At 41.4% G+C, this 121,896-nt stretch overlaps 2 protein-coding genes across 6 annotated transcripts; both read right to left on the bottom strand.

The window, feature by feature from the left end:
* Positions 1–1,989: 1,989 nt before the first annotated feature.
* bbs5 (Bardet-Biedl syndrome 5) lies at positions 1,990–22,439 on the bottom strand. Of its 2 annotated transcripts, XM_055637987.1 has the most exons (12): positions 22,286–22,439; positions 20,336–20,418; positions 17,442–17,507; positions 11,897–11,946; positions 9,861–9,988; positions 8,198–8,333; positions 6,936–7,031; positions 4,791–4,853; positions 4,418–4,552; positions 3,449–3,532; positions 2,317–2,340; positions 1,990–2,201 (listed from the first exon to the last, which is right to left on the bottom strand). In XM_055637987.1, the coding sequence occupies exons 1-12, from the start codon at positions 22,345–22,347 to the stop codon at positions 2,100–2,102; spliced, it is 1,029 nt and encodes a 342-aa protein (XP_055493962.1). In that variant the 5' UTR covers positions 22,348–22,439; the 3' UTR covers positions 1,990–2,099. The 2 variants fall into 2 exon arrangements, with proteins under 2 accessions (XP_055493962.1, XP_055493963.1); XM_055637988.1 differs by lacking the exon at positions 20,336–20,418 and having other exon boundaries at positions 22,286–22,422.
* Positions 22,440–22,790: 351 nt separating this feature from the next.
* col28a2a (collagen, type XXVIII, alpha 2a) lies at positions 22,791–92,442 on the bottom strand. 4 transcript variants are annotated; one of them, XM_055637983.1, is made up of 36 exons: positions 91,938–92,442; positions 91,467–91,625; positions 89,200–89,768; positions 88,262–88,282; positions 84,043–84,102; positions 81,352–81,405; positions 81,215–81,259; positions 79,882–79,908; positions 71,104–71,148; positions 69,843–69,887; positions 69,012–69,065; positions 67,615–67,683; positions 65,899–65,967; positions 60,885–60,953; positions 59,614–59,682; positions 57,396–57,464; positions 51,960–52,028; positions 51,224–51,292; positions 50,015–50,086; positions 48,537–48,605; positions 47,421–47,492; positions 45,489–45,557; positions 45,061–45,129; positions 43,058–43,126; positions 41,773–41,841; positions 40,607–40,675; positions 38,173–38,241; positions 37,980–38,048; positions 35,358–35,438; positions 33,056–33,091; positions 31,464–31,500; positions 30,460–31,017; positions 28,305–28,570; positions 27,865–28,063; positions 26,086–26,256; positions 22,791–24,637 (listed from the first exon to the last, which is right to left on the bottom strand). In XM_055637983.1, exons 2-36 carry the CDS (start codon positions 91,618–91,620, stop codon positions 24,627–24,629), a joined length of 3,612 nt encoding a protein of 1,203 aa, XP_055493958.1. In that variant the 5' UTR covers positions 91,621–91,625; positions 91,938–92,442; the 3' UTR covers positions 22,791–24,626. The 4 variants fall into 4 exon arrangements, with proteins under 4 accessions (XP_055493958.1, XP_055493956.1, XP_055493959.1 ...); XM_055637981.1 differs by having other exon boundaries at positions 22,792–24,637; positions 26,080–26,256; positions 91,938–92,441; XM_055637984.1 differs by having other exon boundaries at positions 22,792–24,634; positions 91,938–92,441.
* Positions 92,443–121,896: the final 29,454 nt, after the last annotated feature.

The following is a 121,896-nucleotide window of genomic DNA, read 5'->3' as shown; positions in this document are numbered from 1 at the left end:
ACAGGCTAGATGCAGGAAAAATTGTTCCCGATGTTGGGGGAGCCAAGAACCAGGGGTCACAGTTTAAGAATAAGGGGTTGGCCATTTTGGACTGAGATGAGGAAAAACTGCTTCACCCAGAGAGTTGTGAATCTGTGGAATTCTCTTCCACAGAAAGCAGTGGAGGCCAATTCACTACATGTTTTCAAGAGATGTTTTCAACTTATCTCTTAGGGCTAAAGGAAACAAGGGATATGTGGATAAAGCAGGAAAGAGGTACTGATTTTAGATGATTACATTGAATGGCAGTGCTGGATCGAAGGGCCGAATAGCCTACTCCTGCACCTATTTTTCTATGTTCTATGCTCCAGTTTCAATCATTCCCTGAGAGCCTCCACCACATGTACATCTTTTCTAAATTACATGTCATTACTAAATTTCACAACACAGAATTTCTGACAGCTCAAAATGGCTGCCCACTGCAAATTCACAAATGTTTCTTGAGTAGTTACATGCACAAGGTGTCCCCCCCCCCCCCCCCCCCCCCCCCCCCCCCCCCCCCCTATTTCCTCCCTGACTCATAACCAACATTGGCAAGCTTTCTGCCAGGATTTCCACCTATTTATTTTGCCTTGTTTATAGTCAGTGATTGCCTTATCAAAGATGACATAATTGACTAAAATTCACTTGCAAAGTTGCCTCTTTTCTTAGCAAATGTCTCCTGCTGCAGCTCATTCCTCATGTATTCCTACTGAAACTCCACTCTTCAAGATTTGGTTCCATCCTGGATCATGGGTATGTTCATATTAATCAGCCTTCCTCAAGGTCAATGCATTCTGAGATCCATGCATAGTGCCATGCTTCAACACATGCAAGCTCTTGGCTGTTCACTGCAACACCAACTTTATCTCACAGCTACGGTGGTACGTAGTTCCAATTCATCCTTCACTGCATTTGGTACTCCAAAAGACAAAAAATTTCCTTCCTTTAGTTTGGAGATACAGCATGGAAACAGGCTCTTCGATCCAACGAGTCCACGCCAACCATTGATCAACTGTTCACACTAGTTCCATATTATCTATTTTATCCCACTTTCACATCCATTCCCTTCCCTGGCTGACTTCGGAGGCTGTGGCGGGCTGTGGCTGCGACGCGGCTTTGGAGCTTCGGAGGCTTCGGCCGCGGATCCTGTGGATGGTAACATCGGGAGCTCGCAGGTCCCAGGTTGGTGACCGATTCTCTTGAGCTCCCGCAACAGCTTGGTCCGCTGGACTGGAGCGTGGCAGCTTAGTCCGCCCCGGGTCGCGGAGTTTGAATCGGCCCATTCACGGAGCGTGGAATCGGCCGCGGGACTTACCATCATCCGGCGGGGGCCTCTATATCGAGAGCCTGGATCGCCTCGACGCAGCAGGAAAACAAGCAAGGAAGGGATAAGACTTTTTGCCTTCCATCACAATGAGGAGGTGCCTGGAGACTCACTGTGATGGATGTTTGTGTTAAACGTGTTAATTGTGTGTTTAGTTGCTTTTTTTGTCATGACCGCAACGCAATTTTGTTCAAACTTTAATTGTTTGAATGACAATAAAGGATATTGTATTGTATTAATGCAATATCCTCGCCTTTAATAAATCATGTTTCTAACTCTAAGTTCGAGACCAATCATAAACTTAAACTGTTTATTTTTTAAGTACTCTTTTTCTCTCAACTACTGCCTGGACTATATAAAATGTTCCTTCTATTATCATTCCCTCCCCACACAGGACTTTTGTATTGGTCAGGATTTTATTCATTTAATTATTTGCTTTAAAACGCAGAATAACTAGAAATGTATTAAATTGTTCCAGTAAGTCACCATCATTTGCCACTTTTCAGTATTATAGCGTTCCTAAGAGATAAAATATTTTATTGAGTTTATACTTTAAAAGAGTAACAAGACCTTAAAGGAGGTGGAGAGAGAAATTAATAACCAAATATTAATCCTGAGGCAGTATAAAACAAAAAGACTCTATGGTGTTTTTAATGGTTAGATTTTATTTTTGAAGTGCAATGATGATTAAAATTTGCGTTATGTAGTCTCAATACATGGTGTTCTTAAAACAAATCAATACAAAACCTGAAGTTTAACTCATCACTTCCCAAAGACCTTGAAGAGTGAAGCCATCTTTCAATTTCTCGATTGCTAGTCCAAGTTCCTCGGAGTAAACCGGTTCACGGTCATGTTGCTTATTTAAAGAAAATATGCAAAAGCATTAATTCCAGTTCCACAATATGCAAAATAGTTATACTCAAGAGGTAATTGCAGTATGCTATTAGTCAATGAAAGAAAGTTTTCAATACCTTATTGGTATCTGCAAAATATGCCTGGAACAAAAAGCATAAAGAGATCAGAACATTTTGCAGTCCACAAAGAGAAAGAATTTGCATTCTGCATTTTTAAAGATGTTATCTAATAGAAGAGATCAGCTAGAACCAGAGGACATGATGTACTTGGATTTTCAGAAGACCTCAAGGTGGTGTAAAAGAAAACCCAAATATTAATCCTGAGGCAGTATAAAACAAAAAGACTCTATGGTATTTTTTAAATGGTTAGACTTTATTGTTGAATTGCAACGATGATTAGAATTTGCATTATGTAGTCTCAATACATGGTGTTCTCAAAACAAATCAATACAACAGTGAACCAGGGTAATGTATTAACCAAATTGGTTGACCAATCAAGTCGCTCCCATATTCAAATCTTCTTGCTCAGAAGCTAAAGCACCATCTCTGTTGATAATTGCATGCTTTAGGTGTAGCTATGCTTTCAAATTCTGGTATAAGGACATAAATATTTCTTTGTACAGCAACACTTCCTATCCATTTATATAATATGCTGCCTTTATGCTTTTTCTCTTGCAAAGTGGAATATTTCATATGTATCCATGTTATTTTGTTGGTTCACATACTTGATCAATGGTGTTTTATCATTAATGTTTTATTATTATTAATGTTTAGTGTTTTCTGAGTCATTCGTAACTGTCACTGTATGTCATGTTGTTACGTGGGCGGGGCACCAAGGCAAATTCCTTGTGTATACTTGGCCAATAAACTTACTTACTTTCCTCATAATGCATCACCCTCATTTTTGCTTACTCACTCAATCGGTCTAATTTGTCTTCAAGCCTCTTTGCATCATTCTCACTATTCATAATCTGACCCAGCTCAGTCTCACTGACAAATATTATATTTAGACTACAAGGAGACAGTAATTCCTCATAGACCCTGGTGTACCTGTATCAGTTTTGTTACGAAATGACACTTTCACATAAACACTTTAAAAGAAAAGCTTATTTTAAACTTATAGAAGCCAGAGTAATTTACAACCAGTATTTTCTTTTCAATGCAAGACCAAGTGTATTTTCCAAAACTGATATTTCAGTATATATTGTTGATTCTTTATAAAGATTTACACACATTAATTGTTACTCACTACAAAAGCATCAGTTGGTTCCTCCGGTTCAATTTCAACATCATCTTGAACTTGCTCAACGGTCAGGTCCTCAAGTGGCTGAGGCTGTGCCATAAACATTGTCAAGAGTGTTTTATTGTCATATTACCAACAGAACAATGAAATTCTACTTGCAGCAGCAGCACAACTAGGTTTGTACACACAGTACTGAACAGATAATGTAATAAACAAATTAAAAAAAGTTCAATAAATAAAAAACCCATTATTGTGTAAAAAACAAAAAAACACAACACACCCTAAGTCCTTAGTGCAGCCCAGGTAGTTCATGGATTAGTTGGAGTTCTTAATGCCATGTTCTGATATACAAATGCTCACAACCTACCTCTACAAAATTGCAAACTTGTATCGAAAAGCTATCTTGATCCACAGCACCATTTTATTTTTTGCCACATTTGGTATTTCAAAAAAGCTTTTTAACCTTAATTTCAGACTATAGACTTCAGATGCAGTGTAGAAACAGGCCCTTTGGCCCACTGAAGCTGCACCAAACAGCGATCACCACATAAACCTGTATGTCTTTGAAATGTGGCATTAAACCGCAGCATCTGTAGAAAACCCACACGGTCACAGTGAGAACGTACAAACTCCATACAGACAGCAGCCGCAGTGAGGAACGAGCCTGGATCTCTGGCATTGGACCTCAAAGATTACAATAGTTATGATGATGGGTCTCTGAACTGAAATATTAACTGTGTTTCTCCCTCCACAGATGCTACCTAACATGCCATATTGCTAGCAATTCCTCCTTTTATTAAATAAGGAAAAATGCTTGCCACAAAATTTATTGTCTTCAAACTGCCAAAATAAATTGGCCTGACTGCTCCAACCCATCTGATACTATAGAGCAGTTACATTTTCTTCCCTTTTAAAATCACACAATCTAGATATAAAAATTATAGCACAAGACATTTTAACATAACAAATACATACCTTTTCCTCCATTTCATACTGGACACCAAAGATTGGACAAGCAGAATAAACTTTATGCAAAGAGTTTATCTCTTTAACAGCCTCTTGAAGTTTCTCCACAGGATCAATTTTAAAACCAAGTACATATCCTCCACTCTAAAAATAACAAGGACATTTCATTGATTATTCTGCCAGTATACATGTTTATATTGAGCAGATAGAATCAATCAGTTCCATGCTAGTTCCAAACTACAGCAATCACGTTGTTCCCAATTCCCCTCAATTTACTTTCCGCACTATTTCTCTCGCTCAATTCCCATCAACTTTCCTTTACTTCTTTCAAATATTTGAAAGCTAAAACATATTAGTCGACATAAATACTTTGGGATCTTACCTGTTGTGAGCTCTCTATTACAAGTGCCAACCCAAATTTGGAGTCCCTGATCTTTATAGACCGCTGGAATGAAATATTAAATAAACTTTATGCCAAGAATGTATCAAAGGATAACTAAAAATACATATCCAAAACTCCACAGAATTAAACTAGTGTCCTATGATTTCATTAGTTTCTAAGAAAAATGACTCAATTATGATCTAGAACATGTAATTTTCTGTATCCCAATAAATTTGTAGATCAGTTATATTTATTCCTTACTTTTAATCTTTAATTCCCCAAAGGTTAAACATGTAGGAAACATTGATAACCATAAACGACATCAAATGGAATCAAAAGTATTCACACTTCCTCCTATTTGTGTATGATGCAGCCATTTGTATTTATTGTACAAACCAAATATTTATAATTTCAATTTTTGAAAAATCGCAGTCTTTTAAATCACTCCTAGCAGCACACTTTTGTCATGGTGAAGAAATATTATATAATAAAATTGCTCAAATGATAATTTTTGTGTGAGGAACTTATGTTAAGTTACAAGAGTTGGAGTGGAGGTTTTCAAAAATACATAGCCCACAAAGGAATAAAGAACATACACACACACACACATAGGAGAACAGATGGCTTGTTACAACATGGAGATGTTAATGTAAATAGGCATAGCTTTGTTTGCTTTGAAGCGGCTATAACTCTGTCAGAAGTTGTATAGGGTTTAGTTGGTGTTTAGAGTATAGGTTATTGATGGGTTTCTTTTCAAGACATGAGCATCATGTGTCCTTTCTTTATGGCACATCTTTGAGCTCGGGTGTGTTATAAAGGGGATTTATGGTTTTCTATATTGGGTCGTGGGCACCAAGGCTAGATACTAGTCTGTGATCTGGTTTGTGCTGTTTAAATGTATTTATGTTGAGATAAGAGATAAGGTTGTGTGGTTGTGACCTTTGTATAAGGGTGGTTTCTTATGTTTATAGAAAACTGAGAAAGTAACTCTGTTTTGATAATCGTCCATTTGTTGTGTGGAATGCTATTAGTGAGGAGGCCTTACATTCCTTTCGTCCAGAGTTAGAAGGGGGAGGTTGTAATTAAACTAGACCCGAGCTTGGGAAGAAGCGATTATAATTAATCAAGTGTGACAATGTGTGGCCTTTGTGTGGTTGGGGATTGTAGAAATAACTTATGGTCTTACCACTTTGTAAGAATGGGGCAAAACTCATATTTAATCCATGTAACTGTATTTTTACTATGAAGTAAGGAAATTATTTGTGAAGTGTATTGTGTTTTATTAGGATTGTGATTATTAGGCTTTGTTTAAATCTGAAGTTTTAGAAATAACTTTCTTTTCCAAAAGTGAAAATATATGTTTTGTGTGTATGTATTGTGTGATTGCTGTATGACGTGTATTTTATATTCTGAGAGGTGTTCTCTGAAAATTCGTTTTATATCTCTGTGGTTTTACTACTTTGAAATAAAATGATTTTGAGCAAAGAGGTTAAAAAAAACCACAGAGGGGAAAAAAGGTTGTAAAGGGGCCGGGAAAGGGAAATCATGTGACAACACGTGTTGTGAATCACTGGAAAGGATTTAGTTGATTGGTTAATGCAAATAAGCTAAATGTATGGTAAACCATAATGATTGGTTAATAGTTTGCCACTCCTTTTATATCATAATTGTCTAATACCTATATAATGTGTTATGTTTGTGTCAAAGCAGTAGTCCTTTCGACCTGCCCCAGAGTTTCTAGCTCTGTGATGGAAGGTTTAAAGAATTATCCAGCGCTGTCAGAATAAATAATTAATTTTAGCAGCAATGGTTTGAATCACGTTTTCTTGAATTGGACTGACAAAAGAACTTAGTTTAACAATGGTAAGTTAGCACTGAATGCATAAAGTCAATAAATGCTACAAATTTGGAATTTCTTGCTGTGAAATAATTTGATTCTGAGGAAAACACTACGTGCATCGAAAAATAAAATCCACTGCATAAAACCAATCATCCAGAAACCATCAATAATTAAATTGAAAACACCAATCAGATAATACTCTCACTGTCAAGACGACGTTCATCCTCTTTAGCTCACATTTTAATACCTAATTTATTAGGCACTGTGAGAATAAATATGTTATTAGAAAGTAAAGTCAAACTTACAATTTGTAGATAGGGAATGCTAACATTGAAACTATCATTCATGTTTGCGTGCCACACTATCCGTACATTTGTAATAAAAAAGGTTCCCAGATTGCCCTGGAGAGGAATCAAACATATAGGAGTCATACTATCATAAATAATGAATGAAATACCAAAAACAAAATCTGCAGCGTATCTTAATTCTACCCAAATAAGTCACTTTACACTGAACACATAGAGGCAAACTAAAAGATAAGGTAACTTAGTATGATCCTGAACATGGAATTTTCTGTATTCCAACAAATAGGATACAAACGCCGCAGTTGGTGGCGGCGCCTAACGGCAGCGGCTCGACTACAGTCGTTCATCTTTTTTTTATTTTTGTCTTGTTAAATGTATGTTTTGAGCTTAGTTTTTATTATTTTTTAGCTGTGTATATGTGGGGGGTGGAGGGGGGGATGTGGGGGAAACCGTTTAATCTCTTCCCTGTACGGGGACCCGACATTTTCCCTGTCGGGTCTCCGGTGTCGGTGGGCCTAACATCGAGGAGCCGGCGGCAGCCTCCGTCCGGGACTACTAACCTGAGGGCTCCAGTCGCGGAGCCTGCGGACCTGACATCACGGAGCTGGCCGACTTCGGAGCGGGAAGAGCTGTAGTGGCGCTCGGCTGCAACCCGACTTTGGAGCTTCGAAAGCTCCAGCTACAGGCCTGGTGGACAGGAGCATCGGGACTCGCAGGTCCCTGGTGGGAGACGACTTTTCGGAGCTCCTGTAACGGCAGCTTCTCCCGCTGGAATAGCGGGGTTGAAAGGAAACGGAGCGCGGCCTAACATCGCCCGATGCGGGCTAGTGGCCACGGGGACTTCCATCGTCACCAGGAACTCTAACATCGCCAAGACGCTGCAGTTGGACTGCTGGACCGCTGGTTGGCCTGCTTGATCCGCGGGGTTTAAAGGACACAGAGCTGGGGCCTAACATCACCCGGCGTGTAGCTAAATGTCCACGGGACTTACCATCTTACCAAGCGGGGGGCTTTAACATCGGAGCCCCAGTTCGCCTCGATGCTGCAGTTCGACCGCGGGAGAAGAACAAAGGGAAGAGATAAGACTTTGCCTTCCATCACAGTGAGGAGGTGTTGGAGACTCACTGTTATGGATGTTTATGTAAACTGTGTTAAGTGTGGTCTTGGGTTTTTTTGTAATGTAAAAAACTGTAGTAAATGTAATTTCGTTCAAACCTAGGTTTGAATGACAATAAATAGCATTCCATTCCATTCCAACATACCTGGTCACTTGATAGATTCCAAACACCATTAATTTTATCATAAACCTGTTCCTGCGGTAGAAGTCTGAGCTGCTTGTTTTGGATGAGAGCTCCTCTTAATTTAAGATCTCTATAAATTTTTGATGTCTCATATGCCCTATAAGGAAATAAAATTGGGTGAGATAGTAAAAAAAAAAATTAAGCCACTGTGATTTAAGAGAAAAAAAAAAGATGAGGCTGCATTATTTAATGCATTCTCACTTACCTATGCCAGACAGAAAATTATCAGTTAGTAGTTTAACAAAGGCATAACATCCCAGCAATAACTAGACTTGTAAAGCTCCTTTGTAAACCTGAAAATTGATAGTCTGAGAAAAAAATCTGTTGTCCAGAGCTAAATATGCAATAATTAGCAACTAAGCAAATGGCAAATATTTAGCAACCGTCCATCTTTTAATTCATTTTCAGTTCCATTGAATTGGAAGTTCTAATTATAGCGCCTGCAATGTTGTCTAACCAACAGCCGCCTAAGACTGTCCTCTTCACTATAAAGGCAACCACCATTCTGGTGCAATCTGCAATTTTATTAATCATTCCTCCTACAGTCATATCCAAATTATAATTAAATAAAAGAAACAGGGATCCCAGCGCCAATCCCTGTGGCATGCTGCTGATCAAAGACTTCCAGTTACAAAAATAACATTCAACACCTTCTGCCTCCCATTACTGATCTAATTTTGGATCCAATTTGCCAACTTTCCTTGAAACGCATGGACGTTAACCTCTCGTGGAGTCTTGTCAAAGTCTTTAGTGAAATTAACATCTAACTCACTGTTCTCATCAATATATTTTGTTATTTCTTCATGAATAAAAACGCAATTAAATTTGCCAGACACAACTTCTCACCAACAAAGCAGTGCCAAGCATGTCTGTTCAATCCATGGCTGTCCAAATGAAGATTAATCCTGCCCTCAGAACTTATTCCCTACCATTTATGTTACTCTAAAGGGTCTGTATTTACTTGCCTATCCCATACTTGCCTATTGCCTAAGTTGTCCACGAGTAAAGATGCATTTGCTGTACACAAATCATCTAATGCCCCACTATGCTCAGCAAAGATTTAAATATCTCCAGCAGGATACCTGCAGTCTTTACTTTTTGTCTGCCACAGCAAACTGGATACATTGTATGAGGTTCAGGAGATTTATCTTTTTAAACCCGCTATCTAATACTTTTTCCTCTTTAATAATGTGTTCTGAAATGTATTACTTTCAAACGTTTTGAGGGAGCATTAACTGGAACTAAATGTTTAAACTTCTTAAATGCTATAAAGCTGGAAGAAGCATTAAAAAGAAGGAAATACAGCAATATAATAATATGAATCGAAATACAAATAACTGAAAATTTGAAATAAAAACAGGAAGTGCTAGAAATATTCAGCAGGTCAGGCTGAAAATCAGCAGAGAGAAAAAGAGTTACTATTTCACACGAATAACTTTTAACCATAAGTTAATCAGAACAAAAATAACAGATTGCAAGCATGAATATTCCCAATATAAGCAAAGCCATAACAAACACGATGGATGGTGAAGACGAAAGCACAAGTTAGCTTCAGAAATGATCTGTTGACATGGGTTGCTCGATTTGATCAAAAGTCTATACATACAATCCATTGTAATTCTACCTGTGCACAGCAATGACAGTGGTGAAGAGCCGAGGGCTTCCTGGAACCACACTGGTAAAGATGAACTCAAATCGTGTGTTATTACATTTGGTCAGGATGTAAAGTGCTTCAGTTTGACCACGGAGTTTCTGTGAAGTCACATTTTAAAATCAATATATTTAAAAGTATACTTGCAGCCTCACCTTGTGGTTCACTGGGCAACTGCACTCCACAATATGGAAATGTGCCAGCCAAAAGCAACCATATAGCATGCCAACAGAGCAAGAAAAAAACCCAAAACATTTCACAGGGACAGTAGTAAATTAAAAAAACTATTGCCAATAATGTCAAGAAAAATTAGATTGTAATACCAAAGACTTGGTCAACAGGGAGGTTTTAAAGTGCATCTTAAAGAAGAGATGGAGAAGCAGAGAGATTGGGACTAAATCCAAGAATTGAAAAGATATGGCCGGCAACAATTAGAAAATGGTCAGGAAATGGAGAACACACACATGAAGGTTTTAAAAAGTGGCATTACTAAAATGAAAGCCTGTGAAAGACAGAAAGAAAATGGATGATTGAGACTCGAGCAGGAAAGTTTAGGAGAGTAAAATAAGGGAATCTGACAAGATGTACAGTATATTTTAGTCAACAAGGTTACGAGTAAGGGTTTCTGCAGCAGCATATTAGATGAGGTACAGCAACAGTGTGGAGTCTTAGGTGTAAGTGTGGCGAGAGTGACATTTTGTATTTGGGATCAAGCAGAAATCAAAGTGGTGAACAGTCTGGAGCCACAAACAATCTGCTGGAAGATCTCAGCAGGAGAAGCAGCAACTTTGGGGTGCAGGGGTTGGAATTGTGGGCGATTTGCACCTGCACCCTACATCAGGACTGAGAGTGGAGGGAAGATTGCCAGTATAAAAAGGAAAGAAACCCCCTACCCACAGGTTCCTTATCATCCAATTTTGTCCCACTTCCCCTCCTCGTTCCACCCACTTATGACCAATACATTTCACCCACTGGATTCCAACCCTTCTTCCCCAGCTGGTTCTGGTTCCACCTTTCCTTCACCTCTCCCTTAATGGTGCCCATTATCACCTTCCTTACTCACTAGATTCCAGCACTGGTAGCCTTGTGTCCCGACTTATACCCTCCTCGCAATCTCTAAACCTCAGCCTCCCCTTCCCCAACATGGTTCCATCAGCCTTCCTCCGTCTACCATCCACTTGCCTGCCTCTCAACTCTAACCCCTCCCCACTGTACCCAGTTCCATCTGTCTGTCCCCCTTCACCCCTCCTCGGTCCAGCATTCATCTACTGGACTGCCTCACCACTCCCCCATCTCCTCTTTATACCAAATGCATAGGAAGGAACTGCAGATGCTGGTTTATATTGAAGAGAGGCACAAAATGTTGGAGTAATGCAGCGGGTCAGGCAGCGTCTCTGGAGAAAAGGAATAGGTGATGTTTTGGGTCGGAACCCTTTTTCAGACCTGCTGTGATACTCCAGCATTTTGTGTCTATCCTCTATACCAGTTATCTTCCCTCTCCTCTTTAAATCCCGATGCAGCATTTCTATCCCAAATTGAGGCAATTCCTTTATTCGCTCCACAAATGCTGCTTGACTACCAAGTTCTTGCCAGGATTGTTTATTGTTCCAGCTTCTGGCGCCTGGAGTCTCTTTGTACACATTCTGGTCAATTTCAGACAGTTGCCAATGGAGAGGGATGAAGTCAGAGAACTTATTTGTCACAAAAGACAATCAGTCTGGCATGTTATAGAGATAGTGCTAGGATCAGAAGTGCCGGTTGTGAGGTAAAGCTCACAACCTGCACTTCTGCCCCTCCATAAGCATCAGAATGTCAAATGCCTGATTGGAGTTTGCAAAATGGAAATCCCCGGTGGCATCAAAATGTACTTCAAAAGGAGATAATTACATTGTGTCCAACAGCGCTGATGTGTGTGGGGTACATTTATTTGGAAGGACTTATTTTTCAGCATTTATAGAATTTATACTCTACATGTTGTAAAGAAGTATGTTTTGTTTTTAATCTCTTACCGAATTGGCAGTTCTAGTTGTAATATTTATAATACAGTTGTAGCCAACAGCTGAAAGAGAAATAAAAACATGAAGAAAATCATTTGGACATTTTACTGAAGAATTCATGAAGAATAAGGAAGTAGAAGACATTTTCTAAATCATCCTCAACATGCAGCAGACTGCAGTAAAACTGAACAGGAACACTTTCATCAACAATTTATGATTCACTCCAATACAACTTTCAGTTTCACTCCTCCTGGGGCAACTCCAGATTTAGGGGGGGGGGGGGGGGGGGGGGGGGTGGCATCAGGGGTAAACATAGTGCATCTACAAAACCTGGATCCAATATACTTCTTTAACCATGTATATTTTTTCAAGCACTACAAAACAACCTATCACTTATGACCTTATGATATGATCGGACTTGCAAAAGTGTTTCATCTTCTATAGACCAACCCAAGGGCTATGGGTTTGATGGTCATCTATATGTTCAATGGGAAACTTTAATAGAAACTAGACCAACGCAATATTCTACCACTCACCTATCCATGAGGCAATGTTCAGTGAAAATTGGCAAACTCTCCCCCAAACTGCGCAGGATGGCTGATGGGTCCCTGTTGTGACGCCAGTTGCCGTTGTAACACGAGTCGAAATGGCGATCTCAAAATGGCAGTGGTCCAACTACGCGAGCACGGCTGATGACCTGAAAACGGCGGGCCTGGCAACCCCCAACTGCGCATGCATGGATATTGGGCCCGGCAACCCTCCCGCAACTGCGCATGTGCAGAGCGCACTTAACGGTAAAAAGAAAATATAAGTTTATTGAGGGAATAATATGATTTACTTTGTGAAATCGAACAAAACTCATTACTGCACATCCCAGGCTAATGGTGAGTAAGGTGGGCCTAAAATTGTTGCGCTATTGTGTACCGTTTTGGCTGTATACAGGCATGCATAAAACATTACACTTTTTTGCTATATTTTTTAACGTTTATAATTGTCAAATTGAACAAAACTTGTTACAGCACACCACAGGGTAATGGAAAGTAAGGTGGGCCAAAGGTTGTTGCGCTATCATGTACCGTTTTGGCTGTATTTTGGGAAAATACATACAAATAAATATATACATACAAGATGATTTTTAGTAATATACTAGACCAAGTGGGACCCGTTGGTCCCCGTTCCCCCAACGCAATAATCCACCACTCACCCGTTTGCCCAATGCAGCCCGTTTCCACCACTCACCCGTTCCCCCAACTAAACCGGTTCCCACAACACAATATTCCACCACTCACGCATAGCCCCCAACTGCCCCCACACCCCAAGATATAAACCAAGTGGGGGTCCCTGTCACATGGGAGGGCTGGTCACCCAATGCTATATTCGACCACTCACCCATAACCCCCAACTGTGTTGACGTGGCAATAACTCGTAAAAAACAAGATCAATGTGAATGCATCTCACTCTCCCCTCTTCAGTCCCCTATTCACCTCCTCAATTATCCTCCCTCTCCCCACCTCCACCAACCATCCACTGCTCCCTACACTGACCCCCTCCCTCCCCTCCTCTCTCTTCCCTCCCCTCCTCCTCCATTACCCCACCATCCCTCTTCCTACCCTCCTCTAGTCCCCCGCATCCCCAGCACTCCCTCCCCTTCACCCTCGCTCTTCTTTCCTCTCTCCTCCTCCCCTCCCGCACTCCCTCCCTCACTTCACTCTCCCTCTCCTTTCCCCAACCTTCAGTCACTCCCTCCCTCCCTGCTCCCCCACTCCTCACCTCCCCCCACAATAGACAATAGACAATAAAAATGTCCTTGTCCTGGGTGCCGCTCCGCTCCTTATGGGCGGGCTCTCCCCACAGGCGGGTCGCCAGTTCGTTCTCTTCCCGCCCCCAGACCCCGCACCAACTCCTTGCCCCGTGTACTGCTCCTCTCCCTCCCTGGCCTTGCCCTCCCTGCGAGTCCGGTGCCACTCCTCAGGGCAGGGGCTGTCAGGGGGGGGATAGTCCGAGCAGCGCGGAGTCGGGGGAAGAGGAGGGAGAGGCCGAGGCTGCCTTGGCCCAGGTGCAGCTCATCTCCCTCCCAGAGGGCCTGGGGCAATAGTAAAATGGATGGAAACTTACCCGTGGAGTCGTTGTGAGGCGAGGAAAAAAAGGAAAACGGTCTGAAATTGTGCAAAGACCTGAGGGCCCATGGGTTGCCGTTTGTGATGCCAGTCAAATAAAGACGGCAAGTGGGGGCGGGGCAAGTGTGGGCGCTGTCTTATTTTTAAAGTTTAAAATGTTACTAACTTGTAAAATATGGCATCAATGTGAACAAAACTTATTTTTCACACTTCACAGGACAATGGTGAGTAAGGTGGTGCAAAAATTGTAGCGCTATCATGTACCGTTTTTGTGCAAACATAGGTACAAACCTGCATAGAAACAAACACACAATTAAATATGAGAGTTTTAATAATATACTAGACTAAGTGGGACCCGTTGGGTCCCAGCAGCACACGGGAGGGCTGGTTCCCCAACGCAATATCCCACCTCTCCACCAATTCCAATATTGCTGGCCAGTGGGGGGGGCTTTCTGGAGCGCTAGTATGGGTGTTGTGGGTTGAAAGAACTGGTTTCCAGAGGGCTAGTATGGACATTGAGGGCTGAACGGATTCTTGGGCTGGCGGTTCAGTCACTCAAGCCTGTTGTGCTAGCAGCTCACTCACGGCTGGTGGGCTGGCAGTTGACTCACGGCTATTCCTTGAAATTCCATTTCAAGAAGGGTGCAAGGCCACCAAATTCAAGTGCAGTTTCATACCATTTCAAGCAGGGTGCAAGGCCACTAAAGACAGCGAGTCGTGACCTCTCCATCTAGCAGAGACTGAGCCACGCCCACACTTCTGGATTTTATAGTCCCTCCCCCCCTCATACCAGAAGGGGTGTGGCCTTCATGGCATGACTGACAGGAGAGAGAATCTCAAGATTTTTTAAACAGTAATAACTCGTTTAGTTTTCATCGATGGGAAAAATCCTCGGCACCCGATGAGCGGAGGGGGATTCTGAGAAGGATGGCCAAAAATCACTGCCGTACGTGGTAGGGTTTATTCTAAAATCAATATAAAGCGCAAACAGGAAGTGGTCAAGAATAGACTTTTAATCATATAGAAGGCAAGGCAATTTTAATTATGCAAGGCAACTTTAATTAGGCAAGGCAACCAGTGAGTCCTGCCGCCACTCACCCATAGCCCCTAACTGCGCAGGCGCGGCTCATACACTCTCTCCCGCTTCCCTCTTCTCTCCCCTCTCATCCTCCCCTCACCTCTCCCTCCTTTTCCTTACAACTATGCAACAAATCTCTCATTGCACTGGGTGGAACACTGTTGATGGGCAGTTTATGTAAATGAGATCCCATTGTGATGTAATTGTCGGGTGGAGCACTGTTCACGGGCAGTTTATGTAAAAGATCCCATCGTCAGGTTTTAGCTGTAACTGCCACTGCAGTGTTCAAGTCATTCTTTCTCAAGCTGGACTTTGTAAAGTTGAAAATGTGAGTAACTTGTAAAATATAACATCAATCTGAACGAAACTTGATTAAAACACACAAGACAATTGTGAATAAGGTGATGCAAAACAAAACACACACACACACACACACACACACCTGGTCCCCCAACGTAACCCATTCCTCAACGCAATATTCCACCACTCACTCGTTCCCCAACACGGAAGGCCTGGTCCCCCAACGCAACCTGTTACCCCAACGCAATATTCCACCACTCACCCGTTCCCCAACACGGGAGGCCTGGTCCCCCAAGGCAACCTGTTGCCCCAACACAATATTCCACCACTCACCCATAGCCCCCAAGGGAAGCCTGATCCCCCTACGCAACCCGTTCCCCAACGCAATATTCCACACTCACCCATTCCCCCAACGCAACCCGTTCCAACACAATATTCCACCATTCACCCATAGCCCCCAACTGCGCAGGGGTTGCTCATTTCCCTTTATTCACCCTTTCTCATTTTAAACTTTATAAAAAATGCAATCACTTGCTTGGGCTGGCAGGACTCAGTGTCCTGGGATAGCAATATTGTAGCGAGCAGGGCTACAATCCCATTGTGACATCATAGCTATAAGTGCCAGTGCAGAAGGAAGAATTTTTTCTCAAATTGGGGTTTTGTAAATTAAAAAATGTGAATAACTTTTAAAATATAACATCAATCGGAACAAAACGTGATACATCACACCACAGGACAATTGTGAGTAAGATGGTGCACAAATTGTGGCGCTATTGTGTAACATTTTGGCATAGTTCCAGGATCACAAGGGCAAGCAGACAGACACACACACACATATGCATAGGAACAAGTAAGATGAGTTTTAGTAATATATAGATAGATATAGATTTTATGAGAATATTTTACTCAGAATGGGGTCACTCAAGTTTGGGCATCAATGCACAAAACCCAACTGGGAGGCCCTTAACATATTCAATGTACGATCTTGCATCCTTGGAGGGAGAGGCCTCTTGCACTGAAACGCCCATCCTTTCTATGACTATAAATTACCCTCAGTTCTCTGCTCCATCACCGTACACATTGACTCAGTCCCTCGCAGTCTCTCCTACCATGTGTTGCCACTCCTTACTTTTGGGTGAAAACAATGTAGTACATTAATTTATTCCGGTGCTCTGAATAATTTCTGAGAAATTATTGTATTTGTAAAATAACAAGAATTATCTCAGTCTGAAATCTTTTTTAAAAAATCAAAGAAAATATAGATGAGGATAATGACCTGAGAATTCTGGTGTTTGGTGCTCTGCATTAATGCCCAAACTTGGGTATCCCCATTCTGAGTAAAATATTCTCATAACATTTCTATTAAATTCCATCCCATTGATTCCATCTATATTTCACATTGCATCAGAAAAGGAGCAAACATAATCAAGGACATTCATAGCCCGGTCATTCTTTCATCTCCTTTCGCCTGTTGGGCAGGAGATAGAAATGCTTGAAACCGCATACCAGTATATACAAGAGTATCAGACTTTTGAACAGACCTCTCAGATAGTTGCGATGAATTCCCTATTTTCAAATCTACTTTATTGCAATCCTTGCACTTTGTGTAATCTGCACTTTCTCTGTAGCTTTCTCTTTCACACTGCTGTATTTGTGTATGGTATGGTTTGTCTGAATAACCCGCAAAATAAAGTTTTTCACTGTATCTCGGTATGTGTGACACTAATAATAAACCAACAATCATGATGAACTTTGTTTGAACATTTTTTTGTGACTAGTCCTTTGTAAAGTTACATTTAATCCTTGTTCCTCATTTTCATGGATCCTGTCACACTAACTCCTTACGTCACCTGGATGATATCAATTTCTAACCTTGGATGCACTAGAAAATCAATGTAATCTAATTAAAAATCTCACTACAGCTGTAGCTATTTCTAATAAGCAAATGCTCAATCAGTATTTATTCACCAAGAAAAATTGACTTATAACAAAGCAACAATCTTGAGTTAATTTGAAAGCAAACATCACTAATTGCCAAACTTGTTAAGAAATCTTCACTTACATAAATTAACCCGCGGAATAGCCAGTGAATGCCAGATAATTCGCAAATTGGTCACAAGCAGTCTACCTGGAAAAGAAAATTAGCGACCATAAGAAACAGCTCGATTAAACAAGCTTCAAAACTGTAAGCGGGCAGTGATGGAAGTTTTGTTTTGCATCATACATTGGAGGCAAGGACAATTCTATGGAACATTGAGTCACTTTGTGAAACATGATTAAATAATAGAATGATTTGCTAAGGCTGCAGAACAATTCTTTGCTCATATCCTATAGGCATACAGCACAGAAGCAGGCCTTTCAGCCCCTCATCCATGCCGGTCAAATTGCCCATTTAAAATGGTCCCGATTGCCTGCGATTCACCCATATTCCTCTCAAACTTTCCTGTACATGTACTGTCCAAATATCCATTAAACATTATTATTGTACCGCCTCTACCATTTCCTCTGGCAGATCGTTCCCCCGTATGAAAAACTTTCCCTTCTGATCTCCTTTTAATCTTTACCCTGTCAGATTACACCCCTTATGCCCTCTGGTTTTCAACTACCATACCATGGGAAGACTGTGACTATCTATCCTATCTATGCCTCCAGAACCCTGTCAGTCATTGTATACGTCTTGGCCTGGTTTAATTTTTCAAAAAGAATCACTTCGCACTTATATGAATCAAATTTCATCTGCCGTTCCTCTGCTCATGTTCCCAGTTGATCGATATCCTATTGTAACCGTAGATAACCTTCTTCACTGTCCCCTACAACACCAGTTTGGTATCACCTGTAAACTTACTAATCATGCCACTGACATTCTTATCCAGATCATTAATATAGATGACAAACAGCAGAGTACTGCACATCGATCCCTGTTGCACATTACTGGCCAGAGGCCTCCAATCTGAAAATCAACCCTCTATTACTACCCTCTGCCTCCTACTGCCAATCCAAGTTTGTACTCAATTGGCTAGCTCACCATGGATCGCATGCAATTATTCTCATAAGAATGAAATAATCCACACAATTACAGAAAACAGAACTCACCTTGCTTGGTTTATAGCAAGACAAGCATTTCTAGGTCATTCAAAGTCCTAAACAATAAATAAATTACATAAAATATAGAGGTAAAGGCAAACAGAGCAGCCAATTTCCACATAAACCACAATAAGATGTATGACCGGTTAAGTTGTTTCAGAGATTACTGAGGGACGATCGCTCACCAAAATAAAAGGATTGCAGGAGTTAATATCACATAGCCAGCAGTAAAATGCCCTTCTTAGTGAAAAGAGCTGCAAAATATTTGCACCCACTCTTTGTATGGCATCTTATCTTAATGCATTCTTTGGGAATATCACGTTATTGGGGTTGGTAAAAAAAGATTTAAATGATACATGATATACATAAAGTGCTGGTTAGTGATTAAACTTTGAAGCTTCGAGACGACTGGGTTTTAACTTAACTGTGATGGCCTCAGCATCATTGAAACCAGTTCCAATATGCACTTAGAAATATAGAAAATAGGTGCAGTAGGCCATTCGGCCCTTTCAGCCAGCACCACCATTCAATATGATCATTTCTGATCATCCGAAATCAGTACCCCGTTCCTGCTTTCTCCCCATATCCCTTGATTCTGTTAGCCCTGAGATCTATATCTAACTCTCTCTTGAAAACATCTTTATGTGTTAATATGCAAACGGACTTAATATGTATAGAACACAAAGACAGCATAACTGGAATGCACAGACGACGTTTTGGGTCAGGACCCTTCTTCCAAGTGAAGTGAGACTGGAGTCTCAAGAAGGCCAAAAATTCCATGTCTTCCAGAGTTCTATGCAGGATCCCAGCATCTGTAGTTTTTTGTACCTTGTCAGTGATGACGCCAGCAGTTACAAATGCTCATCAAAAGGTCAAGTATCGGATACTCAATCTCTGTGAAAACAATTCTGAATGGCAAAAGACCTCATTAGGTTGTTTCAAGGCTAGGGAAATCCCCCTTTACCTATTTTTTTTAATAACTAATAAGCACTGCCATTTTAGTAGGCAGAGTTATTCAAATGGCAGTGGTGAAGGCATTTTAGAAATGTGCTGAACCCTTACTTCCTGTTTACTTTAAGGTATCCAGGCCATGTCTAATTCAATGGGTAACCAATAATCCCAACAACATGCCTAGGGTCCATGAATTTTCCATTTCCCAAACAAATCATCTTCATGCTCAATCTTTGGATAAGGCATTGAAACATTACTTTGTAGTTTTATTTGGCCATCAGGGATCAACTCTGTCACTCTGAACCTATAAAAGACCGAGGTTAAAATAACTTTCCAAAAATGTTAATTCTCACAATTATGGATATAAAAGTTTACAAATTCATATAATATAGCTTATTTACTGCAAGATCATACCTTCATAACTCCTAAAAGATTGGGTAAGGATAAAGGGGAAATCCTTTAAAACCGAGATGAGAAGAACTTTTTTCACACAGAGAGTGGTGAATCTCTGGAACTCTCTGCCACAGAGGGTAGTTGAGGCTAGTTCATTGGCTATATTTAAGAGGGAGTTAGATGTGGCCCTTGTGGCTAAGGGGATCAGAGGGTATGGAGAGAAGGCAGGTACGGGATACTGAGTTGGATGATCAGCCATGATCATATTGAATGGCGGTACAGGCTCGAAGGGCCGAATGGCCTACTCCTGCACCTAATTTCTATGTTTCTATGTTCTATGTTTCTATTTAAAGCAATTAAATAATTCTATTAACAACTGACATGAGCATAGATCCAATAAGCAAAAGTACAGCTCTCCCTGTGTTACACCATGTATAATTAAAGTCTATGTGCTTCAAGGTAACCAAAATACATAGCACAAACAACTTTAATTTCTAAAATATCATTGAATGTGTATTTAATCTCTACCTTTATCTCCATTATTCCCTTTAGTATCTTCAATGGAGTCCAAACAGTCAATTAGAACCTCTCCAGGTCTCACCTTCATTTGTCTAAAAATAGAACAACTATTAATGTGGAGGACCATCAATTCACCAGCTAGAGCAGAATAGAAAGTTCCTTTCCCAGGTTTGACCTGATGCCATTTAATGTCATGAGGTCTAGAATCAAAGTTGAGCCAAAGGGCCACTTCCACAGTGCTCCCATAGTTGGTGGGACAGGGCATACTTACAGATTGTGAAGGAGGATTCTGACATGTTGACGGTGGAGTATGACTGTATGTGGACTATACTAGGTTATGCTTGACTCATCTGTGAGACAGGGCTCATATTATAACCTCTAATGACCAGTATTTAGTGAGGAGTACTTTTCAAGATACATTTTGGCATGTCTGAATTTAGCACAAGTCAAAGCTGGGTGGCCCTTCCATTCTTATTCCATTTCTGTTTCAATATAGAACTGAGTGTTGATTAGCCATTTCAGAGGACATTTAAGGTTAATGAGGAAGGAAAAAATTGGGGTAGGAGATAAAGTTGACCAAAACCATAGAAATTATAAACATAGAAATTAGGTGCTTCAATAGATATTTTAAAATAGTTAACTGAGTGTTTTGTAGAAAGTGAGTCAGGGAAATTAATCATTGAAAACAACGCAATGACAGATGAAACAGGGATTTTGCAGAAGTTTTCACTATAGAAGATACAGGCAACAATCCAGAAATGTTTTGGGTGGTACTTGTGGCTGTTTTTTCTGTCAAACTTTGTGAGTAGTGCTGGTGCTGTGCTGATCTAGCAAAGTCTGCAGTACTTCATCACAATGCCGACTAGTTCCTTTGAGGTTGTGGAAAAGCTTTGGGTAATCAAGTAATGTCACTTACAGAAGAATGCCCACTTTTTGTCAGCTGCTGTCATCATAATGTTTACATGGCTGTTCTGGTTATGCTTTTGGTAAATGTTGGCTCTCAAAGCATTTAGTAGTAATGTGGCAACACAAATGCTTTTGAGAGTTGACGGAACTTGTTAATGATGGTTACTAACAGGGGATTGTATGGCACGAATCCCATTCCAGTCTGATCAGCCAATACCTAAAATTGGTCCAGAACTTGCTACACAGTCATTAACTCCTTCACTTTGAGCTGCCAAGGGTGGAATTTAGTACTCTGTTTTCTCATCCAGGTCCACTTATTTTGCCTTCTGAAGAAGAAAACGTCATCGGTGAAGCAGTGAAAGATGACGGATAAAGTTAGAGACCAAAACTGTAGACAATACTCCACGGAGGCACTTTATAATTGCAGGAAGGTATCGTTACTCCAGCATATCCTCGGATATTAAACCCAACCGTATTTTTTTCCTTTTCTCACTCTTACCTACTCTAATCTAAAGGTCGCTTTTTTTCACTCTGAACTACCCAAGGTCGCTTTTTAAAGCGCATCTAATATTTTCTATTTTATGACGTTATCATCCTCAGACTTCACATTCTGTAGGATCTGTAGGAAATTAAACGTTTCTCTCTGGAGACACAAGAGCCTGCAGATACTGGAATCTTCAGCAAAACACAAAGTGGCTGAAGTAGCTCAGTGGATTAGAGAGCATATGTGGAGGGAATTCTGTCAGCACCCTGTGACGCGCTCAATGTTTTCTTTCTCTCTGATTTACTGAGGGATTGCCAGCATTTGGATTTGTTATTTTCATTATAAACATGCTATTTATTTTAATGAGATGCAGATGGTCCGTTTCCCCTTGAATTTCACTTGTTTTCATTACCGGGACGAACAGCGGCCTCGTGTCTGCGAGGTCACGTTTCATTTTATGAATATTTTGGATGCGTTTCAAGTACAACGCGCTCCGAGGGCTCTGCGCTACGCAGTCCTAGACAGCCAGCGGTGCAGAGGGCGCAGTCAGCTACAACTAGGGTACTCACTGAAACGAAATGTCGAAGCGGACATCCCTGTCCTCCCACAGCGCGTCTAACACGGGCACCATAGCGCTAGTGCCGCCGCCGCTCAGCCAACGGCTGGGCCCGGAGCAGAGCAGCACCCGACCGGCGTCGCCCCGGCAACCGCCACACTCCCGGAAGCTGGAGCTGCAGCCGCTCACGTGACCAAAGAGCTTGACACCGAGTGCTGGAGTAACTCAGTGGGACAGGCAGCATCTCTGGAGAGAAGGAATAGGTGACGTTTCGGGTCGAGACCCTTCTTCAGACTGGTTAGGGATAAGGGAAACGAGAGATATAGACGGTGATGTGGAGAGATAAAGAACAATGAATGAAAGATATGCAAAAAAACGTTGATAAAGGAAACAGGCCAAAGCTGTTTGTAGGGCGAAAATGAGAACATAGTGTGACTTGGGTGGGGAGGGATAGAGAGAGAGGGCTACCTGAAGTGAGACTTGGGTGGGGAGGGATAGAGAGAGAGGGCTACCTGAAGTGAGACTTGGGTGGGGAGGGATAGAGGGAGAGGGCTACCTGAAGTGAGAGAGATCAAAACTCATACCAGCTGCCCAAGCGAAATATGAGATGCTGTTCCTCCAATTTGCATTTAGCCTCACTCTTTGACAATGGAGGAGAACGAGGACAGAAAGGTCTGTGTAGGAATGGGAAGGAATGGAATAGCAACCAGGAGATCAGGTTGTTCACGTGGGCTGAGAGAAAGTGTTCCGCAAAACGGTCGCCCAGTCTGCGTTTGGTCTGGCCGATGTCTAAGAGTCCACATCTTGAACAAGTGTGACAGACCAACAAAATCAGAAATAAAGGCTGCAATCAAGCAACAGAAAACTGGCAAAGCTGCTGGCACTGACAATATTCCACATGAAGCCCTGAAAGTAGATATAGACTCCACAACAGACATGCTCTATGGCTTTTTTGGGAGAATTTGGGAAGAGGAAAAGAGACCCACAGAATGGGCAGAGGGATATCTCATGAAACTGCCTAAAAAAGGTGACCTAAGAAAATGTGACAACTACTAAGGGTTCACCCAGTAAAATTCTCAACCGTCTTCAAGAAGCTGTAGACACGAGGCTACGAGACCAGCAAGCAGGATTCAGGAAGGATCGCTCATGCACAGACCACATAGCAACATTACGCATCATCATTGAGCAGTCTATTGAATAGAACACGTCCCTGTACATTAACTCCATCGACTTTGAGAAAGCGTTTGACAGCTTAGATAGGACAACACTATGGTGCCTAATCCACTATGGAATTACCACCAAGATCATAAACTTAATCAAGAACTCGTATGATGGAACCTCATGCAAAATTATGCATGCAAGCCGGCACTCTCAGAGCTTTAGTGTCAGGACGGGCATCAAGCAGGGATGTCTATTGTCACCATTCGTCCTGGCAATTGACTGGATCATGATGGAAACATGATGGCAAAGTCACTACATCAAATCTAGATTAATCAATAGAGACTTCTAACAAATGATATGTAATGAAATCTTTATAAAATACAGGATACCTCTGAGATTTTAATAAATGTAAATTCATTTGTCACATATTTAGTACTGTAAAACATAAATATTTGTTACATATTTTATCACATCACCTGAGAAAACTTTGAAGCTGCTAATGAAAACTGCAATGTGGATGTTATGTGTTTGTAAAAAAAGTCTTCAGTGGCTTAACACATCAATGAAGCAAAACTCCATTTGTTTGTTAAAACGTTTCTAGACCAAGCAGTACTAACTTTATAGGAGACACATGGAATTGTAGACAATTATTGATTGGGACATGCCTAGGTGATTAACCCACCTTGTCCTACTAGCTCCACTTGTGAGTCCAGTGATTACAGTACCCACTGGGCAATAACACAAGAATTACTATTTTAAACTTCATCATCCATATCATTTCATAAGCTTCAGCATAAACAAAGAAGTTGCATATTAAAATATAATTCTTGCGCAAAACTCCATTCTCCCAGGTGCACCGATCGACCAACTGAAATGTTCTTTCTTTCCTACTTTATGTTCACATTGAAATAGAAAATACAAACTGAAATGCAAACACCATTATCTGTTCTAAATTGTCTTGATTTTTTGATGCAATAAAATTTATGTTTTTGTCTTTATCCCCTGAGAACTGTGTTTATATCAAAAAGTTAACAAAAACATAATCATCTGTATTAACATTTTTATACAAATTGAATTTCTGTGGTTCTCAAATATCAAAATCCATTTTTCACTATACGGAATGCATAAAAGTAGTTTTCAGTCTTCTTCCTGTTCTCAGTGATTTGCTGAAATACAATTTCCTTGGAGCTACATCAGGATTCTGCTTTAAAGAGAAAATGTTATTAATAAAGTGCAAAATTATCTGATTGACTGAACACCTGCGTGGAATTGCAATCAAAATGAAACAACAGACCGACACAACCATCAGAGAATAAAGGCAAGAAATGCACCTGTGGTCATTAGCCGTTAACATGTGATTAGGCTGCTGATTACATTCAGATTGGGTTTCCTTGACTTCCAATAAACTGCATCTATCCCAAGAGGTATGAGATTTTTGGATAATGAAAGTTTGTCTCGGAGGGTTTTTGTGGTAATATATGCAGGAAATATAATCAAGCTTGACCCAGTGATACAAATACTCAAAGCAGAAATTGATAGATTTTTGGATAATAATAAGGATTAAGGGGATTAATACTGGAAAATGGTTGAATAAATTGGTTATATTTAAAGTGAATAGATTTACTTGTTATTTTGTTGGTACACACCCATTTGTTTTAAATTACAATTAAAAAGTACTTGTGCTGTAACTCATATAATAGTAATTGAAAACAGAATATAAATTAAAATGTATGAAATTATAACGTAGCGACAAAGAAGTGCAGATGCTGGTTTACAAGAAAAGTATGCTAATTGCTGGGATAACTCAGTGGGTCAGGCAGCTTCTCTGGAGAACATGGATACGCGACATTTCAGGTCAGGTCCCAAATTATAATCCCACTTGTCCGAGCTGGATTCAAATCATGGAGAAAAAGTCTCAACCCGCTATGCCACAGATTCTCCTGCTCAATTCATTTAGTCTTTTGCAGAGACAAAATTCAAGAGTTTATTTTTCATCAAGAGGCAGAAATCAAATTTTCAATAATATCTTAGCATGCATTTAATTTCCATATCAGGTATTGGCTGCCTCTTAATTATGTTTCCAGTCTATAGTGCTGGATACAATTCATATTTGTTACAGGAAATTCTTGGCACAATACGTCTTGGATATAAATGCTGGAAACTCTTTTCCCCAAGAACATAATTTTCCCTTATCCAGGATGTGCTTTTTTCAGCTAATCTTGTAATTGTAACATTCGCTTTGTAATAGAGCACCATTTATCTCTTCCCATGAATACCTTATTTGTCCCATTTCAATTTTATTTTCCTATATCTCAAACATAGAACTATCTACATGCACAGTGTTCTATACAAAAACTAACAAATCACTAAGCACAGATATGGAATCAATAGTGTATTAATCTACATTTCATTTTTTAAATACAGCTTCTTACTCACTTACACAAGTAAAAATGAACATAATATATGGCAAATCATACGATTTCTTGCCAACATACTATATAGCTTAACATTCGTAATTGAATCATATGTTTACTTCCTATTTGGTTGTTGAAATTCATTTTTGCTGTAGCTTTGTCATTGTATTTTAATGTTTGAAGCAATAATTTTAAACTGAATATATATCATTTTAAAGAATAAAGGCCGTACCATTACCAGAAACTACACAGGTTTTTCTGCATTCGTCTTCAGTGTCAAAACGATTAGCATTTCCACCGCAGCCTCCGTACCAAAACTGTGCGCAAGCATTGGCTTGCTTGTCATAATACCACTTAATTATATAATCACGACAAGTCCCTTGGTCTAAATGGAGTTGACAGAGAGGATCTAGGAAAAATATAATTAACATAGATGCGTCATAAGCTGTGAAGCGGCAGTTCAACTATAAGAATTCATCAACTGAAATAAATGACGTACATTTGAAAACAATTATTTAGCTGTGAAAGTATCCAGAAATCTATCAATATCCTTCCATTTGTGAATGTTTTTAAGAGATGGAGTATAAAGTTTTTTTGGATCACAGCTGTGATGGATTTATGTAAAATGTAATTGTGTTGTGTCTGGGGTCTATTTGTGTGTAATGTATGGCTGCAGAAACGGCATTTCATTTGGACCTCCAGGGGTCCAAATGACAAATAAATAGACTATTGACTATTGATCAGCTTTCACGGTTGAGAATTTCAAACTCGCTCAACTTTCTGAGTGAAGAAATTTCTTGTTTGTCATAAAAGGCTGACTTTTGGTTTGGCCCTGGACTCAACCATTGGAATCATCGTTTAGGCATCTAGCCTATCAAACTTCATCCTGGACTACTCAACCTCCCCTCATATGGTAAACCCACCATCCCTGGAAAGAGATGAGAGAACCATTGCTGGCTCCATGGTGGGTACATCTTCTTCTCAGTGCTACACAATACTCAAGGTGGGATCTCAACAAGTTCCTGCACAATTGCAGTGTATATCCTACTCCTAAATCCAAATCCTCTGGTATTATGCTCATCCACTCACTCAACTTTACACTCTCTCCCTTGAAGCCTTTTTACATCTTTCTCCATACTCCCATTCGATTTGGAAATACACATTTAGTTCCTTCAGCTAAACTGTTTACAAAGATTGTGAATAGCTACACCACATAAACCAATCTCTGTAGTATCCTGTTCGGTACAGCTATCAACCCAAAGTGGATAAGTTGCTCCCATTCTTTGTTTTCTAAAGATATACAATTTTAACATTATGTCAGTATAGTGCCCACAATTCTACGTGGTCCAACGTTGACCAAACCACTGTGTGGACTTGTGTGTAGGAAAAAACTGCAGATGCTGGTTTAAATCAAAGGTGGACACAAAATGCTAGAGTAACTCAGCGGGACAGGCAGCACCTCTGGAGAGAAGAATGAATGAATCAGTCTGAAGAAGGGTCTCGACCCGAAACGTCACCCATTCCTTCTCTCCAGAGATGCTGCCTGTCCCGCTGAGTTACTCCAGCATTTTGTGTCTACCTTGTATGGACTTCATGGAAAGCAATCCAAAAACATCTCATCCATTGGCTCTCCATTATCAATTATACTTATAACATCTTCACAAAACTCCATCAGATTAGTTAAACATTATATTCCTTTCATGAATCCCTATTGACTCTGGTGTTCTGTTATTTCACCCTTTATGAAAGATTCCAGCACAGTTTCCAAAAAAAAGGCAGAAAGTGCTGGAGTAACTCATCGTGCCTGACCCGCTGAGTTACTCCAGCATTTTGTGTCTACCAGTTTAGTGTTGCATCGTTGAAATTTTATATTATTAAGTTATTTTCAGTAATATTATTCTTGGAAGCCATGCTGAAATTCAAACCTGTTTTAGAATGAAAAGGTTCAATGTGTCATTGTCTTTTTTCTTTCTCCAGTTATCAATCAATTATGCTGCCTGGAAAATTATTACCTTACCTGCAACTGGAATTTTTTTTGGTGGGGAGGTTGACACTGCAAATTCTTTTGCAACCTTAGCAGATTGTGCTCGTATACTTGGAAAGCTTTTGTTGACTGATAGAACGTTACTGCCCTTTGAACTAAATGAAGGAGTTACAAGTTTCAGATTCTTTTCTGCATTATAATCATCATCAGGTACTTCTGGGGGTTGATTCACCTGCATAATGTAAGACATCAGCATTTGATTATGTATTTTGCATTTGAATAAATAATTAATTATAATCAAAATTAACAATGCTAATAATTCTATTTATTAAAGGTTTTACTTATTTTTATCAGCTGATTTAAATATTTATTTATCACTCAGAACTAATCATGTAAAAGTCAGAAGTCCATTGATGAATAATGTTTGCTAATTGCAAATAAAAATATAATTAACAATTGTCAAGATCATTTACCTGCTCATTGATCTTGGGAGGTTTTGCAACAGAGACAGATCCAAATTGAATAGGGTTCACTGGTGCATTTACTTTATTCTTTCTGGATACAATTGTTTGTCTAGGTTTTGTTGTGCTTGCTCCAATTTGGTTCCTAGTTTGTGTCGAACTTGACACTATTGAATATAACACGTTTCTGTTTGTTATTGCACCATTTCTAATTTGGTTGTAAATTAATGCACCATTTTCATCTTCACAGAACTGTCTGACCAATTTCAACTCCAGAGCTAAAAAAACACAAGGAAGAAAAGAATCATAGTAATCTAAATTGTATTCAAATCGTATTTTTATGAAAAACCCCCCGGTCCTTTTGAAGTTCCTTGGGCAGAGCATAACCCATCGGCACTATCACAATGGCAGCCATGTTACTCGTTAATGGGTGTGGAGAAAGTACAAATCCCATGTTTCATTCTTCCCCTTTTAATTTACACCAAGTGAAATAAATTAGAATTTATTTGTTATCTCACCTTCCCCAACTAATGTAGACACAACAGACAGTAGATACTGGAATCTTGAGCAAGACACAAAATGCTGGAGGAACTCAGCAGATCAGGCAGCATCTGGTGGGGGGGGGGGGGGGGGGATGGATCTCTAGTCTGAAGACCCAGAACATCAACTGTCTATTCCCTCCCAGATGCTGCCCGACCCACTGAGTTCCTTCAGCACTTTGTGTTTTGGTCACGATCTAAGTCTTGTTAACTCATTTGGCAACTTGCTAACACTACTATGTTTAGTAACATTCGAAATTGTGGCATAATTAAAACAGGAAAGAATTTCATTCATCCCATCGTGTCTCTTTTGGCTACCTATCAGATTAATTCATTATGTTATTTCCCATGGGATTTTTCCATTGCTTGACAATGTCTCTCCTGTAAATATATATCCAAGTTCCTCTTGAACACATGCATCCACCACATCTGCATTTCAGATTCTAACTACACTACGTGTAAACAAAATATTCATCGTGTCACTTAAAATTCCCTCTCCTTTCATTTTCCATCTCGAGTCCTTGGTCCATCTGATAATGGAAAATCCATTCTGTCCATGGCACTCATCATTTGATATACTTGCATGAAAATCTCTTCAGTTTTGCCTTCTGCAGGAAACAATCAAGCTTTTTTAATCTATCCTTGTAAATGTTGGCCCATGACCCAGAAACCATGCTGATATATCTTATCTAATGTCCTCATATGGAAACCAGAAATTAACATAATATTCCAATTGAAGCAGGACCTGTGTATTACAAAGGTTCAGCTTTTATCTTCAGTGTCTCTATTGATAAAACCCAGAATTGAGAATGTCGTATGAATTACTTTCTCAACCTGCCCTGCCACTTTCAATAAAACACAAAGTGCTGGAGGACCTCAGGGGGGTCAGGAGAGGAGAGGAGAGAATGGCAGGTAATGTTTAGGGTCGGGACTCTCCTTCATAACTGATTAGGGTCCTAACCTAAAATATTGGCAGTCCATTCTCTCTGCTGATGCTCCTTGACTCGCTGAATTCCTCCAGCACTGTTTTGCTCAAGACTCCAGCATCTGCAGTTCCTTGCGACCACTTTCATTGATTTGTGCTTTCTCCTTCATCCATTAAAACACCAACGTTTATTCTACATTCCCTCTCCCCATTAATCTAACAAAGTATATAACTTCACTTTTCTCCTAACCAAAATGGATATGCCACTTGTATACCCTTCCCATCCGACTGTATATATTGTACAGAAATTTATGTTCACAATAGTGCAAAGTTTTGATTATCTCCAAATTGTATATTCTTCAACCACTTATAGACAATAAACAATAGGTGCAGGAGTAGGCCATTCGGCCCTTCGATTATAGCCCTTCCACATAGATTAAAGAAAACAATGTGTGTGATTCACAAGGAATCTTCCAGGGTTTGCAAATGCATACTTGACCTGGCATATTGTTCTAATGTCACAGATACTAAAACTGCTCTACAGTTTGGCCATCGGTATGCAGCAATGAATGTTACTTTTTTAGCTATGCAGTAATTGTTGTATTTACTTGGTTTTATATTAAATGTGCAATTTTTGATTTCTTGTGCCTTCATAGTTGCGGAAAAAAACCGTAAGTGGTGATGCAACAGACAGGACACTAACCTGGAAGAGTATTGAAATCATCAATGAGGTACATGTGTTCAGTGTCAGGATCCGAGGCAATTAGGTTTAGTTCACGCAAGAATTCAGCCTGGGTTGGGTCAGTGGTATTTACTATGCCAATTGCAAACATCTCAATGTTTGCAGCATGAGCCTCGCGAACAGCAACATCCAATTTGACAGTGTCTCTTCTGTCTGCCTGCCCATCTGTTAAGACTATAGCAACTTTCTTCACGCCAGGTCGAGCCCCATAGAATGCTTCCTGAGTTGCTTTGCGGATAGCTGTTCCTGTGTAAGTGCCTTCTCCAATGTACAGCATTTTCCTAATTGCCTGCTTGACATCTTGCTGTGTCAAATATCGACTTAGACCAAACTCTAGTCGTACCTCCAAGCTGTAGAGAACAAGACCAATTCGAGTGGCATTCCTGCCAACTGTTACTTTGTCGACCAACGCAGTGACAAAATCTTTTATAATTTCAAAGTTATCTGGCCCCACACTTTCTGAACTATCAATCACAAAGACAAGTTCCATTGGTCTTTCTTTACATGTAATTCCACAGCCTGTTTTAAAAAAAGAATAATAGTGTAAATAAAATCCATTCATATTTAGTCAAACAAAAGTAGCACAACAAATTTCAATAGAAAATTAAAAAATGGTAAACTAGAATGAATAACTAGGGCAATACGTCTGGATGTAGCAAAATAATATTCTTAACAGAATATTTACTTTAACAAAAACCATCATTGGTAAAAGTAAAGCAGCAATTTGGACACGAGAGCTGACAATATATTGAGAAGAAGTTCTAAAAAATATTCTTACCCACAGAAAAATTAAAGGATAATTTTACATCCAAATATTCATATCTAGGGAAGTTAAACCTAGCATAAAATATTACATTTCTGTTTATTCTCCATGTAAGGATCATCTTTGTTCAATTGTTTCACCAACAATAATTATATTGGAAAGATACAATGATTGGTAGACTAGAAATTGACAGGTAACATACCACAGATCTCCTTTATCATTCTGATGATGTCCTCTCTCTGGTAATATTTTGAAAATGAAAAAAAAAAAGATTTGCATACTATTTTCCGCTGTCAGAAGTGAAGTTATATATATCAAGAATATAACTAGAAATTCAAGGGATTACTTTTAGACACTGTCTCTGTATTGACATTTGATACTCTTTCTGTCGAAGAGCAGATGGATAATTACAATAGATAAAGAGATTGACAGGGCTATGTTTGAATCATTTAAAAGAAAATTATGTTGAGAAAATGAAATTGAAAAATTACATAGCTGGAAAGCAGATTATTTTCTTTTTATAGAAATTGTAGATGGAGTATGCCATTCAGCTCCTCCTGCTCACACTGTCACTTATTTTTTACCCCAGTACCATTTTACTTTATCTCTTTATCCAAAAAAAATCTATTCATCTCTTTCTTGAATATATGCAGTGGTTGAGTCACTACATCTATCCTGGGAAGAGAATTCCATCGAATCTGTAATTCGTAGACAATGAAGCTTCTTCATATATCTATCATGAATGGTCTCCCCTTGGTTTGAGATGTGACCTCTGGTTCTAAACTTCCCAAGCATTAGAGATCAGTCCAGCATCCAACTGTTAAGCCTTGCAAGAATTTTGCACGTCAATTTGCTCACTCAAGATATACATTAAACGTCCCAATCCGAAACACCTACTATTTATGTTCTCCAGAGATGCTGCCTGACCCGCTGAGTTACTCTAACATTTTTGTCTTTTTCTGTATAGTCCCAGGCTGTTCAGCCTCTCCTCGTGTGACAAAAATGAATTCCTGGAATTGATCTGGAGAACCTTTGATGCATTCCCTCTATTGCAAGTATGCCCGTCCCTGGGTATGAAGATTAGACCTGTACATAGTATCCCAGATGTTGACTCACAAGGGTATAATTGAAGCCACACTTTTCTCCTCTTGTACTCAAATCCTCTTGCTATAAAATTCCAACACACTGTTGTCTTCCTCAATGTTTGCTGAATCATCACCATAACTTTCACCACCGATATACCCAGGCCATTCCGAATTGCAACACCTTTCAATCAGTCGCCTATTAAAAATACTTCAGGCTTCTATTTTTTTTCTGCCACATGGAACATATGGAACCTGGCACACACTCCAGCAATATAATTTGATGTTCATCCAAAGTGTATTTTCACTGTATGTGGCCAGTGCAATCTTTCATTTAGGAGCATTTCTCACATCAACCAAAGGAAGTGCCAACACCTTTCCTCAACAAATAAAAAGATGAAAAGGAAAGCCCATATTTATGGTGCATGTTTTTATTAATAGATGATTTTAATTAAAAAAAAAAAAAATTGGAAAGAAAATTGACATTTAAATATTAAGCCTCAACATTAATTTAAAAAGAACTGCCGAGGTCATAAGCAGTTAATATGTTGCTTCCCACGACCACACCCCCAACCAAACTGAAAACAATCAGTAAATCATTTATGCTCATGAGTTCTTGGTACTGGACACTAGGTTTTAAGTTTGCTGATATCAAATGTTTTTTGATAGATACATAATGAAAGAACAATACACAAAAATATCAGAGACTTACTGTTAAGCCAGGATCACCCTTTGCTCCAGGTCTTCCCTGATCAATTTTAAGTCAATATAAAAATGGACAGAATTAACACATCATGTTTCAACAAAATGGTAGTGCCATGAAGCATTTCACCACATTTGCTCCTTAATTATAATTGTAACATGTTACTGGAAATTATCATAATCATTTATCATGAAAATCATAAGTAACAGTGAGTGAAGGTTAATGCATGCATTGCACTCGGAATAAAAACATAATCAAAGGTTGGATTGCCTTATTACTAAGTGAGAGCACAGCCAACCACAACATGGTCGAGTTTTACAAGGTATAGGTGCCCAGAGAGAATGAGGCCCAGATAAGTTGGTAAGAATTGGGTGTCTATCTGCGATTGAAATCAAAATAATGTCTATGGAAGAGAGATCAGAGGTTTCTTGCTGCTTTTCAGACAAGAAGCCCAACTAGTCACAATGAAACCTTTAAACCAGGGGTCGGCAACCTTGTTCTGCATAGGGGCCAGGACGCATGTCTGCGAGCGGATGGTGGCCCACATCTACCACGTGTTCACATAGATCCCACCCTGGATGGCAGGCAGCAAATCAAGTGTTCACATAGATCCCGCCCCTTCGAGGACGCCACCCAGAGCACTAGCCCCTATTTACGGGCGTTCCCGAACATGGCGTACCTACAGACCATTGCCTTTGCTCTGTCCTGAAGGCGGTGGCTCAAATACTCGTCCCCGACCTATTGATAACCCTGATCTCGACAGTGAAGCCCAGACACAGAAGGTGTGTAGTTGTGCCGGCGCCTTTGCGCAGGATGTGGTACAGCCAGAGCTCGCGCGCTCGGTCCCGCTCGGGCGCTTGGCGGCTCAGCAATTGTTGCCGCCAGCGCAGGCCTCCTTGCGTTACTGTGCCTGGGAGCCTCGGGCCCAGGAGGTACCGGAGATGAAGGAAGTCTGCGGGCCGGATGACTACGGAAAAAAAATACGCCTGCGGGCCGGATGATTTCGGGTTACGGGCCGCATTTGGCCTGGGGGCCGTAGGTTGCAGACCCCTGCCTTAAACAATGAAATTATTTTATGTCGCCTAGCAGAGAGTGAGCTTTAACATTTGTGAACATTGCATAGGAAACTTTGGTGGCTAAGAAAGATTTTTAAAAATGTCATGTCCATGCTTAGAAGAAACACAAAGCTGACTACCCTCGAGTTACATTACAGGAATTGAATACCATGGAGGAAGATTAACATAAGATCAGAAGTAGATAAAGGAACACAGTTTGCAAGGACCCAAACACAATGTTAGAAAATTGACACAAGATCAGAGGCAAGGAGTGGAATAAAGAAATCTCTTTAAATGTTATGCAATATGACTTATTTCCTTCCTATCATTTGTTGTCTTATATACCACCAGGGGGTGCTACACAATGGCTGCCTCGCCAACGGTCTGTCTTCGTCTTTTCCTTCTTTGTGTTTTTAGTTTGTTGTAAAATGCATGTTTTAGTTTATCTTTAGTTTTGTATTATGCGGGGGGTGGTGGGGGAAACTTTTCTTATCTCTTTCCTTGACTGAGATGTGACATTTTCTGTGTCGTATCTCCGTCTGCACTGCGGCCTAACATCGTGGAGTTGGCAGCCTCTTGTCTGAGACTTGTAGAGCTCCAAAACCGTGGAGCCTGTGAACTTAACATCTCGGAGCGGGCAATCCCTTTGCCAGGGAACGGTCTTTGGTGCTCCAACCTGCGGGAGCTGCGGACTTTAACATCGTGGAGCACGCAGTCTCTGGTGAGAGACCGATTTTGGGAACTCCAAGCCGCAGGATTTCAACCTCCCTGATGCGGGAGCTTAGACCACTCCAACGAGGGAGCTCAATCACCAGCTGCGGATGGTTCGACTCCCCCACCGCAGGAGAAAAGGAGAAAAGAAGACTTTACTGCCTTCCATCACAGTGAGGAACGTGGAGGAGCCGCTGTGGTGGATGTTTATGTAACTTTTTATGTAGTTGTGTGTCTTGTTTGTTTTGACTGTATGGCAAACCAAATTCCTCGTATGTTGCAAAGCACACTTGGTTAATAAATTACAATTATGATTATTGTTTTGACTTTACATTGGGTACTTCGGTTCAATATACATGTTGTGGTCTGCACTGCAATATATTATTACATGTGATTTAAGAATCTTTTCAACAATCTTGAGGTGGTGACTTACAAGGGCGAACAGAGATGAGATAATCAAATATATATTTTATTATTTAAAATCAAATGGTGTGCTATTTTCAGTGAAATATTAATGAAATAATAAAAATACCATTTTCACTTACAGTTGCCCCAGCAGAACCAGCATCACCCAAATCTCCGTTACGTCCCTTCTGACCTCGTTCACCTGTCACGCCACGGTCACCCTGTAGCATAAAGCAAAATGTGATGCTGATTTTGAAACGGTCTGCTTATATTCTCCATTTTTACACAAAGTATATATGATAAACTTAACTGCATTTACAATTGTATTTGACTATACTTTCCAGCTACATCTAACATTAAAATGTTGCTAGAAGTTTCTTTCTCGTGTCAGGTGTCTGATGTAAAACAAACAGCTGCTTTAATACAAGCCAATTCCACTGGCATGCTTGTACAATTATTTAGCAGATAGTTGGCAACTGCTCTGCTCCTAACAATGTGAACCTACAGAATGGTGAATGCATTTTGTATCATGCATTCCATTTTTACAATGCTTTGCATCAGGAAGGCTGGAAATATCATTTAAGATGCCTGCCTGCTGCTCCCCCTCTCCCCCCCCCCCCCCCCCCCCCACTCTTTGCCGTACCCTTTTCTCTCTTCTGGGACAAGATATAGATTCCCTGAATACCCTGATGTCTAAACTTAAGAATCAATTCTCAGATTCATAGTCATACAGCATTGGAACAGGCCCATCGGTCCAACTTGCCCCTGCCAACCAACATGCCCCTAGTCCCACCTGCCTGCGATTAGCCCATATCCCTCTAAACCTTTCCTATTCATGTACTGTCTAAATGTTTCTGAAATTTTGTGGTAGTACCTGCCTCAACTACCTCCTCTGGCAGCTCGTTCCATATACCTACCACCCTTAGTGTAAAAAAGTTGCTCCTCAGGTTCCTATCAAATCTTTCCCCCCTCACCTTAAGATTCCTGAAGATTTCTTATTCATATCATCAGGTCATATTTACCACAAAAAAATATTAATGTTTCTCATTTTAAAAGCCAGCAGGATATTAATCTTCAGTTCTGAGCAACTTGCATATCCAGACAACTTAGAATAGAATAGAATAGAATGCCTTTTATTGTCATTCAAACAGCTTGGTTTGAACGAAATTGCATTTCTACTGTCTTAACATTACAAAAAAACCCAAGACCTGCACTTAACACAATTTACACAAACATCCATCACAGTGAATCTCCAACATCTCCTCAGTATGATGGAAGGCAAAAGTCTTATCTCTTCCCTTTGTTCTTCTCCCGCGGTCCAGCATTCCAACTGCAACATCAAGGCGAACTGGGGCTCCCGATGTTAAAGCCCCCGGCGGGTGATGGCAAGTCCCGCGGCCGTTTCAGCTGCGCCGGGCGATGTTGGGCCTCTCTCCGAGTCATTTAAACCTCGCGATTCCGGCAGGAGAAGTTGCTGTTGTGGGAGCTCCGAAAAGCGGTCTCCAACCAGGGACCTGCGAGCTCCCGATGTTCCTTTCCACCGGGCCTGTGGCCGGAGCCTCCGAAGCTCCGAAGTCGGGTCGCAGCCGCGCGCCACCACAGCTCTTCCCGTTCCGAAGTCGGCCAGCTCCGCGATGGCAGGTCCTCGGGTTCCGCGAATGGAGCCCTCAGGTTGGTTCCGGCCGGAGGCCGCCACCGACTCCACGATGTTAGGCCCAACGACATTGGAGACCCGACAGGGAAAAAGTCAGGTCCCCGTACAGGGAAGAGAATTAAACGGTTTCCCCCACCCTCCACATTTACACAGCTAAAAAATAAATAAACACTAGAATCAAAAACATACATTTAACGAGACAAAAATAAAAAAGACAGATGGACTGCAGTTGAGCCGCTGCTGTTAGGAGCCGCCACACTCCAGAGATCTGAATGAAACAACTTAAGATCTCAAAGGACCAGAGCACTATCTGGACAATCTATACAGTACTATAGAAACTAGGTGAGGAATTCACTAGGGTTCACCACTTCTGCTTTCCAGTGCCCTTTCTCAGCTTTGCAGTGTGCTTCTGCAGTTCCTGGCATTAGGTTGCATCAATTTTATTCATAATAGTGCGAGGTCACCCTTCCATCCTGCCAACAAACATATTGAACTTGCAGTTGAAGGATTCCGACTTAACTGACCAAGTACCAAGCTAACCATCAAGTACTGGGCAATTGACAGGACACAAAGTGCTGGAATAACTCAACGTGCCAGGCAGCATCAGTGGGGAACATGGATCGGAGACATTTTGGGTCTGACTTGCAGAGTTACTCAGCACTGCGTGTCTTTTTGTGTATACCAGCATCTGCAGTTCCTTGTTTCTGCACAGAGTAGTTGATGGTTGGCATAGAAGGGTAGGCTGAAAGTTCAGTCTCTGAGCTATATGACTCTTTAAGCTATTGGCAGCTTCACTTTCTGTGACAAGTCTCCAGCCTTCCAGTTCTTTCTGTGCTCTGATTCATGCATGGGCTGAGAGAGGGGGGGCTGCAGTCTTAAGGATCTCGACCTGTAATGTTACTTATTCATGTAACGTTCTCCAGAGATGCTCAAGCTCATTATGTCTTTTCTTGTGCTGTAGTAATGTTAGCCATGCATTAATTTGCCCTTTGGCATAGTTCAATTGCCACTGCAGTGATGGAAGGGCAAAGTTTCAGTTGCCAGTAGGTCGGATACAGTTTTGGTCTATTGGACAAAACAAACACAAAGCCATGAATTGGCCACTTACTTTGGGTCCCAAAAGCCCTTCTCCCGGTGGTCCACGAGGTCCCACCAATCCTTGAAAACCTTGATCTCCCTATTGGACAAGTAGTTTCACTTTAGTATTCAACATTAATAAATCTCTAACTTTATCTTTTAAATTATTAGTTAATTGGAAAGTTATAACACATTTAGATTGGTTTACATTTAATTGTACTTACCTTGGGTCCTTGAATGCCTTCTCCTGGTGGACCTTGTGGCCCAGGAGGTCCTAGTCTCCCTGCTATTCCCTAAAATGGAACAGAAGAGTCAACTGAATCTAATTCACATAAAAGGAGGGCAGTGTTTAAATTATATTTTTCCGGAAAATGGACACATTCAGGATTTGTAATTATCCCAGCTTAATTTAAAGCCGCTATGCAGTTAATTATGCACATTGCAGTATCAATTCTGCACTAACTATGCTGTTCAAAACACCAAGTGCCAGATAAACTCTAGGGATCAGGCAGCATCTATGGAGGAAATGGACAGGCGAGGTTTCAGATGAGGACCCTTCTTCAGACTGACCCAAAAGGTTCCCTGTCCATTCCCTCCACAGATGTTGCCTGACCCACTGAGTACCTCAGGCACTTTGTGTTTTGCTCAAGATTCACCCATTTGCAATTCCTTGCACCTCTAACACTGTTCATTGTTTGAAGTTGAGCAAAGAGAATAATGGGATATCACTATCACAAGTTAAGATCAGTTTGCTTTGCTCTAAAGTAGTCGTCATTTCATCAAAGGTAGATGCAATTTGACTGAAGCAGATATTAGTAGGCATTACAGAAATGAAAATGACCTGGGAAATATGGTGCAACAAACTTCAACATCTGTGGATGTTGACTAGGAAGCCAAGAAGGATGTCAGGTACATGTTTGAGTAACTAAAGGTAGACTACCCATGAGTTAAATGACAGTACAGCCCTAAGGATCTAAACACAGTGTTAGAGGAATTTCAATGACATCACATGAACGGTTAATGTCAGAAAATGGAAAGGCCATTAATTACCAATTGCATGACCAATCCCCAACACACCTTAACCCATTATGCCCTAATTTCTCACTTTCTAGCATTCTTCATTGATCAGAATTAACATTCAAATTCTTCACTGCACCGTCATACACTTAGCATTGACTTTAGAGTTACAGCACGTTGATAGGCCCTTTGCCCCATCAAGTCTGCACTGAATGGTGTACACTAGCACTACCCTACACAGCACTGACATCTTATAATTTTTCCCAAAGCCAATTAATCTCGAAACCTGTACATCTTTGGAGTACTGGAGGAAACCGGAGCACCCAGAGAGAAAACCCACATGGTCACAGGAGAACGTCATAAAGAACCTCGTACAGACAGCACCGATAGTCAGGATTAAACCCAGGTCTCTGGCGCTGGAAGGCAACAACTCTACCGCTGCGCCACTGTACTGCCCAATACGATCTTGACAATCAAAATTCAAAACTGTCTCGCGAAAAGAGACAGCAAATAAGAAATCCCAAGCCAGTTGGCCTAACATTTGCTACTTTCTAATTTAATAAAACCCCCAATGCCTCAGAATCTAGAGGAATTTTGGAAATTAAAATCAATGCATAAAATATCTAAGGTAGACACAAAATGCTGACTTTGTCCAGTAACCACTTTCCAGCGGCTGCTACCCATCTTTAATAACTGACTCTAGCATTTCCCCAGCCGATGTTAGACTAACTGGAGTAAAAGGAATGGATGACGTTTCGGAACTACTCCTGATCGAGAAAGATTATTACCATCCACTTTCTGGAGCTACTTCCTTAAGTACTGGGATATCAGGGTGGGGATTTATCGGCAAACAAGAGACCCAGACCACTTAGTCCTTTGACCCGCGTTCCCCTGCTATTTCCGGCAAATTATTTATGTCTTCGTTAGTGAAGACGGAACCAAAGTAGTTATTCAATTGGTCCGCCATATCCTTGCTCCCCATGATCAACTGGACTGCAAGAACATTTGTTTTAAGGGGAAATCGGGGATGGAGGGTAGAGAGAGGAATGTAGTCGGAAGCAGGGAGAACTTGTAGAGCTATTTGAAGTTAGAGAAGTCAATGTTTATACTGCTGGGGTGTAAGCTACCCAAGCGAAATATGAGGTGCTGTTCCTCCAATTTGCGCTGGGCCTCATTCTGACAATGGAGGAGGCCCAAGACAGAAAGGTCAGTGTGGGAATGGGAGGGGGAGTTAAAGTGCTGAGCAACCGGGAGATCAGGTAGGTTAAGGCGGACTGCAGTGTTCAGCAAAACGATCGCCGAGACTGTGCTTGATCTCGCCGATGTACTGAAGTTGACGCCTGGAACAGCGGATACAGTAGATGAGGTTGGAGGAGGTGCAAGTGGACCTCTGCCTCACCTGAAAAGACTGTCGAGGTCCTTGGATGGAATCAGGAGGGAGGTAAAGGGACAGGCGGTTGCAGGCGAAAGTACCTGGGGAGGGGATGGTTTGGGTGGGAAGGGACGAGTTGACCAGGGAGTTGCGGAGGGAACGGTCTCTGCAGTCATTTGACCTGCCACACCCATCTCAAAGCCAAAGTTAAAAGCCCAGAGAATTTAATAATTAAACTGAGATTGGAATCCAAATGCAACTTGTGGTACCTTCTGACCTTGAAGTCCTTCTCCTGGAGGTCCAGCCACACCACTTGGTCCTCTGAATCCTGGATCTCCCTAAAACACAATAATTATCAGTGAGAATTTCTATCACCCATGACCTGCAACTTCCCTGGTTGAGTTTAGGTTAAAATTCAGAAGGCAGTAGGATGTGATAGGGGTAGTACATTTCTAATGTTCCTGTCTGACTTTGAAGGCCTCTTCATCGAGAGGGATGAGCATGTTTTAAAAGTGACCAGCTAGTAGAAATGGTGAAATTGGGTATTTTAAACTATACCACACCTTCCCTATAGTCTTTCACCTACATCTGCCTGCCTTGGGGAGAGTAAAATAAAGATGCCTAGTAAACTTTGAGATATTAGTCCCAGAAAAATATCCAACATGGGATATACAAAGGAATATACATTAATATATTAATTCCACTCTCAGTGACATTACAGCACAACGCGTCTCGGGAGGGAAGGTGTGCAACATATGGAACAAAAACCGAGTCCACGCCAACCATCAATCACCCATTCACACTAGTTCCATGTTATCCCACCTTCCCGCTCCACACACACTAGGGGCAATTTACAGAGGTCAATTAACCTACAAGCCCGCCCACTTTTGGGATGTGTGATGCAACTCTAGCACCCAGACAAAACCCACACAATCACAGGGAGAACATGCATGCACAGACAACACCTGAGGTTTGGATTGAACCCGGGTCTCTGGCACTGTGAGGCGGCAGCTCTACCAGCTGTTCCATTGAGCTGACAATTTTGTTTCAATTTACTTTTATTTATTTTAATTAAATACATTTTGAAAAATCACATAGCCTTAAGCCAAAATAGACGATTAGAAAATTTAACTGGGCGAATAACAGTTTAAAAAAAAAAAATCACATTGAGGACTATCCTTATGTTTATTTATCCTTAATTGCCCTTGAAAAATGGTGGGGATCTTCTTGGACTGCAACCTACCCAGAAAATATACATCCACTGTTGTTAGGTAGGAAATGAAACACAATGGTGATGATGGAGCAACAAAATATTTTCCTGCGAGTGAAATGGAGGAGATTATGCAGGTTCTTATGATATACAATTTAAAAAAATTGTACAATTTGTTAGTGTTTTGATAAAATGAAGCTACTTCCAGTGAATATAAATATATACCTTTGGTCCTGGGAATCCAATTCCCACAGGTCCCTGATCACCCAGAGGTCCTGGAATGCCTGGTAAACCCTTTTAATTAGAAAATAATATTTACATTTACATCATCAATATTCAAAAATGTTCACTGAGAAATGACAACTGCACCACATAAAAATAGTTTAATGAATTTGATAAATGAAAATCTGGAGTAGATTTTACAAAAATTGACTCTTGTTAAGCATTATTTACTATTGAATGAAATTGGTATTACTGTTTTTGAGGCAGTGTTTAAAGGTGATTTACTTGCACCTCAAGTTTAAGAATCTTGGAATAATTCCATACATTTTTAGTTTAATTCTAAAAAAAGCATTTAGATTATTGCAGTAAATCTCAGTCATCCTTCATGTGCCAGAACTGACAGGTACTAACTAATGGAACATCCCATTAATCCAGAGTTGTTTCAGAGCACCCTTCCTTTGACCCTCCTGGTAAATTATCAGTTATGTAGAGCATGTCAGATTGCAATTTGCCAGGTAATCAAAGCTTTTACTCATTGTGCATATATTCTGTTGCAAGACTGCCATAATATTGAAAAAAAGAAAATTGGTAAAGACATATACAGGTCCGACATCTCCTTTAATCTGGACGAAATTACGAGAGCGCACTTGAAATCCCCCCTGGAAGTTCCCCAAATATGTGACGCTTAAGTCAGTTGAGGCGGCCGATTTTGACCTAATTGGGACTTCCGCAGTCGATCGGCGGGTCGAATTTTCCCCCTGCGGCCTGGGCTTTGGAACTCCGGCTCGGCCCGTTTGGAGTCGGTTCCCATTGCCGAACTCTGAGGCTGATTTTGCGGGCTGGTATCTCGGCCCCTTGTGGCCGAGGCGGACCTTCCCGGTATCATTGGATTTCTCTCGGAGGCCCCCGTCGGACAGCAGGAAAGAGGCTCCACCGGACCACAGGTTGTCGCCAATCTAACCCCTCACTGGGACTTCTGAAGGCAACTCGTTAACTCTGCGCCCAGGCTGCCCATGCAAGATAAGCAAGTTTTGCTGTAAAATTAATTTAGATTTAACATTTGTTTTATTTAAGTTTCTTGCAGTCCATAGTTCTTTGGAGACACGGGAGTGGTATAATTAGTGGGTCAGAGATGTATTGTTGTATCATTATTACGTGACCTCTGGTTATCTGGCAAAACAGATAATACGGCAAGGCCTTGGAACCAAGGATGCTAGAAAATCAATGATGGACCTGTAAAAATCAAATGTAGTTTTACAATCTTTAGTGTCAATTCACAAATACTTACAGGGGGACCTGGAAAACCATCTCCTTTTGATCCAATTGGACCAGATGGTCCTGGATGACCACGATCACCCTAACAATGAACATCACACATAGAGAAAAGTTATTTACTATTGTAGATTATAAATGATTTCTTACACTAGATTGCAAATTAAAACCTAATTTATTATCACAAGCGAATGGCTTTTTATAAAGAAAGTCTGAAGAAGGGTCCCAACCCGAAATATCACCTATCTATGTTCTTGAGTTGCTGCCTGACCTGCTGAGTCACCCCGATATTTTGTGGCTTTCTTTGGCAAGCCAGCATCTGCAGTTCCTTGATATTTATGAGCTTTTCATAATCCTGGTTTAAAATGAAAATTGGAGATTGCTCTTTCTCTCTGTGGCTGCATGGTTTCCTTTGGGTGCTCTGGTTTGCTCTCTCATCCCATAGACATACAAATTAGCAAGTTTATTGGACACTGCAAATCGCCCTTCATGTATAGGTGAGTGCTAGAACCATGGGATGTTGCAGGAGTTATGGAGTCATACCCTTTTGGATGAATGTAATCATTCGGCCCAACTTGCTCACACCAACCAACACGTCCCCTCGACATTAGTCCCACCTGCCTGTGTTTGACCCATATCCCTCTAAACCTGTCCTATCCACATACCAAGTTGATGGGAATGTGGGAAGAATAAAGTTGGAATAATGTAAACTGGTGCATGATGGTCGATGAGAAATCAGTGAGCCACAGGATTTGTTTCCATGCTTCACGATTGTAAAATTAAAAGTAGAATAAAAAGACCCCATAAATTATTCACTTTAAAGGCCTTTCTTGTCTGGTATGGAATCACCTAGTTTCTGTAAGAAATAGGGATGGTAAAAAACAGAAATAAAATCGACAGTTTTGCTGTGTAAGATTGTGACTACCTCCACAGAAATTGTGCCAAACATCATGACTCTCACAATCTTACGGCAGCATGGTGGCGCAGTGATAGAGTTGTTGCCTTACAGCGTCAAAGACCCAGGTTCAATCCTGATTATGGGAGGTGTCTGTACGGAGTTTGTATGTTCTCCCTGTGACTTACGTGGGTTTTCTCCGGGATCTCCGGTTTCCTCCCACACTCAAATGACGTACAGGTTTGTAGATGAATTGGCTTGGTATAATTGTAAATTGTCCCTAGTGTGTATAGGATAGTGTATGTGTGTGGGGATCGCTGGTCAGCGCAGACTTGGTGAGCCGAAGGGCCCGTTTCTGTGCTGCATCTCTAAACTAAACTATAACATTTAACCTATAATATTTCCTCTCACAACCTATAATATTCTGCACTGACCAGCTTCTTTTCAAAGGTAAAATGTCCATGAATTGTATGCCCATTAAATAAGAAATTCAATGGTGCTACACCTATTTACAAAACCATTATGAGCCAAATAAGCTCTTTCTGCTATACTGCTACAGGAGGCCAGAAAAAAGTGTCATCTTCTTTTTACAAAATAAATATGTAGCTGCACGGGGATTCCCTTCGTAATTCTCTGTGACTTGCAGGAAAAAAATGATCTAGATTCAAGAAAAACAGTAATTGGTAACAAAACACAGAGAATGCATAAGAAATCTGCATTTAAAGTTGGGAACTGCATCAAGTTGTTTCCAGGCTACATGCAATACTGAACAACATTGCCAGTCTCTGAAAGGTTCATCCCCTTTGAGTACGTTAATGCACTACAAGAAAGGGAATCTGCCACCCCCCCAGTCTGGCCTGTCCGACTCTAGTCTCTTAATGGTGGTTGAAAACTTCAATGTCCTCTGAAATGTTCCGTCACGTTACTCATTTCAATAGAGATTAACAGTTAAAGCTGTCCGAAACAGTGACGTCAGCCTCTCTTGACCATATATATGACATGCACTGATGAAACTCTTGAAATCTCATTGAACTCCACCACTTTTGGCACTTTTACTTTGAAAAACAGAATATAATTAAGTTCTTATTTGTAACAATACTCTTAAAAATGTAGTTCTCTCTTACCTTAGGGCCAGGGATTCCAATTCCAGTTTCTCCTACCAGACCAACAAGACCAGGGGGACCTGGATCACCCTATGCAAAACATTCATCAATAAAAATTAGTATTAATCCAAAGATTACGTTTCATTCTTCTACCCGGCTGCAAGATGAAGAAACAAGGCAGAGACTCAACCAGGAATTTTCAAACAGATCCGTTGAAACAGGCAGGAAGCATGAAAGACAGTTCACCCTTTAATGTATGTTTTGAAGAGAATAAATCAATCTAAATCTTTCATCTAATTCTATGTGGCCAATAAATGTTTTTGATTGACATGGATAAATAGCTGGAAGAGTTTTTTTTCCTCATCTGCACAAATTCAGTTTAATTGGCTGCAATTCACTTCCACCAAAAGAGTACGTTTTAATAGTCCACTAAAACACACAGCCTGTACCTTTAATCCCATAATACCACGTCCTGGAAGGCCTGGCATCCCTAGGCGCCCTGCAGCACCTGGTTCACCCTATGAATACAAATCAAAACAAAACAAAACAGATTATCAATGATTTGATGTTAAGATGATGATGATGAGCAATATTCTTAACTTGCAGCCCATTCAAATTTTGATTCATTTCCTTCCATAAAAGTGGGTTAAGTTCAAATATGATTTGATATGCAGTCAGATCAGATTGTTGCTTTGGCTGCAAGTTTACTTGTTGACAACCCCCACTGTACAACAGCCTCACCAGCTGCAGTCATTCAGAGAGAGTCACAGCGATGTAGCATTAAAGCAGGCCTTTTGGCCCATCAAATCCACACCAACCATCAACCACTCATTTACACCAGCCTGTACTTTCTCCTCAATGTTCACCTGCTCATGTAAGAAGTGTTGATTTGACAACATCTTTCAGTGTCATCATATTGATGATGTTTGCTCTCTTTTGTTGATTTTTCAGCATTAGCACGATTTGTACATTTAAATTTAAACATTAGTTAAAAGCATGATCACAACATGTTTCCAATGTGCCATCTATTCATATTTTCACAATTGTGGAATTGATGACAACCTTTATAAACAGAAGATAGTGGTGGAATCAAATGGTGCATTCCTGAAACACACTGCGAGGGATGGTGGATGAAGCTGATATGATACAAGAGGCTTTCAGGTAGGCACATGGATATGCAGGGATCTGGATCAAGTGCAGGCAGATGAGAATAGTTTATCTTAGCATCATGTTCGGTACAAACTCGTGGGTCGCAGGGCCTGTTCCTGTGCTATGCTGATCTATGTTCTATCTGTTCTGCCTCCTCTGGCTACTTGTGATGTCACTTGAACAAAAAACTATCTCGCATGATGACAGAGAATATTCAAGATCATTTTAACTAAAGAGGTGTACCTTTTTGGTATTATTTAAATAGCTCAACACACTTTTGCTGGGTGTCCAAGGTATCTATCTTTCTTCAACTTCAACATATTATTTATCATCCACGCCACTTCTGTTGTTGAAATGCCGTTGGCTCCTACTCCTTTCTGAACCAAGACCCCAACAACAAACCAACGTTTATTCTCCAAGAGCATACCACCACTTTTACTTCCAAATAGTTTGCCCAAATAGCACCACTGTGCATAATTCTTTCCACTACTGACCCCCTGCAACCTATCCCCAACACCATCCCTTCAAGGTCCTCTACAACTACAATCTGAAAAAGTTATCTCCCTAAATCTCTATTACCTAAAAATGGCAGCAGATTCTAGAGGAGTGGTCTGTGCTGCTGCAGATTACAGGCTTCTTCTTGCGCACAGTATAATAGTAGACATCCATCAATGGACCAAACCTAGAACTTCCATAGGTCAAACTCATCCTAGGTGACATTGTTATGTTAGACTGTCCAATACATTGGCCTCAGTTACCAACACAAATGCAAACCCACCAATACAATAGATGTAAAATCCTCATTTTGTCTTCAAGTCTTTCAATTGTCTAGTTTAACATTCCCCTCATCTATGCTTCATTCCTCTGCTTTCTGTGCATCAACCTTTGTCCCGCTATTAAATGCAAAGCGTCGACTATACTTTTTGTATCCTCCTCCTTAAACACTTCAACCATATTACTTCTCTGGATTTTAAATTTATTTTCATTCAAGCTGTCCTAGACATTTTTTAAGTCAGTATCTGGTTTCTCATTTGCTCCCAGCATCTAAAGTGCATGGGGACATTTGTTACAGTAAGAGGAATATACAATATGGAAAATTACCTTAAACTTCCCAAAATAAAAATATGTACATATGTACGTATGAGCAAACAATATAAAATGTATATAAGGCAGAACTAGATAAAATAAAAAACTTCCAATATGTACTGCAACTAGTGTAGATGGTAACTTACCTTTGGTCCCGATGGCCCTGTTATTCCAGGCGGACCAACCAAACCTCGCAGTCCAGTCTGGCCTACATCTCCCTGTAGGAAATTAAGGGACAAATATGGTAAGGAAAGAGTAGTAGCTTTGTGGTTTTGCATTTCTAGACTGTGGATAAATGTTTATGGGCCTGTCCCACTTAGGCGATTTTTCAGGCGACTCCCGGTGACTGTCAAGTTCCCGGCAGTCGCCTGAAAAACCGGCAACTGGAACAGCGACCGTCAGAGTGGAACACACGCAAGTACATTGCTTCTTTCACCGCCCCGTTATGCAGGCAGGGGACAGGGCAAGCGGGGGGAGCACTGTCTGAATGACATTCACACGGTGCAAAGCCAAGGTGATACAGACACACACCACGATGAACAGGAAGGTTTTTTGCTGTAATTAAGAAGCTAAAAAGCACAGTCCTATAAAGTCCTTTAAAAGAGGGGAGAGAGGGAGAAGGGGAAGAGAGGGGGGGAGAAAGTGGGAAGAAGGAGTGGAGACAACTTTTAAGATGCCAGAGATACACGGCTGTGAAGCTCGGCAGACATTAACATTACCGGTCTGAAAACTACTACTTATGTTTTTTTTTTCCCCAATGAGCCAATGAAATTCACTGGTCAGCACCAGCTACAACCTACGAGAACCTTCAACCTCCTGGCAACCTACTAGCACCTCCTGGTGACCCACCTACTGCACGAGAATTCTCGCTACTCTCCATGGCAGCTTTATACTCGTCACCGCTAATTTTTCATGTTGTAAAATTCACGGCGACCCTAATGAGGCCACGACTAGTTCCCAGAATGGGGGAACTCCTCCCAACCATGAAAGCGACTCCCCGGCAACCAACCGCGAACATGTGGCGACTGCATAGTCTCCTGCAGTCGTCTAAAAAGTCCCTAAGTGGGACAGGCCCATTACCTTTGCCATCTAATGGTAATTCAGTAGAACAATGTCCAATGCACAATGTTCCTTCAAAATGGAGTGGAAGCAAACAGGTGGATGATCTGCTTGACAGATGACAAGGTGGTGAAAAGGCACACATTTCCCCAGATCTCAGAATAAAGGACCAGTTCCACATGTTTCAGAGGAAGAGAGTTTACCTTCTCTCCTTGAATTCCTATGCCTGGGGCTCCTTCAGCCCCTCGAGATCCTGGCAATCCTGCTTCTCCCTATGATGATCATTAAAGAAAAACTGTGATTTGTAATAATTCTAGGAGCATTTAATTTAGCAACAGTGTTATAAGTTGTTCAAGCACCATTTGGAAGGAACCTAAACATTGGAAGCAATAATTGGGGTCACTTTATCATGCCAAATACATAAATGTAAGGTTATAACACTGGAGTTATTGATGTGTTGGAATATTTTTATACTGAATAAGTAAATTAATATTTTCATGTGTAATATTGAAAGCTATCAATTTTCACCAAGTGTGCTGACTCATTTGTATCAGAGGTCGTAATGAAATCAAGTTATTATTTTACCCCAACTCTTTTCCCACCAGTGTATATTTGAAATTCAACAAGAATAATCCAAAATCATATTCCATAAATAAATAATATCCTTAATTTTAACCTAGAGTAGGAGTCAGGTAATCAGGGAGAAAGAACATGGCAGGGCCAATAGGACCATGGTGGGACATTAGCTGCTAATCCTCTTTTCAACAATCTACAAAGGGACTCCATCTACCTGGGTCACAAAAGCGGCAACAATTTTTCTACATAATTTCTAATAGACATCTTAAAACCTATTTATAGTATGTATGCACTTGGAAGTACAGTTGCATTTTCTCATTGTGTGGGTAACTGCCTCCATGTTGTAATGTGACAGGGGATTGACTCTCTGCTTTCTGTGACCCCTGGGTCATTCTTGTGGAGGCACATGGGGCTCCGTTTCAGAGCATCCCCAGGAAGCTCTTAATAATTATCCAGCAATTTCGATTGGGGTTGCAAAGAGGGTCAACGGCAATAACATCTTCCCAGAACCTTGAGAATGACTGGTTAACAGCAGTCTTGGGTTTGTTTGTAGAGTCTGAAGAAATCATCCTGATATTTTCAATACCAATTTTGAATGTCCTTGACTTATAGCTGACAGTTCCCATTCAAGTATAATCCCCACTTAAGGACAACAAATTTATAAAGTTGGGTATATTCCCCCATACCATGCATTCTCAAACAGAGCCAATTGTGGAAGTTCTGGGCATTTGGATCCCATTACATGTGTCAAGGTTGATAACCTACAGTTCTCCAGATGCAAACAATTATTCTGATTCAGGCCAAAATGAACATATTACCATTGATTTGAGCTTGGATGGAGTGGTAAATTTTTAAATCAATGCTCCTTTGATAGCTTGTATACTGGTGTTATTTTCACTCACTATCCATATATGAAATTTAATCAGTAAATTAGTGATATAATCAGAATGGATGGTCAACATTAACTTTTAAAATGGAACAATTAGGAATTTCATTGGCATTATGCTCCTGTAATAGGGGCTAAAGATGGTTTGTGATATGGACTGAAACTACGTTGGTCATTATGAAGTCATTTTAACAAAGTACTGTATAAACTGTGGATTACCTTTTGTCCTGGTGCGCCATCTTCTCCCGGAAGACCAGGGAGACCTGCCAATCCTGTGGAGCCAGGTTCACCCTACAAACACAATAATCAGCTTGTTTCACGGAAGTCTACATGAAAATGTATTGGAGCCGATAATTCTGTTGGACCGTTACATTGGGGCCAGCATCATACAGGCACGAGAAAACCCAATGAAATAAAAATGTTTATTTTCAGGGGATAAGGTAATACCAGTAAATTGGCAACATTTATTAATGCATTAATAGCAGCAAATATACAATGAAACTTGCCTGGAAAATCATCCTCAGTTAGTGTTAAACTGTAGAGTTAATCAATAATAATATCTCTCTAATGTATTTCACAGAGGTCAACAACATTAATTTCAGAGGCAGAGCACATTGCACAGACAGTCTACAGATGATTTTTTTGCAGTTGTTGTGCACCAGTTACTAGTAAAGGAGATCTAACAGAGTATAATTCACTGGTGAACAGTGAGTGACACTACCATGAACAAATAGAAAATGGGGCTTATGCACTGACAGACCAGATTAAGCCAACAAGATGTTATCTGTTTATCTGTCGAAATGTCGTCGCTCATTCAATTTAATGCCAGCCCTTGTAAAAAAAAAAATTTCATAAAGCATTCTTCAATATTAATTTTAAAATAATAATTTATGTTAGTTGCAATTAAATCTTCACAAAATTCTGAGATTAATTTCCTATAAATGTCCAACAGATGGCACTCTGTGTAAAGGCATCTTTTCCACGGTTTACAGACACAAAAAGCTGGACTAAAACAGCGAGTCAAGCAGCATCTCTGGAGAAAAGAAATGGATGACGTTTTGGGTCGACACCCTTCTTACACCTGTCTAGTTCTTTCAACTTCTTTCAATGGTTCAAATGTCTAGTCTTCGTGCATCCAAGACCTTTAACAAGTATTTGTCACATTAATTTTAGCATTAACAAAGAAGGTAAAAAGGATTGACATAAAACGCGAATCACATCTACATTTTTTTTTTAAAGCAAGGTCAAGAATTTTAATCTTGAGGAATGGCTGTGAAAAATTTTGAAATACATGGACGATTTTAAGTTGATGAACAAGTCATTCCAACTACAATTCCCACAGGCATTATATATCTGCTAATAGTAAAAACATTCAACAACCACCATGACTGCACTCTTGTTTTTAGGATTTGTTCTTCAATCACCTACTTTTGGTCCTGGCTTTCCAATTCCTCTTTCTCCTGGAGCCCCAACTTCTCCTGGCAAACCTTGATCACCCTACAGAATGGTTTGAGAATTATATTCAAATTTAATAAAAATAAATGCCTTATGCAAAAAACGTGAAGTCAAAACAATGCTGCAAGTATGCAAACCAAATTTAATTGCAAAAGTGCTGGAGAAACTTAATTGGTCAGGCTACACTTGTGGAGGGAATGGACAGATGAAATTTTGGGTCAGGACCTTTCTTCAGACTGATGGTGCTCCACTTGTAAAATTTATTTTCAGGATCAAAGTCCCAGACCACACCTCGTACCACTGGTGATGGGAATACACAGGTGGGGCGTGAGATGGCATAGTTGGGTGGTAGCCATGGTTAATATGTATCTGGACAGATTTAAAAGCCTACAGTAACTAAATAGAATGGGTTATCAATTTCAGTTGCGTGTTGGAAAAAGAGTTTGAGAAAACAAGATGGGCGATTTTGGCTTGCGGCAACAGACCAGATGCACCAACTCCATGAAATCTACATGAATGTCATGCTACTCCTAGAGTTGGAAGTCTATGGTTTAGTCCCAAAGATGTGGGCCTGAAGATGATTCCGTAGGACAATCAGGATGAAGAAGCATAGTGGTGCCATCTGATCTTTACGTTTGGCAGAAAATCAAGAATGCAATCAGTAAGGCTAGGTGACAAAACATCTTTTAGCAGCTTTCAATCCTCTTACCTTTGATCCTGGCAAACCTTCACCTGGAGATCCTCTTGGGCCAAGTGGTCCTCGTGGGCCTTGCACTCCCTAGTTGACGACATAAATAAGATGGCTTAATTCAATGCACTTTCAGAAGTGAAGAGTCATAGAGCTGTACAGCACAGAAGCAGGCTATCAGCCCACCTAGTTCATGCTGACTAGATCATTGTAGGTATTTATAGAGGTAGATAAACAATTGAAAGATTGGGAAATGCAGAGCTATGGGGAGCTGGTGCAGAAGAGAAAGAGGCCCAGGGCTCTATAATTACCTACAACGACATAGCCTCCACAAGTCTCTGTGGTAGAGGATTCCAGAGGTTCACCAACCTCCGAGAAGTTCCAATGCACCTCAGTTTGAAATGATCACCCCCTTATACTGTAACAATGCTCTCTTATTTGAGACAAGTGTTTTATTGTCATATGTCCCAGATAAAACAATGAGAAAAAATATATATACAGATTATATATATATATATATATATATATACTTATTGATATATATACTTATTGATATATATACACACTTATTGATATACACACATATATATATATACACACAGATATATATATACACACATATAGATATATATATATATATATATATATATATATATATACACAGATATATATATATCTATATATATATATATATATATATATATATATATATATACTCTATCTATCTCTATCTATCTCTATCTATCTATATCTATCTATCTCTATCTATCTCTATCTATCTCTATCTATCTCTATCTATCTCTATCTATCTATCTATCTCTATCTATCTATCTATCTCTATCTATCTATCTATCTATCTCTATCTATCTATCTATCTCTCTATCTATCTATCGATATAGATATATATAGATATATATAGATATATAGAGATATATAGATAGAGATATATATAGAGATATATATATAGATAGAGATATATAGATAGAGATATATATAGAGATAGAGATATATATAGAGATAGAGATAGAGATAGAGATAGAGATAGAGATAGAGATAGAGATATATGTCCACACATATATATACACATATGTACACATACATAACATGTGACTAGGCATAGTGACTGGGACCTGTGGGCCTCTGATGATGCTGGCTGCCTTTTTGAGGCAGCGATTCCAGTAAATCCCCTCGATGGTGGGGAGGTCAGAACCCGTGATGGACTGGACAGTTTTCACAATTATTTGCAGTCTTCTTCGCACCTGGTCATTCAAGTTGCCGAACCCAGGCCATGGTGCAACCGATCAATATGCTCTCTACTATACAACTGTAGAGGTTCAAGAGAATCCTCTCCGACACACCGAATCTCCTTAATCTTCTCAGGAAGTAGAGTCGTTGATGTGCTTTCTTTATAATCGCATCAGTGCGCTGGTTCCAGGAAAGTTCTTCGGAAATATGCACGCCCAGCAATTTGACTCTCCCCACCATCGTCCCGTCGATATAGACAGGTTTGTGGATCCTCATCCTTCCTCTTCCAAAGTCCACATTCAGTTCCTTGGTCTGACTGATATTGAGAGTCAGGTTGTTTTGCTGGCACCAGTTGGTCAGTCGATTGATCTCACTTCTATACTCTGACTCAACACCATCTGTAATACATCCAACGGTGGTGTCGTCAGCGAACTTGATGTTGAAGTTCGCACTCCCCCAACAGCATAGTATTAACAAAGGTGGGTGCTTGATGATCAGAGTGGACAGTGAGCAGAAGAACCTATTTCCATTAAGACTTATTAATTGCAGATGCAGACAGCACATAAAGGTGTTCAGACTCTCAGTCTGAAGAAGGGTCTCGACCCGAAACGTCTCCTATTCCTTTTCTCTAGAGATGCTGTCTGACCCGCTTACTCCAGCTTTTTGTGTCTATCTTCGGTTTAAACCAGCATCTGCAGTTCCTTCCTACACATAATGGTGTTTACTATAGATATTCATGTCGCCACCTTTTCATTGGAATAGACCGTGAAGTTTCCTTGGATACACTATACAAATGCAATTCTGTGAAAGCTAAATGGATAAACCTCTGTCCCAACTCGCACCATGTGTCATTTATTAATTCTCAGCAACAGCATCATGCCCCAGAACAACATTATAAAGAGGCCCTTTCAAGGTACATAAGTATTTAAGGTAGAAAAGAGGAACAAAATACTGGTTTACAAAAAAAGACAAAGTACTGGGGTAACTCAGTGGGTCAGGCAGCATCTCTGGAGAACATGGATACGTGACGTTTCGGGAGGAAACTGGATCACCTGAAGGCAAGAGTATTTACTTAAGATAATAGGCCAGTTTGAGAATACGGGAAGAGAAGGTTTTTAAAAAAAAAATCAATTTCAAAATGCCTTTAGTTTGGTTTAGAGATACAGCATGGAAACAAGACCTTTCGGCCCACAAGTCCATGCCATCCATTGATAAGCCATTTTCACTAGTTATATGTTATCCACTTTCTCTTCCACACCCTGCACACTAGAGGCAATTTTACACATGTCAATTAACCTTCAAACTTACATGCGTTTGGGATGTGGGAGGAAACTGGATCACCTGAAGGAAACCCAAGCAATCACAAGATGCACATGCAAATTCCCCACAGACAGAACCTGAGCTCGGGATCGAACCTGGGATTTTCTGGGATTATGTACTGCATCTTTGTTTGACAGCAAACATTTATTGACAAAAGTCTAGTCATGCTCATTTCCTGGTAATTAGTTAATGATGAGGTACAAGCTGCAGACATAAACTTCTCACTCAGTGAAAAATGCAGGGCTGTTGAGTATTCTTCCTGCCAGCACTGACAATGAGGATGATTGCAAGGTAACTGTTGGCAGGTTTAGTTCATTACAAGATGTGCTGTGTATTAACTTTGTACAATGTAATGTCAAATTTCAAGAAAGAAAAGTTGTCATTTTAGGTAACTAGTTTGCATTGTGAAATGATTAGCATCCACATGATTGAAGCCGAGCTAAACCGTGGGATATATAAAAATATTTTGCAGGAACCTACTGACTGAATATGCCACTTAGCAAGTGAATAGAGAGGGAACAGAGGATCCACATATGCCTATCAAGGGTCACGTTCTTCTGCTCATCAGCCTGTGTCCAAACTGTGTTTGCACAGATGAGAGGTCATACCTAAAGTATTCAGCAGACTTACAATATTGCTTGGAATGTACATGTATATGGAACCAAATGTCAAGTACCGTATTTCCCGGCAATGAAGACGCTATTTTTTACCAAAAATAAGGCATGAAAATTTACCTGCGTGTTGAAGGCCGAAGGTTAGGTTCTTCGTTCTTGGTTACTTGGTCCTCCAAAATATTCCAAATGGAATTTAAACTGGAGGTGGTGAAGGGAGGGGTTAAGCCAGAAAGGGTTATTGGGAAGAAAGAGCTACTTTAAATTTAGTTGCATTTGGTTGGGTAACTATAGTTGGGTGGAGATTATTCCATGCTTTAATTGTGCGGGGGAAGAACAAATTACTGTATACATCTGTCTTTGTAGCTGGGATCACAAATTGGATCAAATGCCCTCGTCTGCTCCTAATTGGTTTGGGTTTGATGTAGGTCTTGTGATCTATGTCTAGCTGACCATTTAACATTTTGTAAAAACAGGTCAAACGGTGAGCTTCACGTCTGTCTTGGAGAGGGTTCCATCCCAGAGAATTCCGAAGTTTGGTGACACTCGCTTCTCTCTCATAGGTGTTAGGAACAAATCCAGCTGCCTGTCTTTGGACATGTTCGATGGATGAAATGTTTTTATCTGTGTATGGGTCCCAAGCTGCAACTGCGTAGTCCAAATGAGGTCTAACGAGGGTGAAGTATAGCTTCTCCTTGACAGAAGTTGAACAATGATGAAAGTTGTGCCTCAGGAAGTTTAGGACACCTGTTGCTTTCACCGTTGCATGAAGAGTCTGACCATTCCAACGCAGATCATTCTGCAATTCGATGCCAAGATACTTGGTTTGTTTGGATTCTTCAATGGTGACACCAAGGTTGTTAGCGAAGAAAGATAGACTTGGCTATCCTTCAGTACAGCAACATCAAGCACGATGTTGCTGAACTGAGAGATAGCCAAGTCTACCCCTCATTGCTGGCAGCTGATGGGAAGCGGCTGTAAAAGGACAGTGCCGCTGGGGGGGGGGGGGGGGGGGGGGGGGGGGGGGGAAGAAGAAGAGTTCCTTTCACAGCGAGTCGGGAGTCTGGCCCTGGTCAGCACAGGCAGGATCGTTGAGGAGGAGGGGGTCAGGGATCATGCCAGCAACTCACTCACCACTGCCGCGGTGCTCCAGGCGCGGAGCCACCCATTGTGGCCGGTGAGGGAAGTACTTGGGGTGGCTGCGAGCGGCCGTCGGGACCGGACAGCGGAACCGGCCGCCACCTCAGCGCCTTCTGCTGGCCCGCTCACCTCTGGCAGTGCTCTCCGTCTGAACACCTCTCTCCTGCCGCTCGCCGGCCTCGCTCATGTCAGCCGTTTCCCGCAAATCCTTAAATTCCAACTGCCGCCGGGAGCAGGACATGGCCTCACTTGCTGCGCTGGGTGACACTGCATGGCATTCACTGCCCGGTCCGTGTCTTTCAATGTAAATTTGCATGGGGACATGCTTTGGAGGTGCCTGGCAGTTGTCGATCAAGTGAGGATAAGAATGCTGCTGCCTTGTCAACAGACGCGCACAATTGCAGTTGGTATTAGTTTTGAAATTCACGCTATCCCTATTTTTGACATGGCTCGGAGACCGGACGGCGAGGGGACCAGCTCAAGAGCAAAGATCATAGAGCGGAGCGGGTCAGCGGGCGATGGATAACAAGACAGTGGGCGGTGGAGCTTACTCCTGTGTCAGCACGAGTAACCTCAATTGGTCCCTCAAACTAGTATTGTCATTCAATAAGATCACAACTGATTCAACTTGTCCCAGTGTGCTTCCGTTTTTCTCACCATCTCTCCACCTGCCGCCACCCTCCATCCCTCACCCATACAGTCATTCAGAACGGAGGAGATCTGGATTCCTTGGGGAAATTGAATTGTTACTTTCTTTATTTTTATTTTTTAATTTCTTTGAGGGTGAGAAATTCTATGTCCAGCCAGCCTTTTTTCAAAATTTAGCAACTCAAAATGGGGGTGCATCTTTAACGCAGATGCGTCTTCATTGCCGGGAAATACGGTAATTATTTTTGGTTGTCTTATGTCTCAGTATCTGTCTCATTCACTCACTAAACACCGGAAGATAATGAGTAATTTAAATAAATGGTGCATGCATGTATGTGAGTGAGAACAGGAGACTGTGTGTTATCTACAGTCTGCTTATTATATAAAAGGCACGGTGTTACCCTAAAATTATGAAATAAAAAGATGTGCACACTTATATTAAATAAATCACATATGTTACACTCTATATTAAGAATGAGAGCAGAATATTTACCTTTTCGCCTTGCAGTCCAACCCCAGTTAGACCAATAGGGCCAGGTAATCCTGGAAAACCTATTTCACCCTGATGCAATATATTAAAATAGACAAAAGCTACATTAACAAAACTATTATAGCAAAAATATATACTTTTTGGCATACAAAACAAAATTTCAAATGTTGGTTTGGTTTACCATTACTTTTAATCAAAAATAAATATTTGGTTCTGCAAAGAAAATTCGAACCAACTTTTCAGTATTATTAGACTAGATAGCGCCAGCGAATTGCACCATTTTATGTGAAGCTCTACATAAAACAGTTAAAACAGCTTTTATTGAACAATTCTCCTTATCTATCTGCTCCACCGCGGAACGTCAATAGTTCCAAAGTTTCCTACCAATCATTGCTATACCAAAGGACCTCTCAGAACTACCAATCTTTATTAGACCCAATGCTAACAGCACCACTGTGAGTACGAATAAAATAAGGAGGCGTGGCAGTGAGGGAGAGTGGGGAAGAGAGGCTCCAGGTGCAGCTGAAATTATGGAGATTCCACCACCGAGAGTTTTTCCATTTATTTTATGGACCATATGGCATCTTCATGAAATGGGAAAGGTGACATTATCTGCGTTTCAGTCAACGATTCTTGGTGCGCTGATGTGATGGGCTTAACTCAAATCAGCTTCCCTGACCAGGAATACCAGATTTAAAATGCCATTTATGGAGCCTTCTTCATTTCGGGTTGAGACCTTCAGAAGCGACCCGAAACGTCACCTATTTCTTTCGCTCCATAGATGCTGCCTCCAGCATTTTTGTCTACCTTCGATTTTCCAGCATCTGCAGTTCCTTCTTAAAATGCCATTTTATCTATCGAGGGAATATAACCTTACCATCTTGTCGGTGATCTATGTACCATCCAAAACCAACGCCAAGGTGGCATTAAACAGATTATATTCAGTCATTCATTCTCTTGGGACAGAAACCCTGATGCCCTGTTCATCATCACCCATGAGTTCAATCAAGCTAGGTTAAGGAGCGTCCTCCCTAAATACATCTGCATTTCTCCTGCCCCACACGTTGTGGCATCATATGTTGGTGCTGCTCCTGCTGGCTTGGAGACAAAGAATGAAGCCTGACCGAAATGACAAAAGTAATATAGCAGTGGTCTGAGGAGGTAAAATGTCTACTTCAGGACTGCCTTGTGTTGGTGAACTGGAACATGTTCATGACCACTTAATCCTGCCTGAATGAGTGTATCTCAGTCATGACCAATTTCATCAAGAAATGCCTTGTTCCGACTGTGTTCTGGCAGTCAATTAGGAACGTATTTTAACCTTGGATGAACAGGGCGATTTATTCTCTGGTACAGTCCAGATCCGAAGCTTTCAAGAAAGATGTTCCCACACTGTATAAGAAGGCGCAGCATAATCTCCAGAAGCTATCAGGGATGTCAAGAGAGATTTCCAAAACAAGCTGAAGGTTCAATTCAATCAAGCAGATGCCAGTGCCTGTGCAAGGCCTGAATCCCAACTAGGGCTAGAAGCTGAAATCAGGATCGATCTCGGACAATGATGCATCTCTAGTGGACGAGCTTAATGCCTTCTATACCCCTGTTGTGAACAGGCAAACAAAGTTCCAACTAGTTGGATCCCTCATCCCCCACTTGCTCTGTTCCATACAACTGAGAAGTCAGATATGCTTTCACAAGGGTAAACTTTTAGAAAGCAGTCAGCCCGTATTGAGTCTCTAGACAGCTTCTGGAAGCAGTGAGAAACAAGCTTTTCTTAAATCTGAACGTCCAGGCTTTAAAACTCGAGAAGCTAGAAGAGAAATTGTGGCTTCAGTCTCCTTTATGTTTTATTTATATTCTTTAATGTTCCCCTGGTCCTGTGCCCAGTATGAAGTTTACTTTGTCCTTCAGAAATTCTGGCTGCCACTTAATGATTGTGGATTCTCACCAGAACCAAGAGAATCCACTGCTCCCTTCAAATGCACATTTGTGTGTATTCCCATATTGTGCACGTCAATTCTCAAAGTAGGATATTAAAGCTTTAATTTGTAAAACAATTAAAAAAGGAAATTGTTTCAGCTTCCACTATATATATATATCACTATTGCACACTTAAAACAAACTTTAGGGTTATTTGTTCTTAAATGTTAGCATTAAATCACATAATCTGTTGCTGCTATTACAATTAGCATTGTATTATAAATTGAAGGTAATCATGCCTCACCTTTGCGCCCTTTGCACCAACGCCTGGAGCTCCACGAGGTCCCTTTGGTCCTTCATAACCACGATCACCCTGCCACACAAAGGTTAGAGCAATCACACTGCATTCCATTACTGCTCCTAATCTTTAAGCAAAAAGAAAATAGTCGAAGAAATACGTGATCACCAATTGTGAAGTAAATTATAAGGAACTCAGAACGCAACAGTATGTTGAACTCAAAAGAAATTGGATCTGGTGGAATTATGTCTTGAGGTTACTTTAGAAACTCACAAGCCGTGCAGCTGTGCAGTGCCTGGGGCTTGCAAGCTTTCGCAAGTGAAAACTGTACACTGTCTCAGTTCTGTTCTAAACTGAAGACAGAAGGCTGACATGTTGTCATAAATTCTTTCAAAGGAAATCTGCTGCAGCTCCTCTATAGACAATAGGTGCAGGAACAGGCCATTTGGCCTTTCGAGCCAGCACCACCATTCAATGTGATCATGGCTGATCATCCACAATCAGTGCCTCGTTCCTGCCTTCTCCCCACATCCCCCTGACTCCGCTATCTTTAAGAGCCCTATCAAGCTCTCTCTTAAAAGTATCCAAAGAACTGGCCTCCACCGCCCTCTAGGGCAGAGAATTCCACAGACTCACAATTCTCTGTGTGAAAAAGTGTTTCCTCATCTCCGTTCTAAATGCCTTGCCCCTTATTCTTAAATTGTGGCCCCTGGTTCTGGACTCCCCCAACATCAGGAACATGTTTCCTGCCTCTAGTGTGTCCAAACCCTTAATAATCTTATATGTTTCAATAATATCTCCTCTCATCCTTCTAAATTCCAGAGTATACAAGCCAATCGCTCCATTGTCTCAGTATATGACAGTCCCGCCATCCCGGGAATTAACTTTGTGAACCTATGCTACACTCCCTCAATAACAAGAATGTCCTTCCTCAAATTAGGGGACCAAAACTGCATACAATACTCCAGGTGTGGTCTCACTAGGGCCCTATACAACTGTAGAAGGACCTCTTTGCTCCTATACTCAACTCTTGTTATAAAGGCCAACATGCCATTCGCTTTCTTCACCGCAACCACAAGTACGTAATATTTTTAGCAATACTCTGTTTAACAACATGTAAAGAAACATTGGCATGACAAAAATGTAACATATTTGATATACCCTGCTGGTGGGGAATTCCTTTCGTACATGTTCTAACGTTACCTTTGGGTGATTTTAGGTTAATCTTTTGCAGGAAAGAGATAATGTATATATTTAGAGCAACAGATTACATATACCTTTAATCCTGGCCAACCTTCTCCAGGTAAACCACGATCTCCCTGAAGACCTTGAGGTCCTGGAGGACCCTGTACAAAGTGAATAAAACGTGAAATAATTAACAATGTTGAGAGCAGAAGAGCAGGGAATAGATAGGATACATGATTCATACTCCTGTAAACTATGGGAACAGGGAAGCCGCTGTTAATTCTCGGTCTTAACCCTCCTGAACTATTCCATAGATGCCTGATGTAAAAGCTTAAGGAACAACAATACATCTTCTGCATGAGTATGTTTGTAGCTCTCCAGGCTTAATACAGAATTCAAGCTTTATCCCCCCCCTCTGTGGATGTTGCTCAATATTTCAATTTCTTCTTTTGTTCCTTTTCTCACCTCTCTCTAATGGCCAGAATTTTAAATAATGGTTACCTTGATAACATGAGCCTCGTCCTTGTAACAAAATATCTCCCTCTTCTTTCCAGCCCTCCCTTTCTGCAACTTGTCACACTTCTTTTTCCTCACTTTGTCCTAATGAATTGTCTTTGATCTGAAATGTTGGCCCTGTTTCTTTCTCCATGGCCACTGCTTGATCTGCTGAGTATTTCCAGCATATTCTGTATTTGTTTAGGATTTCAGGTATCTGCAATTTTTTTTTGCTCCAATTAAGTTTGGCTGTGATAGATTTGGAAAGCTTAAAAAATCATTTTTATAGTTAACAAAAATCAAGTCAAGAGTGTTTTATTGTCATATGTCCCAAAACAGAACAATGAAAATCTTACTTGCAGCATCATGACAGATATGTAAACATAGTCCTCAATAGATACCATAACAAACAACAAAAAGTTCAATAAATTAAAATATATATAGTACAAAAAAATAAAGCTCAAAGTCCCTAGTGCAATCAAGGCAGTTCATATTTTTAGTAAGAGTTTGTTATTAACATATAATATAATATTCATCGAGTTCAAAGGATACTCAATGGGCAAAGATTTGAAAGATTTCATTCCAAATGTTCAATCTTAGTCATTGGGAGAGCATGCCCCAAAATGATTAGTGGGTCTCATTACACAAATACCAAACTGCAAATTTAGTCCAATGAAAATCACATTGAAATTGATGCCTCATAATTTCCAACCCCCCCCCCCCCCCCCCCCCCCAGGAGAAAACCCACATGGTCACTGGGAAACATGTAAACTCCACACAGACAGCACCCAACATCAGGATCGAACCCTGGGTTTATGGAGCTGTGAAGCAGCAGCTCCACCACTGCGCCCAGGGCAACTAGTATTCCAAAAAGGAGCAGATGTCTCATTCAGTAGAAATTGGTGGCTGCTATAACTCTTGTTGGACACAGTCAATACATCAAAACATCTTGTGTTCTGCTACAGTGAGATGGTCAGCTGCATAACAACATACATTAGAATGCACTAGGTAGATTGGGACCATTGTGTGATCCCTTCAGAGACTTGGTTCAAACAATGTGACATCAACAAATTGCAGGCCATGCACAGCCCACAGGGTCTAGGTTAACATGTTAAGTAATGGTCCTGAGAACCTGCTTGCTGAAACAAGGGGAGAACCTGCATCATAATTATTTGATCACCTATTCAAGCCACTACTTGTTCTTTTGAGCAGAGATTAACACAAAGTAAGTCGCTCTATAAGTTCACTTCTAACATCAGGAATTCTAAGGGATAAACAAGTCACAGCAGTTCCTGTGGTCTTTACATTTCTCAGCTATCAAATCGTTCCAGAAGGATTACTTAACACAGAAGTTAATTTTAAAACTAGGCTGCATATCATTAAACTAAAGGTACACAAAATTGCTGGAGAAACTCAGCGGGTGCAGCAGCATCTATGGAGCGAAGGAAATAGGCAACGTTTCGGGCCAAAACCCTTCTTCAGACTGATGGGGGGTGGGGGGGGGGAGAAGGAAGGAAAAGGGGAGGAGGAGGAGCCCGAGGGCGGGCGGATAGGAGGGTGGGAGGAGACAGCTCAAGGGTTAAGGAAGGGGAGAGACAGTAAGGGCTAGCAAAATTGGGAGAATTCAATGTTAATGCCATCCGGACGCAAGGTCCCCAGGCGGAATATGAGGTGCTGTTCCTCCAATTTCCGCTGTTGCTCACTCTGGCAATGGAGGAGACCCAGGACAGAGAGGTCGGATTGGGAATGGGAGGGGGAGTTGAAGTGCTGAGCCACCGGGAGGTCAGGTTGGTTATTGCGGACTGAGCGGAGGTGTTCGGCGAAACGATCGCCCAACCTACGCTTAGTCTCCCCGATGTAAATCAGCTGACACCTAGAGCAGAGGATGCAGTAGATGAGGTTGGAGGAGATGCATGTGAACCTTTGTCGCACCTGGAACGATTGCTTGGGTCCTTGAATGGAGTCGAGGGGGGAGGTAAAGGGACAGGTGTTGCATTTCTTGCGGTTGCAACGGAAAGTGCCCGGGGAGGGGGCGATACGGGAGGGAAGGGAAGAATTGACAAGGGAGTTGGGGAGGGAGCGGTCTTTGCGGAAGGCAGACATGGGGGGGGGAAGATGGGAAGATGTGGCGAATGGTGGGGTCACGTTGGAGGTGGCGGAAATGGCGGAGGATTATGTGTTGTATTTGCTGGCTGATGGGGTGAAAGGTGAGGACCAGGGGGACTCTGCCTTTGTTGCGAGTGCGGGATGGGGAGAGAGAGCAGTGTTGCGGGGTATGGATGAGGCCCTGGCGCGAGCCTCATCTATGGTGGCGGAGGGGAATCCCCGTTCCCTGAAGAACGAGGACATTTCCGATGCCCTGGTGTGGAACGTCTCATCCTGGGAACAGATGCGGCGTAGGCGGAGGAATTGGGAGTAGGGGATGGAGTCTTTACAGGGGGGCAGGGTGGGAAGACGTGTAGTCCAGATAGCCATGTGAGTCAGTGGGTTTGTAGTGTATGTCGGTCAGGAGTCTGTCCCCTGCGATGGAGATGGTGAGGTCAAGGAATGGTAGGGAAGTGTCTGAAATGGTCCAGGTGTATTGGAGTGCCGGATGGAAGTTGGTGGTGAAGTGGATGAAGTCAGTCAGTTGTGTGTGGGTGCAGGAGGTGGCCCCAAAGCAGTCATCAATGTAACGGAGATAGAGGTCAGGGATGGGGCCCTGGTACGTATTGAACAGGGATTGTTCAACGTACCCGACAAAGAGGCAGGCATAGCTGGGGCCCATGCGTGTGCCCATAGCTATGCCTTGTGTTTGGAGGAAATGGGAGGAGTCAAATGTAAAGTTGTTGAGGGCGAGTACCAACTCCGCTAGGCGGAGGAGAGTGTCAGTGTCTGGGTATAGGTTGCTCCTCTGGTCGAGGAAGAACCGGAGGGTTTTGAGGCCATCCTGGTGGGGGATGGAGGTGTATAGTGACTTGACATCCATGGTGAAGATGAGGGGGTGAGGGCCTAGAGAGTGGAATGCGTGGAGGTGGCAGAGAGTGTCTGAGTATCATTAAACTAAATGCTTGTATTGCATAGACAAGGTAGAAGCTGGGAACAGAGCAAGATTGAAATGTAAATGGTAAGGATAGCAGTTTTAATTCACATTCAATTCACTGAATGGTAGAACAATAAGTGGGCTATATAGAATATTAGGGGTATACTAGACTAAGTGGGACCCGTTGGGTCCCTATCACACAGGCTTGGTCCCCCAATGCAATATTCCACCACTCACCCATAGCCCCCAACTGCACAGACGCAGCTTATTTCCCCTCATTCCTAGCACTCTTTCCCTCCTCTTCACCCACCTCTTCTTTCCCGTCACCTCCTCCCCTCCACCAATTCCTCCCTCACCTCTCTCCTTTTCCCTACCCTCAGTCACTCCCTCCATCCCACCCTCCACAATTCCTCTCCCCTCCCTACCTCCTCCGTCTCCCACCTCCCCCACCTCCCTCTATCCCCCCCTCTATCTCTCCTCACCTCCCCCACTGCTCTCTCCCTCGATTCCCCACTCTCTACCTCCCCCACCTCCCCCTCTATTCCCCCCCTCCCCCCCCTCTTCCCCTCCTCTCTTCCTACCCTCCCCCAATCCCTCCCTCACCACTCTCCTTTCCCCTACCCTCAGTCACTACCTCCCTCCCCCCATAACTCCTCTCCACTCCCTCAATGCCCTCCCCTCCCCCACTCTCCCTCCCCACGAGCTCGTGGTTGCCGCTCCTCTCCCTTCTTGCGTGCCCCGGTGGAGTATCAGCTGTCAGCGCAGATCCTCGGCTCGGCCCGGAAGCACCAGCAGCTACGGCCGCACCGGCGTGTGGGCGCGTGGGCGGGCGGGTGGAGGGGGGGGGGGAATAGAGCTTGGAGAAAAGATGGAGAAGAGCCATGGGGGGGAGGGAGGGGTATCACGGGGGAGGGGGCAGGAGCCAACGAGAGGGACCAGAGGGGAAGGGACGATGTGCTGGTGGTGCGTTTGGGACTCACAGCGGGCACTGAACGCTCTCCTCTGCGTTCTCTGCTTTCCGTTTGGCGACATCTCTGACCCTGCGCCGGGCTGAGCCACTTCCGGTCCCTCCAAAAATTGTGTCCGGTTGGAGACCTCCACCGGCCATCCTCAGCTCCAGTAAAGACACGATGGCGCAGAAACGGGCGGATCGTCCCGGGGAGTGACAGGAGAAGAGACCAATCCGCACGGCGCTGATTGGCAAGAGAGGAGATCGATCTGCGCACGCGCGGTTTGTTAAGATTTTTAAGCCTCCCTAACTTTTACAATACACTACCAATCGGAACGAAACTTGTTGCACTCGCAGCACAGGAGAACGGCGAGTTGGCTGGCGTAAAATCGTAGTGCTATCACGTACAGTTTCCTCGCAAATAAAAAAAACGCATAAACTGGAAGAGCACAAGATCAGAGTTTTAGTTATGTATAGATAAAATATTTTGTCGCAGATGATTCATGAAAAATCTACACTGACTTTTTTGACTATCCAGTCTCCTCCAAGTATGTGTCACTTTGGAATATTTTTAGTTATATGTGTAACTCTCTGTGTTGACAATATTTGGCAAGTCTTTCATATGCAGTATCTGACTTACTGACAATCCAGGTTCACCAATCCCTGGTGGGCCAACAGGCCCAGATCTTCCGGGAAAGCCAATCTCACCCTAAACAAAGAAAGGCAAATTGAACGGCAAGTACAGGTTTCTTTGGATTACATATTATGTTCATTTTTTCTATTTAAATGTTAACATTTTATAGGATAAACTCATCTTCTCTGATGTGAATGAAATAAAGCCTGAATTCCTGCACATTTAGTTGGAATAAAAAACATAGTAGGGACTGCAACATTTTCGTGACTGTATAAAGAAGTTCATGCCTGTTAAAATGTTTAGACTGCATTTAGTTGAGGTTAATATAATAGAGTACCTTACAAGAATGGTACTAAGCCCTATTGATAACTAGTTTCTTTGCAGGTATGAAGTACCTCATCTAAAGTCCACCATCTGCATTACTACTATAGATATTGTGAATCAACATCCCAATAATGGAAAACTGGATAAGATGACATTAATCAATAAATGATGACCAACTTCAAATTACTTACTTCGCAGCTATGATAATGTAGGAAAGGTCTCAGCTTATTTTGCAACGTTCAAATATCTTTTGATATTTTATAGTCACAGTCATACAATATGGAAACAGGCCCCTCGGCTCAACTCGTCCATGCCAACTAAGGTGCCCTAATGTAGCCTTATTTGCCCACATTTGCCCATCCATACTCCTCTGAACCTTTCCTATTCTTGCACCTGTCCAAGTGTCCTTTAAAAATGTTTTTTTGCTACCACTCTGTGTTTTGAATAATTTTATTAAAGCAATAGAAAAAATAATTATCATCTTCTGCAGCAATAATATTACAACTACAATTGGTCAGCAGATTAATCTAATTAGAAGAAAGTCCTTTGGAACTTTTATTGAATTCAAATTCTTACAGTGTACACCTGGACACAAACTTTTCCATCTACCTTAAACATTAAGTTTACTCACCATATTTACTGCTTTCCCCATTCTAGCCTTTCCCCATATTTCCCACTATATATTAGCTTCACTCTACAAGCTCACTCCATGGACATCTGACGCAAGGGCATTGATCTGATAGCCAGTCTGAAGAAGCATCCCCACCAGAAATATCACCTATCCATTCCCTCCATAGATGCTGCCTGACCCACTAAATTCCTCCAACAGTTTGTGTTTTGCTCAAGATTTCAACCTGCAGTTTCTTGTGTCTTCTTTGATCTTTTTCTCTTATCTGGGTATTTCCAGCAATTTTTGTATTATTTCAGATTTCCAGCATCTGCAGTATTTTGCTTATGTCGCTACAACAGAGATTTGCGTCAACATTTGCAGGGAGAAAACGTAACTTAACAGACAAACAGCCATCCACAATATCAAAGTAAATGTAGATGCAGGTAGTATGAGATAAAATGCTAGAACGATCAGCAGGTTGATTCTGTTTCTTGGTTCACAGATGTTACCTGACCTATTGAAGATTTCCAACATTTTCTGTTTTAATGCACACACTGAGTTTACTATTTGGTGGTGCAATTTTATACATTTTCCACCATGCATGAACTATGAATTTTTTTAAAGATAGACATGTAAAACATGCAGTATTATAAACATCTCTCCGTACTTCTAAAACTGAGTAATATTGACTTTGTTCTTTTTTTTGATTTGCTATTTAATCCAGTCCATACATAACTTACATTTGGTTTGAGACCTGTAATTCCCTGCTTACAAATAAACTCCTTTACCTTTGGGCCAGGAAGACCAATTCCAGTTTCACCACCCAAGCCAGGCAGTCCAAGAAGTCCCCGTTCACCCTGATAAAACAGAACAATTGATAATTTTCTGAAGAAGGGTTTCGGCCCGAAACGTTGCCTATTTCCTTCGCTCCATAGATGCTGCTGCACCCGCTGAGTTTCTCCAGCTTTTCTGTGTAACCTCCAATTGATAATTTTCATCAAGTTGCTTCATTACTGAGAAATGAATGCTAAAAGGCCAAATTGCCTTTTGACATATTATGGCAAGCATTTGTTATTGCTCAATTTACACATAACAATATGATTTTTGACATTAAATTACAAATAAACTGTATGAATTATACCCAGTCATTTGTAGAAGGAAACTCTTTAGACCAAATCAAATCGACCAAGGAGATTCAGAACTAATCAATGGTTGCACGTAATAAAAGGATATGGGATTGTCTTCTCAAAACAATCCATTTACTTTGTTGTTGTTAGTGATTGCCAGTATCGGCAGGAATTGTACAAGGAAAAAATTAGCAGAGAAAGCAAGGTACTGTGGGGCTGGTTTTAACCCAGGAGCAGTAGATTTCCAATGGGAGGAGTACACAACGTCCATGAACTTTTTTTCGCCTTCCATCACAGTGAGGAATGTGGAGGAGTTTCAGCCTTTTAACACAAATCTTAATTGCACATAATCACTGGAACTTGTTTTACCTATATTTAGCCTTATTTCTTCCACACTCAAACCAATTTAAATTGTGTCTCAAACTTACTTATGCAATGTAATTACAAATAGGATGATAAAATCCATCCGGGACAATCTGGACTACAACAATATTTTTAATTGATATTCTTCCAATGCCAACAATGTTCTTGTGTATGGAGTACGACAGTGGTAGGGTTCCTATTTGTCTATGATAATTTGTATAAAAATTGATAATGCTCTACACATCTCAAAAAACGGGTTAAAAAATTATAATAGAGGTCATTCAACGAAAATAATAGATGATCACAGAAGGTATATTTTTGAACTGTTAATTGTCCTGCTAAAGTTATTAAACTTGAAATAGCACAAATTATTACTCCACAGGCAATGAACTCTCGACTTAGTCCATCTATGTCACTACCCCATGCGAAGCACTTAAGCAGCCCGCAAATGTTTGGGACATTTTGATCATTCTTTTTTTCCAATCAGCAATGATTAGGAAATATAAAGCCACTTTTCTAACTTACCATAGAACTGAAAAGCTATGCACTTAAATCTGAAAATAACAAGATCAAAAATATAATTATTTACACTACTTACGAATTCGGTGCTAGGATTTTCTGACAATACTCAAATTTATTTTCAGTATCTTCTTTCTGCACTTTAATAGAAAGAATTCTAACACAATTGTAATTACCTTTTGTCCTTGAACACCTTCAGGCCCTTGTCCTCCAGAAGGTCCAGGATAACCCTTAAGTGAAGCATAAAATAAAATTAGCACTTGTGAATGCTAGTGTGACTTCTCGTTTATCTAAAAGGCAATCTAGGTTCCACAACTCGTTACAACATTCACCTATTACGCAAACTAATTAGGATAATTCATGTTAAAAAGTATGAATAATACCAAAATAAAGTCATACCAAGCAGATATTTTATTCTAAAATAATTTCAAAGATTTTCTTATGAATTATAAAAACATTGTTTAATACATTTACTGTGGCAAATAGTAAAATTATATTTAATTATTAGTGTCACATTGAGGTTCTAGAAATAGATTGCTACATACTTCCAACAGGCAAATAGGTATTCTTGAAAGGATTCTTATTTCTTACTCTTGAAAGTATTATAATTTCTTATTAAAGAAATAATAGGGAGGAATTGGCAATAACTGATAGTGGTGACTTGGTTGCAATGTTTTCCAATTGATTGAAATTTTCTTTAAGATTTTTCAGTAATCTATTTTATATCACTCTCTTCATTTAGAGTAATTCTCTAAATGATGTTCTACTCTTCTGCTTATGAAGGAAAGTGTGGACGGGTGACATAGTCAAAATGGCAATTCAAGCTCAGTGTAAATTTCAGGTATCTAAATGGTTGCACTGTTGGATTGTCCCATATTAATGAGCTAAGATTTGGAACATAGTCAGCTATATGTGCAAGTATGTCACTGAGATTTTAATTTTGAGTATCCAACCATCTCTAGCAATGAAGATACGCTCTATAAGCTTTAATTAATATTTGTTTTAACCTGAGCTCCTCTCAGTCCCTTGGGACCAGGTGGACCTTCTGCACCCTGTTGAGAAAAAAGACAACCTATTAAGCCCATTTGAATTGAGAAAAAAGATAATCTATTAAGTCCATTTGAATTGAGTGATGGAAAGATGCAGCATGGAAACAGGCCATTCAGACCTCACCTGTTCATGCTAGTTCTATGTAATCCCACTTTCACATTCATTCTCTACACAGACGGGACAATTTATAGAGGCCAATTAACTACAAAACTGCACATCTTTGGGACATGGAAGGAAGCCGGAGCACCTGAAGGAAACCCATGTGGTTACGGGGAGAACATTCAAACTACACGTAGATAGCATCCAAGGATAACATCAGGATCAAACCCAGGTCTCCAGCAGCAGCTCTATCAGCTGTGCCACCTCGAAGGTAAAATGTATAAAAATATTAATATATTGGCCAAACATACATGATATTAAACAATTCCGTAAAAAGGTAAGTAAAAGGAATGCGAATAAGCCATACAGTCCATTCAAGACCATCTAAATCATTGCTGATCTATCTCAATGCCAATTTTCTTCAATGTACCTCCCATATCCCTTGATTGTCTCATTTAGCAACTTATCGATCGCGGTTTAGAATTAACTCAATGAATGACATTCCAGAGATTCGCCAAACTCCAAACTTTCCAAAAATAACTCCAAAGATTCATCACTTCTGCTCAAAGATATTTTTCCTCATCTAAATGGCCTGACTTATTTTGACACTGTGACCTTGGTTCCTCAGCAAGGGAAAAATCATCTTCACTGTATCCAGCTTGAGAAGGTTTGTAAGAATGTTCTATGTTGCAAAGAATAAATCTTTATTCCTGCAAGTAAATCCTCTTGTGATAAAGGCCAGCATACCATATGTCTTCCTTGTCACTTTGTACGTTGGCTTTCACTGACCTGTGCACAAAGATAGCAATGTCCTTGAACATCAATGTTACCCAACCTCGAAACATTTAAAACATGTCTGCTTTTTTGTGCATCAAAGTGAAAAACCACCTTTCTTTCCATGAAATCCGATCTACCTTATTCTGGTCCAATCACTCAGCTTCACTATATCCTCGTCCCTATACATCCCTCTCCCAATTCATAATCCCACCAAGTTCTGTACCATTAGCAAATTTGGGGATACAACATTTAATCCCTCCAGCCAAATTGTTGATATAGATTTTGAATAGCCGAGTTATGTCTTGCTATAAACAGTTTGAATAGAACTAAAAGGGTACATACTCTGTCACCTTTGGTTCCTGGAAGGCCACATTCCCCTCTTTCACCCTTTGAATTAAAAGCAAAGTTACAATATCAAATATTGGTTACTTTAAGCAATTGTGAATTATTCAATTATCCAGAACTCCTTAGCAATTGCAGAATCATGGATGTTAATAAATACATTTTTCTCTCAATAAATATGGTCTTACAAGTTATTTCTGGAAACAGAAATCCATTCTCATTCTAATTCACCCATTCAAAAAGTTACTAACACTCCCGCCAATCCTCCTATTCCAGCTCCTCACCTCAACAGCACAATTAGTCACAGAATCATACAGTATGGAAACAGGTCCTTTGGCCCAACTTACCCATACAGACCAACACACCCCATCTACATTAGTCCCACCTGCCCACATTTGGCCCATCTATCTATCTTATATATATAAAACTCAAATCAGTCCGCCTGCCGCCGTACGGCGTCCGCCGCGTTTCTTCCTTTGACGCTCCGCAACTCCGAAACCGGAGGCAAAATCGCCGACGTCTTTTCCATTTCGGTAGAGATTTCGCTTTTCTTTCTAAGTATCCGCTCCTCGTTACATTTCGTCGTGTTTAAGTACGCTTTTTTAATCAAATCCTACACCCCCCCCCCCCCCCCCCCCCCCACCACCTCAATATTTAAAAAAAAAACTGGATTCTAACCCACACAAGCAGCTCCCTGTGAACGTTCCATCGTGTGATGTCACAATGCCCGATGCTCACAGATGGCCAATCGGAATGGATTCATTTACATATGCCTTTGCAGGAGCCCAGCCCATGGTGAACATTCCATCGTGTGATGTCACAATGCCCAATGCTCAAATACATTGTTGCCATAGAGAACGCTCAGCGATTATTCAAATTCTTCACTAACTGTCATTTCTGATTTGCTTGTGAAGTGAAAAGTCCTGAATTGCATTTGTCTGATGCAGGAAGATTGTTCCAGATGTTGGGGAAGTCCAGGACACGCGGGACACAGTTTAAGGATAAAGGGGAAATCCTTTAGTACTGAGATGAGGGAAACATTTTTCACACAGATAGTGGTGAGTCTCTGGAACTCTCTGCCACAGAAGGTAGTGGAGGCCAGTTCATTGGCTATATTTAAGAGGGAGTTAGATGTGGCCCTTGTGGCTAAAGGGATCAGGGGGTATGGAGAGGGGGGGAGCTGTGAGGGGGATGCTAGGAGACTGCAAGGTGACTTGGATAGGCTGGGTGAGTGGGCAAATGTTTGGCAGATGCAGTATAATGTGGATAAATGTGATGTTATCCATTTTGGTGGCAAAAACGGGAAAGCAGACTATTATCTAAATGGTGGCCGATTGGGAAAGGGGGAGATGCAGCGAGACCTGGGTGTCATGCTACACCAGTCATTGAAGGTAGGCATGCAGGTGCAGCAGGCAGTGAAAAAAAGCGAATGGTATGTTAGCTTTCATTGCAAAAGGATTTGAGTATAGGAGCAGGGAGGTTCTACTGCAGTTGTACAGGGTCTTGGTGAGACCACACCTGGAGTATTGCGTACAGTTTTGGTCTCCAAATCTGAGGAAGGACATTATTGCCATAGAGGGAGTGCAGAGACGGTTCACCAGACTGATTCCTGGGATGTCAAGACTGTCTTATGAAGAAAGACTGGATAGACTTGGTTTATACTCTCTAGAATTTAGGAGACTGAGAGGGGATCTTATAGAAACTTACAAAATTCTTAAGGGGTTGGACAGGCTAGATGTAGGAAGATTGTTCCCGATGTTGGGGAAGTCCAGGACAAGGGGTCACAGCTTAAGGATAAGGGGGAAATCTTTTGTGACCGAGATGAGAAGAACTTTTTTCACACAGAGAATGGTGAATCTCTGGAACTCTCTGCCACAGAGGGTAGTTGAGGCCAGTTCATTGGCTATATTTAAGAGGGAGTTAGATGTGGCCCTTGTGGCTAAGGGGATCAGGGGGTATGGAGAGAAGGCAGGTACGGGATACTGAGTTGGATGATCAGCCATGATCATATTGAATGGCGGTGCAGGCTCGAAGGGCCGAATGGCCTACTACTGCACTTAATTTCTATGTTTCTATGTGTCCCTCTCCTCACCCCTCTCCCTCTGCCACCCATCTCTCTCCCCCACCCCCCTTCCCTCTCTACCACCACCCCCACCCTCTCAACCACCACCCCCTTCCCCTCTGTCCCTCTTCTACTACTCCCGCTACCCCTCCCTCCCTCCCTCCCCACTCTTCCACTTCTCTCCCACGGCTGCCTGCCGTTTTTCAGGCGGCATTGTAGCGGTTCCCGGGCGGCGATTCTCCTAGTCAGGAGTCTGCAGGGCTGCCGGTCGGGTTTTTAAATTTCCCGCCGGTCCGCTGCTGTTACCAAACAGCTGTTCAGCGGGAAATTTAAAAACCCGACCGGCAGCCCTGCAGACTCCTGACTAGGAGAATCGCCGCCCGGGAACCGCTAGAATGCCGCCTGAAAAACGGCAGGCAGCCTCTACATACAGGTAAGACAAAATCTTACCAATTTACAGGTTCTATAGGAATCAACTTCCTCCAACACTGGAACAGGTTGAAGACAGCAAAAATAAGTATGTCTGTCTCCCCAAGCCAGAGGAGGTCATGGAGTTAAAAACCTCCAGGAAAAAAGGGGCACTGGCTGAATGCCAAGGGAGCTGACACTCCTACCCCAGTGCTATTGCACTAGCATCTCCCTTATCGAGGGATTGATGCAACAACGGAGTTTGAGCTATGCCTCCTCCAATGTATAGCACACCCTTTTGCTCCCTCTTTTGAGGCTAGCTAAGGAGGCCAGGGCTGGGCTGGCTTAAACGCTGGGCAGGCGGACGAGAACAGCAGTATGCCAGGGGAGCAGGATCAGGAAGAGCTACTGGGTGTCGTGGGCCACTACATGGCTCCTCCACGCGACCATCTTCCCTACAAAGCCCTGCAGGAGCAGGCCTTTCTAGAGGCAAATCCGCAGGCAGCTGGGTCAGCAGACTCGCAGACAAGAGCTAAAAGCAGCGAATTCTGAAGCTCCTAACAGAAGGGTCAAGATGTCACCGCCTTTGCTTGTTTTCCACGGATCATACTCACCTGGCAGGCGAGACGCCATGATCACCAAGGTGGTTCTCCCAGGATGAGACTATCCCGTTGCACTACGAGGGTGCTGACGCCTAAGATGTTCCCAAATTTGGGATACTCGACTAACATTGGTGCATATAAGACCTGCCCGCAACCCCAAGTATACGGGGCTATGCAAACCGCTGCTGCGGGAAGAGAGGCAGCTAAACCTGTGCGCCTCATGAGGGCAGGCCATGGAACGAGCAGGACATCGCATCCAACACCCAGCTGGCAGCACCCCTCGGCATCCACCAGCAATATCAAACTAAGACTGGTGAAAGCCTGGTGACCGCTTCACATTACCCCCAAAGTTCTTTTTAGACAGGGGCCCAGAGCGGAGCCGTGGGAAAATGCGCCGCCCCATCGACAGCACCAGCATACCAGCAAACTAGGCCTTCATGAACAAACAATAAACATGGAGGTAGGTAGTCTGGTTCCTCCCAGTTTACACTAAATAAGGGTGTTCTACTAACTGCAGGGGGGAGCATTTACACTTGTTGATAAAGCATGGGTGCAGTCACAAATAACTAATATATACTCAACAGTATTAGTGCATATAAACTTGAATTCAAATTGGGCATATTACCGCCAGTTCAGCATGCGCCCAAAGGGCATTTTTCTCCCTCTAAAAAGAGAAGTGAGAAGGTCAAGCTGAACTAGAAAGGCTCATTACTAAATGGATCATGGGAGTAAACATGAACCATTGGAATTGTATCGAATATATTCACTAAAACTACAAAAGATGGTGAATGTAACATCATCATTGATCTAATATCACTAAATAAATCTGTTGAGTATATACACTTTAAGATGGAGACGGGTTTTGTCACTGCCAGACATCTGATCTCCAAAGGATACCTTATGGCGAGCATTGATATGGAAGATGAAAACTATCTTATACCCATACACTAGGATCATTGTAGATACCTAAAACAAAACATTTTACCTGGATAATGGATATCCCGGTTAGGGCAACTATGGGAGTATAGAGCATTCCCAATGGTCAATCCCACGCCCAGATAAACCAGTATTGAAACCATGGATTATCTGGGCTTCAATATCATTCCATCCATATGACTGTTACTCTGCCAAGGTGCTTGGGTCACTATAATCTAATCATGAATGTACCCACTGAAACTATATCACAATTACAGTGGTGGGCAGACATATGTTGGCATAGTTTTCAGCCCTATTATTGTCACCAATCCCAACTTGGTTATTAAAAACCGATGCCAGTACTTTAGGCTGGGGAGCAACTAAACTCCATATCCAGCACAGGTAACAGATGGACCAAATCAGAATCATCGTTACTACACACACCGGGCATCAATAATTTGGGATTGGTGATCGCCTATTGGGCTAAAAAGCATATGCATTTCAAATGCAGCACGTACATATGCGGTTACGGATTGATAATACTATGGTGGTGGCTTATATCAACCATATGGGGAGCACAAAATCACTATCGTGCAACAAATTGGAAACAGATCTGGCAATGGTGTGTCAAAAGACATTTTAACTATCAGCTGCCTATTTCCTAGGAAGCTAGAACAGTGGGAAACACCACGTCACGAGTAAATTTTATGATAACTTTGAATAGATGTCAAACCCAAAATATCTGCTAAAGGTATTAAGCAGTTTGAAAGCCAGATATCAATTTGGTTGCACAAGACGGAATCACCAGTAACCTATGTATGTGACTTAGGAACCAGAGAGGCAGCAGCGATAGATGCCTACACGCTGGAAGGGGGAATTTCTGCTTTGCCTTCCTCCCTTCTGCCTCATCAGTCGGGCACTTCGTAATACAGATGGATTCTGTCTCCGAGATATTGAACGTGCCCGACCGGCCTACACAGCCATGGTTCCCAGTTCATCACGACACGGTGGGCGATTCACCTATGGATTTCCCTAGTGGACCATGGTTGCTGACTCAACCCAGTATCAGGCACAAGCCACCCATGCCAGGGAAACATCAAACTCCTGGGTGCAGGTTTTGAATAGACCTTACCAGGGACTGGGATTATCCAAAGGAACCATTACCACCATGTCGGCATCCCTGCGAACAGTCACCAAGAGCTAACATGGGTAAAATACTGCCACGACGCAGGGACAACATACCAAACTATTCAACCACTGACGTATTGGAGTTCCTGGAACATCTACACCATGACTAAAAGGTGAGTTACAGTGCCGCAAATACAGCATGGAGCGCCTTGTCTGCTTATCTAAAACAGCATGACAGCAGAGCTTGGGATCCCATCCACTGAAGATAACTTATGAAGGGTACTATAATAATAAGCCCCAAAAACCCAGGTATACCCATGTATGGGATATTGGTGTGATATTGACATATCTCAGAGAATGGCACCAGCCAGATCCCTTAGCTTGCTCAATCTATGTTAAACGCTCATGCTTATGGCTCTCGTATATGCTCACAGAGTCCAATCACTCCATAAAACTAGACTGGATAACATGGTGATTACCCCAGACGCATCACGTTCATATTCTAGGTCTGGGAAAATCTAACTCGCAGGTATATGGGACTAGGCGAGATTATGAGTTCGGCACGGACTAGTAGGGTCGAGATCGCCTGTGTTTTTCCGTGCTGTAATCGTTATATGGCTATATGGACCAGGAACGCCCAATTCAATGGTGGGATTCCGGGCCTACCCACCAGACTCCAGGTTTAGTGTGGTGACCCATCTACTACAATATATAGACACAACCCACAATCTTAGAGGGAGAGGGAGCCTATGGGTCAACCACAGAAACCCCAAGATGGGGTACGAGCCAAACCACTCCAAGGTGGCTCAACAGGTACTGAAAGCTGCCGGAATAGATAATAATACATTTTAATCCCATTCCACTAGGGCAGCATTGATATCAGCGGCTGAACGAATGGACATCCCGGTTGACCACATTCTCAATACGGCAGAATGGTCAAGGGAACGACGTTCAGAACATTTTATTGTAAACCGTTGATAAACCTGATTTAATTGCAGAAAGAATATTACAAACTGCAATATTAATTTAAGCTCAGGGGAGCTCTTTATGTTGTTATTGTTAACAAATACCTTTCTGTTTCTTGTGATAGCAGATCCACGGGTTGATTACGATAACACTTCCTCCCTCAAAAACTTCAGCAGTGCGTGATATAAAAACTGTTACACGGTTTGAAATCACAGACCTTTGAAGTCTTCACGGAATCACTCACGTGACTCCGAAGTAAAATAGTAAGATTAAACGAGTACTTACCAGTATGAAGTTTGATCTGTATTTTATGAGGAGTTACGGTGAGGTATTACGTGCCCTCCGCTCCCACCCTCAATATATAGATCAAACTAATAAACTGGAGTCTCATGATCTTTGCTATCTTACTTCAAATATTGTGTCTATCCTGTGATTTCACACCGCTGCTTCGAAGTATGCCGCACCTGCGCACTGAGCTGGGATCTTCACGTAATACCTCACCGTAACTCCTCATAAAATACAGATCAAACTTCATACTGGTAAGTACTCGTTTAATCTTACTATTCTCTGCCACAGAAGGTAGTTGAGGCAAGTTCATTGGCTATATTTAAGAGGGAGTTAGATGTGGCCCTTGTGGCTAAGGGATCAGGGGGTATGGAGAGAAGGCAGGTACAGGATACTGAGTTGGATGATCATCCTTGATCATATTGAATGGTGGTGCAGGCTTGAAGGGCCGAATGGCCTACTACTGCACTTAATTTCTATGTTTCCCTCTCTTCACCCCTCTCCCTCTCCTCACCCCTCTCCCTCACCCCCCTTCCCTCTCTACCCCACCCTCTTCCCTCTCTCCACCCGCCCCCTTCCCCTACCCCTCTCCTCCTCCCTCGCACTCCCCACTCTTTCCCGTCTCTCCCTCCCTCCCCATCCCACCCTCCCCCACATCTCTCTCCCCCATCCCCCCTCTCTCACCCCCTACCCCCGCTCTCCTTTCCCTCCCAAATCTGTCATGTTTCCTCCTCCCTCCTCTCCCCTCCCTCCCCTCTTCTCACCCACCCCCCCCCCTCCCCCCCACCTGTGAGTTTGGGGGGTGGTAATTTTGAGTGTGATGCCGCAGCCCCTACTCCCCCCCCCCCCCCCCCCCCCCGCAAACGCTGTTGGGGAAACAGACCCAACGGGTCTGCACTTGGTCTAGTACATATATAAAACTCAAATCAGTCCGCCTGCCGTCCGGCTGCATTTCTTCCTTTGATTCATTGCCACGCCCAATCCAGACGCTCAATCTCCGAGATATTTTCCATTTCGGTAGAGATTTCGCTTTTCTTTCTAAGTATCCGCTCCTCATTTCATTTCGTCGTGTTGAAGTACATGTTTTTAATCAAATCCTTCTCCCCCCCCCCACCCACCCCCAAGTATTTCAAAAATAAACAGGCTTCTCCATTTACATGTCAGCTTCCAACACACTTCGAAACAAAGTTGCAAGAGAGGAACACTGAACTTTTCACTGCTGCAGCAGGCAGGGGAGGTGCAATTGGATTTTTTTTTAAAGAGGCAGGGCAGTGCTGGAATCTTACTTTTGAGAACGGCTTCAGTTCCATTGGAGGAGACGGGTGCATGGTGGAATATTGAATATTGGGTTGGGGGATCACACCATTGGGGGCGCAGACCCAACGGGTCTGCACTTGGTCTAGTATCCCTCTAAATCTATCCTATCCTTGTGCCTGTCCAAATGTTTTTTAATTGCTTCTTAAATGTTTCCAAATGTCAACTTCACCACTCTACTTTGAAGTCTATTCAAAGTGTTTTTTTTATTCATTTGGCTGTTCATCCACTTGACAAATTTAAAGTTACATTCCACTAACTTACTTAATTGTCCCTTTGGTTATATAGTCCAAAATTCCACATTTATTTTGATCATTTTATTTCTTGGAGGGATGGATATAATCACCATCAGCATATTAACAAACTTTTCTTTAAATCTTCACATTAATGTTTCTGCACATTTATGGAATTTGTGTCAAGGTAGAATCCTCACTCTCCCACAACCAGCACTTTAGAAGAAGCACTGGGTCTATAGAGGGAGGATAGGGTTGAGATCAGGTCAATGCTGAAGAGTGGTTGCCAACAAATTTGATGAACCAGCATCTGTTAAGCCTGGCAAGTACCAGATAACCAAGCTTTTAGTGCAGTTTTTCTTTAAACCAAGATTAATACTTTTAAACCATGTAGCGAGATTATCAGAAAAACAAATATAATTTTCTAAGGAAGAGCTATCATTGCTTTTTCTATTAGAATTAAATGCACATTATTACACCAAATAATTTATGCCCAATTAAGAAAATGAAATTAAACAAAATGGACAGATATGGCAAATTCACATTTGCTACCTATTATGAGAACATTTCATATCGGTCCTATTTAGTCTCTCAAGTATATGAAATAAAACATAATTGTTGTCATGGTCTTAAACTAGTTTCAGCAAATTGTTACTGATTGCTAGCTATGCCACCTCCTATAACATATCTCTTATAGTCTACTAGCAAACCCAGCATCATATTAAAAAAATATTAAGCAAATTTATTAAATATCGCCTATTATTTCTTGATTTGATCAGGAAATAATGCTGATTTCCAATGCTGGTGCTGTCTAGCAATGTGGACCAAGGCTTTTTAAATAAAGTGTTTCAGTCATTCTACATACCTGTTCACCCTTGTAACCAGCTCTACCCTATAAATGAGAAAATAACTCTTTAGCAATGTAAATATTTAACAACGTAAGCAATGCTGCATATATTGCAGAATACTTCCTGACACAAAGCCATCAGCTCCAAATAAGCATTTTTTAAAAATACAATCAAAGTTATTTTTTGTGCGCATTTTACCATATGATACAATGAAAAAAATAGTAGGTCTTTTCTGTGTTACTCTAAATAAATATACAATCAAATAATTAATGGCTTTTGAATGTAGATTGGCATGATCACCACATGTTAATACTACCTTTCTTTGGAACCTTTTATTTAAATAACATGACAAGGTAGGGATCCTTTCTATGTCATAATATGTAATATAGATCATGGTGTAACTTTAACGAAAGAAAGATATAAAATTAATATATATTGTGGAGAAATATATGTATGAACGTGCAGCAAAGACTGACAAATGAAGTTGATGTGCAGCTTAACTAAGACCTAATCGAATCTAGGTAGAGGAAGGATTGAGTTGATATGAGCAACCAATTATAGCTAGTGATAATGAATACAAAAAAAGGCAGAAAATGCTGGAGTAACACAGCGAATCTGGCAGCATCGCTGGAGAACATGGAAAAGTGACATTTTGGGTCTTGGACTTGGTCTTGGACTTGAAGGGTTCCGACCCAAAACTTCACCCAAGAAATAGGTGACGTTCCAGGTTGAGGCGCCTGAAGAAACGATGCTTCCTGACCCCACCGAGTTACTCCAGCATTTTGTATCTATTGTCACCTATCAAAGCTCTCCAGGGTTGCTGCCCGACCCTTTGACTTACTTCAGCATTTTGTGTCATTGTTCATAAACCAGCATCAGCAGTTCCACATGTGGTTGGGGCTCTGGAACTATGGCAGATCCATTCCCGTATTCAACTTCCACGGCCGACTTTGCAGGCCGGTCTCTCTCGCCTCTCCTCCCTCCACCCCCCCCCCCCCCCCCCCCCCCCCCCCCCCCCACCCTCCCAAAGCCATGACCTCAGTTGGTCCGGTAAAATGGATACTCCAGAAAGGTTCTGAAACCAAGTCTGTGGTGGATCTGTACTAAGATACAGTGAAAAGAATATCTTGTTTTGTTATTATCCAGCCAGATCACACCATACGTCAGTGTAATCATGTACATACATGAGGACAACAGGTAATACAAAATAAACAAAGTGCAGAATAGAGGGCCGGTATAGGGCCAGAATATAGATATTTAAAAAAAACAAGGTTGCAATGAGGTAGATTAGAAGATCGGGAATACATCTATACATCACCAGTAGTCATTTAGTACAAGTGCAAATTGTACCTCCACTCCATCCCGTCCGGGAATTCCACTGAGACCTGCTTCGCCCTGATAAACACAATATTACAGTTATCAACTATTATTGCTTGTGGAATAAAATATAACATATGGCACAAGAAGGCTCAACACAATAACCTTACCTTATTTCCTTTTGGACCTTGAGCACCATCCTCACCAGGACGTCCTTTCTTCCCCTGAAAGAGCAGAAAAATATATTAAACTAAATGGTTTTGAATGAAAAATCATATTTCTGACATTTCAAGGACAAATAACCACACTATTGTAATGGTCAACATAGATATCAACCTCTGAACAATGGAGGTGAATAACAACACAAAGGGGCATATTACTGCTTTGTAAATACTATAGAAGTCGCATCATTTTTGCTGCTATATATGGTGCATCCTCATTCAACAATCACTCAATAGCACATGACATAACCATACAATGAATCGTAGGAATATGTGCTAAGTGGCGAGGACAGATTAAAATCGTTTTTTGAAACTTCATCATCTTTTTCTTAAATCACGAAAATGTTAATAGTATCACCTTGGATTGAAAGTATTCCTAGCACTGTCGTTGTTGCACGAATAATGAGTAATGATGAGTAGGTGGGGGATGGAAAATCTGATTGGTGCCAAAATAATTATCTTGCTCTCAACATCAGCAAGAGTAAAGTTCACTTTAGAAGGGGAAAGCCAAGGATCCACGGTCCTGTCTTCATTGATAGGTTGGCAGTGGAGAGAATCAACATCAACAACATATATATCTCTGAAGATATCTTCTGGGCCTAGCACATTGATGCAATCATGAGGAAAGGCCATCAAAACCTTTACTTCGGTAGAAGATTGAGGAGGTATAAATACTCTCTTGAACTTCTCTAGGTGTATGGTAGAGTATATTGACTGGAATCACAGCCTGTTTTGGCAACTCAAATGCCTACGATTGAAGAAGATTACAGAAATTGGTAGACACTGTCTGGTCAATCACTGACCTCCCTGCCAAAGGGATCTAAAGCTGCCGTCTCAAAAATCAGCCAGCATCATCAAGGATTCTCACCACCCTGGCCACACCCTCATTTTATTCCTATCATCAGGTAGAGGATATAGGAGCCTGAAAACCGTGATCACCGGGTTCAAGAATAGCTTCTACCCAACAACCATCAAACTCTTGAATATTCCACTATACTAACCTCAACTATGAACTATGGACTGTCTTTGGTTGCACTAAGGACATCAGGCATTTTTCACTAGGGTTATTAATTTATTCATTTTTTTGTTTATTGTATATTGTCTATGTATTGCGTTTACAGGCCAATAAGCTGTTACAACAAAACATTTAATTGCCAGTTAAACACTCATGGTTCTTGCATTGACTGTCTCATTGTTTTGATGAGATAGTACAAGATAAACTTTTTGTGTATATAACAAGACTCAATCAGTTGAGGACCGTACTTTATTATTTGAACAATGCTTCTCACTATGAAATTGGAAGAAAAAACTTTAAAACGGGAATTACATTGTTTTGCAGTGATCGCAGATTTTCTGCGATCTTGCCTACAAACACAATGTTCAAATTGTTAAAACCTTTTAATTACAGCTGAGAGAATTCAAGGAATCTGACTTTGCAACACCTGTTTTGTGGCACAGCAGCTGCCTAGCTCCATAAACACAAGTCACATCAATGCTACCGAATGATTTGTAATAGTAACATTGGTATTTATTGTTCAAAGAAGCTACATGTCTCAACCCGCGAGTAGTTTTTCTGCCAATTATTGCAAACTGAGTGACTCTTAACATTATTCAAATCCATGAAACATTAGGATTTCCAGTATTATCTTTACAGCTCTATTGTAACCACAATTAGTAGACAATGAAAATAACTTTTCAATGAGTTAAAATAATGTTGACTGAAATCCGACTCAACAGAAAGTATTGTTTGGTGGTTTCTGAATTTCGAATAACATTTGACATAGGAACAGTGGGGAAGAGAGGAAGAAAGTGAGAAAGGAAGAGAGTGAAAGAACAACGAGGAAAAGAGAGAGGATGGAAATGACATTTCCGTCAGTACCCAGCGCAGCATCGCTTCTGAGAGGGAAATGGGGCTTTTGGGATACAGCTCCAGAGAAGGAAAACAGCCTTAAAGCAGTGTTAACAGTAGTTAACTAGAACTCTGGAAAGTGATTTCTTGGTTTAAAAACTCTCCTGAAAAAGGAGGCAGATATGATTGTTTTAAAAATCTATACAATGCAGCAAAAAGAAAAAAGACTGTTGGAGGAACGCAGTGGTTCTCCCGACTCTTGTGTCTCCAAATAAAGCAGCAGTCTGGCCCTATTTAAATATTGTGTTTAGATCTGGCTACCGCAATTCTAAAGTGTGGTGCTCAAAACTAATCACAAGTTCAACCGAGGACAAGATGTTCTTGAAAAGATCTAGCAAATAAGAATTTTAGTTACCCAGAATGAATGGAGAAGCAGGAGTTCTTTTCCTTACTGTGTGGAAAACCATTGGGAGATTTGCTAGAGGTGTTTGAAACCATTAAACGCTTAAAGTAAACAAGGATAAACATTTTCCAATGGCCAAAGGGTTGAAGTAAGACAGAGATCAATAAAAATATTTGGACTTAGCTACAGGATAAAATATTTAATCAAAATATTTGCATTTAAATTCACTTCTCAATAGTTGGCAGAAATAGATTTAGTGGTAGTTTTCAAAAAGAGAATCAGATAAATATTTTGAGGAAAAGTGGGATGGATACGGGGAAAGGCTTTAAAATTAAAGTCAGGCCAAGTTGGTAAAGATTGTACATGGTAGACAGAATAGCAAACTTACACCAGCACCAGGTGGACCTCTTTCTCCTTTTTCACAGAAGCATTTTGGTGTTTTGGGGCACTGAAACAAATTAAAAAATCATCAAATTAGATGCAATGCAGCTTCTGTCATACAAATCAAAATTACAAAGGAAAAATCAATTTGTGACTCAAGAACATTAAAACTGAATGCGATTTCTGAAGTGGTCAAAGTTACAGATTACATATGGAATTCCAGACTCGTACTAAAGAAGAGAAATGTTTGAATATTAAAATATTGGCTCAGAGGGAGGAGACATAAATAATGGTCAGGTATCAAAATACCTGTACCAGGAAGTGACTAGTGCAATTTTATAATGTTTATTTTGGAATACTAATAATTTTCTGCAACAATTAATGAATTAGACGACTGGATAGGCAACCATATATTTACGTTCACCAACAACACAAAGATTGGAACCATGGTAAGAGTTGTAGACAGAAGCATTAAATTACAACCAGGTCTAGTGAACAGACAGATCATAACTGGAATACAGCATGCAGTTCTTCGGGAAAGATGTATTGTTTTTGAAGGGAGATCTAAAGAGATTATCCGAATCATAACATGGACCTTTAGGGATGTTTATGACACAGGGAGTGATTATATATCTGGCATTGCATTTCCTCGACATCAGAAAGTTAAGAGTGAGTTTAAAGATTTCAAAACATGATCGGGAACTGACAAGACACAAAATATCTATTTTATATAGAGACAAACCCTTTAGGAGCAATGTTAGCAAAACACTTCTATATCCCAAATGATAGCAGAAATCAGAGATGCACAACTGACAACTGATGATAGGTCTGTTACTGAATTTAGTTTAGTTTAGAGATACAGCATAGAAACAGGCCCTTCGGCCCACCAAGCCCAAACCGACCATCAAACACCATCGACCATCAATTGAGGATGGCGCAGCGTTAGAGTTGCCGGGTTCAGATCCTGACTGCAGGTACTGCCTGTACAGTGTTTGTACATTCTCCCCATGACTGCATGGATTTCCTCCGGGTGCTTGAATTTCCTCCCACATTCCAAAGATACACTGGTTTGTAGGTTAATTGGCTTCTGTAACTTGTCCCTAGTGCAGGATGCGAAACTGAGATAGAACTAGTGTACTTGTTGGGCGGCGCGGAATCAGTGGGCCAATGTGCCCGTTTCCACACTGTAACTCTAAACTAAACTAATTCACACTAGTTCTATGTTATCCCACTTTCACATTCACTCCCTACACACTAGGGGCATTTTACAGAGTCCAATCAACAGACAAATATTAAATCCTATGTTGATAGACTTTTACTCAACAAATATACTGGGTCAATTTCTCCACTGGTAATTTTCATGCAACAATTATTCATAACTGAAAAATTCCTGACCAGAAACTGTAAAAAAATCTTCTTGTGAAAACTGTGCACAGCTCAGTTGGACTGCTCATGGAACTCAACAGGACAGCTTGAACTTTGCATACTATCCAAGCCTCAGGCTGGGAAACCCACCTGCTGAACTTATGCCAGGTCAACTTGATATAAGTGAGCAAGTCCATTGAAATCCATCATAGAAATGAGCTGTCAGGAGATGGATGTGCGTAATCACTCATTCCAAATAATATTCTTTTAGAAGTTCTGAAGTGTTTCAAGTACCAAGCAGTTTTGAATGCATGACAAGTATTCAATTCAATCAGCTGGTGAGCTGGTCGGGTGAATCTCATCATTGCCACCCCACCTTTGTGGGGTGACAATGTGCATGGCCATTTGAGCTGGGCAAGACCCTACTCTGCCTTGTATCTGATTATAGCTAGAACAAACTTCACAGCAGAAGAAACAGCATGGTCCAGAGCGCAGATAACCAGGAACAGTTAAGGAGCTGCCCAAGAGCAGATACAAGGAGTTAGGTCACAGGTCTCACCAAATCTAACTATGGTCTAACTATGATCTCACCAAATAGTGATACAGGCTCAAGTGATCAAATAGATCATTTATGTTCCCATCTTCCAGTAGAGGTTTGGAATGAGTAGAGTCCATTCAAAACACTGGGGGAATATGATGAATGTCAACAGGCTCCTGGGATATATTGCTCCGATTGCTTGCTTTAAAATTGTGGCCATGATAATGATCTGAAGTAATATGGAAGGAAGACAAAAATGCTGGAGAAACTCAGCGGGTGAGGCAGCATCTATGGAGTGAAGGAATGGGTGACGTTTCGGGTTGAGACCCTACTTCAAGCTGATGAGAGGATGGGGGGTGGCGGGAAGAATAAAGGAAGAGGTGGAGACAGTGGGCTGTGGGAGAGCTGGGAAGGGGAGGGGAAAGAGGGAGAAAGCAAGGACTACCTGAAATTGGAGAAGTCAATGTTCATACTGCTGGGGTGTGGGAAAACTACCCAAGCGAAATACGAGGTGCTGCTCCTCCAATTTACGGTGGGACTCACTCTGGCCATGGAGGAGGCCCAGGACAGAAAGGTCGGATTCGGAATGGGAGGGGGAGTTGAAGTGCTGAGCCATGGGAGATCAAGTTAGTGATTGCGAACTGAGCGGAGGTGTTGGACGAAGCGATCGCCAAGCCTACGCTTGGTCTCACCGATGTAGAGCAGCTGACACCTAGAGCAGCGGATGCAATAGATGAGGTTGGAGGAGGAGCAGGTGAACCTCTGCCACACCTGGAAAGACTGCTTGGGTCCTTGGATGTAGTCAAGGGGGGAGGTAAAGCGACAAGTGTAGCATTTCCTGCGGTTGCAAGGGAAAGTACCAGGGGAGGGGGTGGTTTGGGTGGGAAGGGAAGAATTGACCAGGGAGTTACAGAGGGAGAGGTCTCTGTGGAAAGCCGACAGGGGAGGAGATGGGAAGATGTGGCCAGTGGTGGGATCCTGTTGGAGGTGGTGAAAATGTCAAAGGATTATCTGTTATATGTGACTGCTGGTAGGGTGGAAGGTGAGGACAAGGGGGACTCTGCCCTTGTTACGTGTGGGGGGAAGGGGAGTGAGAGCAGAGTTACGGGGTATAGAAGATACCCTGGTGAGAGCCTTATCTATAGTCGAATAGGGGAACCCCCGTTCCCTGAAGAATGAGGATATCTCCGATGCCCTTGTTTTGAACACCTCATCCTGGGTGCAGATGCGGCGTAGACGGTGGAATTGGGAGTGGGGGATATCCTTACATGAAGCAGGGTGGGAAGAAGTGTAGTCCAGATAGCCATGGGAGTCAGTGGGTTTATAGTAGATGTCGGTCAGAAGTTAGCGAGGTCTAGAAACGGTATGTATCTAGAAGTAATATGGAGATACCTTGTGGATGAATATAAAATAAAGGAGCAGAAGGACGCAATGTTATTCCTCTAATTTGCTCCACCATTCATCACGACTACAGTTGATCATCTTTCTTAGTGCACATTCTCCTTGTGACCACATTGATTTGATTTCCTACAGGTGCTTTGGTCTCCTCCCACATCACAAACATGTAAGTTGGTAGGTTAATTTGTCTTTATATTTTACCTTTAATGTGTGGGCGAGTGGTAAAGCCTGGGGGAGTTGATGGGAATATGGGAAAAATAAACTAGGATAAGCATAGGAGAGGTGTAAATGGGTTCATGATGAGAGGATTAAAAGGTTGAAGCACCCGTTTCTGTACAGTATGACTGAATGATATTATCATCCTAATAATCCCATCCCATTTAGATGGATCTAATTCAGGTAATGATTAAGAGCAGTGATATTATCTGAAAGGTCCAAATAGAACATTTAAATCGTTAAATTAATTCAAACCTCAAATGGGTAGAATTTATTTTCCTTTCCACCTTCCCTGAGAGGATGTTCTGTTGGTGGGAGTGGGATGTTCATTTAGAAGATGTCACATATATTCAGAGAACAATTAAGGCTGGGGATTAGTACCATTAGTTTTAGACTTCTTAGGTCTTATCTGAATTGCCATTGAGCAGACAATTTGATGGTAATTTCTTAATTCTATGTGGATTTCCTACTCTTCCCCGTTATGTGGAAGTCTGAGGGATGCAGAGAATCCAGAGAAAAATGGGCTAATGATCACCTCAGCCTGAGGGTTTAAATTATTAAAAGGTAGGCTAATTATTTCTTCAATTCTTGCATGACTTTCTCAATCTTGTGAAAAGTTGCAACTGGACTTAAGATTCCCTTGAAGTATTCTAAATCATAAACGTACTATCGACAACATCAGTTTCTTTGGAACATAAATTATACTTACCCCTTCATCAACCAGTTCTCCCTGCAAAGATAAAGTACAACATTAGCTTTCTTTAACAATGACACAGAGATTGCAAGCTCAATGAATAACACAAAGCTCTGAATCAAACAATAATGGCTCGGATTTACTGAAGTTTTGACAAAAAACATGTCTGTACTTCAGTTTGCCTACTTTATCCAACTGCTCACTGTTCTCTCCAAGAACAAATATTAAAAAAAAATACTGAATCATATTAATGAAAGGAAATTCATATAGGGATGCATTGTATCATGTGGATTTTTGGAAGAGATGTGATTACTGGCTGTTGGCAGCTGGAAATTTGGGTCGGATTCTTGGGATTATTTGTTGTGATCTAGATTTCTTCAGACTGATTGTCATAGGGGGTTGGGGGTAAGAGGAGAAAACTGAAAGAGGAAGGGCAAGACAACGCCTGGTGAGTGATAGGTGGGTAGGGTGTGTGTGTGTGTGTGTGTGTGTGTGTGTGTGTGTGTGGTTGATGGCAGATGGTTGGACAAAGGCCAAAGATGAAAAGGCTAAAGTTGTGAAATAAGATAGAAGAGAGGGGAAAAGAGGAAAAATGGGGAGTCCAGTGAGGCACTTGGAAGCGTGTGTGTGTGTGTGTGTGTGTGGTGGGGTGGGGGAGAGAGTTTCTTTGTAGGTTAGTGTAGGTTAATTACCTAAAATTGGCGAATTCATTGTTCAAACTGTTCAAGTTGTATGGTACCCAAGTGCAATATGGTACCCAAGTGCAATACGAGGTGCTTTTATAACCAATTATGTTTTCATTTGAAGGTGGTGAAAGGGAAAATTGGAAAGTGTAATATTTTACATATTGAAGAGTGTTTCAGATGCGGGAATCTTGTGCTGTAACCATTCGGTGTGTGCGAGTCTGTGCAAGTGTGTCCTGTGTGTGCGCGCTGGAAGTCCAGAAGATTTACCACTTCCAAGAGGAGTTTCCCAAGGACGCCGTGGTCCTGCAGATTGTGCACGAAGCGGGAAGCGGGCGGGCTGGCCAACAGCCGGAGCTTGGCCGCGTTGGGGGGCTCGGTGGCCACAGGCGACATGCCCATCGTGAAGAACTTGATACCCTGGTTCTTGGCCTCGGCCGTGGCCGCGTAGATGTCGGGGTTCCTGGGGTGGTCAGCGCCGTCGGTCATGAGCACGGCCACCCTGACGCTGCCCGCCACCGCTTCGTTGAGGTAGAGCTGGGTGAGGTTGGTGATGGCGTAGGTGGTGTAGGTGCCGTGCCCGATGTAGCTGATGGGCGCGATCCGGGCCCTGAAGGCCGCCGCGCCTCCCCAGTCACGGAACGTGTGCTCGATGAGCACGGTGCTGGAGTACTGCAGCAGCGCCACTCGGGGCACCAACCGGCGGCCACTCGACACCCGCAGCTGCTGCAGCCGGTCCACGAAGTCCAGCACGAAGCTCTTCTCCCGGTTATGGTTGTAGTCCTTGGCGCTCTCAGAACTGTCCAACAGGAACGCGATCTCCAAGCTGCAGTCCTCCTCTGAGAGGGGGATAAAAACACACACACTCGTTGAGGACCGTTAACATCAAAGATCATAGAGCGGATGATTTTGGTTAATATGGTGGCGCAGCTGGTAGAGGCACCGCTGCCTCACCGCGACAGAGGCCCTGGTTCGATCCCCACCTCGGGTGCTGTCTGTGTGGAGTTTGCACGTCCTCCCCGCGACTGCATGGGTTTCCTTCCGTATGACTGAGTGATATCATCATCTATTGTGGCTCTTGATAATTCCCTAATTTAATATAAGAATCTGCTGAGATCATACCATGCACAAAATGCAGATCTGTAGGTTAATTAACCTGTAAATTGCCCCTAATGTGTAGGGATTTGGTGAGAAGGTTGGTGTCTCTGTAATTTGTCCCCTATATGCAAGGAATGGATGAGAAAGTTGGATAACATGAACTAGTGTGAACAGGTGATCGATGATTGGGTGGGCAGAAGCGACTGTTTCCGTGCTGCAAACTTAACTAATATATATATATAGCCATTGACAACGCCCAGAGGATTGTCGGCTGCCCTTTCCTTACCTTGGAGGACTTACACAGTTCCCGCTGCACCAAAAAATCCCAGAGTATCATAAAGGACATTTCCCACCTCGGACACTCCCTGTTTGAACTGTTGCCATCAGGCAGACGGTACAGATCTACAAGGACAAGTCCGAACAGACTAAAAAACAGTTTTTACCCCACTGCCATAAAAGCACTAAATGTAGCCGCCAAGTAAAAGAGGGGCCAGACATACTAAGGGAATGTGGTACACTGTGAAATCGACAGAAGGATGGAGGGTTGGGTGTTTATGCGTGCTATTTTCGTGATATTTATTTTAATTGTTTATCTTTTAATATTTTATCTTGTATGTATCGTTAGCTTTTAGAAATGTTTGAATGGTGCACTGACTGGCTGACATTTTTAAATTTTGTTGTACATGGTTCATGTTACAATGACAATAAAGAAACTATTCTATATAGAGAGAGAGAGAGAGATAAATTAAAAGCTTGTGGCGACGAGAATCATAAAATATTACGACTTCCAAGATTTACACTCATCTTGATTTTGTATTTACACAAGGGTTGAGACAGGACAGGTTGATACACAAGTGGCTCAGCTAACGAAAGCACCAATAGTATCTGTGCACAAGGAGCTGTAGATGCTGGTTTATAAAAGAAAGATTAAGTGCAGGTGCAACTGTGGAGTAACATTAATAAGCCTAAACCTCGGCGATTCTGGTAGCATCTCCGGAGGCGACGTTTTGGGTCGGGACCCTTCTTCAGACCGTTAGTAACTACACTGCTTAGCATTTATACAACATGGAAACAGGCCCTTTGGTCCACTGAGTCGACACTATCCATCAACCATTTACACTATCTATTGCTTCTTAAATCGCTCCGTGCTGTTATAAGGGGCGCAGCGGTAGAGTTGCTGCCTTACAGCCCTTATAGCGCCGGATACTTGAGTTCGATCCCGGCTTCGGGTGTTGTCTGTACGGAGTTTGTACATTCTCCTCGTGATCATGTGGGTTTTCTCCGAGATCTTCGGTTTCCTCCCACTCTCCAAAGACCTACAGGTTTGTATGTTAATTGGATTGGCACAACTGTAAATTGTCCCTAGTGTGTGTAGGATAGTGTAAATATGCGGGGGTCGCTGGTCGGCGCGGACTCGGTGGGCCGAATGGCCTGTTTACCTTGGTCGTTTTCGCCTGGTGGATGAACTGAGAGATATTTAGTTTTTTGTCTTCTGACCAAATTTCCGTCGCCTCGTTCTTCGTAGTCTTGTGATAAAACATGCTGGAAACCTCCCCAAGCCAGGAGCCACCACAACTGGTAAAACGCTTTCATTCTCCCTGTCATTGATGATAAATCGACATTTAAACGTGTTAATACAGCGGTAGATCAGATTCACGAACCCATATGTCTGTCACGGTACTTATGCAATGACAGCTTTTTGCAATTCACAGTTTGACACATTAACGGATTACATTTATTTGAGGTAATCTTTGGTTCAGAATTGAATTAAGTTAAGACTAGCAAACAAACTGATGAAAGCACGCTGGAACATCAACAGCTCTGCAAAGTAAACTACTTAAATGTAAGTTGCTGCGAATTTGCCCTAAAAATTAGCTTTCAGGAGGAACATTCTGGAACTATATACTTACCAGCGGAGGATTCCTAATTGTCTTTTGTCTGCACTGGATTGAAAAACAAAAACAAGCACAAACAGTGTAAGTGCGGTCGAGGGTCGCCCAATTTATGATCTGGGAGATCTGCCCCTTTCCGATTCAAATATTTAAACTGGCTTCATGAAGGTAGGCGGGGCAGCCCGAGGTCCTGGAATAGTGAAGACAATTGGCTGCAGCGAGGAACTTCAATCTAATTGAAAAAAGTACGTGTCTGTGTCTTTGGGAAATCTACGTTACAGACATTGCCAGAGTGAATATACAACACCTATGCCAATCGTTCAATGAAGACAATTAATATCGGTGGCGAATTAACAGCAAAACCCAACGTGACTTTACAGTTTAGGCGCTAAATAATTATTCGGTCCCTCTTTCAACAAGTGACCAATGCTTAATACACAGAACATTGATAAAAATCGACACCAATATGAAAATCATAAGATAGTTTTTAGACCATCCATCCAAAAGAATCTTGAATTCTTATTACAAATAAATCGATTGAACTTGAACTATTTGGGGTCCCTGTGACCACCATTCCACCCAAAATCTCAGTCCACGTGTCAATAGCATCCATACACGCAGACTAACCAATACCACTTAACCAAAATACTTGCAGTGGTTTAAAAAAGATGGTTCACCACCACTTTCTCAAGTGTAATCACTACTCAGAGATAGACATCAAATGCTACCTTGCCTGTCACTGAAGAGAAACGGAGCAGACACAGCAGGTGAGATAACTCAATCTAAGATTAGATATTGGTGGAGCATGTATTCTTGTAAAGTTCACCGTTAGACCTGTAATGGCAAGAAACTGCAGATGCAGTCTTATACCACAGAAAGACACAACATTCTGGAATAACTCGGTGGGTCAGGCAGCATCTCTGGACCCAACATTTTGGGTTGGGACCCTTCTTCAGGCCTATTAGTACCCCACGATTACTGCACAATTCTCTTTAAAACGAAATTATGTTTGCAGTAAAGTTTAGGTTGTAGTGAAGTTTAGGTGTAATGAAAGCAGCATGACATCTGTAATTGGCGAACAAACATGGCACATAGGTGCTGATCCCAGGCATCAGCTCTCAGACACCTCCTCATACCTACCCCTTGACCATGACCCTATGGACGAACACCAGGTCACCATCTCCCAGACCACCAACGATCAGCCTGAAGAAATGTCTAAATTTGAAACATCAATTGTCTGTTCCTTCCCCAGATGCTCCCAGACCCACTGAGTTCCTCCAGAACTTGGTACTTTGCTTATGGCACATCATTTGTTTCCTTAACCAATTATATTTAATTAAATTAATTTGAGTAAGGATTTACAAGGAGTATTAACTTGAATAACGTGAATGAACAAATTCAATATTAAATTAAAAATATGTTTTGGGGTCTTAATTTCTTTGATTGCACCAAAAGCATATAGAGTGGGGTTAAATACTGGAGTAAGAAAGATAAAATTAACAGCAAGGAAAGCATAATATGTGTTTAAAATCTTCTAAATTGTATTGTGACAATGAATGAGACATTATGATTATAATTGTTCACTACCTTAATCAGACAGGTTGATTGACAGTCTTTAACAATCATGTGCACTACCTTACAAATTACTAGAATTAATTTTCTGTGACAAGTTTAAAGCATAATTCATTTGCAAATATAGCAAGTTCATGGAAGAGGTTAACTCGTTTTGAGGAGCAAGTGGAGGGGTGGAGATGCTTGCAAGTCAGCAACTTGTAATGATTTGTATTTCTTGAGATGTAATTTCCTCGGTAAATATTGATGCCCACTTTGATCAGGCACCATTATTTTCTGTTAAAATATACCCTGCTTGTTATTTAGTTGACTTTTTTTTTAATAGAATAAACAATATTATGCGCCATTTTAAAAATATTGACATCAAAAGTAATATATATTTCCAAGAACATTTTCTCAATTGCAAAATCTGGAGATAATAGAGTGTAATTTATTTGGTTGCACCAACAGTATTGTTGGCTTCTTTCAACTTGTAAAGACAGATCTGATTGGGTCTGTTATTTATCTAATGACTGGTTACCTGAAACTTTTTACTGCATGGAATTTAGTACTGTGTCTGGCTAGAAGGTTACAATTTTGTTTCAAGTGAACACCTGCTAGGTTATAGATTGAGCTGACTATAGGTTGTTGCCGTATCTATGATATGATGGTTGGAATATCACTGTCTGTCTTGCAGAAGGTCTGACAGCCACTATTGCCCAAGACAGCTATGTTTTGATCTGTGCAGCTTCATCACCTCTTGTAGGCTTCAGACAATCAGTAAAATGGAGTTGTCAGACGAGAAAAATCAACTGAAAAGATAATAATTGAAACTCAATATCTGCTTTCAACCCCACGGTTCTAATCTTCTAATCTTCAATATTCTATGGTCAATTTAGTGTATATAATAAGTGGACTTGTATGTAAAGTCAACTTGTTAACAGCCATGTCATGTAGTTCAAATGATAGCATTAGTTGTAAGTGTTTTCCTGGATATTTTCTGCAAGTACTACCCTGACAATTTAGTTATAATCAGTGTTGAAGATAGCTTGTTATGCCATGGAGAATTTACTAGATAAACTATTATATTAGAGACCTACAGTTATAGTGGTTGCCTCATAATTTATTTACCTTTGGGCAATTGTGAATGTCCACCAACTTTAATTTTAGGGTCCTCTGCTGCCCCCCCTCTTGCTGTATACTTGTATTTAATTTGTAGCATCACTTGTATATAGTTTGTAGCATCATTTCATAAGATGTATGTACTTTGCATAGAATACTTGAGTGGCTTTGGAACCATACTCAAAGTAAGAAAGGTGCAGTTATGCAAAGCAACAAAACAATTTCAGCCCAATGACAGGAGTGATTTAAGACATTGACAAATGTTCCCCACTGATAGTAGTGCTTGAATAAAGGAGATCTAGTGTCAAGCAATAATTTGATGCAGCTATAATTTATATGTTCCAGCTTGAGAAGTTGCAAATAGGCTTTCACCCAGCAGTTCATGTTCTCAAGAGTGGAGGTGCACCCTGGCTATGGAAGCTTTAATGGTGGGCAATTAAGCAGTTTCTAAAGCTTCATAAAAACCTTTATCCCTTTTGGAAGGATAGCAGAGAAAGACCTGCATATGAGGGCAGTAGCAAAATTGGATTCAGAAAGTGAATGATAAACTACTGTACCCAGTAAGTGATTAGGAGGAGATTCAGTAAGGTTTCACGTCCCCAAGTGGTTGAGGCAGGACAGGTGATATTGCAGTGTTCTGTGCTTTCAGAGAACATGGACAAGGGAAGGAAACTAAAGAAGGTCGCGCCCCGTCTGACTGTGATGGCCATGGAGGATTCCAGCAGTGGGGGGCGACCAGCGGCACCTGGACCGCACTCGCTGCGGTCCACAGTCACCGACGCAATTTCTGCTCAGCCAAGCCCAACGCCGCAAGCTGCTCAGCTCGAACCACCGCAGCGGGTTGGAGGCAAAGCAAAGCAGAAGTCGGTCCGGCCAATAGACTCGGACGAGTCCGGTCAGGAAGACGCGCTGCCCGAGAGCAACAAAGGTGACCGTTTATCCCGCATGGAGCGGTTGATGGAGCAGATGCTCCAGCGGGACTTGCTCCAGGAGATGGAGCAAGCCCGCCATGGGAGTGCTCGCACACCCACAGCAGCGCCATATTCGGCACTGTCCATCGCATCTCCCTCGACAGAGGGGAGCGTTGGTGGCCAGGGCTGGGCTGGTCAAGAAGAGGGGTCCGTGGCTGAAGACAACAGCAGTGTGCTGGAGGTGCAGGACCAGGACGAGCTGCTGGGAGTGGTCAACCGGTACGCGGTAACACCACGAGCGGGACAGCCGTTGCAGTCGAAACTGGCGGCCAGTATAGACTACCTGTCCTTCAACCCGCTGCAGGAACAGGTAGTCAATGAGGCGTTGGACAGATACACGCCTCCGGAGAACTGCATCTCACTCAATGTACCGGCCGTTAACAGCCAAATCTGGGGGTACATTGGGTTGGGCATAAGAACCCAGGAGGTGAAGCTCCAGAAAATCTTAAAGCTCCTGACGTCAGCTATCACGTCCTAGGCTCGTTCGGTTGATGGGGTTGAAATGACCGATAACCAGCAGGACACACTGGCTCTACTGTGCTACAAACAGTATGAGATAAACAGCCTGCAGAAGGATGCCATCAGACCTGCCCTCAATCCCAAATTTGCAGGGTTGTGTAAATCTGCAACTATACAACCACAAATCTTGCTGTTTGGGAAGGATTTGTCGAAACAACTTAAAGATCTGGACGAGGAGTCGAAAGTACGTGGACTCATGAGGGCAGGCCCAGGAACGAGCAAAGCCACACAACCCAGGTGGCAGCACCCATATGCGTCCACCAGCAGGCGTCAACGTTGGTGAAAACATGGGGGCCGCACATCATCCCTGGAGGTCTTTTTTAGGCCAGGGCCCAGAGCGGACCCCATGGAAGATGCGCCAACCCCACACTAAGACACCTCGACCAACGAAGAAACAGAAGCTGAGGAAATGAACACACTACCGGTAACCATGGGGGTAGGTGGGTCTGGTTCCTTCCAGAACATAAAAGGTGCAGGGCCTGTACTAACAGGGGGAAGGTTACACCTGTTTTTGGAAGCATGGAGGACTATCATTCTTGACATATATACTACAAAGTATTCACGGATACAAAATTGAATTCATCCATAAAAGTATGCCACCAGTTCAACATGTACTTTACAGGGAGTTTGCACTCTCACAAAGGTAAAAATACGAGGGACATGCAGAACTGGTGAGGTTACATACAAAAGGAGTCGGAGAAAACGGAACATGACTCTTTGCAATTTGTATCAAATATTTTTACAAAAACCAAGAAAGATGGTGGGTGTTGCATCATCATTGACTTGACAACACTGAATACTTTTGTCAGGTATATACATTTCAAAATGGAAACATTTGTTACTGCCAAACAATTAATTTCCAGAGGATACTTCATGGCGTGCATCGATTTGAAAGATGCATACTATTTAGTACCCATTCATAAGGATCATCGTAGATAACTAAAGTTTAACTGGATGGGGCAATCATGGCAGTATAAAGCGTTGCCTAATGAGTTAACATCAGCCCCAAGACTGTTTACCAAGATATTAAAACCGGCCTTGGCAATACTAAGAAAACAAATACATATTGTCATGGCATATCTTGATGATATTTTGATAGTGGGCAAACCCTGGAATTAGCTAAATCAGCGGCATTAGCTACCAAACATTTGTTTGAAACACAAAATGTCATACTTTGTCATACATCCAGATAAATCTAAGTTGACGCCATCCACAACTATGGACTAACTGGGATTCACAATTAACTCTATCCACATGTCTGTAACATTGCCAAAAGACAAAGCAGCAGAATTGGTGCAAGCCTGCAACAAATTGATAGTTACTAATCAACCATCTATTCGACAGGTGGCAAGAGTGATTGGGAAATTAGTAGCAGCATTTCCAGCTACTTAACTTGGACCTTTGCATTACCAAAACTTACAAAGAGCAAAGGTGCAAGCGTTAAAACAACATGCAGGTCATTTTGATCGACCCATGCAATTACCAGCTAAAGCAATTTCAGAGTTACAATGGTGGAAAGTAAACATTTGGCATAGTTCCAGCCCCATCGTTATCAGTAACCCGGCAATCACGATACAAACGGATGCCAGTGCTCAGGGTTGGGGAGCAACTAACATTATATGTAGTACTGATGGCAGATGGAACATACAAGAATCATCACTATTACAGACACTGGGTATAAATTATTTAGAAATGTTGGGTGCGTTTTATGGGCTAAAAGCTTACTGTTCAGCTATGTCCTTCCTTGGATGACTTTGGCAGTGAGTGCATGGACTGTTACACGGCTTGAAATCACAGATCTTTAAAATCTTCACGTAGTCACTCACGTGACTCTGAAGTAAAATAGTAAGATTAAACGAGAACCTACCAGTTTGAAGTTTGATCTTTATTTGAGGAGTTGCAATGAGGGATTACGTGCCCTCCGCTCCCGCCCTCAATTATAAAGGTCAACTGGTATCCTAGTTCTTCTTATCTTACTATGTTATTTCAATTATTATTTCTGTGATTCCACACCGCTGCTTTGAAGAATGTCGCGCATGCGTGCTGGCGGGGTCTTCACGTAATCCCTCATCGTAACTCCTCATAAAATAAAGATCAAACTTCTAACTGGTAAGTTCTCATTTAATCTTACTATTATCCCACAAACATTTTGATGTGGGAGAAAACTGGAGCATCCGGAGGAAATTCACGAAGTCACAGGGAGAACATGCAAACTCCACACAGACAGTACCTGAGGTCAGGATTGAACTCAGGTCTTTGTCGCTGTGAGGTAGCAACTCTACCGACTGTGCCATTGTGCTGCCTGCTGTGCCACTGTGCCATCCTTGGTCTCAAAGTTCTTCATTTGGCCATATCAGGACATAGACTTGGACAATTAATTTTGTGACCAAAACCCATCGGAACTGATGACTCCACTGTGAGTTTTGCCCCAAACACAAGAGTATGCATCAAGATAAAACAAAATGTATTCAATTATTTGGGGTTGTACTTGGTATGTTCTTTCTACAAAGGAAAATATCATTTTAGAAATAGAACCAAATTATAAACTCAATCTTGTTGCTTTAAATACTTGAAGGCGCCTAATCAGAAAAAAAGATACTTCTTATCGACTCAAACATGGCAGAAATAAGAATGAGTCCAGACTCCATGATAGGGAGCATGTGCCTCTGCTGCTGCTGATGCTGAATGAGATAAAGAATGGGTCCATCAACCTTTCAAATCCTCCAGCATTCCTTTCATTTTCATGCACATTTCTTCGAATGGAATGAACTTAGGTATGTTGTATTTTATAACCCCAGGGTTGTTCTTTGACCTACAATCAAATTCTGAAAGTATTCTATTAGAAATGATTAGGAGAATTGTCAATGGTTACTTATCAAAATATTTTTAAATAGGGCATCTTCAAAACATACTTAGGGTTGATATGCCATGTTTATATTCGGTACACACCATCTAACAAGCAAGCTACTGACAAAACATAAAGTGCTGGAGGAACTCAGAAGGTCAGGCAGCATCTGTGGAGGAAATGGATTGGCGACATTTTGGACTGAAGCAGGGTCCCAACCTGAAACGTCACATGTCCATTCCCTCCACAGATGCTGCCTGATCCATTGAGTTTCTCAGCACTTTGTGTTTTGCTCAGAAAACTGGAAGAATATTGATTAGTTCCCAGGATAGATCTGAACTTTGTAATGTTCTCTTGTTCTTTGTTTTTCGAGAACGTATCATTCTTGTCTTTAACAGGTTGCAATTGTGAACAATTGTGTTTAGACCTGGATAAGATATTACCAGATGTACAAAAGCACAGTTAGATTGTTAACATTTCTCATTGTGATGGTGGAAGTGCTTTGGTATTGCACAAAATACCTGGATTATGCTTTGCACCAGCTTTGGTCATTTAAATGATTGTCCTTGTAGCACAGATAATTGCTAATATTAATTTGCCTATTTTCTTTCCGAGATCTTTGTTGAGAATTTAACACTGTGTGGCAATTGAACATTGGAATAAAACCCTGTATGTGTTATTAGTACTCTACCACTGACTGACCAATGCTACATCCAGCTAAGCATGTAATACGTCAATTTTGCTGGTCTGGTCTTCTCCAGCTTTACATACCAGTATAATGTTGATACAATTCATCATTAGCGGACTTAATTGAAAGTTACCTTTAATTCAGATTGCCTTATCTGCCTTGGGTAGAAATACAAGGTAAACTTACAAAATTCTTAAGGGGTTGGACAGGCTAGATGCAGGAATATTATTCCCGATGTTGGGGAAGTCCAGAACAAGGGGTCACAGTTTAAGGATAAAGGGGAAGTCTTTAAGGACCGAGATGAGAAAATCATTTTTTACACAGAGTGTGGTGAGTCTGTGGAATTCTCTGCCACAGAAGGTAGTTGAGGCCAGTTCATTGACTATATTTAAGAGTGAGTTAGATGTGGTTTGTAGATTAATTGACTTTTGTAAATTATCCCTAGTGTGTAGGATAGTGCTAATTACATGATGATCGTGATCAGCACGAACTCGGTGGGCTGAAGGGCATGTTTCCACACTGTATCTCTGAAGTCTAAAAGCTAAAAAAAAGGCACCTCGGTCAGTGCACTTCTTGCTCAGCCTAAATTTTCTTGTTCGTCTCTATACATGAAATTCCATATATTACACACTGTCATAGAAACACAGAAACATAGAAATTAGGTGCAGGAGTAGGCCATTCGGCCCTTCGAGCCTGCACCGCCATTCAATATGATCACGGCTGATCATCCAACTCAGTATCCCGTACCTGCCTTCTCTCCATACCCTCTGATCCCCTTAGCCACAAGGGCCACATCTAACTCCCTCTTAAATATAGCCAATGAACTGGCCTCGACTACCCTCTGCGGCAGAGAGTTCCAGAGATTCACCACTCTCTGTGTGAAAAAAGTTCTTCTTATCTCGGTTTTAAAGGATTTCCCCCTGATCCTTAAGCTGTGACCCCTTGTCCTGGACTTCCCCAACATCGGGAGCAATCTTCCTTCATCTAGCCTGTCCAACCCCTTAAGAATTTTGTAAGTTTCTATAAGATCCCCTCTCAATCTCCTAAATTCTAGAGAGTATAAACCAAGTCTATCCAGTCTTTCTTCATAAGACAGTCCTGACATCCCAGGAATCAGTCTGGTGAACCTTCTCTGCACTCCCTCTATGGCAATAATGTCCTTCCTCAGATTTGGAGACCAAAACTGTATGCAATACTCCAGGTGTGGTCTCACCAAGACCCTGTACAACTGCAGTAGAACCTCCCTGCTCCTATACTCAAATCCTTTTGCTATGAAAGCTAACATACCATTCGCTTTCTTCACTGCCTGCTGCACCTGCATGCCTACTTTCAATGACTGGTGTACCATGACACCCAGGTCTCGCTGCATCTCCCCTTTTCCTAGTCGGCCACCATTGAGATAATAGTCTGCTTTCCTGTTTTTGCCACCAAAATGGATAACCTCACATTTATCCACATTATACTGCATCTGCCAAGCATTTGCCCACTCACCCAGCCTATCCAAGTCACCTTGCAGTCTCCTAGCATCCTCCTCACAGCTAACACTGCCCCCCAGCTTAGTGTCATCCGCAAACTTGGAGATATTGCCTTCAATTCCCTCATCCAGATCATTAATATATATTGTAAATAGCTGGGGTCCCAGCACTGAGCCTTGCGGTACCCCACTAGTCACTGCCTGCCATTGTGAAAAGGACCCGTTTACTCCTACTCTTTGCTTCCTGTTTGCCAGCCAGTTCTCTATCCACATCAATACTGAACCCCCAATGCCGTGTGCTTTAAGTTTGTATACTAATCTCTTATGTGGGACCTTGTCGAAAGCCTTCTGGAAGTCCAGATACACCACATCCACTGGTTCTCCCCTATCCACGCTACTAGTTACATCCTCGAAAAATTCTATAAGATTCGTCAGACATGATTTACCTTTCGTAAATCCATGCTGACTTTGTCCAATGATTTCACCACTTTCCAAATGTGCTGCTATCCCATCTTTAATAACTGACTCTAGCAGTTTCCCCACTACCGATGTTAGACTAACTGGTCTGTAATTCCCCATTTTCTCTCTCCCTCCCTTCTTAAAAAGTGGGGTTACGTTTGCTACCCACCAATCCTCAGGAACTACTCCAGAATCTAAAGAGTTTTGAAAGAATATTACTAATGCATCCACTATTTCTGGAGCTACTTCCTTAAGTACTCTGGGATGCAGCCTATCTGGCCCTGGGGATTTATCGGCCTTTAATCCATTCAATTTATCAAACACCACTTCCCGGCTAACCTGGATTTCACTCAATTCCTCCAACTCCTTTGACCCGCGGTCCCTTGCTATTTCCGGCAAATTATTTATGTCTTCCTTAGTGAAGACGGAACCAAAGTAGTTATTCAATTGGTCCGCCATATCCTTGTTCCCCATGATCAACTCACCTGTTTCTGACTGCAAGGGACCTACATTTGTTTTAACTAATCTCTTTCTTTTCACATATCTATAAAAACTTTTGCAGTCAGTTTTTATGTTCCCTGCCAGTTTTCTTTCATAATCTATTTTTCCTTTCCTAATTAAGCCCTTTGTCCTCCTCTGCTGGTCTCTGAATTTCTTCCAGTCCTCCGGTATGCTGCTTTTTCTGGCTAATTTGTACGCATCATCCTTCGCTTTGATACTATCCCTGATTTCCCTTGTTATCCACGGATGTACTACCTTCCCTGATTTATTCTTTTGCCAAACTGGGATGAACAATTTTTGTAGTTCATCCATGCAGTCTTTAAATGTCTTCCATTGCATATCCACCGTCAACCCTTTTAGAATTAATTGCCAGTCAATCTTGGCCAATTCCCGTCTCATACCCTCAAAGTTACCTTTCTTTAAGTTCAGAACCATTGTTTCTGAATTAACAATGTCACTCTCCATCCTAATGAAGAACTCAACCATATTATGGTCACTCTTGCCCAAGGGGGCACGTACAACAAGATTGCTAACTAACCCTTCCTCATTACTCAATACCCAGTCTAAAATAGCCTGCTCTCTCGTTGGTTCCTCTACATGTTGATTTAGATAACTATCCCGCATACATTCCAAGAAATCCTCTTCCTCAGCACCCCTGCCAATTTGATTCACCCAATCTATATGTAGATTGAAGTCACCCATTATAACTGTTTTGCCTTTGTAGCACGCATTTCTAATTTCCTGTTTGATACCATCTCCAACTTCACTTCTACTGTTAGGTGGCCTGTACACAACACCCACCAGCATTTTCTGCCCCTTAGTGTTTCGCAGCTCTACCCATACTGATTCCACATCCTCCAAACTAATGTCCTTCCTTTCCATTGCATTAATCTCCTCTCTAATCAGTAACGCTACCCCACCTCCTTTTCCTTTCTCTCTATCCCTCCTGAATATTGAGTATCCTTGGATGTTTAGCTCCCAGCCTTGGTCACCCTGGAGCCATGTCTCCGTGATCCCAACTATATCATAGTCATAGTGGACAAGCAGCAATAAAGGACACGTCCCATGGTCCATTATTACGGGGATTTACTGTATTGAAGCTCACTAAATGACTATATTGGTAAAGTAACTTACTGGATCTAATTTATTTCAATTATAATGTAATTTAATGTCAATTGAAAATATTAATTTATATCACAGTTTTGGCCATACAGTTCTCTCAGCAGAAAAAGAGCATTATTTAGCTACATTTGGAACTAATCTTTCTTTTGAATCTTTTCTTTCTTTCTAATTTCTGCTTTTTCTTGGTCAAATTTTAGAGTTTGTTATATTTTTGGCACAAACACAGATTAAACCCAATGTCTAACCACACTTTCATAATGAATAATTTAATTTACAATTAAGGACTTGATTGATCTAAAAAGTATTATCTAATACTTGGCTGATGTGTTGGTCATCACTAGTCTCTACCTTGCTGAACCTTAGGTATGCTTCACTTTTCCCATTCCTCAGCTGCACAAGAGGTCATGGTTAAGGTTCAAGAAAGGTTTTGCAGATAACTAATGATAATTAATGCCATTAGTTACGGCAAAATATTGAAAAACAAAACTAAACAAAAAATTAAATATTTATAATCTTCAAATAATTTACTCCTGATCATGCTGATATTAGTCCCGAAATTAGTTACCTCACTGAGAAAGATGGTAAAACAGTCCAGCTCCAATTTATAGCATCCAGAGCTAAGAACACGTTATTCAAAGCACCAAGATTGTAAAAAATAAGTTCACTTTATAAGATAATTGCTAAAAATACGCCATAGCTCATGTTAAAGTATACATACAAGGATAAGCTAATTGCCAAATCAGGCTTGGGACTTTGTAGTGCTTCTTGCACTTTGTAGTGTCTCTTGCACTTTGTAGTGTTTCTTGGACATAGCATCTAGAAAATTGGTAAAGCAAGAAGTACAGTATCTGTAGTTATGTTTCACATGCATGGGTAACTATTCCATAACATGTCTTAAACATAAATAAATGTGATTTTTCATCTTAAAATGTTTGGTATTCACATTATTAATTGAATTACAGCATCCTTAATTGACCTGCGAGTGCCTTAGGGAACCATTATTACTTATCGGTCACAAAGACCTTGTAAGGAATGTAGTAACCTATAGGTTACTCAAAGGTTTCTTCCTGACAAGAAAACATGTGAGGAGGCTAGACTGTACAAGAAAGTTTTAGGATCTGTGTGCTTTTCAATTTACAAGCCTCTGTGATTTATATCTTAAATGAGATGAGATGAAGAAAAATATGAAACATTTAACACATTTTGAGTTTTGAATTTGCACTTTTATATCTTTTTATTAATAGGATAATTGTACTTATTGCTATTAGTAAAGTCTTAAAATGTGAAGAAAATATAGGAAGTAAGTATAGGACGTGTAAAAAAAATTGTTGTTTCTGAAAAGTTGTTTTTGTGTCACAATGTACAGTCGACTATGTTTCAATCACATGAATGCAGAGTATTATGTTTCAATTACATGAAATATTTAGATACATCTGTGAATGACACAATCACTCCAGAACAGAGGTGTCATCTGAGACCACCAGCTTTAATTATGGGTGGTGGCAAGGTGGAGAAAAGGGTGGGAGGGCAATGCTATTGACTGGATGGATGTAACTGGGGAGTCGGTGATGACAATTAGAGACCTGCAGCTGCTGTGGATTCAGGAGAGGAAGTTTTACATAATTTTTAAGTTGCATTATATACATTGGAGCATCACAAGTGAAAAGCTAAACCTGCAGATGTTTAAAATCTGAAATGAAAAAGAAAATGATATAAATACTTTGCAGATTAAACAGCTACTGTGCAGTTGTTGGCTCAGTACATGATGAAATTTAGTTTGGGGAAAAGTTGTGAAAAGGGGAAGTACAACGGGATCGGGGGTCCTTGTTCATCAGTACATGAAAGTAAGCATGCAGGTACAGCAGGCAGTGAAGAAAGCGAATGGCATGTTGGCCTTTATAACACGAGGAGTCGAGTATAGGAGCAAAGAGGTACTTCTGCAGTTGTACATGGCCCTAGTGAGACCACACCTGGAGTATTGTGTGCAGTTTTGGTCCCCTGACTTGAGGAAGGACATTCTTGCTACTGCGGGAGTGCAGCGTAGGTTTACAAGGTTAATTCCCGGGATGGCGGGACTGTCATATGCTGAGAGAATGGAGCAGCTGAGCTTGTGCACTCTGGAGTTTAGAACAATGAGAGGGCATCTTATTGAAACATATAAGATTGTTAAGGTTTTGGACACGCTAGAGGCAGGAAACATGTTCCCGATGTTGGGGGAGTCCAGAACCAGGGGCCACAGTTTAAGAATAAGTGGTAACCCATTTAGAACAGAGACGAGGAAACACCTTTTCCCACAGAGAATTGTGAGTCTGTGGAATTCTCTGCCTCAGAGGGCGGTGGAGGCCGGTTCTTTGTATACTTTCAAGAGAGAGCTAGATAGTGCTCTTAAAGATAGCGGAGTCAAGGGATATGGGGAGAAAGCAGGGACGGGGTACTGATTGGGGATGATCAGCCATGATCACATTGAATGGTGGTGCTGGCTCGAAGGGCCGAATGGCCTACTCCTACACCTATTGCCTATTGTCTATTGTCTATTAATTTATTATTATCGTGTACCGAGAAAAGCTTTTGTTTGTGTGCTATCGAGTCAAAGAAAAGATGATACATGAATACAATCAAGCTGTCCATAGTGCGCAGATAAAGATAAAGGATAAAGGGCACAACATTTAGTGCAAAGATATAAAAATAATTTGTATGCATTGTATTATCACAGCAGCCAAAGCAAATAGTTGTCTTTTGGTCTTTTTTAAATTGAGATGGATGGCAATATTGCAGGTAAGTCAATAATGCCAAGACTCTAAAATATCCAAAATTTACCATTATAACAAGTCAAGTAACGAAAATCAGGAGTTATTTTGTCAGGGGCTATGGGGAGAAGGGAGGAGCGTGGAGTTGAAAGGGAAAGATAGATCAGCCATGATTGAATGGGGGAGTACACATGATGGGCCGATAGGCCTAATTCTGCTCCTACAACTTATGAACAAATAAACAATTACCGGTTTATACCAAAGATGGACACAAATTGCTGGAGTACACTTAACTCTGTGGGCCAGGCAGCATGACTTCAAATATTAACTCTACTTCTTTTATTTTCTAAAGTTTTCTATTTTCATTAACGGCAGACCAGAATGACGGCAACTTGCATTTTTTCAGTTTGAACCTCAAAACATCTGTGACACATTCAGTGAGCCTCACAGCCCATCAGTACCTGATGATGATTGGTGCGTTTCCAAACACATGTGTACAAAGACGATAGGATTCAATGTTTGTTTTCATGGTTCCGTCAGATCTACAGCCCCAGCAATAGAATAATGGGGTGCACCGAGTGTAATCGGCCCATTGTTGTATTGTAGGAGTCTCAACAGCCAGTGCAGCAAGCTCTCACAAACACCAATTAATGATCATCAACCAATTCATTTTTGGGGAATAAATATTGTCTTGAAATAGACATTGCTAAATTGTTTCTAGGAAAATATACTAAAACGAATGTTCCAAAGTATGCACAAAGTCAGACTGCACACATGCACTTTACCCTTGGCACAGCATACTTGTTGCAGGAATCCTTGGAATGAGTTCAAGATTCATCATGACTTAAGCAATGCATACCTGTCTGCCAAATTATGTTTTCATAATGTAATATATCATTGGAGATATAACTGTCAAGATTTTCTCTACTTTCCTTGTTATAATAAGAATATTTGGGATCACTTAGAGTCTTAGCATTATTTATTTTACAGCAATATTACCATGCATCTCAATTTAAAAAAGACCAAAAGACAATAATTTGCTTTGACTGTTCAGATAATTTAATGCATACCAAATAGCGTGTTTAGTTTTTAGTTTTTTTTCATTATTAAATACATTTGTAAAAGAAAATGCTTAGATTAGTTTAACCAAAAAAAACAAATGTCTGTGCTTTAGAAATGCAGTGTCAAGAGTCAAGAGAGTCAAGAGTCAATTTAATTGTCATTTGGACCCCTGGAGGTCCAAACGAAATGCCGTTTCTGCAGCCATACAATACACACAAATAGACCCCAGACACAACATAATTACATTTAACATAAACATCCATCACATAACTGTGATGGAGGCCAAAAAAAACTTATCTCTCCACTGCACTCTCCCCCCCCCCGATGTCAGAGTCAAAGTCGAAGCCCCCGGCTGGCGATGGCGATTGTCCCGCGGCCATTGAAGCCACGCCGGGTGGTGCGAGGTCGCACACCGGGTCTTGGTGTTGGAACCCCCGGCGTGCGCTCGCAAAGTCCCGCGGCCGTTCCAGCCGCGCGGGGCAGTGGTGTTAGGCCCCGCTCCAGGAGCTCTTCGACCCCGCAACTCGGGCGGGGGAAGTCGCCGTTGCAGGAGCCCCGAAAAGCGGTCTCTCTCCAGGGAGCCGCGGGCTCCCGGTTCCCGCCGTCCGCAGACCCGCAGTAGCAGCCTCCGACTCAGCAGCAGCAGCGCTCCTCCACCACTCCACCCGCTCCGGTCTCGGCCAGCTCCGCGACGGCGACGGTGAGTAGCACCAGAGTCCCCGGCTTCCTCCCGTTGGAGGCCGCTCCTCGTTGCGGCCTCAACGACACCTGAGACCCGACGAGAAAAGGTCGGGTCTCCAGTGCAGGGAGAGATTCCTGTGTTTCAATTGATGACGTTGGAGGGTTCAATGGCCATTTATTTGTCACATGTACCGAGGTACAGTGACATTCATTTTTGCATACAGTTCAGTATAAGTATCACTATACTTTAGGTTTAGGCTTGTTATTGTCACATGTACAGAGGTATAATCATAATTCATAAGCTTTGTTTTACATGCTATCCAAATAGCTCAGATATACTGTACACACATACAATCAAGTCAAATGCTATTACAATAGATAGAGCAAAGGGGAAGCTACAGAGTGCAGAATATACTTCACAGCACTGTAGGCTATCACAAGAACAAAGAATTTTGCAGTTATACAGGTAAATAATATTTACCTGCATCTACTGAGTAGTACTCTGGATCCCTGAAATACTTTAGGGTCTTTCAATGTGCACAGTTTAAATTACTCGCCTTTATTTTAAGCACTCACCACTCTTTGTGTAAAAAAACTTGCCCCGCACATCTCCATTAAAGTTTCTTCCTCTGACCTTAAAGGTATGTGTTCCAGTCTCTGACATTTCTACCCAGGGAGAAAGGTTCTGACTGTCTAACCTATATTTGCCTCTCGTTTTTTTTATGTACAACGATCAAGGCTCTCCTCAACATCCAATGCTCCAAAGAAAACAATCCAAGTTTGCCCAGCAGCTCTTCATAGCCAATTCTCTCTAATCCAGGCAACATTCTGATCTGATGAGGGGTCTCGACCCGAAACATCACCTATACCTTTTCTCCAGAGATGCTGCCTGACCCACTGAGTTACTCTTGCATTTGGTGTCTATTTTCAACATTCTGGTAAACCTCTTCTACACTCTCTTCATGGACTCTACATCCTTCCTGTAATGGGGGACCAGAACTTCACACAGTATTCCCAATTCAGCCCAACCCAAGTTTTATACCGCTGTAAAATGACTTCCTAACTCTTGTACTCAATGCCCCAACCAATGAAGGAAAGAATATCCTACATCTTTTTTACCACTATCTACTTATGTGTCCACTTTCAGGGAAAAACCTGACCACATGCATTTTCATCCAAATTATTTATATGTAGAGGTCCCTCCACTATCCTTGTTGGACAACATTGGTCACAGACCTCCAGTCAGATGCACGTGCTGGTATCCATATGCCCCGCGATGGTATTAAAAGAGGCATGGAGTCACAAGCTTGAAGCCTGCGATGATCTTTGCCGACCCCCTGACTAAAGCATACAGCAGTACTTAAAGGCTTTCTTAATAAAAAAACAACAGCTTTCCAATTAGCTAATGGCATGGGGGTAATATCAGCGAGATAGGATTAGAAAACCTGAACTTGAGAAAACTTGATGAACTGTCAGTTGACATTCAGAAGAGAATTGAAATGATTGGAATTCAATTCAATTATTTCATCACATCTGACATTTTGATCCACAGTAATTTTAAAGAGGGGCATTGAGTCTGAATTGCTAGAATGTCTACTGATGTTGGCCAATGGCTTAATTTTTTTAATGCATTTAATAGGAGCATTGATGGATGTAACAAAGTATATTTATGCAGAGGAATTTTTATGCAAGTTTTTACAACAAAGGAATGAGCAGGTTTTTGGAATCACTGAATGATTATCTCATCCTTCACCTCTTTTTGCTGCAAGGTGTTCTTGTGCCCCTCCTCCCTCAGCTGCTAAACATCAGCTACCCCCTTCTCCACTACCCAACCCCCTTCAGATTAAAATAGTTTTTGCTCTACTACCTACAAGCCTGGAACTCTCTAAAAGGCTAGGATAAGCAAGATCCAGCATGCCATCATGCTGTGGATTTATTTGGGGTTTATTGTCAGAAAACTGCCCAACTATCTCAACTTTATTTCCAGCATAAAATAAAATCATGGTGACAGTTGTCTTTCCTGTATATATTGTGTATTTGGGCATTCATTAACCGATTGCCACCCATTTACAACTCTGTAGGATGGAACTGCAGATACTGGTTTATACCGAAGATAGACACAAAATGCTGGAGTAACTCAGCCAGTCAGGCAGCATCTGTGGAGAAAAGGTATAGGTGATGTTACGGGTCGGAACCCTTCCTTAAACTGAAAGATAGAGAAGCTTTTAGAAAGATTATCTTTCAGTCTGAAGAAGGGTTCTGATCTAATACGTCACCTATTCCTTTTCTCCAGAGATGCTGCCTGACCTGCTGAGTTACTCCAGCATTTTGCGTCTAACACCTGTACAAATCTGGCACGGTAAGCGACCAAACCTGTAATCAAAGTCCAAAAATGAGGAGCATATACGTCTTGATAAAGAAAAATTACTGTATGCCAATTATATCCATCAACATGTTTATTCACAGATGTTTCATTTCTTTGCCAAGCAAAACTTTGCAAAAGGAGTGAGTTTTACTGTTTCAGCAGGGACATATGTCTCTGCATTCTGCTTATTATATTATCTGTTCTGGTATTTCCCTTTGTCAGTGGTACTGATTGTAATTACCTGTTGCCACAGGCTGTGGTATGCTTGTCTTTATAACTTGCAGCCGTCTGCAGCCTGCTTTGCGCAGACGGTCCTGTCAAGGTGTTTCAGGTGAAAACATGAGGGGACATTTATTTGCGTTGTTACACATGAAAGTTATTTTCAGAATTCATACTTTAGTGACCATTTACTGCCATTTGTGGATTTAATTAAAATTATTTCTGTATCATATAAAACAAGTTACATTCGGGAACAGTTTTTTGATTGCTGTGTACCTAAAAAAACAAAACAGACTTACCATTTTAGACCTATAGACCAGGCAACACATTCAGATTGGTAATGTATATGACAGACAGCAAGGGTCCCAGAAACTGATTTCTCTGGCCCATCACTAATCACAGGCTTCGAATCACAAAAACAACCCTGAAGAAGGGTTTCGGCCCGAAACGTCGCCTATTTCCTTCGCTCCATAGATGCTGCTGCACCCGCTGAGTTTCTCCAGCATTTTTGTGTACCTTAACTTTCATTTTCTGCCTCCTATCACCATGCCAGTTTTGGATCTAGTTTGTTAATGATTATCAGCAGTCTAGCATTGAATATTGTTCTTGAAACTAAATGGTCTATTTTAGCATATCAAAATGGTAACCTAATGAGATTATTAGGATGCAGGCACACTTATACGTTAGTCACACTCCCTTTCTTAACCTGACCAATACATAAACTCTAGAGAATGGAATTAGCCATTTGCAGTGCAATTTAAATGAATCATGAAATGTCAGATGAAATTAAGTAGTTCTGTAAGTAATTACATTTTCTTTATTATTATTATTATTGTTATTATTATTATGCTTTTTTTTCAAATTTTTCTGCCACTTTCAATCTGTTTGAAAGCCTTTATTACGAGTCTCCATTAATACCAGTTGATTTCAATCAAACACAAGTCAGGGAACTTGATTCAGACAACCTAGATGATAAACTACCTACATAAATTTGCCATAAAGAGGCTCTGTAAATTTTTGGGCCAAATGTGTAGAACCCTTCTCCTGCTCATGTAAACAGACCAGGACACGTTTGTAGCAATGGTGTCAAGAGAATACTGTTACTCCAGATTGAAATGAAGATTTCCCGTGCAAGTCTTCAGTGTTATCACTGGAATGCTTGAACCAAACATGGATCAGTGATGAAATTCTGAAGTTCCTCATAGTCACAGAGACAAATAATACAGAAACAGGCCATTTGCCCACCATGTCCCTGCCACCATCAGGTATCGGTAGATACTAAACCGATTTACCAGCATTGGATCCGTGACCTTCTGTGCATTGACATTTCAAGTGAGATTACAGTCCTCCACCCCCGATGGACAGTGTGTTCCAGATTCCAGTCACTCTCTGGGTGTAAAGGTTCATCCACACATCTCCTCTCAACATCCTGGCATCTTACCCAAACCAATACCCTGTAGTTTTAGGTATTTCTGTCATGGGGAAATGTTTCCTACTGTCTGCTCCATCTTTGCTTCCCATCATTTTGTATCTAAGCAGGTAATGCCAGGGAGTGCAATTTCATTGCTTTAGTACTATGAATAGACATGTAAAAGCAGTTGAAAAAGAAAACATGAGAATTGGTTTAAAACCAATTGGTTGCTTAAATTCTTAACATTTGGAGGAGACAAGAGAGAACTGATTATGTGCAGCAACAATAGAATCTTTTTTTTACTCACAATGTTTCCAGAATGTTGAAGCTTGACTGTGGTGTTCAGGGGATAATATAAATGAAAGTAATTTTGGAAAACATTGCCTATTTCCCTCGTCGGCAGACTAAATGCCGTAAAGACGATCTTTCTCCCGCAGCTTTTATATCTATTCCAGACAATACCGATATATCTTCCCAAATCTTTCTTCAAAAAAATTGATTCCATTGTCATTAATTTCATTTGGGACTATAAAAGTCACCGAATACACAAACGACACCTGTGCAAATCTAAAGAGAATGGAGGACTAACTCTTTTACTATTGGGCCACAAATATTAAAACCATAATTTTCTGGCTGGATGACTCGCATCAACAGGCAAACTGGAGGCAACAGGCAAATGGAAAGAGAAGATTGCTTGCCTTTCTGCATACGCTTGATTGTCCTGTCTCCAATTTCCCTGAATAAGTCAATGTATCAGCATAACCCTATAATACATGGACCTATTTGTATCTGGAAACAGTTGACATGTCTCTCCTTCTTCCTATTGCAAACAATCCCTCTTTTAAACCCTCTACTTTAGATGGTGTTTTCGCTCAATGGAAGAACAAGGGAATCAACACTGTGGGAGACCTTTATCAGAAGGGGAATCTTTCCTCCTTCCAAGAATTGCAGGAGAAATACGATCTGAACACTAATCATTTTTTCAGATACCACCAGGTTAGGGACTTTACTCGCCATAATAATAAAGACAATTTTAACACTTCTGTACGTTTTTGGTTTTGTTTTGTAAGGGATTAGTCTGCACAATATGGCCCGCGGACACATTAGCTCCAGTGACCAGGAGATTTTTCGAGCTCAGATTCAAGTCCGAGAATGGGCGGCTGTTACCCATTATATTCCTCGAACATAGGGACATAGCAAACAACACTCACATACATACAAGACATCACAAGCAAAGATCACAAGCCCGCCGTGAAGAAGGGTGCAATCAAATATTATATAACTCTGCTCTATCATCTTTGGGTGCAATGGTGGGTCGGGGAGTTCGGCAGCAGCGGCGGCGATGGTCGCAATCAAATATACTAGTGGAGCTCTGCTCTATAATCTTTGGTCGTAATGGGACGGCTGCGCGTTATAATGTGCTATCGTTCCACTCTCCCTCGCCCCCTTGTCCCTGTCCCCCCCCTTTCCCCTTCTCCCGCCTTCTCCCTCCCCCCTTCTCCCTCTCCCCCTTGTCCCTCTCTTCTCTCGATCTCTCTCTCCCCTCCTCTCGATCTCTCGCTCCCCTCTCTTCTCTCGATCTCTCTCACTCCCCCTCTCTTCGCGATCTCCCTCCCTTCCCTCTCTCCCTCGCTTCCATCTCTCCCTCCCTTACCTCTTCGTGAGAGTTGGCAGCTCTGCTATGCCTTGGGTCCAAAAGAGGATAGATAGAAAATACTTAATGGTCTTTGTAAGAAGATTTTAATAAGCTCTTCTACATTTAAGGTAAATTGACATATTAGAGGCAAAACGCATTTTCAATATACAGGTCTCTCCACACAACTGAAAACAATTGCATTTAAGTGATATATCATCCATTGTTCAGGCAAGTAGCACTAGGTTACAATAAACTTCCTACATATTCCAGGAATTAATCTCATAAAAATGGGAGAGGCTTAAATGCATTGTAAAATCATAAATCCATGTTGACTTGGACTAATCCTTTTACTGCTATCCAAATGCCCCATTATTACATCTTTAATAATTGACTCCAGCATCTTTCACACCACCAAAGTCAGGCTAACTGGTCTGTAATTCTCCGTTTTCTCTCTCGCTCCTTTCTTGAAAAGTGGGATAGCATTAGCTATCCTCCAATCCACAGGAACTGATCGTAAATCTATTGATCCTTGGAAAATAATAGAAACATACAAACATAGAAATTAGGTGCAGGAGTAGGCCATTCAGCCCTTCGAGCCTGCACCGCCATTCAATATGATCATGGCTGATCATCCAACTCAGTATCCCGTACCTGCCTTCTCTTCATACCCTCTGATCCCCTTAGCCACAAGGGCCACATCTAACTCCCTCTTAAATATAGCCAATGAACTGGCCTCGACTACCCTCTGCGGCAGAGAGTTCCAGAGATTCACCACTCTCTGTGTGAAAAAAGGTTCTTCTCATCTCGGTTTTAAAGGATTTCCCCCTTATCCTTAAGTTGTGACTCCTTGTCCTGGACTTCCCCAACATCGGGAGCAATCTTCCTGCATCTAGTCTGTCCAACCCCTTAAGAATTTTGTAAGTTTCTATAAGATCCCCTCTCAATCTCCTAAATTCTAGAGAGTATAAACCAAGTGTATCCAGTCTTTCTTCATAAGACAGTCCTGACATCCCAGGAATCAGTCTGGTGATCCTTCTCTGCACTCCCTCTATGGCAATAATGTCCTTCCTCAGATTTGGAGACCAAAACTGTACGCAATACTCCAGGTGTGGTCTCACCAAGACCCTGTACAACTGCAGTAGAACCTCCCTGCTCCTATACTCAAATCCTTTCGCTATGAAAGCTAACATACCATTCGCTTTCTTCACTGCCTGCTGCACCTGCATGCCTACTTTCAATGACTGGTGTACCATGACACCCAGGTCTCGCTGCATCTCCCCTTTTCATTGTCGGTCTCCTTTTAGATTCTCGTCTGCTTTCCTGTTTTGGCCTCCACTATGGATTACCTTTCGTTTATCCTCATGATACTGCTTCTGTCAAACATTGGCCCACTCACCCAGCCTATCCAAGTCGCCTTGCAGTCTCCTAGCATCCTCCTCACAGCTAACACTGCTCCCCAGCTTAGTGTCATACGCAAACTTGGAGATATTGCCTTCAATTCCCTCATCCAGATTATTAATATATATTGTAAATAGCTGGGGTCCCAGCACTGAGCCTTGCGGTACCCCACTAGTCACTGCCTGCCTAATGAAGAACTCAACCATATTATGGTCACTCTTGCCCAAGGGGGCATGTACAACAAGATTGCTAACTAACCCTTCCTCATTACTCAATACCCAGTCTAAAATAGCCTGCTCTCTCTTTGGTTCCTCTACATGTTAATCATATGTATAAATATATATGTATGTGTATATATATGCATGTATGTGTATATATGCATGTATATGTATATGTGTGTATATATGTGTGTATATATATGTTTATATGCGTGTATGTATGCATATAAATGTATCCATATGTATGTGTGTATTTGTATGTGTGCATATGTATGTGTATACGTATGTATGTATGTATATATGTATGTGTGTATATATGTATGTGTATATATATGTGTGTATAAATATATATATGCATATATATATTATTACTATATATATATATAATTGCCTTTATGGTTTATGTATATCATCTTACAAGACAAATAAATTAATAGTGATTATTTAAATCAAAGTTGCTTCTGATCCATGAGAATAAACTTAACTATCTCTAACTTGCCTCTCACACACAGACACACATTCATATAAATATATAAAATATGTATACGTTAAATTTAATTTTGTGCAGTGTGTGTTAAAGCAATACAATGCAAGGGAAACTTCACAAAGGAGGGGGCTGTTCCCGCTACAAGATACTCGAGGATCTTTGCTTTGGATCAAAGATTATAGCGGAGCTCTATGATCTTTGCTTTGGATCACAGAGGGTGGCATACCGGAAGTCGCGTGTCGCATTGAAAAATGGCGGCCGTGACGTTCCGTCACGTACTACACGCCAGTCCATTGGATTTCGAAGGAGTGGTCTATCTTGCTCCTCTAGGATCTTTGGGCAAGACTACTCTGCAGGTCCAGACAAACTTGATGAGTGTTTGAATAGACATGCAGACACAGAGAAGTTGATATCCCACATTTACATTGTCCTCCAAAACATCGACACCCCATCATCTGAGGTTTATAGACATTCATGGGAGGATGAGATGGGTCAACAAATTTCCAAGGATATATGGGACGAAAGACGACAATACATCCACTATTGCTCCTTAAATGCCAGACACTGCCTGATACAGTACAAAGTGCTGCACAGGCTATATTACTCAAAGACCAAACTGAGCAAGATTTTCCCCAGTGTTTCCCCTCTTTGTGATAAATGTCAATCTCAAGAAGCCACTTTAACCCACAGTTTTGTACTGTGTACAAAAATAGAATGTTTTTGGACGGAAGTATTCAGCATCACCTCCAAAACACTGAAAACTCAATTAAAGCCAGACCCAAAACTGACAATACTGAGAATATCAGAGGCTTGTAGCAACTTAACGGTCTCTCAACAACGCTTTTTCGATTACGGTCTAATGTCAGCAAAAAAACTTTTACTCAAATTCTGGAAAAAGCCAGCAGTCCCTTCAGTGAAGATGTGGATTACAGAAATGATGGATACACTACATCTAGAGAGAATTAGGTTTGTCTTGATCGATAAACCGGAACAATTTAAAAAAATGGTCTTTTATTTAATTTCTTGAGCAATACAATGGTTGAACACAAATTGGAAACTGATCGTAGGGCTGGGTGAGCCGACGGATATTTCTCCTCGTTTTTCTTCTTTCTTTCCTTTTTCTCCTTTGTCTCTTTCTTTTTTTAATTTAAGGTTCTGTTTGAAATAATGTTAAAACTGAAGCAGTGCTAGAGTTGTAAAATTGTAAAAAAAAATTGTACAACTGCTTCCAATAAAATATATATTTAAAAAAAAATAAAATAAATGAAAGTACACCGAACATCTGAAATATCACGGTATTTAATTAGCCTGCTCAATATTTTTGAAATGAGTGGACAAATTCCAGCCGCAGTATGACCGGTTGTGGGTTTATTATAGATGTAGACGTCAGTAAAGTGGGCACAATGAAGAAACACGGGGCATGAGGGAGTTAGATGTGGCTAAGGGGATCAGAGGGTATGGAGAGAAGGCAGGTACGGGATACTGAGTTGGATGATCAGCCATGATCATATTGAATGGCGGTGCAGGCTCGAAGGGCCGAATGGCCTACTCCTGCACCTAATTTCTATGTCTATGTTACTATTAAACATCTTCACAATATCTTGCATAGATATGACAACCTGAAATTCTGTTAGAAAGCCTCTGGCAAATGTTTTTGTGAACTTCATCACTGCAATTTGTTCAAGTGAAGACTGGAAACTGTCTTATGTTTAAACTAAGAAACCAAAGAATTTTAAAGTGCTATAATTAATTTAAAAGTGAGAGTTAAAAGGATTGGGAAGACCATATCCAATGCCTTTGTCTCCGCTTGCTATCTCCATGTATGCTCCACAGACTCTGTCTCCAACTGCTTGAAGTGCAGAGTTTCTGACTTATGTCCTCACAATTACACTAGTAATGGCTGGAGCTGCAGCGTCAGTGCCGCAAACACTCGACAGCCCCGGCTCCCCGCATCTGTTCCCGCCGCTGGTTCTGCTCCCATCCCTCCCGCAGCCCTGGCTCTCTAACACCCGCGGACCATGCAGTTTATCCGAGTTTTGAAATTTTCGTTGATCACAAAGTTTCTCACCACTGAGCGTGAGAAATGTCTGATCAGCTTGAGGGCGTGAGAGATTGCTTGAGGGCGTGAGTCTCACGCTCAAAGCGTGAGAGTTGGCAGCCCTGGCTAAATGCAGGCAAATGGAACTATGTCAGTTGTGAAACACAGTCGGCATGGATGAGATGCGCTGTAGGGCATGTTTCCGTGAAGAATTATGCTATGACTATAGAAGAAGAATTGTTACATTTTTATGCTGAGGGACCAGCTAAGAAATTGACTATTTTAAACCTGGTATTGCACAACAAAGGAGGATTAATTAAATATTCTTGTTATAAGAGGACCCTGAGGAAAGAATGAGTGTAAGATGAAAGAATTTTATATTAAGTACAAAAGTGATGTATTCGTTCTGGAACGAGGTTTTTAAATTCTATACAAAGGGAACTATGAAGCTCCGACGGGCAGGTGGTTTTGATAGACTGAAAAATTAAAGAGGCAAGCAATAGCTAGCATTTAAAGATTTAATACCTGATTAGCATTGGATATGTATTCCTTTGAGCAGAGAGGCACAACAGGAAAAGTGACCCAAATTTGGGTCAAAGGGGACTTTAAAGATGGTATTAAATCTAACGATGTTTGGCAGAACCAGAAGCAAATCTGACGATTAGGTGCACTTAGGAAATCAAAATAGTTTAAGCAAGAAATTGATGAAATCTGTCTTAACATCAGGCTCAAGACCAGAGGGTGAAGGGTGACCTGATAGAAGTATCTAAAATTATGAGAGGTATTGATAGGGTCGACAGTCAGCACCTTTTTCCCAGGATGGAAATATCAAATACTAGAAAGATGCGTGGGCAATATTTAATCGATTTGTGTGGGCTAGTTTTCTTTACACGATGATGATTGCCTGGAATGTACTGCAGGGGGTGGTGGTGGAAACAGATACAACAGTGGCATTTAAGAGACTGTTGTATGGGCACATGGATATGCAGGGAATAGAGAGATGTGGATCATGTGCAGGCAGATATAAGAGTTGGTTTTGGCATCATGTTTGGCACATACATTATGGGCCAAAGGGCCTGTTCCTGTGCTGTATTGTTCTATATTCTATGTTCTATTTGTACATTTTTGAATTCCAGGAAGTTAGATGTATTACGTTGTTAAAAAATTCATTTGTCTCTACAGTATTTTTATGAGAACATAGCAATTAACTATTATTTCCTCAACCTTTGGTACTCTACTTACAAGTTACATGGCAACGATGCCACAGAGGCATATTAATAACTCTACCAGTATTCCTCTGGAGAAGCCATGAACTATGCACTGTGGAATCCCAGAGAAGATGCTTGTTGATTCAACCAGCCCATGTGGATCTCAAACGGCCTATTCGACAATTGCGTAGCTGATATCAGGACATCAACAAATGTTATAATCTACAAGGCTTAGTAATTACATTCTAATTTTCTTCTCATTCATCTCCTATTGGAGACTTTTGGACTATCTTTGATTGGACTTTACTGGCTGTATCTTGCACTAAACATTATTCCCGTATCATGTATCTCTGTGCACTGTGAATGGCTCGATTGGAACCATGCATTGTCTTTCCGCTGACTGGTTAGCATGCAACAAAAGCTTTTCACTATACCTCGGTACACGTGACAATAAACTAAACAAAACTATTTCAGCTAGGAGAGGCAACAGACAGTGGCAAAGGCAGAGCAGTATATGAGCTGAGGTTCCATACAAATGATGGAGAGGTTCTGGAGCAAGACACTGTGATCACGTTGAAATTATCGGCCGAATTATAAATTTATAGGTGTATTTGGCAAGTAATTTTCATCGAAAATTTTCCAAATGTTTTTGTTTAATTTTAATATTTCTAAACTACCCAAGAAGATTTGATATTTAAAGTTAATTTGATGTCATAGAAAATGTTACATAATTTGCCATGATATAATCATAACAAACATAATGGCCTTGGAGAATAAAATGTCATCACAGATGTAATCTGGCAGTTTGATAAACTGAGCATAACATTAAAATGACATTGGAAATTTCCAAAGCCTAATAAAGGCAATTAAAAATTTACATTTATGTCGCAGAAAGCAGATTATTTTCAAGCAGTCAAACGGAACAAAACAAACATTCTATTAGTTGTATATTAAGAATATATCTTTATTAAATTATTTTCCATAAAAATAATCAAGCTAACTAAGTTGACAAAGCCTGTGGGTTATCAATTTGCAATTTATTTTTAAACTATTTAAAGAAATAAGAAGGATAAATTGGTTTTAATCAATAGTGAACATCTTGGAACAGCATCTAGTGTTGCTAACTACAGATAAATATTGACAGTGTTTTGGGGCTCCTCTACAAAATTAAAAACCCATTATTTTGTTTTTTGGCTATATGATATGTATGTTTATTAATTGTGCATTTACCTACAGCAAAAACACTGGATATTGATAGTTTATTTTGTTAAGAAAAGACAGTGAGGGATATGGAATCAAGAGGAGTAAATTAATTCAGTCAATTAGCCATAAGATCATGAGCAGCCAAGTGGGTGCCAGAGCAATTTAAAAGTTCATAAGCAGATAAGGATTTGCTGTTTTTCAGACCTGCCAGCCTTAGCAGCAGGTAAAATACAAGTCAAGTCAAGTCAAGTTTATTCGTCACATACACATACGAGATGTGCAGTGAAATGAAAAGTGGCAATGCTCGCGGACTTTGTGCAAAAAGACAAACAAACAAACAAACAACCAAACAAACTACAAACAGAATCACATATTCTTTTACGTTAAATATTGTGGGCGGAAGGAAAAAGGTTCAGTAAAGTTAGTCCCTGATGAGATAGGAGTTTACAGTCCGAATGGCCTCTGGGAAGAAACTCCTTCTCAACCTCTCCGTTCTCACAGCATGACAACGGAGGTGTTTGCCTCACCGTAACAGCTGGAACAGTCCGTTGCAGGGGTGGAAGGGGTCTCCCATGATTTTATTGGCTCTGGAGTTGCACCTCCGGTCAGATTCCAGCAGATAGACATGTGTAGGATGGAACTGCAGATGCTGGTTTACATTGAAGATAGACACAAAATGCTGGAGTATTGCTCTAGTGGAGTGGACATTTTGAGAAGGGCTTCTTTGAGGTGGAAGTGATGTTGGCAGGTACAAATGTGGATTTTGGTGAATACAATGCTTTAGTGAAGAGGGTAGGTGGATACGAAATAGGGGCAAGGTAAGGTATTTGATGTTTACTTCTCAATTAATCTGCGAGAATTGTTTTTAAGTGAGCAGTAATGGGGCACATGGCAGTCAATGGAGTGATATGGTCCTCCTGCCAGATGCAGTCAGGTGCTTCTGACGACAATTGAAATTAATTGAAAGATACATTTGAAGGAGATATAGCATGGAAACAGGTCTTCGGCCCAACGTGTCCTCACTGACTCACATGAGTTCTATGTTATCCTACCTTCTTATCCACTCTTACACACTCAGGCAATTTGCAAAGGCGAATTAACCTACAAACCCGCTGTCTTTGCGATGTGGGAAGACACGGTTACAGGGAGAACATGCAAACTCCACAGACAGCACCCTAGGTCAGGATTGAACCCGGGTCTCTGGCTCTGCGAGGCAACAGTTCTACCAATGTACCACGATGCCTGCAGGAAGTGTGCCCAATCTCAGACTGCTTGGACCGTTTGGAGTGGCAGGTGGACAGGCTGAGTAGCGTACGGGAGGCACAGAGGGTTAACAATAGGGGCTTTGGGGACATGGACACACCAAAGGTTCAGCCAGATAGATGGGTGACCGCCGGGAAAGGCAGGCAGGCAGCAAAGGTGTACAGTTTTGGATATATTTGGGGGTGAAATCCTCTCAGGGGCAAATAGTAACAGCAGACAATGGCACCACATCCGGGCCTGTTAAACACCAAGATAGAGCACAGTCTCGGTGAGTCATAGGGACAGGGGGCTATATAGTTAGTGGTACAGGCAGACATTTATGTTGTGGCAAACGAGACTCCAGGATGGTCTGTTGTCTCCAAGGTGCCAGGGTGAATGATGGCTCGGAGCAAATTCAAAACATTCTGATAGAGGGGAGTGAACAGCCGGAGGTTCTGGCTCATATTGCATAGTGGAAGGGAGATGAGGTTCTACAAAGATAATTTAGGGAGAAAGTTGCTAGTGAGGAGAGGAATTGTAAGATGTGCACATGACTAAGGAGATAGTGCAGGAGGAGGGCTTAACATACGTGGATCATTGGGCTCTCCTCCAGGACAGGTGGGTTCTGTACAAAAGGGGTGGGTTGCACCTGAACTAGATGGGAATCAATATCCAAGCATTGGTGTTTGCTAGTAGTACTTGGGATGCTTCAGACTAGAGTGGCATGGGATGGGAACCAAAGCAGCAGGTTAGCAAATGGAAAGACTGATGGGAAGGTAGAGATTCTGACCAGTAAGCCTCAAGGGGTGG

The sequence above is a fragment of the Leucoraja erinacea genome, chromosome 7 (genome assembly GCF_028641065.1).
Source record: "Leucoraja erinacea ecotype New England chromosome 7, Leri_hhj_1, whole genome shotgun sequence".
Taxonomy (NCBI): Eukaryota; Metazoa; Chordata; class Chondrichthyes; order Rajiformes; family Rajidae; genus Leucoraja; species Leucoraja erinaceus.
Note: the sequence above shows the minus strand (reverse complement) of the source record. Positions and strands in the feature narration are given on the sequence as shown.

What these genes read in the sequence shown, in the direction of transcription:
- col28a2a (XM_055637981.1), bottom strand. Translation starts at nt 91,620, where the DNA reads ATGAAAGCGTTTTACCAGTTGTGGTGGCTCCTGGCTTGGGGAGGTTTC. An exon ending in ATGGCGCACCAGGACAAAAG is followed by an intron (nt 48,606 to 50,014) that starts GTAATCCACAGT and finishes TGATCATCATAG; the next exon opens with GGAGAAGCAGGATTGCCAGG. An exon ending in CTCCCAAGATCAATGAGCAG is followed by an intron (nt 28,064 to 28,304) that starts GTAAATGATCTT and finishes TACATTATGCAG; the next exon opens with GTGAATCAACCCCCAGAAGT.
- bbs5 (XM_055637987.1), bottom strand. Translation starts at nt 22,347, where the DNA reads ATGGTGCCCGTGTTAGACGCGCTGTGGGAGGACAGGGATGTCCGCTTC. An exon ending in GGAATCTATCAAGTGACCAG is followed by an intron (nt 7,032 to 8,197) that starts GTATGTTGGAAT and finishes ATTCCTCTCCAG; the next exon opens with GGCAATCTGGGAACCTTTTT. An exon ending in GCATTCCCTATCTACAAATT is followed by an intron (nt 4,854 to 6,935) that starts GTAAGTTTGACT and finishes ATTTCATTCCAG; the next exon opens with CGGTCTATAAAGATCAGGGA.